Source organism: Brachyistius frenatus, unplaced genomic scaffold (genome assembly GCF_029030835.1).
Source record: "Brachyistius frenatus isolate BFR_SWC_R1_liver_20210118 unplaced genomic scaffold, ASM2903083v1 Contig_62, whole genome shotgun sequence".
In the NCBI taxonomy this organism is placed as follows: domain Eukaryota; kingdom Metazoa; phylum Chordata; class Actinopteri; family Embiotocidae; genus Brachyistius; species Brachyistius frenatus.
In genome coordinates this window covers 1,673,920-1,818,098 of record NW_027210661.1, presented here as the reverse complement: position 1 = coordinate 1,818,098, position 144,179 = coordinate 1,673,920, and the positions used below count along the sequence as shown (strand labels likewise).

General features: G+C 44.0%; 4 protein-coding genes across 6 annotated transcripts in view; 1 reads left to right on the top strand and 3 right to left on the bottom strand.

Annotated features, from left to right (window-relative positions):
* Nucleotides 1-12,051, bottom strand: part of npas1 (neuronal PAS domain protein 1) — a 37,049-nt gene extending 24,998 nt beyond the window's left edge. For both annotated transcript variants that reach the window (XM_069706421.1, XM_069706422.1), the window contains exons 1-3: nucleotides 11,906-12,051; nucleotides 2,374-2,541; nucleotides 599-837 (exon numbers count right to left, since the gene is read on the bottom strand). In XM_069706421.1, coding sequence (XP_069562522.1) covers nucleotides 599-837; nucleotides 2,374-2,468 — 334 coding nt within the window. In that variant the 5' untranslated portion in view covers nucleotides 2,469-2,541; nucleotides 11,906-12,051. The remainder of the gene's footprint in view (nucleotides 1-598; nucleotides 838-2,373; nucleotides 2,542-11,905) is intronic.
* Nucleotides 12,052-45,484: 33,433 nt separating this feature from the next.
* Nucleotides 45,485-104,877, bottom strand: arhgap35a (Rho GTPase activating protein 35a). The gene is made up of 7 exons (XM_069706418.1): nucleotides 104,785-104,877; nucleotides 61,485-65,330; nucleotides 56,757-56,898; nucleotides 51,588-51,665; nucleotides 49,296-49,427; nucleotides 47,692-47,797; nucleotides 45,485-46,888 (listed from the first exon to the last, which is right to left on the bottom strand). The coding sequence occupies exons 2-7, from the start codon at nucleotides 65,214-65,216 to the stop codon at nucleotides 46,408-46,410; spliced, it is 4,671 nt and encodes a 1,556-aa protein (XP_069562519.1). The 5' UTR covers nucleotides 65,217-65,330; nucleotides 104,785-104,877; the 3' UTR covers nucleotides 45,485-46,407.
* A 3,813-nt stretch (nucleotides 104,878-108,690) lies between these two features.
* Nucleotides 108,691-113,640, top strand: ap2s1 (adaptor related protein complex 2 subunit sigma 1). The gene is made up of 5 exons (XM_069706405.1): nucleotides 108,691-108,859; nucleotides 110,195-110,344; nucleotides 110,477-110,590; nucleotides 111,806-111,865; nucleotides 112,083-113,640. Exons 1-5 carry the CDS (start codon nucleotides 108,857-108,859, stop codon nucleotides 112,182-112,184), a joined length of 429 nt encoding a protein of 142 aa, XP_069562506.1. The 5' UTR covers nucleotides 108,691-108,856; the 3' UTR covers nucleotides 112,185-113,640.
* Nucleotides 113,641-115,999: 2,359 nt separating this feature from the next.
* On the bottom strand, nucleotides 116,000-122,560 carry rab4b (RAB4B, member RAS oncogene family). 2 transcript variants are annotated; one of them, XM_069706403.1, is made up of 7 exons: nucleotides 122,348-122,559; nucleotides 119,722-119,802; nucleotides 118,653-118,767; nucleotides 118,436-118,498; nucleotides 117,152-117,306; nucleotides 116,896-116,991; nucleotides 116,000-116,765 (listed from the first exon to the last, which is right to left on the bottom strand). In XM_069706403.1, exons 1-7 carry the CDS (start codon nucleotides 122,361-122,363, stop codon nucleotides 116,650-116,652), a joined length of 642 nt encoding a protein of 213 aa, XP_069562504.1. In that variant the 5' UTR covers nucleotides 122,364-122,559; the 3' UTR covers nucleotides 116,000-116,649. The 2 variants fall into 2 exon arrangements, with proteins under 2 accessions (XP_069562504.1, XP_069562505.1); XM_069706404.1 differs by lacking the exon at nucleotides 119,722-119,802 and having other exon boundaries at nucleotides 122,348-122,560.
* Between the last annotated feature and the right edge of the window lie 21,619 nt (nucleotides 122,561-144,179).

Here is a 144,179-nt window from a genome sequence, read left to right as displayed (position 1 = left end):
ATAAAACAATTAAATCTACTCATGAAAACAGTTAACAGATGTTGACCAGGTTCCAGGCCCAAGAAAAGACCCTAAAATTAGTATTATCTGGAGTTCCTTATTTCCTGCAATTATTCACTTCTATGTAGATTTAGTTAACCAACTTGTGGCCTAAATAGCGTTTCATCTAAAAGCAGCCAAAAATGAAATGTGCAGGGAAACGTACAGTGAATCCTTTCACCGTGTAAAATTAATCAATTTTAAGTATACTGAGTCTGCAGCAGTCATGGTCAGTGTGTCTGTTCTTGCTACTGTATCTTACAGTATAGTTGGAACATTTGATGTTTAGATCAAATAAACACAGTCGAGGAATAAGGGTTAGGGTTATTTGTGCAAACGGTGCGAGGTGAGAATCTGCTTCACTTTGTGTTTGAAAACCAGTTTTAAAATAGTTTTGGTTACGATTTTTTTGGGTTCTCTTTTTGGTTCTAAAAAGGCAATTTTACAAAAGTAATCAAAACCTTTCTTCCTGTACAGCAGACTCAAGTGAATCAATGCATTTTCTGGGCAGTGACTCTTTACAGTACTCTTTCTTTTTGCGCGTTTCCCTTTAGCTCACCTTTACTGCAGTTGCTGTCTCCCTCCAGCAGAGGGCTCCACGGTGGGTCTCCCTGGCTGGCAAAGGTGCGCATGTGCAGGTAGCTGATGGTCAGCCGGATGACCGAAGCCTTGTCCAGCTGGCTGGTGATGGCTCCGGGCAGCGGGAGCATCTTGGCCAGCTCGAAGAACTCAAAATTCTCCTTCCCCCGTCGAGAACGAGCCGCATTGCGAGATTTCTCTTTACGTAAGTTCTGAAGACTGAGAGGTGGACAAGATAGGGTGTAAAAGGCAATGGGTAAAAAAGTGGTGTAGAGGGGCACAGATAGAAGTACAGAGAAGAAACAGAAGAAAGTAGGGAGGAGAGAAAATCTCAGAAGGGCAGAGAGTCTGAATCAGCAGTGTGTAAGATGGGAGAAACTGGTAAAGTGTATCACATTATGGCCATTTACTGACCACCTGTTGATTGATTCATGCTCTGTATAAATGACCTCAGCATCAATCCAGAAAACTCATTTCATAAATACATATAATGGTAATGGCTTCTGCAATTTAAGTGAAACAATCTCCATTCTGACCCATCTCTTGCAGATTGTCTGGGTAATTATAGACAAACTCACTTCTTTTATCTAGCAGAGCAGAGTCCTAATAATACCATTTGCTCCAAAATCCATATGTGAACACATACACAATTTCTCGCTGCCTATCTCTCTTTTTCCCCTCCCTCTGCCCAACCCCTCGCTCTCACCCTCTCTCCCTCGCTCTCATCTGGTCCCGGGCTAGTGAGCTGAAGCCGTGATTGAGGGATCAATAGGCGAGGGAGGGGCAGAGTGACAGAGGGGGCTCAGGTAGCCTGTCTCTGTGATTGGGTATTGACTCTCCTCAATGGGGCCTGAGTGGTGGAATTATGTTGTCACAGCCACTTCACAATTTGTGTCGGTGCTGCGCTGGAATAAAGTGTGTGCGTGTGCGTGTGCGTGTGTGTGTGTGTGTGTGTGTGTGTGTGTGCGTGTGTGTGTGTGTGTGTGTGTGTGTGTGTGTGTGCGTGTGCGTGTGAGAGAGAGAAAAAGTGTGCATGTGTGAGAGAGAGGCCAACCATTCTCCCTCGTGTCTGTTGTTAATGCTCATCCTATAAGGGACCATCAGTGAGGGGTGTGTGTGTGTGTGTGTGTGTGTGTGTGTGTGTGTGTGTGTGTGTGTGTGTGTGTGTGTGTGTGTGTGTGTGTGTGTGTGTGTGTGTGCGTGCGTGATAGAAGAAACAAAGAAAAGACCAGCACACATGTGTGTACATATGTTTGTATCTTAATCAGCTGACACAGCTGTTGTATTTCACCCTGTTAGTCTCCAGTAAGTGAAATCAGTGTGTCTTTCTGTGAGTGTGTGTGGACTCATGCTGCCAGCCTCTGTAACATCTCATTATTATACTGCCTCGACCCCAGCCACAGAGAACAATCAATACACACACATTGATTCTGCTTAGTTTTTATATCCGCCTGTAAATGACTGGCCATTAATAATTCCAGCCAAATTTACTTAAGCTCCCACCAAGGGGAGGGGATTCACGGCTCTGACAGGATTGGCAGGTGAGCAACAACGCGGGTTATATGCAGCACTGAGGAGAACAGAATTATGTCTTCGGGATTGTGTTTCATTGTCAGGAAACTCTTCTTCAGGTTGTCAGTGTTTGCAAGGGTGTTAATGCATAGATTTCACCTTGCACAGATTAATTCATGGGCATGCATGCAGGCTTATACAGTATCACTCGGTGCGTGTGTGCGTGTGCGTGTTGTGCCTCACCAGGGCAGGGTGGGAGGCTTGGCCAGTAGTCCTTGTAGGAAATCCCACTCCACACTCACGCACTTCCCCTCGCTGACAAACGGCATGGTTGCCATCCTTCTCCCAATCACGCGCCGACGCCGCTGTTAACGAAGGCTTTGATTGGCTGAGGATGTGACACGCTCAGACCTGGTGATCCATGAGAGACAGCAGAGGAGCAAAGACAAAAAGAGGAAAAAAGAGTGAGTGAATTGAGGTTGGTTCATTCACCAATAACGTCTGTTAAATAGTCAGATCAATAAAACTACTTCCACCTTTCCAGGTGAGAGCTCGTGTAGCATTTAGATTCAGATTTAACACATTTTAAGGAGCCTATAACTTTAGAATGAGTAAACATGTTTTCATCAAAACCTATCGCATAATTTTTTTTTTCGGCAAAGAACTTCCAAATTTTGGAGAGAGCATGAAGCCTGTTTTTGTAAAAAAAAAAAAAAAAGAAAGAAAAGAAAACTGACATTTTTTCTCCCTTTGCAGTTTCCATTCAGCTCTTTTAATTTGATAAAACATAATTTGCATAAAAAAAGCTTATTATTATAACCCATCAGCATGATTTCTTCCTTGATATACCTGACAAATGCATTTTGCTAAATGCTTATTGGAACCGTAGCAAAAATTTAGAAAGGTAGAAAAAGAAGTACTGCAGTTGAGAGAAAGAGCAATTAGGTACCGTGTGTAGTTCACCACATAAAGGTCAAGGGCTGTTACCAAGGTAATAGGCATAAGACAAAACACTAAACCTCCTTTGAAGTCACAATTACACTAAAAATCAGAGGTCTCTAAATGTCTCCCCTCATTCCTGAGAGACAATTCAAACTTCTGTGACTGGAGTTTAACCAAATATCTCTGAAGACAAAACACACCATCTTCTCTTCCAGATCTTTTGCTGCCTTCTGCCAAACTCCGACACCACCCTCCTGCAGTGCAAGTTGCCAATATTCTTCCCTGTCCTCAAACAGAGCCCCACTCCTCACCAGCTTCCCTCCCCTCTGTGCTGTGTTGACATTTAAAGGGCTGGTGTGGCCCCGAGCACCTCAGTGTCATGCCCTTGGGCCTGAGATGCCCTCTCTCCCTCCATTTCTGCCCCTCACTCTGTAACGCTCTCTTTCTTTGGCGAGGCTGGGTCAGCACAATCGTGTCAGTAGAGCTTTGCCAGGGCAAAAGAAAATGGATTATGTCTCGAGTTTGAGCATGGCTATGCTGACCTTGGCTAAGAGGGGTCAGCGGAAGCCGGGCAGGTTTGGCAGATATCATTCCACAAATCTGAGCTGAAACAGCCGGCTTTAAGTGTATGCAAGAAAACTTCTTGGGCACATTTCAAAGGCGGAAAAGTCAATAATCAATTCTACAAAGAGAGAATAGTTGTTGAGAGGGTAGATGGGGTCATCAACTTACCTTTAATAGTTTTTTTTTTTCTATTTGGAACAAGGTCCTGTGTCAGTGACTGACTGGCCTCAAGAAATGAATATAGTCTGAATAGCTGCTTCCTAACCATGAAATGTTTGCTCAAAAAGCATGCATGAATAGAGCCTAAAAAGCTCAGTGATACTCAACACTAAAGGAAACACAAAGGGACAACCAGAGTTAGTGGACTTCATCCTCTTCATCATGGACGTCCGGCATATCAATCCATTTCATTGTTGTTGATACATTCCAGTCTTGATCAGAGTAGTGGAATGACCAATTGACTATCATTGCCAGGTCACTAGTATGGCTACAGTACATGAACTTGTATAAATGCACCACCCTATTGCAGATAAAGATGATAACTAGAGCCGGCTCAACTAAAATTTTAATCACAGTAAACTGTCTAATTTATGTTAAGGATAAAAAATAAAATAAACGAGTGCATGATCAATTACAGAATGACAAATTTAAGTTTCTGGACTTCAGTGGGCTGATTGATTGTTAAATGTCTAGTTAGATATTAGTGTCTGTAGCAGCTGCTCTTACTTTTATTTTAGGGAATTTCAAATCGATTGCCGTGCCAGTAAATGTATGTCAGTCAGACACTGATAAAGTTGCTAATTCGATCAATCCGGTTCATTTTCCAGCCTCCTTCCGGGGCATTTCCATTGACAGAATATTTTGTCCTCGCTTAAGGTCGAAGGCCGACGCTTTTTTGCATCCATGGGAAAACCTAATATCTTTTACCCTGAAGCTACCAGCCTGCAACATTGACAGTCCTCTTTTCAGAGCATCTGGTGAAGAGGAGACAGGGTCGAGCAGAGGGCAGCGCACCTCTGTCTAACAACCTCACCTTTGTCACCTTCCCTTCCTCACCTGGATAAATGCACTACAAGTCAAATTAAACTGTGTACAGTAGGACAAAGGGATCAAAAGGGAGACACAGACAGGAAACAATTTACTCTCAAATTTTCACCGCCTCGTGGACACACGTGCACGCACACACACACGCACGCACGCACGCACACACACACACACACAGTCTGCCTCCAACCCATACCTGTATGTTTATCTCTTAATTGACCCTATCTGTGCTTATCTAATCTCTCCTTTCATCTTTCTGTCTCAAACTATCTCTCCATCTCCCTCTATCTGGGCAGACACAGGGGCGTAATGGACAGGGGCCTCCACAGTAATTATTCAATCAGCCTCATAACCTTGTCGCAGGTTGGGCGGCCCATTAATGCACTCACCCAAATGGACCCCGCCACTTTGACTGCTAATGCTCCGGCTAGCTAACAGCACAACAGGCTGAATGTCAGAAGTGTCATCTAGACAGAGTGTGAAACAATCCCGCTCGATAGGACGGAGCCCACTTCTTCTGGCACAGTGGGAAATATATATGGAAAAGGAAAGTGTGACTTCTGAGAACGCTGAGAATAAAAAAAATATACCGTGCCCGCAGCTGTGGAGATGAACTTGTATCAAGTGTGACCGCAGGTGTTCACAATGTGTTGCTGCAGTGCTACATATTCATAAGTGGTGTGTGTGTGTGTGTATGTGTGTGTATATATATCTGAGTGTGTGTTTGAGACCCCTACCCTATAAAGCCATGCTCTCCTGGCATGGTCTCAACAGCAATAGAGAGGAGGGCACTGCGGCGAGCGTTCACAGCCGCTGTTTGCTGTGCGCTTCTCTCTGGCTGCTCGCTTGGCTCCTGCTCTATTTATTTTCAGCAGGGACGTTTAATTAGGGCCTCCAGCTGTCAGAGGTTCGTTAGCATGCCCCTCCTCTCCCCAAGCCGCCCCTCCCAGTAGGGAGTCAGGGGCATCAGGCAAATGAACACATTTAAGTCAAACAGCACGCCGACAGACAATAGCTCCACTGCCATGCCACCAGCTCCCCTAGGTAGAGACATGGTTGTTTTATGCCTCATCTCCCCAACCCCTGGGGCCCAATACAGAGCCTGGCCAAGACTGCGAATGCGGAGGCAGAGGAGCACTCATAGCCCACCAGAGACTACATGCACACTGAATTCATGCAAAGGTGAAGAGCAGGAACAAACCTATGCAATGCACAATTCACAACAAAAAAAAGAAGACCAGTTCCATTTGTGAGGATTTTTAGGATTTTTGACCAATTTTGAAGAATTAGAAAATCTGAGAAAGGTGTAAAAGATTCATTTCAAAAGAATATTGCGTATTTTCTCCCTTTAGTTAAAAAAAAAAGTCACATTTAGGACATTTTAGGACATGCACGTCCTGATTGATGGCTTACTGTAGTGGCCAGCGCAATACTACCTACAGATCCATTTAAACAAATTTGCACAATGCGAACTGCAATTTTAGATTATTTCTTCACCGTTTCTGACACATTTCTCTCCTCAAACCTCAATAAATGAGCTGTGTACTTCCTGTAATTTAGTGGCAGACCTTTTTTGAAACATGGTGCTGTTGTCATTTGCATTGTGCCTATAAGTCAAGCTGGCAAAAAAAGAAGAAGGGGCACCCTGGTTTGGGCTCTGGCCTGGGACACTTCGTAGATGTCCTTTCACTTCTTCCTCTCCTCTTTTTTTGTGTTCAAAAAAGCAGAACCTGCCCCCCAAATTGCTGAAAAAGTTGGCCTTTTAACATTCTAGTCATTCCAGACATAGTCGTTCCAGTATTTACGCAAGTAAAATTTTAATGATAACGCTTTTTATACAGCTCTCCTCTCTTTCTCCAGCGCTCGATCTTCTCTAATTATCTCAAACTAAAGGTAAAAGTGCAATACACATACAACAGCTATGTAAGATATTCATGGGAATAATGTTTTATCAAACAGAAAACGTTCAATATCATGAAAGATGTCGAAAACATGGTTGGAAATAACATGAACAGAATATTTGATGTAGCTAGTTTTCTGTCTTGCCTTTCATGTTGTTGAGTAGTTGTAAATGAGTGTCTGGAGCATCCGGGGAGATGAAGTTTGGTATTCTGGTTGGAGGGCTGAAAACTACTTATCATGCATTACGGCCCTGGTTGGACCTCAGGATTTGGAAGTCAAAAGACTTTTTAATGTACAATTTTTCAGCCGCTGATCAATCGACAGCTGCTGGACATGAAGATCTCTCTCCCTCCTCTCTCGCTCAGCATTCCATATTCCAACTCGCTCGGCATTCTGCTTCCGTATCGAAGCTCCGGCTGCTGTTGACCTTGACGACTCTGGATCATTCCCAACCCAAGGTTCTCTCCAACTCTCAAGGGCCTTGGCGTCCACCCCCCCCCCACCCCCGCCCTCCTCACACACACACACACACACACACCTCCCACCCCCTTCGCGTCTCCCATCACCCTCACCCCCCATCTCTCTACTCTAACCCCCTTTTTTGCTCCTCCCTGGCCCTTGCCTGGGTCATTAATTATCTAATGGAATCAATACGGCGTAAGATTGGACCAGTGTGACCCCGCCCGCCCCCAGGTATTGCCGTGGTGATGAGGAGGAAGAGGAGGTGTTTGTGAAGGGTGTAAAGGAATGATGATAACGGCCTGTGTGTGAGTGGATCAGCACTGTCACTGTGTGGACCGTCCCTAAACTGAAAGAATATAGAATAAAGAGATCAGCGATAAATAAATGATTAGAGAGGTAGAGGGGGGTGGATGGAGAGCACATGGGGGACAGAGAGAGTTTAAGTAGAGGCAGAGGGAGGCAAATCAGACAGTAAGAGTTAGAGAGAGAGAGAGAGGGAGTGAAATGATGGACGGATGAAGACAGATGAAAAAAAAAAAAGGAGGAGAGAGAAAGAGATTTGCTAATGTTCACCCTTGGTAATCAATATCTTTCTCCTCCTCCTCTTTTATTACAGAGGGCTTTGGTGAGTGTGCTTTGATGTCCACTCCTCACGGGCGTGGAGATACGCAGAATCCAATCCATGCCTGTCATAATTACTGTCTACCTTGGCCTGGATATACACAAAAGAAATGCTCCTCTGCACCTGCACCGTATTAAATATGAAGTTGGAACTATCAGTGCACTGAATCCCATTTATTTACGAGAAAAATGATTTACTCTCTAAAGATTGTTCTGATGAGATTTTCTGAAGAAAAGCTGAATGTCCATTACTTGCTTAATAATAAAAGTCATTAAAAACAATGAAGTTCCACAATAACTTGAAAAAGGAAAAGACTGTCTTGCATGAACTGACATTTTTGGCAACAATGTGTCTCCTGACGAGCATACAAAAACAAGACGGGTCATCCAAACAGTATCTGCAAGTATGTTAAAATAAAAGGCAATTACAGAATATTTATTCTTAAATCATTTACGCCTCGAGCCATAAAAACTCAAACACATTTTAGGGTTAGTTTTCCCCAATTAGTAAAAGTATTATGGGCATGATGGGGATAATAGTTTTACCCAAAAAGTTCACCAGAGCAACTGAAAGCTATAAATACAAGTAGAAAACATGTAAACGTAGATGACTTTGAAAAGAAATGCATTGAATAAAAATGTTCAGTTCATCATGAAGTTGACCGTCCTGGATATTTATGCTCGCAAGACAAAACCCAAACTCGAATTCAGGCGAAGGCTCGAGGTGAAAAGTGAGGAAAGACAATAAAACGAGCTTCTTACTTGGGAGTACTTTCACACGAGGAATGCCGAAGGGCTCGTGTAATGGTAAAACCGATAGCAACCCTAAATAGTCTTCCTATTTTTCAAATGCTTCCCAAAATAAATAGTGAACAAACAGTAAAGGTAGAAAGAAGACCGAAACCGTATGGAAGAAGTCAGCCGAGTGGATGCAGCTCTCCATACGGCTGAAGATGGTAAATCCACTCCCGCGGGCAGAGACCACATCAGCACTGACCTCCAAATAACCAGAGGCCAAAGAACAGCACACAGGGTCACTCACTCTCTCTCCAACACACTCGCACACACGCCAATGTGTGTACTCTAAACCAGGACTTGAAAGCACACTCTCATTCTGCACACCAGCGTGGAGAAGTCCACATGCTAATATGGACACATCAATTAGCATGGTGCAGATGTCAAGAGTTCAGACCGGTGTCAAACTCTTGATAAGAGTTGCACAAGTTGTGTAGGTGTCTTGTAGCACACTTGTGGAGACCAGGATACCCGCTGGCCTCATATATTCCCACACAGCGCTCGGAGCTGGACGCTTTGTTTGGATATTTCCAAATATATTGTTCATTTAAGTAACTTCTACATCACGTCATGGCCTAAATTAGAGAAGGAGAAAGTAGAGACGACATGAAAGATTGACCGTGAGGAAGACTAAAGTTTTTCAGACCGCACCTGATTCTGATATTCGACTTAGAGGGGAAGTGTGTGGATGCCTATACATTGTGTGCATATCACTAAGAAACTGCGTACGCGTGTGAGTGTGTGCGCGCGGAGGCTGGAGGATCCCTTCAGGCTGGTGTGTGAATGACAGCGGGGGTTATGTAAGGAGCCACAGCGGGGCCGGAGTGGACAGTCCGACCGGAGATCAGGTCAGCAGAGTGTGACACTAAACACATCTCCCTGACACCGCGCTGACACCCTCTGTCACAGACCCACACACTGTCTGTCAACGCTCTTCACACACACACACACACACACACACACACACACACACACACACACACACACACACACACACACACACACACACACACGCACGCACGCGCGCGCGCGCACAACAAGAGCAAGAAGTGTGTGAGCGGCTGTCTGTCAACACGCCACACACTGTGTGTGTGTGTGTGTGTGTGTGTGTGTGTGTGTGTGTGTGTGTGTGTGTGTGTGTGTGTGTGTGTGTGTGTGTGTGTGTGTGTGTGTGTGTGTGTGTGTGTGTGTGTGTGTGTGTAAGAGAGCAACAGAGAGAGACAAAAATATCAAGAGAGGATGAAAAAGAGGAAGGGAGGGAGAGCTGAGGTGTCTGTCTATCTGCGATCTTGTCAATGAGTCACAAGTAGTGACTGCTTCCGTCTACCATCCTGGATGAACTCATAAATTACCGACCTGCTGAAATTTCACCTACTCATGTGATGATTATTTGCAAAACAAATATACAAAAATATAACTAAGTGACAAAAAAAACAAAAAAAAACATCAGTCTTTAAACAGGGCCCTTTGGCGCCTTCTTTTTTTTCTTCACTTTCACAAAGTAATCCAAGTCAGGGTCTGTCGCACAGTTGACTGTTGGCATGAACTGCTGCTCCTCAAATCCAAAAAGCCAGAGAAGAAATCTGCGTCTGGGTCTAATAAAAAAAAAAAGGCCTAAAGGTAGGTCACGACCAAAAGCATCCTGCACAAGCCAGAACTGAAACGGATGGAGAGGCTTAGTGGCTCAGTGGGCCGGGGTATAAACTGTACCACGCTCATGCAATGACTCGGTCTGACCCTGTTTCTTGTCATATTCCGTATCCCACTTTTACTGAAGCATTGCCAAAAGCTAAGTGGAAACATTCACTACATAGGATTTTAAAAAGTGGAAAAAAGAAAAAAAAATATATATATATATATTGCTGCTCCGGCTGCCAGATTACGGTGGACGATAACTCTTTTCACCACTCGTAACATTTTGACACCTCATCCTGCCACCTGAAAGAGTGACTCTGAACTGAAGGTAGTAATTTGGTTGTAATTTATCTGCAGCATCTGAAATCTCGGCAGGTGTGAGTGTAAATGACGCTGTTGGCAGTGTACGAAACAGAGCACAATTTAAAGCAAACGTGCAACACTGATTTTGAAGCGATGATCGACGAGAGTATACAAAATAAACACTCAAGACAAATATCTGCATATGGACAGACGCAGATGTACAAAGGCAAACAGGGAATCTGGTACGAAATCCCACAAAATAAACACCCACACTTAAATCCTCCACTTGCACACTCCTATGCGTACACATATTTGTTTTCTTTGTGCAAAACCTGTTCCGCTGTTCGGAGAGTCTGACTTTTACTTCGAGGGACGAGCCTCCAAACAGTATGAAAAAAAAAAAGTCACATTAAAAAAAAAAAAAAACCCAGAGAAGCTGAGATCGCTGTGTGATGGTTTAATGCCGTGATTTACTTTGAGGAGGCAGTGAACACTGTGCGTTTGTCACAGTCATTCTGCCAATTCGGACCACCTGCTGCAAAACACCCTGAAGGCAGCGAATGTTACCAGGCCAGTAAACTGTGACCAATTCTGCCTCTGCAGGTGGAGACGGGCACACCGCCGCTCACTCACTGCCTCCAGATCTCAAACAGCACACACGCGCACTTCAAATCCGTCAGGAAGAGGTGCACTCAGCTCACAACATAAACACGCATGAATTACTTGCTATATCTGAATAATGAGTAAGTGCAGTGAAAATATTTGACAGTAAACTAAACTGACGAAATACACAAAGAACTTCATGTAAAAAAAAAAACCAATAACTGTACTTTTACTCTAATTGTAAAATTTCATTCATCTTAATATTAATTTACAGTGAATTATAAATACGCACTTATCTTGAAAACTATATCTACGTTTTTCTATGTATTTTCTCAAATGTGTATTCAAACATGCTGTCACAGAGTAAAACGAGATAGTGAGTAGAAGAAAGGTCAGCTTTAACCGTTTTATCACTTGTGATTTAAGAAAAAAAATATTTTGACTTTAATCTAACTGCAAATGATCCAATTTAGTAACATATTTGATTAGGCGTAACATTTCTGTTCTGTCATAAAGGAGAAAGCAAAAAGTTGTCACTGATGCTTCCATAATTATATTTTATCTAAAGCAAAAAAAAAGTACTTTTGGAGTACATTTAACTAAATACAATAAATATTCCACAAGATTTGATCTTTATCAAGATAAAAAAAAATAAAATAATAATAACAGACATAAGGACAGACTGGGTCAAAATCACCCTTTTTAAACTGGCAGCAAAAATCGAATAAAAGGAGACAACTTTACAAGTGTGTTTCCGGTGTGTGTCTGTGTGTCTGTGTGTGTGTGTGTGTGTGTCTGTGTGTGTGTGAGAATATTAAGCAACAGAGTGAGAAAGTGTGTGTCCGGTCATACATGTGCATGTGTGTGTGTTGACTGTAAGCTGTTAGATCCATTATCTACTCACCTGACGGTCATTTCCAGCCTTCAGTCTGCTGCTGTTGATCTGATCCACTTTGTCTCTCTCTTCTTCCTCCTCCTCTTCTTCTTCTCCTTCTTTTTCCTTTTCTTTTTCTTCTTCTTCTTCTTCTTCTTCTTCTCCTCCTCCTCCTCCTCCTCCTCCCTTCTCCTTCTCCTTCTCCTTCTCCTTCTCCTCCTCTTCGGTGCCCCTGCTCTGCCCTGGCAGTGCCCCCCCACCACCACCACCACCACCTCCACCACCTCCACCAGCACCTCGAGCTCAAACACAGCAAACAAACACTGTGTCTGTGAGCCAAGGGGGCTGGGACAGGGGCAGCGTCAATCCCCTCACTTTCCTTTCACAAAAAGCCGTGGCTGCCCAGCCGGACCCATCGTGGACTCCCGTTGCAAGAGTGTGTGTTTGTGAAAGAGAGAGCGAGAAAGAGAGGGAGAGAGCATATGTGTGTGTGTGTGTGTGTGTGTGTGTGTGTGTGTGTGTGTGTGTGTGTGTGTGTGTGTGTGTGTGTGTGTGTGTGTGTGTGTGTGTGTGTGTGTGTGTGTGTGTGTGTGTGTGTGTGTGTGTGTGTAGAGCTAGCTGATGTAGCTCTCCTTGGCTCTCAGACTCACTTCACTAACACTCTGCTCCGCTGCTTCTTGGAGATGGACTCGGATTAGGACACAGCCAGTGTGAGAATCTCTTCCTCTCTCTCTCTCTCTCTCTCTCTCTCCAGCAGGCATGCTCCCTCCCACCCCTCTCTCTCTCTCTCTCTCTCTCTCTCTCTCTCTCTCTCTCTCTCTCTCTCTCTCGCTCACTCATTCACTCTCCTCCCTGAGCTTCTTTCTTTTCATTTCCTCTTGGGAAAGCCTTGTACACCAGTTGTCTCTGCCTTCAGCTGCTCTCTCTCTCTCTCTCTCTCTCTCTCTCTCTCTCTCTCTCTCTCTCTCTCTCAGTCACTAGTAAATATAAAAGGCATGCTTGTACAGCCCCTCAGCCTCAGTCTCTCTGTGGCTCTCCCTCCCTAACTCCTCGCTGTGTCTCATGCTTTCGTTTACCCCCACCTCCCTGTGCCCCCCCCCCACCCTCACTTTCTTTCTCACTGTCAAAGCTGCCTTTCAAATGCTGATTAGCAGCGAGAGTAAAAGAGAGAGAGAGAGAGAGAGACAGGAGGAGAGAGAGAGAGGGAGAGAGGGTGGCTGAAACAAGTGGGAGATTCCATCACATCCAAATGGATTGTAAAGTGTGACTCCTGTCCTGTACAAACAGGCACACACACGTTACACATATTAGTTCCTGAACACTTACCCTAAGCTTAGCTCAAGGGCAAGTTTTACCCCAAAAATGTCAGGTTATCTATTGTGAGGAATATATCTTTGTCCAACACGTCTCCAAAAATAAAATACATTTGTCCCTTTTTTTTTTTTTTTTTTTTTCCAAAACAACTCAGACAATATTAGCATTCATAGAAATTATAAGATGGTTTGGTTTTTTTACCTGTTCATGGTTTAATTTACTCCTCCATTGAAGAGACCCGGATCTTACACCTCGCTGATCCTAATCAATCAACACTGACACCAATGTGACACCACAACTGTTAAGATAACAGCTACTTGGACACAAACGGCAGTCTCCTCCTGGCAAAGGGTCTGTGTCCTGTAACCATTAACAAACTGTAGGTTGTTTTTTTGGGGGGGCGGAGGAGGGGCATTTTACTCCCCAAAGACACGTGAAGAGTCTGTTTTCATCACATACAAGTGAACAGCTGCAACACAACCAATCAGACAGAGAGGAGCTCAACACACACTGTCACACAGTAGAGATACGTTAGTATCATTAATAAGCAACAAAAAAAAAAATCTTCATGCACAAATTAACTAGAAACTATAACTCTCAAATAAGTGTAGGTAAAGCCTCTAAAATCTAATGCAAAAACAAAGGTGAAGTAGCATTACACTCACTATGGACTCCACAGTGGAAACGCTCTTGTCTGCGGCCCCTCAGAAACTTTCTGGATCTTCTGGATCTGGAACTATCTATGAATCATCTGCAACCAGATGATAAAAAAAAACAAAAAAACAACACAAGCATTCAAAAAAAAAAAAAAAAAACTAAATTACTTAAAGGTTAAAAAAAAAGAAGTAAATAAAATAAGGATTTGAAATAGTGATCCGTTTTCTCCCCCTCTACGGAGACTGCAAAACCACCTGCTGCCCGTTGCTAAAAGATATAAAAATGTACTCATCTTCTGCTATAAATATCCATGCTGCAACTTTTAATTAAGCTTGATCAGTCTTCTAATTATACGGGACAAAACTTTGGACAGTTTTGGGATACACATTTTTGTAGAAAAGAGGGTTTTTTTGGGGTTTTTTTCGAGATACTCCCCTTAACGGAAAACAAGTGATGAAGGTTAACATGGGTTCTCTTAATAAATATTTGAGTTCAGTAGAAAGCCTGTCAAGACCTGCTGCCTTTCCACTCTGAAACCGTCTCTAAAGAGGCATAGCATGGAAATACTCCAATAAAGTGCCCATAATTGTACTAGAGTACAGTACTTGAGTAAATGTATTCATGTTATATTCTACCACTGACTTTATGTACAATCTATAGTCTAGTCAATGCATTCAACGACACACAACCAGGTACATTCGATCAAAGATGCACCCACACCCTATATGTGAACAAATAATCACACTCAGACTCACTCAAGTACTCTCTCTCCCACCAATCTCCCTCCCTCCTCCCCCCTTCCCCCTCTCCTCTATTCGTTCCCCTTGCCCTCAAACACTACTCAGAATATTGATACATCACCCCCTCCTCCTTTCTCTCTCTCTCTCTTTCTCTCTCTCTCTCTCTCTCTCTCCATCACTCACTTTCTCTACTGAATACTGATAGGCTGTCTACTCCGTGGTCTGAGTTTCAAATCTCTCCTTCCCTCTCACTGCCTCTCTGTCGCTGCGCTACAAAAAAAAAAAAAAAAAAAACAGCAACATAAAGGAGGAAATAGCAGAAGTTAATGCACTGAGGTAGACATAAATTCACTTAAGTACCATTTCAGATTATGTCAAGCTAAAAATGGGCTTAACATTGTGGAAAAGAGGGAAGAGGGGGTATAGAGGGGGGGGGTGTCAGAGGAGGGGGGGGGGTGCTTTGGTTGGCTGTCTTGGCAGCAGAAACTGGCCGAGCGGCTCGCACCACTGTAGTGAACCGGCGGCCCACAACAAAAGGGAAGAGACGTGTGAAAAGTTCAGGCAAATGAAGACGCATTCAGCGTGTTTTGTGCGACTCCCACCCTCCTGCCTCATTGTTGGGCATGTCGACTGTGGCTGGGACGAGGGGGAGAAGAAGGGATTGAATGAGGTCGTCAAAGAGTCCCAGTGAGCCCCCTCTGTTTCACACACACACACACACACACACACACACACACACACACACACACACACACACACACACACACACACACACACACACACACACACACACACACACACACACACACACACACACACACACACACACACACACACACACACACACGCTGACACGCACTCAACGTTTTTGAAACAGCTGAGCGCAGGAGAGTGAAAATAAGAGAAACAACACGGACTAAAAATGTCCTGCTTTTCTCACATGGACAGGAAGGTGGCCGTGCCTTTCAGGGTATTTGTGTGTTTATTTAAGTGTGTGTAAGTGTAAGGGTGTGTCTGTGCGGGAGAGAGTTTGTGTGTGCCTCGTCTCTTTGGAGGAGGCTTTCTGTCTGCATTAGAAGTGCAGCGCGTCTGAGACACTGGGAGAGGGAGTGTGTGATTTTGTCCTCCAAGTCTTCCCCAGGCGTCCTTGAAGGAGACTTGCGGGGAATATCTGACTCTGGAGTGTGTGTGTGTGTGTGTGTGTGTGTGTGTGTGTGTGTGTGTGTGTGTGTGTGTGTGTGTGTGTGTGTGTGTGTGTGTGTGTGACAGTGTGTGTTTGAGCCCTCACAGGCTGACTTAAGCACCGGAGGCTTGCCTCGCAGAGCAGTATTACAGGTGTTCCCTTCACAAATCAGGGTGCTCCTGGAAGTAACAGAAACCACCTGCAGCTGGAGAATAAACCCGGCCGGATGAGGGAGAATTGTCATTAAAACAGTCGGTAAATAAAAGCAAAATAATATTCAGTGTGTTTGAGTGAGTGAGTTTCTGCATGTGGAATAGCATGTGACGACTGTTGCAGTGAGCGAGACAGTCACACCCATGTCTGACCTTGTTTCTCCGCCTGTCTACACATGCTATCGGCTGTGGCCAGTTCGATGTAGTGACAGGAAACTGCCTTTTCTGAAAAGCAAACAGGACAAAGGGAGAAGAAACGTTAACATTTTTAAAGCAGCTTCAACAAACTGAAACTCAATAACAAGTAAACGTCCTAAAGGCTAAATTTAAATCATCTGTATTAAAAAAAAAAAAGTTCTAGTTCCTTTTCTAAGTTTAGTTTTTTTTATTATCATAGATTGTCGTTACTGATATATAATTGATGATGCACCTCTTTACTGTAACAACAGGTCATGGTAGAGCTAATTCTTTGTGATGTAATATTGGGTAGTTTCATCCATGACAATTCTTATTCTTTCACAAGTTGATCAAATATTTTTTATCATGTTGTATATGTCTGTAACTCTGCGAAATAAGTGTAAAACAGAAGTAACAATTATCTCTAAATTGTATTTAAAGCTTACTATACACTCATTGAAATTCAGCATCGGAAGTAGGCAATGAAAGAGACCATAAATAAAAGAATTCAGAGATTAAACTGAGCAGAAGTCTTTACTTGAAAAACAGACCTTTTTCTTTAAAACATGGGGATCATAGGAAACCAATGTTACTCGAACCCAAAAAACAGAGAACTTATAGCTGCAATTTAAGTTGAGGCCATGAAACAATCGGGGAAAACATGTGGCAGTTTTATGTTGGAGACTGATGAGATCTATAATGTGTCCTCTGACCCAACCACACACTGCTTTTTGTTTCCGTAGGAAGTAAACACCGTGAAACTGGCAGACTCTTTACAGCTAAAACACACTGTGTTTGTGCCGTGAATGAAAATGAAGTTGCTCTGCCAAAATACTTCCAAAAATAAACTGGGCTACAAAAGATGTATAAAAACTGAAGTTTGATTTTAAAAACACAGTGTCACAGCAACACAGTAAATAGATAACCGTTTCTCTTTGGATAACAATCACTCAATACAGAGCGGGTGTTAAAGCAAAGTTTTAGCTATATAACCTTGTCTTCCTCTCAGTCTTGAATTATTAAGAGATGGTTTCGTCTCGACAGTTGACTAGAAATAAGAATAGTCTCATAGATTCAACTTAATGGTTTACTAGTGCTGAGGCGTATTGGTTCGACCAAAAAGACACTATCGAGTTGCATTTTCTTCCCCGTCCTGTACAGCAGCTCACATGGAGGATAAGCATAAAAGGGTGTTTAAAGATAACTGCCACAAAGTAGATAATATTCCAAATCTATCAGACAATAATTCTTTGAGGGCATGTGGCCATTAAGGAGCCATTTCGCCTTTTGTTGAGTACGCTGCTCCATATTTCATTGAGATGCATATCTGCCTCTCACACTGTCTGCCTGCTCTGCTATTCTTTATTCAACAGTGACCCATTGCTCCCTGCCATACAATCCTTCACCTTTCTGGGCTTAAAAGTAATTACCACTTTAATTTGCTGTCCGCTTTTGTGCATGCCCGAGTGTATCTGTAACTGACTGGAGTACTTGCTGTGTGTGTATTTGAGTGTGTGTGTGTGTGTGTGTGTGTGTGTGTGTGTGTGTGTGTGTGTGTGTGTGTGTGTGTGTGTGTGTGTGTGTGTGTGTGTGTGTGTGTGTGTGTGTGTGTGCGTGTGTGTGTTTATGTATGCAGACGAGAGACAATAAAGTGCATGTATTCACATAAATGTGAGTACAAGTGAAAGAAGCAGTCAATAGTTGATTATGTGAACTGACAACACTCGATCAGTTTTTATAATCAATTAATTGTTAGTTTATCAGCCATAAATTAGAATACAATCTTTGAACCCTGCATCTCCAATGTGATGATTTGCTGCTTTGCTTTGTTGTAACAAAGACATGTTTGGGTTTTGGACTTTTGTTCAGACAAAGCAAATCAAATTATTCATTTTTTCAAAGAAGCAATTAACTCTCTAACCAGTAACTAATATAATTATTTGTTGCAACCTAAATATAACTGCATAAAGATGTTTGTGTGTGTGATTAAGTGTCTCTGTTTGTGTACATTATAGCGTGCATGCATGCGTGCGTACATTAATGGTTTGTGCACATCAGTGTTTGATGAGTCTGTGTGCAAGTGTTATTCACACACATAAAACACATTCAAATGCAAGTGTGTGTGTGTGTGTGTGTGTGCGCGCGTGAAAATGTATGTTAATGATCGTAATATATAAATGTAACAATGTGCAAATGGACATGTGTGTTTTTGAATATGTGAGTGTGAGTGTGTGTGTGTGTGTGTTTACGGTTAGCCTCCCATTGGCCCAATTACTCCGGAACCAAAACCCCACAGCTTCCAATCTCTCTGCTAAAATCCCTCACCCCTCTCACCTCACAGTCCCAGCGGTGGACCCTCCAAACACCCTAACCTTCCACTCCCGCCCCACAGCCCCGCACGGACAGATTGTCCATCACAATACGCCCGACCCCTCATAGGGCCTCCACCACCTCCGCTGCAGCCTCTGCTCCCCTCGTCTCCTGATGTCGCGCTCAATCCCCACCATCGCTTCCACTTTGTCCCACTTCCGCCATCATCTTGTCTTTCTCCTCCTTCATTTACCCCTTAAACTCCTCTTTTTGCCCCCCCCCCCTCCTCCCACATCTGCCCCTCCTCACTCCTCTATTCTTCCCCCTCTGCCCTCCTCAGTCCCAGGTGAGCTGACGACACAAGGAGAGCGGCAACACTCTGCGAATGTTAATGGTTTGATCTGAATATTAATAAACCATGCATCTTAATGATCTATAAAAAAAAACACACACACAAAAAAAAACAAAGCGCTACAGTCAGGGCTATACTGCTGGGATACACACACACACACACACACACAAAACACACACACAGCCCTGTGCATGCAAGCACGCACGCACTGAGCTCAACTATCTTTCCTGCACTGTGTAGATTAGTTAAAACAGGGCCTTATCCTCCAACCTGCTGTTTAAATGCTGAGCATCACGTTCAAGACAAATGTGTTGTCTTTTTTTCCCTCTCAGTAAATGAAGACACCTCTTCTTTCCCACGTCCTTCTCCTCTATCTCCTCCTGTTGCTTTCTTCATTTTCTTTTTATCTCCTTCCACTCGTTTAGTTAAGGCAGCCCCCCCCCCTCCCCCCGTACCTCTCACGGTTGCCCCATTTCACCCCTCCTTCCTCTCTCTTTACCCACACCCTCCCTCTTTTTCCCCCCACTATCTCACCCACTCTCGCTCTATCACTTTCTCACTAGATTACCCCATCTCTCCCACTCCCTGCCTCACCTACTCGATATTCCAGCCTTGTTCTCCTGCAGTCTCCAGCACAACTTTCTGACCCACTTCCTCTCTCCTCCCTGGCCCCCTGATCAAAGCCTGCAGGACGGCATCGCCTTGGGCAGAGGAGAGGGAAAGCGCTAGATGGGGGGATGAAGGGATCCGAGCTGGGAGAAGAGAGGAAGAGACAGATAGAGAAAGGATAGAGCTGCACGAGAGAGGGGGAACAGAGAGATCACAAGGACAGGAAGAGGAGCCAGGTGCCCTCTCAGCCCAAGGACAAAAGCTCTTCCTGGCTGATCACACACACACACACACACACACACACACACACACACACACACACACACACACACACACACACACACACACACACACACACACACACACACACACACACACACACACACACACACACACACAGTCCTGTCAGTGCCGTCATTTCTGGTCATGTACGTTATATGTGACGACGGCGTTGACATTAATGTGGTGCGATAAAAAAAAACTTTTTTTTTTTTTTTTTTTGCTGCAGCTCAAATCCCCAAAACAAGTCAACTTTACAAGTGACGTCCATTAAAATTCTACAGGATGTTTAATAAATTACACTTTCAGATTACACATTGTCCCATCTTGTTATTCTGTTTTGCATTCAGGCGCGGCACAGGTGAGTGCACTGACAATGTGTATCTGTATCTCAGCAGGTGTCAGTCAGGGTGTAGACACTGCTTCTTATTAAGTCATTGTTTTTGTCTTCTTTCCTTAGAGAAAATTTAAAAAAAAAATCTGCAATGGTAAGATTTATTTTTACTTTATTTTTCAATCAAGTTGCCTTTTTCTTGATTGTGGTGGATCAACTTGTTTTAAGATACAGACATTCACTTCTTGAAAATTATTAACTAATTAATTACAAATTGATTCGCTCTGAAATGTTCTGGCAGCAATTACCCCCTGAAACAGAGATTTCTTTTGCAGTGTACAGTCTCCCTTTCTGTGGAGTCGTTATCATTTTAAAGAGTCTGTGTCTGGGTTTGGGATGTAAGGTCTGTCCATCCCAGTGGCCGTGTCGGTTGGGCAGTTGGGGCGGGCAGAGTGGATGGAGGAACACCAGCCCATTTGTACCCAGAGCGAGGTGGCGTGTACTTTAACATTCCCCACGCATCCCGACAAAGAGCACTAATTATAAATAAATTAGGGACACGACACGGTGTGCCACAGGGGGACCAGCCGGAGCAGTCACAGAATAGAGAGACTGATAGAGAGAGAAGAGGGTGTGTAAAAGAAATGGAGAGAGGTGGGAGAGGGAGTGGAGAAGACAGAGAGGAGCAGACAGGAGAGATTTGGCAATGACATAGAGGAGCAAGTAGGAGAAGAAAGTAGATAAGAAAATAGAGGAATGGAGCACGGGGAGGCCTGGGGACAGACGGAGTGGAGAGGGGGGAGTGTAAGCGAGTGGGTATAAAAGGCCTGAAACCACAAAATAGAGCTTGAACATACATCTGTTGCCAAAAAACTGACAAGATTCTTTCTAGATGACAAGAGGCAGCGCAATATGTTTGAACAGAGATAGAAAAAGGTGACAGGGAAATGAACTACCAAAGTGAAACAGTGGGAGGCAGCATCTTAAAAAAATAGACCCGATACCGGATGAATTTAAGAGGAAGAGCAAAATGGGAAAAAAAAAAAAAAAATGAATCTGCTCCATATCTGTTAGAACTCGATTGCTGTTATTTTAGAAGTAAATAACACAAATCGGATTAAATAAATATTACAAAATAATCATAGGGTGGTGATATCTCGCAGTGTTCTACACACAGTAGTAGTCAACACTCCCTACCTGCCACTCAAGCTTATCTGAGATGACTTGTCAACCACGCAAGTGCATGTCAAGAGACTGCTCTCTGTCTGTGTGTGTGTGTGTGTGTGTGTGTGTGTGTGTGTGTGTGTGTGTGTGTGTGTGTGTGTGTGTGTGTGTGTGTGTGTGTGTGTGTGTGTGCGCGCGCGCACGCGCGCGTAGAGAGAGAGAAGAAAGATCTGTTTCCATGTCCACGCATACACCTCACGTCTGTGTGTTTGTTGTGTGGTGTGTGTTCAGCTAAGTGTGGATGCATGTGTGCATGTACGCAGGGAGAGAACCTCACCGCTATCTAAATGGATCACACTTCAGAGTGTGCCACCATTTCTCAGAAGCTGCCATCTCCATGCAGACAGACATACACACAGGCAAGACAGACTGGGCGGGTGTGTGTGTGTGTGTGTGTGTGTGTGTGTGTGTGTGTGTGTGTGTGTGTGTGTGTGTGTGTGTGTGTGTGTGTGTGTGTGTGTGTGTGTGTGTGTGTTGGGGGGGGCCAAGCTGAACCGGTTTGCTCCACTCAAGGTTATGTCCTGCCCGAAGTTGAGAACTGATGACTGTCACAACAGCGGGAAAATGTGCCGGAGTTCAGGAGGAAAAATAACCGTCGCCTTTACTTGCGGGCATTTCTCTGTGCCATGTGACGTGAATGTCTTAAATGATGGAAGAACAACCTGCCTGGACGATAAAGCCAGGCGACATTTATCTTATCGTCCCGGAACAACTGCTTTGTGTCTCTCGTTCGGGCTGTGGCTCAGAGCTGGGGGTCAAAGGTCAGCCGACTGTGACACAGACAGAGAGAGGTCGACTGACTGACCTGCGGTTGGCCCCTGACATGGCCACCCCCCCACAACACCACAGTAGCCATGGCTACTGAGCTCCAGACAAACATGATGTCAGTGTAGGACTTAGGGGTGGCGAGGAGCAGGAGAGAGGTCAAATAATAACTAATCTGAGATTCATCTAGAGACACACACACACACACACACACACACACACACACACACACACACACACACACACACACACACACACACACACACACACACACACACACACACACACACACACACACACACACACACACACACACACAACCAACCGCCCATTAGGTCATTTCTTTCCAATGAGAATCGCCCGCTGCGCCTGATTTGTAGAAGCAACACGTGCAGATGGATCTGCAAAGTGCAAATAATAAGAAAGAGTCAGGGTCTCCATTATCAAAGTCTACGCTTTCGTCTATAGTCTCTAAACTTTCTGCACAGAGGAGAGTTAAAGAAGAAGAAAGGTAAGGAAGGGCGGGAAGACAAGAGAGGAGCAGCTTGTTGCATTAGCATTCCACCAGCAGAGAGGCTGTCTGTTTGCCTCTGGCAGCAGCCGAGAGAGGGGGACACACTCTGCATCCTCACACAGCTCGTCTATCTCTCCCTCTGTCACTGTCTATCTCTCCCTCTGTCTGTCTCTGCCTGTCTCTCTCTCGCCCTCGCTCTCGCCCAGTCTGTCTGTTACATTTCCCCCTCCACTCTGCCACTGCCTCTCACTGTTTTTCTCCACTCTGGACAATTTTCTCCGCAGTCCTTTTGTATCTCCCTATCACTCTATCTCAGACTGTCATATTTCTGTTTATCTTTTCTCACCCACTAATTTCTATTTGGTCCCTTTCCTCTTCACCTTGTTTTTTCATTTTTATTTTTTTTCATCCAGGACCTCATGTGCCCCCAGTCTCCCCGAGAAATGATGGTATTTACTGGTGAGAACGCCCGATGCCTTGAGCCACGAGGGCCAGAATTGAGTCATAAAGCTAGTATTATTGTGTTGGCAGGTATATGTGTGCACTTGAAACTTTCAAAAGAAGTGGTTCTCAACTGGTTTGACTTGAGGACCCACATTTTTCCCCAGTCGCAGCTCAAAGTTATTTCATTAAAACTATTGCAGTACAACACAATGTTGTCATGCATTGGTAAAAAAAAACAGGGCTAAAAACCCAATGAAATATATGGCAGACTTATTTTGAATAAACATGCTTTTCAAACGAGCTTAAACTGGTGATGCCCATCAAATTTCAATAATCTAAACTGAACTGTATGAAATGAAATAAATGGATTTATTAGTCCCTTAGTAAGTACTTAGTTACTGTCATGACAATGCTGGTAGCACACCGCTACTGCATGCGAGCTGCGTCATGAGAAATGCATGTCCTTCAAAATAAAAAAGTTCTGTAGACTTCAAAAAGAAAGTTTCATGCTCACATTGTTTTTAATGCTCACATCCTCAACCCAGTCAAATCAGCCCTGCGACCCACTTTTGGGTTACGAGTAAATTCATATTCACACATGCACAAACAAGCACTTTATGTAGTTTTTTTTTACAGCTATCAGTTACAAACTCCTGAAGCAGGCCCACACAGACACTGAATCACGATTCATTTCTCTTACGATCATTAGTCATTAAACTGGTACATGTTTTATAGAAAAATCGTGAGGGTCAACCTGAACTTGAATTGAAAATGTAATTCTACTACAATGTCATTGAGTCACGGGAGTATAAATAGTCAGACAGGTCAGTGCTGCAGTTGCAAAGCTAAACTCCTTCTTTGTTACCGTGGTGATTTTCATAAACCTTGGCCAAGCCACGCAGGCAGACGTATTAAAAAGCAATCCACTAAATAGTGTCATGTTCATTTTCAATTATTCATTGAATGTATTAAAGCTTACATTTTTGCATTTCAGCTATATATGAATACAGGGAGGAAAATGAAGGAACACAGCTGACCCAAAACAAAGTCTTGAGAAAAAAGATGTTCATTTACAACCTTATCTTTACTGGAAGATGAACACAAGTAGACAAATGTACTGTGTAGTCCATAGGACAGTGATTACATGGTTTAGGTTCTGTACTCTAAATTGGATTACAAATGAGGTCCGAGTGCTGAGTTTCAGCTCTAAGCTTTGAGGGCATTTATTACTGTGTATTTGTATTAGGTCGGCAACTGAACTGGGCACACGCGCCCATGTGGTGTGCACCCTAACCACTCTGCTATCAGGTCTCTGCTAAATGTAACTTCTGTATACAAACAAACAAAACAGCAAGATCAACCAAAAGAAAGGTAAACAGTGGAATTGTGGCAAATCTGTCTGTCCAACTAATCATGTGTTTCACTTGCTGAAGAACCGTCTAAAGACAAACATCCCCTGAAACGGACACAAACTGAGTAGATGCAGTGCAGGCATAAAATAGTCGAGATAGAAATGAAATCAAATGTCTGCTTGGGCCTGTGGGTTGTTTACTTACACAGTCTTTTACTGCAAAGGACTGAAATTATTTCATATTTATTTATACATATTTTACAGTTCCCCACTAAAAAAATGTGTTTTGCTTTCATTTTACTTGGATGTTTGACCTTCAATGTGTGAAATGATATACAATAAAATTTTTAGGCACTTTAGATGTTTACGCCTGTCATAATAATTACATAATCGCCTCATCGCATTCGTTTAAGATGATTGCAATCATTTTGCATAATCATTACAATCGTTTTCCTTCATCTGTGTAAAAACAGCTGACTGAAACTCACAGAAATGGCATATTTCCGTAACTATTTTCATGATGTTTCACCATTTGAGGTTTGATTGGCGCGATCATCTTGTTGTGCCATCTTCTTCTGCTATTGTTTAATGGCATGTATGGAGGCTTTGCACCACCAGCTCTTTATCTCATGACACTTATCTTTTCATATTTGCCCATATTTCGATGACCATTTATTGACAACAACATAGGCGCTAATAAGTGGCTCTTCTTGTTGATTAGGTGAGTGGGTGTTATGTAATATCTGTTTAGGCTTTGTATTTTAATAGTGGCATGAAATGAAAAAAAAAAATGAAAAAAGACATCGTTTATCACAATTATTTATATCACAACTCGGGGTCAACTAAAATTTCATGATCATGACAAACCAATCTGCAGCATGCAACAACAACTCCAAACATACAGCCAGAGTCAAAGAGCTATCTCAAGGGACAAAACAGTCCAATAGCAGATGGTAGAGGCCCCACAGAGACCTGATCTCAACATCATCAAGTCAGTCTTAGCAACTAAGGTAGCCTACATCCACAGTAGAGCTGTGCTCAAAGATGCTACCTGCCAAGTATATAAAACAATGTAAGAGCATTGGTGCTGTTGTAAAGGAAGGGTGGTCACACTAAATATTGCACTTTGTATGAACTTAATTAACCAATAAAAACTATTCATGGAATTATTTTTTAAAGCATTCTTACTTTGCTTTTAGTGTCTAAAAACTTTTGCACATTGATTCCATTGTTGGTACAAACATCTTCTCTGTGCTCACCTTTAATCTGAGTTAGTTGTGATACTGCGCATACAGGATTATTTAGCGGCCTTCCGAAAAACTACTTTTACATGTATTAAAACATGCCTTAAGTGGGTCATCAACTTGTCTTCTTGTACTTGTGTCCTCTAATAAGAAACTACAAAAAGTGCTACAGTTGCTACACTATTCATTTGATATGTAAACACTCAAATTAAAGCTGAAAGCTGCTTTAATCACATAGTAATTGTTTAATTTAAAACCAATTTGCTAAATTAAGTTTAATACAGCACTTTTCTAGACCAGATGTCACAAGGTGCTCTGCAATTAATGTAGAGAATATAAGCAACAGACACAAACCCAGACACAGGATGGAAATAGCAACACTAAATAATAAAAATAAAAACAGCACAGAGCCAAAAACAACAAAGGTATATCACTGTCCCACTGCTTACAGGCTGCACTGTGAACAGGTGTGTGCACCCATTTGAATTGAATTGTCAAGAAAGGAAAAGCGCTTTTTGACGATCCAGTCGGTCTTTTCTGCCGTGATAACAGACATTTAGAGGATCCAACTTTTGTCAGCATTTTTTACCAGCATGCGCCAGAGTTGACACCTTGTGAAAATCCAGCAAAGTTTACTGTCACTGTCTGAATATTTTATTTTCCATCACCCACACACTGCAACACAGTGAATGCAGCTTAAAACGTATTCCGACATGAAGGCAAAAAAAAAAAAAAAGCTTAATGAATGCATTCAATCACAACAGAACAAAATCACCCTATGAGTACGATGAGTACTCGCCATAATACTCATGATTACTCAGCTTTATCAAATTTAATTAGATTATAAAGGCTTAGCCTCCAAATAGCTGTGGGTAAGGAGGTGAGCTTAAGCCGAGCCAACTCTATACTGTAGCCACAGAGACGAAATGCATTCAAACAAATTAATAGTCCATTAAAAAAAGGCAAACCTCTGCCAGCTAATAGTACCTTAAAAGCATATTAGCATTAGGACAGGATGGACACCCATTTGTCTCTGAGGAAAGTGTTTCAGCAGCAAGAAAGTTAGGGACGAGTCGGCAACGTTGTGTTTCTTTCTATACGTGGCTTCTGGTGGAGGTCTTTATTCCTACAGTGCTGAGTGATGGTTCGACCTAACCCTAACATGATCAATTCTTTCTTTTTTTTCTCCTTTCTTTCCTTATTCTACATTGTCACAGAAACTCATCCTTCTCATTTAAAAGGTACTGTATCTTCCTTGTCTCAATTAATCTCACTCTCTCCCTCTGTTTGCCCTTCCGCTTTTCCTCTCCCCGCATCCCTGCATCCATCTTGTTCCTGCCCTCCCCCTTCCCTCAGGCCCAGCCACCACTCCGGTATTCCCAAAGTCATCTGCAATCAGACATCTTCAATGGATTAATTACACTGTCCTCACACAGCTTGATTGAGCATCTAACATCTACACCCCAACTCCTCAGACCCCAGTGCTCCCTCCTCACTCTTACAGACATTGAATCCTTTCTTCTCACCATCTTTTCATCTCTTCTTCATGCTTCCTCCTTTCCCTTCTTTTTTCCACCTTCTCCCTTTAAACCTCTACCTTCAACTCCAGACCCCTCCCCGACCTCCTGTTCTCTAAAATGACTACAGCGGTCATCCCCCATCTTCTCTGGGAGCCTCTCTAATCGGACATCGATTGGCAGGGCACTCTCCATGATCTCTCCTGAATATTGGGATCACACTAATTGGAGAATTAACTTAGGTGAGAGTTGGAACTGGAAAACGGAAGTGGGAGAAAGGCAAAGACAGACAAAATGCCTCAGCTTAAAGAAATACAATAATGCACACGAGGGTGCATCCAGGCGCAAACATAGGCGCTCTCTTACAAAATCAGGTAAAGACATGCAAGGAATCAGAACTCCCTCAAAGACAAGCAGCTATAGACATATTGCCACATGGTAGGATTCACAAAATGTTGCACTAATCATTATTATCTGACCAACTTTAATCAGGAGAGCTCCCATTAGCTTCCTTTACAAAATACAAAAAAAGATCAAAGGGAAAATAAACAAACTGCTGCAAAGGAAGACTTAACTACAGGCAAATCATTAGGTATTTTCAGCAAACAAATAATAGACAGTCTCTTTTCTACTCCTCCCTCCAACACACACATCCACTCCACATCAATCATGGATCCCAGACCATAACCCCAAAAGCAGCATGCAGCTTTGAGTCATTCTAAAATCATGATGGATGACAACTTCCCAAAGCAATCCCTCTACGTGCCAGCATCATTTAACTAAAGGCATTAAGCTGCCCCAGCCAATACCACTCCTCTATTTCCCCGGCCTGAGAGCGCCGGACTCGTCCTTTCAAACCCCTGTTATGATTCTGAAAAAAAAAAAAAAATGGTCCTGAGGAGACATATGAAGGCTGCCACAGAAGAGTGAGCTTCACCCAAGTTTCTGATCATGAATCTGTATTGTCTCCCCGCTTCCCCTGCTCACCAGCTGTAAAGACAACAAGAAACGAGACTGTGAGGAGGTGAAGATGACCTCAGGCTCACGCTTTGAGCAGCTCACCCGAGAGTGTGAGATGACAAAACATTTAGCCCGATCTCACTTGCAGCTCACTGACAGGCTGAAACAAAAGAACAGCCTCGAAGGAATTTAAAATCATTGAATGAATGTCAATTAATTTCACAGGACGGAGTTGAATTGATTAGAATATAAAACAATCTTTCTTGAAAGCAAAAGGGAATTGATGTCCAAGGCCTTCAAACGGGAAGACAGAGAAACGACAAAATGAAAGAAAGACGGATGATTTTGTGTGTATAAGAGTGTGTGTGTGTGTGTGTGTGTGTGTGTGTGTGTGTGCTTGCCAGTGTACGTGCCTCAGATGCATGTGTGTATGTGTGTGTGTGTTTGTGTGTGTGTGAGCTCAGCAGTTGTGTTGCACGCTTGGCTGGCAGGGTGTGTGTAAAGTAATTAACATGATAGCCTCCCTCTCAGCCTGATAGCCTGTTCCCTGCAGCGAGGTCGTTCTACAGACACCAACAGACACCTGAGCTGCGTCTCAGACACAACCCTGCAACGCATCTTTAATGCAAAACACACACACACACACACACACACACACACACACACACACACACACACACACACACACACACACACACACACACACACACACACACACACACACACACACACACACACACAAACATGCTCAACCCACGTATGCCTGGTATCAACAAATACTGAGAACATACAGGTATCAGCAGAAATGACATGGCACATGTACACCTGTCAACGGCATATTGCATGATAGCTGACAAACAGTTTGTTCAAAATAAACTGACATTTATTAATTCACCCTGACAATCATATAGACAGAATGCAAATGATATATTTAAGAGATAGTGCGGACGAGAAACGCTGGGAGCTCACGCATCTGACACGGATGCAGAGTTCATGCTCTAATTATTCTATTTTAATGTTCAAAAAAATAACAGAAAAAAAGACATTCTGATAGACAGCATGATATACAGCATTTTTAGAGATTACCAAAATTTTCTTCATCCTCTGAATCGTATCAAGGCTTTTAAACCAGACTCGTGATCAGTGAGTTATGGCCAATTAATAGTATAATTTCCTGTAACGCCAAGTATAAATGATGTGCCATCAATCTTTTACAGTATTGCTTAGAGTTTAGATGATATCTAAATGTGGTTGCAACTGCATGATGTATACTTACAGCAGTTCAAACATTGGCAATGACTAAAAGAACATGGCAACAATTTAACGGTACTGTAAATAGGACATAAAAATAAATACAAAAATGGAAAAAAGGTTTTAGTATTAGAAGTTCAAATCTGGAGAAGAGTCAATATAGAAACATTTGTGTTGAACGAAGGAACGTAGGAATTTATCTTGTTTACAGTAGTCATGAGTGAAAAGTTGAAGTAGTAGAAAATGAACCACCTATCAGCGCTATCTACACAAAAAAACCAGCAAAACCTTCTTTGGTCTATCGGCCTGACTTTCTACCGGAGTCACTAAAATCTGTTAAGTACATTTCCATCCTGCTAACTAACAAACAAACAAACACGAGGCAGTGAAAAACACATAACCTCTCTGGTTGAGGTAATGAGACCACTGGTGACCAACACAATGCTGACAATATCCTTCCTTTTCCTCCCGTGCAATCTATTGTTTCCCTCTTCTTCATCCCTCATAACCCCGAGACCTTCGCTCGGGTCCTCTAATCCTAAAACTGTGGCTTGGCGCAGTCCCCCAAACACCCCCTTTCAGCCCCTCACAGCCCTCATTTGCTCAAGGATTAGAGTGGGGGCACCAAGGTCAAAGTTAGGCCACCACCAGAGACCCCGAAAAAGAAGAAATGCACACAACCCAGGGACCACAGACCCAGGGATACACACAAACACACACCCATTAGCATTGTGTGAACTCTGCAGACATGACACTGCTCTGGAGCGCACAGTCTGAGGACCAGAACAGCATTATGTATTCACAAACTGTAGGTGTGTAGGCAGGACCCTAAACCCCAGACACGTACTGAAACAGAGACACAAATTTGCATGAGCATGTGCAGAACTAAATAAATTGACCTTAACTCTCTAACTAAAAAAAAATATTACAAATACATATTTGTGCGACTTCATGAAACCAGGGTCAAATAACAACTTCAAGGGGGAGGGAAGCTGCTGATAGCAGGACGACGCACACCTTCGAGAGAAGTCTAAGTGAGAGAGAAAGACAGGAGGCAGAGTTAGTGAGGGAAGAAAAGTGATTGTCAGGGAGAGAAGAAACATCACTCTGAAAACTTCTAAAGAAGGCCCTGCTCTGGGTTTTAAACGCTCTCCTCCCTCTATCACTCCCTCTCTCTTCCCACTTTCCTCTCAACCCTTTCATGAATTAAAAGCACGGCCGGTCTGTGGGGAGAAGCATAGTTAATTCCGATCAGATCTCCTCCTCCCCCCTCTCCGTCTCCCACCACCCTCCCCCTCTCCTCCCTGGGCGACTGTTGCCGCGCAGTTTGACAGACGGAGATGGGATCTGACAGTAAACAGGCGTGTGGATGCCCGGCGCGTGATTGACACGTAGGCAGGTCGGCGGGGGCCCGCCCCCCTCCTAATCCTGCCCTGTCAGCTCTAATTGGGGAGGTGGGGCTCTATGTCACCAAGGTGACTGATTGACAGGACCCCAGCTTTGCATAGATATGAGGGAAAGGTGGGGAGGTTCACGCATGGCATAACACTGTTAACACTACTATACTGCTAATAGAGATATGTGTGTGTGTGTGTGTGTGTGTGTGTGTGTGTGTGTGTGTGTGTGTGTGCGTGTGTGTGTGTGTGTGTGTGTGTGTGTGTGTGTGTGTGTGTGTTTGTGACTGCTGTGTGCTCATGCCCAGATGCAGGTGAACACACTCAAGAACATGGCTGAGCACACAAATAAACCCACAACAATAACAACGAACAAAATCGACATGCATACAAGATGTCTGAACGCAGAGTGCATCTGCAAACACACACCAAGACAATCTCCTGACACGCTGTGATGAAGAGCGGGGGTTGTAAATGCTACAAGTACCGAGATATGGGATGCATGAAGAGGCAGTTCAACGGTCTTCACCATGTCAAAGCCAATGAGCGACAGGGCAGCCTTTGGACACTTGAGCACAGGTCTAAGACTTCAACCTATGGACATGCATCACGTGCTCATGTGTTCAATGAAAGACTGTGAGTCTATTTGTGTGCCTATATGTTGGGACAGGGGGTTCCAATCTGAGGGGTGAGGATTCCCTACAGGGTTGCTGCATGACTACCGAGATAGAACAGAAGTGAGTCCATACTTAGGCACAGTGCTGCTTTGAGTTAAACGCTAACGGCGGCATGCTAACATGCTAAAATTACAATTTTAACATGCTGAAGACGAGCAGGTAACATGTTTCTAAAGGTACATATTTTTGTAACCACTTTATGCCGGGATCAGACAGCATGATATATTTGTCTTTGTCTGGCAACACTAGAAGTATGACCTGGATCAATCATCGTCGACGTCCGTGTATCGTCGGGGAGGAGGATCAAAAAGTTGTCAATTGTGTGATGCACTTAGTCATCCTATTGGTCGGCGTCGAGGAACATGTCGTACGATATGTCAAACCAGGCCGGTAAAAGAAAAATATTCTGACATGCAAGACGTGCAGAGTCCGAGATGCCGCATCGCTGTTCTTCAGCTGTGTCACACTACAAGGCCCGTTTGTTGTTCCTCACATTCATATTTGGGCAAACCACTGGAAATTAGGAATGGCATTAGTTTTGCAGGAAACCAAATCATTGGTCACGTTGAAATTTGACGTGATGAAAGTCAGGAGAATCACAAAGGGATTATAATTCCTCCGGAAGAAGCGTGAATGTCAGAACCAAATACACCTCTGGGGCAATTCATCTAATAGTTGTTTAGAAGTTTCCCTAAAAGCACAAACGTTGTGGTGGCACTAGAGGAAAACTCTAAACAGTAAAGATGTTAATATTCATCCCATGGCCAACATTAATCTCTGTACAGGACATGATAACAATCCACTCAGTAGTTGGTGTAGATATGTCAGTTTGGATCAATAAGTGTACCAACCAACGAAGACCGTCATTACATATCGCTTCAGTAACCAATTAATTAGTTCATAAAAAAAATATATAATAAAGAGTACTTTTGTGAAATGTTCAATGTTTTAAAGATATTAATTTAACTCCATGATCATTTTGGAGGCAGAAGTTTGTGTTATTATTGTGATATTGAGAGGCATTTTTAATTAACTGTCAATCCCATGTGTTCTACAGCACAAAATTGAACTGTCTACCGTGTTTATGTCAACTAGCTACAGCAATACTGGTGCATATTTTTGCTTCTCAAAAATTCTGTTGATTTTATCTCTAATCTAATCGGGGGGTTTTTCAGAGCAGTTTTACTGGCTTGTAAAGATTGTTAAAATGTAACAGTCTGAGAGCAAAAAAAACCTTTGAACCAAGGAGGACATTGCTTGATTTTAATGTGTCACAAACCAAAAAGGCTGGAAACCACTGCTCCAAGAAAGCATCCAATTATCGTCCCAAAGCATCTGCATTTATATGGCTAACATAAATTGTAAATTGTCATACAACACAGCTGTTATCTTTACGTGTGACTTTATTTAAGTGATAGTGTTGTGTGTGTGTGTGTGTGTGTGTGTGTGTGTGTGTGTGTGTGTGTGTGTGTGTGTGTGTGTGTGTGTGTATGAGAGTGCATGAGTGCACGTGTGCACGTGAATGTATGCCCACATGTGTGTGTTTTGATTGACAGCTGCCACTGACCTGTGCCAGTCAGAGTGCCATGCTGCAGGGCGATGGGGTCGATCGCAACGGAGATGACCTTCGCCCTCATCTGCATCCTGCCTTCATTAGCAGAGCCAGGCAAGGAGAATAACAACCCAATAAATTAATAAAGAGAAAGAGGGAGAGAGGAGAGGAGGAGGGGAGGGAGGGAGGGAGGGAGAGGAGGAGGAGAGTGGGGGGGGAGGGGGGGCGGACAGGAGGAGAGGAGGCTGAGCAAGGGTAAAATGGGAAGAAAGAAGGAGGGAAGGAAGGAGGCAGGCGTGAGGAAAGGGCAGAGAGGGAAAGGTATGAGAGGAAAGAGCGGCGCACTGAAGTATAGAGGGCAGGCAGTGAGGAGGTGGAGGGAAAAATAGAGTGTGTGTCTATGTGTCTGAAGGATAAGGGCGTGTGGTCAGTTCAGGTAAGAAATAAAAGCTAGTAAATGAGAAGTAAAGAAAGGCTGAAGAAGATGGGCCGACAGGGTAAGGATAAGTGTTAAATTTATCCCTATCAATGAAATCCAAATGATGAAAAAAGATGCATCCGCAGTATATTGTAATGATGCTCCGAACCACAATTCAACCAAATTAATTTACCCAAGAAGGCCCGCAAACAAGATATTGCCAAATATATCTCTGGGGCTGATTTACAAATGTGGCACTGAGCCCTGTTTAAAAGAGTATTGATACATTACCATCTGCAATGGCTCTTAAATGCCAGTATAGACAGAGATTCTCTAACTGGCCCGTAGAGCCGCATTTTGACGTGTCCAAATGTTCCAGATTTTCCCTCTCTCATTCATGATTGGGATGAAGTTGGCATGCCAACCGCACAGGAAAGCTGTTAATAAAGTATGAGGTTTAATCATCTACTATCTCACTGGATACGTACTCTTATTGGTCTTGTTCACAAGCAGACAGAAATTGAGGAGAATACCTCTCGAAAACCTCCACACTTGCAGTAAAAGGCACAGAGCACAGTCCAGGGGAAGCTTGCTGCTTAAATAAATTATGAACAAGTATGTTGCGCAGGATAGACTGCTGGTTGGGAGCTTTCCCAAGAGGACTCTAGTAATGATGCTTTCTCATCTTCCAGCAGAGTTGTATAGCATACACCACTTTCCATTACTCCATCTTCATCAGCATAATGGATGGAAATACGGCCTATCCTTATACCAGGAGATCTAGGCTTGAGGTTTTTCAGGGGGTAGCTGTGTCCGGCAATGAATTGTATATGTATATAACTTATCTGGTGGTGGACATACGAGTTTAGTAGTTCCCAATCTTTTCATCTGATGTAACCTAACTGCGCTGATGGATGAGCAGACACTCTTAATTCTTTGCAATATATAAAAGCAAATATTTTCTACATTTAAACCGTATGTGTTAATATTGTTTTAGTCAAGTTTGTATTCGTGTGGAGAAAGAAGCTCAACGGACCATTTACCTGTTATGTGTTTTCAGCAGTTACCCGTGACTTTTAGCCAAGTGTTTATTTATTACTTTTACCTGCTCTACTCAGTTATCCATTACGCTAAGCTATTACAACTATTTCAGCCATTATCCACCACTTTCTCCTCACTGTATAAACCTCACCGCTCATTTGCCAATTTTGCTTTTATAAATTAGCTAAACTACTCTGCCAAACAGGGATATGCCAGAAGGTACTTGGCGTTTGGACATTACTGTTGTAAAAAAACAACAACACAGAGGCAAAGAGATCTAAACCAGTTTGGTGACTGCAACTTGTGTTTGAAAAAGGCTGTGTAGATAGCTCACTTTGAAATATCGAGAGTTCATCAAGCCGATCACAGCCAAGTCTACAAAATTTGGAGAGGCAGCAGCACCAGCGCTCTTGGGAGCATCATGCAACCTGCCATAACCACCAAATAACACACATCACATCAACAAGACCCATCTGTTGAGAAGACACAGGTAATGCACCTGGCCCTATTTTCTACGTCTCTCTGACTGAGAAGTGGTAGCTGCTCAGGGTCGAGGAGTGTGAGCGCAGAGGTGCGGGGCCTGCTGTGCTGGGGAGGAAATTCTCAGGACGATCGATGCAGAGGATTAGGACCGGCTTTGGGGCTCAGAGGCCTGGATCTGAGCAGTATTCTCTGTGGGGCCCTGGGGAGAGCTGGAGAGGAAAGCTGGAGGGAAGAGAAGAGGAGGGCCAGGGGAGAGAGGAAAGAGGGCTAACCTGGAACTGTCAGGAGGCTGAGAGAGGGTTGGCCAGGCTGGGAATAGAAGAGCAGTCAGGATCCCAGTTGACATTATGAATGGCGCTGAATCTCTGCCACCCACTCAGATAAACCCACATTGGCCAGCCTGATTGGATAAGATGGAGAGCACGGAGGAAGGAAGAGGAGATTTAATATAACCAGAGAGAGAAAACACACGGACAAACACCAATGAAGTTGGTTATTTTGTCACCTTACACTCCATCTTTTAATTTTCTTCAGGCCAAATCGGTAGTTGTCTTCTAACTTGATGAGTGCGGTGCACAACAAAAGGCTCCCTCCGTCTGTGTGTCTGCCTCTGATGCTCATGATTGGTCAGCCCATTCGCCAGCTCGCCGCTCTCCCCCGGGTACCAACGGTTGGATCCATGATTCATTTTGCAATGAGGAAAAAAAAAAGGAGAGCGCGCATGTGAGAGAAAAAACAGCCAAGACCACTGGGAAATTATACGGTGGAGCGGCGTGGTGGATCTGGAATTAAACGGCATAATTAATCAAGCAAAAAAACAAGCACGTTGCTCATACATTTATTATTTGCATTTTTTTCCACTTCAGGAGATGTAATCAGCAGACATACATTAGGGCCCTTGATCCTTGTCACAAGGACCTGAAGGCCGAGCACCTTTTTCGACCACTGACCCAAGAAGTGTAAAGTGGGAACAGCTCTGCTCAATGTTTTATTTTTTTCTCATTCACTATCATCTCCACACAATGCCATCTGCCCCAAAGTAATCCCCACAACAAGCAGAACAAGTCCCACAGAATCGTGTTGTTGTCTCCCTATCCTTTAAATTAGGGTGTCTGCAAAATTGGGTTCACAACTCTGGGCTCTCTGCGGAGTTGTTGTACATTATGCAGTGTGTGCACTTGACCCGATGGAGGAAAACTAGTCACTTTTATAACTTTATCGTGGAAATATCTCAGAAACATGATCAGCAGCTAGAGGATGACAAAACCATGTACACACCTTACAATAAGACTTCATATCAAAATCACAGTTGAAAACATGGAAACATAAATCAGATTAGGTTTGAACCAGATGTAAGGATGTTGATTAATTTCTTGCATTTTACTAGTGTATTGTATTTCTTAAACTGCACTGTAACTTTTATCCTGTTTCTTGCTTGTTTAATTATTTTTTTTATGATTGTTTTTAAATGTCCTTTTCTTTTGCATTGTGTTTTGATTCTTTTAATGTTTTTATGTGAAGCACTTTGAATTGCCTTGTTGAAATGTGCTACACAAGTAAGCTTGCCTTGCCTTGCATGTCACTTAGCAGCACCTACTAAATCCTTGTAAAGCAGTGGTAGAAGTGGGCCAATACTCACCTACACTCAGTGCAGTTGATCTACATCAGGTTATCTGGAGAAGTCCTGATGGCCCAAAGTAAACTGCATTACCCAGGAGGCACTGCGGGACGTTACGTTAACCGTACAATATTGCAAACCTGGTTTCAAAACGGCCACACATGAGCGCAAACCGAGTCAGAGGATGACACAGCAGAGGTTTAAAAAGTCAAATCTTACCCAACCGGAAGTGCGTGCAGGCCTGGAGCAGCGATGCTAACATCAGCGGCCCAGAACAAACTGTAAACATGTGGACGTCTCATTCATTATCAATAACAGTGTTCTTTGTCCTCCCAAACACGTCTAGTGCCTGATGAATTTACGCAACCGTGCAATATTTAGAAGTTAACGCAACCTACTGGTTAACTGTCCCTCGGTAGTTCTCATAAGCAAAAGCTGTCCTTTCAAATTAAAAGCCTTTCAGGTCCAGTCATACAATAGGGTTTGACCTAGTCTGGTTATTCTAATAGTCTAATAATTAAAATGGTTATCCACGTGATTAAATACATTTAACAGCCAATTTAATGTTTTTGCTGATGAAGGCAAACACCCATGCCAAGATGTAGCCAAAATAAGGGGAGTAATCACAATTTAGATGAGTAAAACCATTGAAATTAGCCTTTATTAATTAAATTATTAATTCAAAGCAATCAAAATATCTCGGCTATATACATTCTTGACTTGCCACCACAGTGGTTAAACAACCTTAAAAAAAACATGCAAATTAACAGTGTGCTCAGGTACAAAAAGCCCCCCACCCCTCCCATGCTCCCTTAAAAAAATTTTTTTTTTGCTGTGTTCCCCACTAAATAATTTTGCAATTTGTCTCTCTCAAAGATGCACCTGTGAGTTGGGGACAGATAATTTGGCTTATTTAAAGCTCTATTAATTGTCTCATCTTGCTTTAAAAACTAATTTATCAAACTACTGATTACCAGGTTTGTGCAGCCTTCCTTTGTAGCTGACAAATGTTGCTAATTGGCCTGCCACCTAACATGACCTGATATTTGATGTTTTTTTTTTTTTTTTTTAGAAATGCTATAATTTTATTTTTTAAAAGTCATGTTGTATTTGTGTGATCCTGCTTGCCCCTGCGGCCATTTTCGCTCTGATATTTTCAAAGTATGCAAAAATGTATTAAGTGCATAAATGCAGGATCAACTATAGACCACACACCCAGTCTTTTTACCTAATTTTTTTGTTTACATTAAGCAAATCCTTATTTCATGTACTGCAGTAGCCTACTACATTTACGAACACTCTGTGTGCTTTCTGTGCTAACGTTATTATTAGTTATTTGTAAGATTTTCTTTGACTAAACGGTGTCCACTTTCCTCATTGTTTTGTGCTCCTGTGCCTATAAATCTTCCTTATTTTATGACAAGGATTAGTCAAAATTACACAATGATTTCAGTATCATTTTACAACAGTGCAGCAGTGACACTATATTTTACTTAATTATTAACAGCAATAATATCTCCATAATAGTGGCAGTAAGTTAGCAGGTTGTTGTTGTTATTGTTGGACTATTGATTTTTTTTTTTTTTTTTTTTTCCCCCCCACAGGATATACCGAGCATTACACGATTTTTAACTCGTTGAATTTCACATCCTGTGCTTCCACCTGTGTACCTCACCCTCATATTATATTTGACCGTTATGCATAAAATATATCCGCAAAACACTTTGAAACGTATCACTTTCCAGCTGGTCAATATGGCTTGTTCCTGGAGCGCCGTCATCAATCGCGGTATCAATATGGAAATACCGCTGTGACCCAGACATTAATCAATCGGGCTCCTCGGGGAGGAGAGGGAGGGCAGGGGCACCTAAAAATCATCAATGAGACGGATCGGCCCGCAGTCAGGCTCGGACAGTCCGTATTGATAAGAGCATTTCCACCTGTGGAGGCCGGAGCGGACAGACAGGTCGCATCTGAATTCAATACCCGCCGCCGCAGCTGCGAGCTCGAAGCCCAGAAAGACACGGTTGAGCGGAGATACGTGCCTCGACTCATCATAAGACCAGTCTCCTCTTCTCCATATATGTCCCCTTCCTCCTCCTCCTCCTCTTTCCTGTCTACCTCAGAACTTTTAGGCCATGCCTCGCACTAAAGAAGCACATCACGCCTCTAAACCGGAGCAACAATGACTTCAAATTAAGTTCTTTTGTCTTTATTCCGCGGCTTACTTTGCTGCGCACCCCTCCTCCTCCTCCTCCTCCTCCTCCACACAATCTCTGGAGTTTAGTCAAACCTATTTCCTCCTGCAACTTCAAACTGTGAGAGGGGAAGTGGAGCTCGACATCAGTGAGAAAGGTCCTCAGATGCTCGCTTCTCGCATTCATCTCACTGTGAGCGCAGGATTAAAGCGTCGTCTCACTGCTGACAACCAAATCTTGACCCAATCAATTAGTTCCCTGCTCCGTGTTTGCTTCCTTTACCCAGATACAGCAGAGCAACGGTTGATGGGTAGCGTGAGACAAGTCAGCCTCCTAGTGGCGTGTTTGTGTATGCGCAAGGAAAAACAGGAAAATGTCTGGAGAAACATTTTATGAAAGAAAACGGGAAATTAGATCAGTGTGATTCAGGTAAATGGCTTAATTAGCACAATGCGGCCTTAACAGCTGTATGAAGTGTCACTTTCAAACGAAACAAAAAAGTGCAAGTCATCCGCATACTTGTGACTAATCCTGGCATTCCTGACAGCCATTTTATATACAGTCTGTGCTTCATCCCCACATTGGCCTGTCAAGCAGTGTTGACGATCCTTATATTTGACTTCCAATCAAGTCCCAGACCACTCACTCCCTCACGGTACTTAAAGGTTAGAGTTCAAGGGTCGTGTGTCCTGTGTGCACACAGGCCTGCCCTTTTCATTCCCAATCAGCTGCTCTTTCCTTTTTCTTCCTGTGCCAGAATGGAGAGATGCACCACAAAGGTCATGGACATGGATTTCCTTTGGTTTGACTCAATGAAAAGGTCAGATGAGGGCACCATGAAATGGCAGTGAGGCCTTCACATTGCCCGCACAGGGACCAGAGTCCTTACATCACCCTGAAATGGCACAGGCTGAACCCCTCTGCGGCCGATCTCACTGGAACCAGGAGGGTCCTGTGGGTTGCTTTGACCTCGTCCTGTCCCACCCCCCCACCCCCTGTGTGGCTTCAGTGTCCCTCAGCAGTTTGCAGAAAGAGCAGAGCAACAAACTGTGGCACAAAGATGACCACATGTTGTGGGACAAAACTTTTTAGAACACATCGCGGAAGAAATTAATATACACGTCTTCGTACTTCTGTTTTAATGCAGTATAGTTCACAAACATCAGCGTTACAGACGCTGCCCTGCAACTGTCAGATGATTGTGGCATTTTCTCATACTGACATTTTATGTACCTTAAAAAGCCCCCAGTGTATGTGTCAGGAAAAAGTGAGTCACTTTAGACAAAAAAAAAACAAAAAAAAGTACCTTAAAAAGAGACGTGGTTTAACTGCTGTTGATGTTCTTCATACAGGTTTGTATTGCTGCATATTGCAGTAAATCTGCCTGCAGCCTCCACGTGTTAGTGTGCAAACAGTTAGTTTGCGTACTGAAAATTCACTGAATACCTTGTAAGTATTATAACTTTTCCTCCTCATACTGTTTAATGTCATTATACTTGACCAGTGGTTCCAAACCTGGAAGTTGGTAGATATATCTGAAGGTTGCAAGTTGATTAGCAGCTTAGGAGTGGAAAAATAAATATATTCATACGAAACAACTTTATATCAAAAAGAAAATGTAATTTAATCTTTACAGGATAATTTGAGCTCTCCAAGCTTTTAAATTATTTAAGAAGCTAAACCAAAGAGTAAAAACTATCTCTGGTCTAAAAGATGAGACGTAGCCTACATGAAATGAGCAGCTGCAAATAGCCATGTCTTTATTTTATGGTGTCACTGAGCCCAAAAAAATATCAGGAGCCACTGGTGTGCCACTGCCTGCACACTTTTATGATTTTAGAAACTGTTTTTGGTATTTTGAGCTGCCTGGTGGGAAAAATTATGAGTGCTCTATTTACAACCAGCAACTTCAAGCTCTTCCTTGTTGTCGTAAATATTTAACACAGTCTGCAGTTACTAGAAATAATTAGGGCCCGAGCACTGGTGGTCCGAAAGCTCTATTGTTATCCAAGCGATTATTATGATTCTCCGTAAACAGCTGCATTTTTGGAGGCTTTGTCATAGTCAAAAACTCATGAAAGTTGATACACCCGTCCCTCCCCGCAAATAATTTCATATTTTGGCCTAATGGCTCGCTAGCGCCCCCTAAAGAGATGCCCCGGCGGCTACATTTACCTACATGCACGAAATTCAGTGGGCATGTGTATCACACCGAGATGTACAAAAAAGTCACATTGCACCAACTCAACAGGAAGTCCGCCGTTTTGAATTTAGTCGCCATTTTTGGCAATTCACACATGTTGTGCTGTTACAAACTCCTCCTTCATATTTTACCGGACCGAGTTGAAATTTAATCTGTGCCCTCTTAACATGTTTGGAATTAAAAGTCAGCAAAATCATTTGTTTTTGTCAATCGGTGTGCCCATTGCGAGGGAGGAGGGGGCGGGGGGGTTAAGAGGCAGCAGTGCTAACCACTGCGCCACCAAACTTCCCAGGTGAAGCACTGCATTGTGACAGATCTTTGGCTCACTGCAACCTATAACTCCATCGTCTACAAATATTTATTCAAATGTGACCAAAATTGCCGCAGACATTCTTTGGATAGTACATATACGTGTTTTCAAGGGGATCTGCAGTGACATTAAATATCTTCCTGTAATGTGTAGTGGATGAAAAACTTTTACAAATTTCTCCAAACGTTTCAACTTCCCTAAAAGTTGAATCACCATCAACAGGCCGAGGTGGAATTTGAACCATTAATAGCAACCTTGGTGAAGGAGAATCTTTTACCTGTCGAGTTAACCAGACTTGTCTCTGCAAGTTCTGAGTGAACTCCGTGAACCACTTTCTCCTGCCACGAGTCATTCTCCGGCGCCGAAGATCGTCCAGTGGTCTGCAATGACAACCTCCAGCTGGAAACGACCTCACGAAGACACGGGTTCGAGCCCCGCTCAGGTATCACACATGGTTCATGGTTTATGGAGGGTGAGTCCCCTCAATAAGCCAACACGGTTCACGCAGAGCGAATCCCTGTAAGGGTAAGCCACATGGTTCGAGGAGGGCGAGACCCCCTAAGGCGAATCCCTGTCAGGGTAAGCCACACAGGTATAGGTTTGTATGTGCAGTCATACTAATAACAAACCAAAGGTCAACAACAAAACTCAAATGAGACTTTTTTTTTTTTTCATTGTGCACTTGAGGCATGCAGTTTGTCAGAAAATAAGATTTAAAAAAAAAAAAGTCATTCGTCATTGATAATATTCAAAAAAACGTCCTCCCAAAAAAATGACCCAAAAATCATTTTTACAGAGAATATACATTTATATTTCACCGTGACACGGGAAGTTGATGTTTAAGGTCAAACGATGTTCCAAACATCATGAAACTTACGTCAGTCACCAACTTTCATGAGTTTTTGAAGATGTTAAAGCCGCCAAAAAAAAAGCCTTTTTTAAAAAAAAAAGAAGAATAAGGAACTAGATCGAGAAAAAAAATTAAACCGCAAGTGGGAATATGGGGACCCTCGTGTGCTGCACGTCGGGGAGCCGGCGGCCCCGACCCACTGGATCCTTGACGTGCAGCGTGCGAGGGCCTGCAGATCACTGCAGTTTTAATTTTAAATGAGCTTAAAAAAGCGATCAACAACCATGCTCGGAAATATTTGTTTTGATCAAATTTAGAATGAATTCAGAACTATATATATACATATATATATATATATATATATATACATTCATGGTACATTCACTTTTCTTTTCACCATTAAACAATCTGTTACAAAAAGACAAGAAAAAGGAGTTTTACAAGATTTGTTTTTATTAACTATGATACAGATCACATAAGGCCTTGCTGTATACACCATTCCCATTGAGACAAATTACCATAATCGGCAAATAATGACAGTTTTTTTGTTTGATGTTATCTTTTCAGTTTACAGTACTTCATTTTTTTTCTTATTTTCATTCTCCCCCTTTATTTCATAATATTTTTTTTTTATCATCTCTTAAATAGTGAGAGTGGTGGAGCCCTCTTCCTTGGTCGGGAAGAAATCATGCACTATACTGGGCCAGTCTCTCAATCGTTCACAAAGAAATTGTTAAAAAATGCTTTGTATCTTTTAATTATTAAAATAAAACATAAAAAGAAACTTTTTTTTTCTATCACCACTGACTAAAGGGCAAAGTGTTAGACCCCCTAACATACCAATAAACAACCATTTGAATATAGTTTTGCTTGTTTCTCAATTTAACTTAACAGACATCTGTCACCATTGTTGCAAAAAAAAAAAAAAAAAAAGAAAAAAAAAACCAGCAGAAAAAGAAAAGCAATGCAGCCACACATTATCGCCGAACCAAAGTCACATTTTTAATTCAACTGTTCTTCTAAATTGTCACTTTGCTTCCCATCTCTCCCTCAACCCTTTTTTCCACAGTCTTTGGCTGCCTCACAGTCAGTTCAGTATTAACACATTGATATACACAGGGAACGCCACTGGCCGGCGTTCACACACAAGTACCAGTGGTCACCCTCCTTCCTCCCTCTCCGTCTCCCAAATAATGATCCCATTCACCCAGTTTGCTGTGTCTCTGCCTCTCTCCCCGACTCCCCCTCCCCACCCCCCCACCCACCCATCTCTCTCTCACACTTTCTCTGAGGATCAGTGTGTGTAATCTGGACGAGCTAACAGGGTTACACAGTGGGGTAATGACCACAAGGAGAGCTGCATTCCTCTCCTTCACGTTTGTTTGGATCACTGGTGGTGTCTTGGCTGTCTGCCAAGCACAGCTTGCGAGCATGTCAGCTCAAGCCCGTCCCAAATACACACTCCTAAGTCCTTTATCACACAGGTATACATACATACATACCCCCCCCCCCCACACACACACACACACACACAAGCTATATAGGTAGTGTGGGCTGATAAAAGCTCCTTTAAGAGTTAGGTGATTGGTCGGAGGTTCTTTTTCTTTTGGGCAGAGAGGGCAGTCTGGAGAGACGTGCAGAGATTCAATTGAGTGTCAAAGAGAGTAAGTGACCTTGATGAGAATCTGCTTAACATTAACACGCACAAGTTCACATGCGCACACCCCTACTCCAGCTCACAAAACACAGAGGCACATGTGCATGAAAACACACACACACACACACACACACACACACACACACACACACACACACACACACACACACACACACACACACACACACACACACACACACTTGGAAACCTGCTTCGATCGGGGCTCAGCAGTTCTCCTCGAGCCCCATCTTGCTGGTTTCTACGGTAACAGCAGGCTGGGTCGAGGAATTTTGTGATGCTCCGATCCAGTCATGCAGAAGGATGAATGGACTGTCTGTTCTGTCTGCTGTCTCTCGCGGACCAAACTGTCTCTCTTGGACAGGGAATGACGAGGAGATGTGGTGGCATAACAGCGGCAGCGAGGGGAGTCTGGTGTAGTGGTTACACGCTTGCAAATTCTATTTAGAGTCCACAAAGACCAGGTTTGTGTCTCTTTTTCAGAGACATAACGTTGTGTCCTAAGAGGACAGCATGCTGTGGCCTGGAGCAGTTGTTACCAATTATTTCCAAGGAAAAAAAAAAGAAGAAAAAGACTCACACCTGTCAAAGTTTGAGCCTTGCTTCCAGCTCTTACTTTCTGCTGTATTGTGCCTCAGTCTCTAAGTATTCATTTTCTTCCATTAAAATATGATGTCTGGGAAGTGGAATGAATTCCTGTACAAAAGGCTGAGTGCTGAGTTGGCGTCCACAGGGAAGTGGAACTGAGCAACAAAAGACAGAGAGGCAATTTCATTCACTGCATGTCTAACCAACTGCACTGGGCCACATGCTTTGTGGCTACACAGATCTATATAATCTCAACTGTTTGGTACCAGATTTAAAACTGCTCTAATTCTTTTATTTATACTATCATAGTTAATTCCATTTGACATACAATGGAAATTAATCTTAACAATTGCCCCTATAACGCTACAGAAACCACAGTGGGAGAATGGTGCTACGCCCATGCAGCAGTGGAAGTGAGGTTATGGCTGCAATACCTATTTCTTCCTCAAGATGTCAGTGGTGTGCTCCCAGTGACAGAGAGTAGGGTGGACTGACAGTAAAGTGAACAGTGGCTGTCTCGTCGCAGCAGCTCCAATTTAAAATGTGCCTTCAAAGTGCTCAGAAAAGTGCTTTTTGAACAAGGTCCTTACTATGAAAACTGCAGCACCAGCTCGCTTGTAAAACCACCACAGCGTGAAAGAAGCAACATGACAGGTGAAGGTCCAACACTGGAATTATTCCCACTATCTGTCTACCACACGGAAATTCAGGCAAAACAAAAAGGCATGGATACAGGTGCACAGAGACAGATAGACAGCCAGACACATGCCTATACACTCATTGACAGATAAGCATGGGTTTTCTCAAATGAACAACAATTAAAAAAAACACACACTGGGACAGTGGGAATGTGAATGCATAATCTAGATTCAGATCAAATAAAGAAATTCACATTTTAAGCAATTTTTTTTTTGTTTTTGTTTTTTTTGCGTGTTTACAAAGACAGAGCATGAGGCTGAAGTTCAAGGTGACCGAGAGAGCAAACAGGAGACTGGGAGGAGCCTTCCCAGAATGCCAAGGGTGTCACAGCACCCATAATCCTCTGCTCCAATTTGCTGCCCAGCAGATCCAGTCGGTTAAGATTTTTTTTTTTCTGTGCTTGGCACACTGCCTCGACTAAAACTGATTTTGTCTCTGTGTGTGTGTGTGTGTGTGTGTGTGTGTGTGTGTGTGTGTGTGTGTGTGTGTGTGTGTGTGTGTGTGTGTGTGTGTGTGTGTGTGTGTGTGTGTGTGTGTGTGTAAAAGGAGTTGACAGATAGGAATTTGTGAGTCGCTGAGGACAGAACATCCTGTCGGGTGAGAAGTAACACGTGTTTCTTGCTCAAGTCCTCTGTACAGTGGTGAAATAAACAAACGTGTGTTCAGGGCTCCCTCTCTGCTGCACTTCGTCCCAGCCACGGCCTCAAGGTAAATACAGCAGGTGGGTTGCTTTGCTAGAAACGTGCGCTTGCCACAAAAACTTTCCCACACGGTTAGAAGCTAAGAGATGGAGGAGAGCGGCTGTTGGAGGCACACTGGCCGCTGGGTGTTAGTGTCAAGTGCGTGCGTACGTGGTTGTGTGTATGCTGAAGAAATCCCAACACAACAGAGTTCACATCCCCCCCTGCGCTTTACTTCTTAATCCCTTCCTGAGTCCCTTAAACAATTACTGGCAACATTTCACTCTTCATTAGTGTGTTTGTGTGAAGATTCGCTATAAGGCAAGGAGGGCAGGTCTAGATGAAGTAAGACTGAGAGACAAAGGGATAAAGTGGCGCGGAGGGAGGAAGATCATACTGCCAGTTCAGAGGATCTCCAGTGTTCCCCTTTTCTGGCTTGTGTGTGTGTGTGTCCATTTCTCTAAAAGCAGCGGGGGCTCAAACACCCCCTTTCTTCTCCCAAACATGTAAGTTTCTCCCTGTACATACTGCATCTCACTTGATCGCTCACAACTGCACTTCCTATCTCCTGTACTTCTTTCAATTTATCTTCTTCAGTTCCTTCCCAAACATCAAAATCTCTTTTTCTGAACCCTTGAATGACTGTGAATCTTGTTATCCGTCAGCTTGTTGTTGTTGTTTTTTTTTCCTCTTTCCCTTGATCCCTGGTTCACAGCGTGTGTTGTTCCGTCGGGGGGTGATGGGGATGCAGGGAGGGGGGCAGCAGGATTGGGGACTGGGGAGTAGCAGGTGGTGAATGAGGTGGGGACTGATGTTGATGGTGGTGATGGTGGTGGTGGTGGTGGTGGATAGGAGGGCCATAGTGGGGAATGACAGGAGGGGTGGCGGGGAGGACGTAGGGGGCTGGGGACGGAGTCGGTGAGGATGAGTAGCCTCCAGCCATGCAGGAGTAGGCTGAGGTTCCTCCCCCGGACAGCGTAGAGGTGGGGGAACCAGGGAGGCCGTCGGCCAGCAGCTGATTGTGGAAGAAGTATGCACACTGGTGGATGAAGCTCTCGATGATTGTCTGGTAGGTGCGGGTGGCAGTCAGGGCGTCCATGGTGGTGAAGTCTGGCCTCATGAGCGTGGGCCAGAAACAGATGGACAGGTTCTCGCTGGTCATCAGGTTCAGCTTGTTGTTCTGGCTCACCCTGGGAAACAAAGACACCAAACAATGAAATTAGGTTCCAGAACATTTTCTGACCAGCCAACAGCTGGAGGGTCTGGATCGCAGCAGTGGAACGACTGATGAAAATTTCAATTTCTTTGAGGATCAAGAGCTATTTCGGTGTGTGAACGTGTCTAGCTCATACTACTGTCCTCAGAACTACACTACAAACTATACCATAGCTAAACAGTGGTCTCCTTAATTTATCAGCATCTTATTATATTGCTTAAGGTGAAGCAATAGGTACTTGTCACCCCTCAGAAAAGGCCATGGCCAGATGGTAAACACTCATGATGTGGAGTTCAATCAAGAATTCTTCTTAAATCTCGAGAGTTTTACAAACATGTGTAAAGCGTAGTGTAAAAATAAGCAAACATTGTAGAATAATAAGCATAATTTTGTGGAACAGACATCGACTTATTTCTTTCATCATTTTGTCACCACTAAGATATATTTTGGGGAATTGGACCCTCAGGTTCTGAACCGCTATTCTATGTTAGAGTTTAAATTAGGACTGCAAATTCTTGCTGACATTTTTGGGGGCAAAGCAGTGAATTTGTCAAACCTAAACTGTCAGAATTATTAATACACAAGTAAAACATCCACTATCATCCTTGTACAAACAAATAAAATAACCACAGCCTCAACATGACTCAACATCAGGAAAACCTCTATTCTATCAGTGTGCCTGTTTCAGTGATGTCACCCTGGGTCACATCACTGGGTGACCAGCGGTGTAGTCAGCAGAGCTGCCAGAGGCCATCTCTGACCCCGTCGCTCACTCACTTGTGCAAGTGGCTGATGACATATTTGAAGACCTCGTAATTTTCCTTGGGGAAGCGGCGCAGAGCATCCTTCATCGTCTGGAAGCGCTGCTCCCTATCGTTGATCTCTGAATGGTGGCAGAGAGAGACAAGAGGTTAGGGGAGAGAGGAAAAATGCCTGGGAGAAAAGATTAAAGGAGTCTGAGCAAAAGACGCCAGGGAAGTGAGTGTGGAGTGTCAAGAAAGACGAGGAGCGACGGGGAGAGTACAGTTGAGAGTACGAGAATTCAAAGAGCGTTTGGAAAGCAATTGGTTGCAGTTTTCAAGAAGTCTGTGCAGGACACAGTGATTTCATTCCACAACAGAACAAGTTTCACACATTTCAGTGATGAAAACACACACGTGACACATTTCAAAAGGACTCTTAACTCCAGTTCTCAGAAAAAAAAAACAGCAGACAAAGACCACACACATTCCAGAGGAGAAACACACCATGCATACACCCATTACAGTATTCTACAGATTACAGCAACTCGCACACAAACACACAGACACACACAGGGTGTGTTAAGCCTGATGGCAGCGAGGAGTGAGTCAGAAACACTGACGTCACCGGCTAACACAGTCCATCCTGTGTGTACGTGAGCGAGGCAGAGAGCAGCAGTGAGAACAGCAGATGTTCTCCTCCACATCACCAACATGATTTACAGTCAAAGAGTCTTGAGTTTGTATTCCCACAATGAGGTCAGTGTGGATCAAAAACAGATTCAAGGCAGAGCGACTTTACACAGCCTCAGTTCCTCCTGCTGCACATCCATCATCGGTAATCAAAACTTAACTCACTTCCTACAGCTCATTTGAAGTAACTTCGCCATAACAATATCCACCAAAATGCACCAACCAGCTTTTACTGAACCTCTCCACCTCTCTGTCTGTTACACCGCACAAGCTCCAATTCTGAAAATGCCAAGTCCAATTTGCTATTTTCGACCAAGACCACCTCACTTTTCTTTTTCACTCCTCTTTTCCTCTATTGTTGCACAGACTGCAGGGGCTTTATCAGGTCTCTGTCACGGCTGAGAGGTCTCGCTGGGGCCATAAAAAACCACACACACACTCACTGACACACACGCATGCAGAGCTCAGTGAGTGACAGCAGCCTCACGGCCCGGGGGTAAATCTCTCTGGTGCGATGCAAGACTAAGCTATGCTTTAAATCTCCATTCTGACAGATTACAGGACACAAAGAGAAAAAGAGAGGCCGCAGAGAGCGCAGGAGCACCCCTCATTCATCTAACATACGAGTATTTTCTCATGACTTCATCCAGACCCCGGTGCTGCTGCATCACCATGCGCAATCATCCCCACATCCTCCTTCCCAAGCCTTAAACATGCTCTCCCTCCCTCCCTCTCTCCTCTCTTCCCCAGCTCCTTACCAAGTGGCAAATCCAATTCTCCCCATGGATGGATTTGGATTGCAGGAGTTTTGCTTGTTAGGTTACAGAAAAGTTACAATGAAGGGAAAAGGATTTCAAGCAAAATCCAATACCCCTCGGGTTTTAGCGAAGAATTTACCCCACCCCCCTGCACCTCCTTGTCCCCTCATACCACAGCCCCAAGACTTACTGAAGGCCTCCACCAGCTCTCCCTGCATGCTGTAGGGTACCAGAGGCTCAGGTAGCTCGGAGAAGAAGGCCTTCATGGCTCCTGCTACTGTGTTCATGGTGAAGTCTTTCTCCACCAGGTCCAGGTTGTGGTCTGGAAAAACATAAAACATGCATAGGGTAAATAAGAGAAGTGGTCAAAACATGCCTTATAAACACTTTACAATCCCACTCATTGTGAAAGAAAAACTGCCCAGTAAAAAAAATACTCATTTTGGGAAGCTCATTTTGATTCATCCATGGACTACAATTTAAAACAAATGCTACTTTGTTATTGAACACCCCACCCAGGATCTTTTCATAAGGGCAGTAGTCTGAAATAATGTCATCAAAATGGTAGCCTGGTGTTGCCAGACACAAATTCATTTTGTGAATTGATAACGTCTGGTAACATTTCATTGAAAATCGTTTCCAGCTGTGGCGTCCGAGTGAACTAATCCTTAAACCAAATGGAATTGACTACCATTTGACGCATGTTGTCACCGAAACTCCTTTAACTGAAAACAACACAGATTCTCCCTCAAATGTGAGCAGATTGCAGCATCACGTCAGCAAATGACTGTTGCAGACTTTTTGGTCGCTGATTGGTCCTTCATGCGAACAGGGATTCCAGAACATAATCACAGTGAAAACTGTAAGCAAGGGGGTTGGACCCAGAAGGTTAACAAAAACTTGAGGAATGTCCTAAAACGTACTAAATTTATATTTAGTATTTTTTGCGTTCTTATATCTTAGTTTACGACAAGAAACACAACATAAAGCTGATTTATTATTATTATTATTATTATCATCATTATTTTTATTAATAGGGGCCTGCAATATGAATTAAACTACAGCATGGTGGCTTGACTTTAAATAAAAAATGCAAGAGCCTGAGCATGTTGGTAAATATTCCTTCAATATCACAGCTGTATCATGAACAGGAGTATGATATATGAATAATAATGGACTATAAAGTACCTTGATTTGTTGGGTGTAAACTTTTCTACATTTAATTTTACATAAAATGTACAAAATCACATTATATAGACATATTACCATGTAAAATTACACAGACAGTCTCCAGCATTATATTGATATATCCGGGAGACTGTGGCTCAGTCGGTAGAGTGGGTTGCACACTAATCGGAAGGTTGGTGGTTCGCTCCTCCTGTCCACATGCCTAAGTGTCCTTGAGCAAGACACTGAACCCTAAATTGCTCCCGATGGTGTACCATGTTGTAAGTCGCTTTGGATAAAAGCGTCAGCTAAATGTAATGTAATATATAATACACTTTCTGTGGTTGTTTAATTATGCACACAACATGTCTGCCCTTGACTTCTCTTTTCCTAATTTACTTAATATGAATAAATAGCAAAAAAGCATGGCTGGCAATTTATCACAGAATCATTTCGGTTAATAAACTTGCTTAAATAAAAGTAAAATGAATGATTGAGAATTATAAAGTTAATTTGCGTGAAGAGAAAGTGCAGAGAGCTGGAGAGCAAAACCACCAGAGCACCACTCTAGGAGAGAGAGCATGTGTGTGTGGGAGTGAGAGACTTAATTAAAAAAGTCATTTTCTGATAACTTTTTACTTTACAAAGGTAGCACATGTAGAACGAAGACAGGCGAGAGAAACGTACTCCAGCAACGGTTCTGCCTCAAACATTTTCAGTCGAGCTCCCATTTTGAGTGTTTCCAAGTTATCTGAATTTTCAGGGAGCTGATGAAGGGCCATCTTCAGCACGGCTATGAGACTACTGCACTGTAGTCTCACCTGTAATTGTCTTGTCCCACTGGCCCGGGGCTCAGAAGGATTCGACGCAGGGTTTCAGACTCTGATTACCCGAGTTGGATTTAACCTCAGCCAGGCGTACGCATACACAGGCCATCTTGCTCTGCTATCCATCTCTCGACAGCAACATGCTTCATTAACCAAACCAATCTGGGGGCAATTAACTGCCCACAACAGACAGACACGCGCGTGGAGACACGCGGCGAGAGCGCTTGTACATATGTGAGGATGCACACGCACACGGGAGCAGGTAGACGACTGAGGAGGCAGCTCTACAGTGAAGAAGTGAAGGCCAATTCACTCAGCAGAATTAATGCTCCCCGGTTAATTAAGGGGATTCAGGTTTGTTATAGATAGAAGCAGACATACACACAGCTCTTAATGGCCTTTTCTTCACACTCAGCCTCTAAGTGTATAGCTGAAGCACGTACACATGTGCGGTAGGCTTTGAGTGCTGTAAGCAGAACGTTACTCACCTTGGTCGAATTGCCGTTGCATGCTCTCCATCTCTGCCTTGTTCCCGCTGACCCGGTAGATGCCCTCTGTGCTCAACCCTGGTGGAAAGAGAGAGAAGGGGGAAGAAACAAAGAGAAATGTTATCCCCTCAGTTTTCTTTGCTTATGTTTAATTTGCAGCAAGTATTTATGGTATCGGGTCGATCAACTCCAAGCCCTCTTCAGTATATAATTGTGAAGTGTACAGGTGCACTCTAAAGGGCAGAAAAGGAAGATCCACAACAGGCTGTGCTTACGTCATTTCTCTTTGTCCCCTTCCCCTTAACACACTATTAGCACTATTTATTAAACCCATAAAGCACTCCTGCAGGCCCTCTAAGAGCCCGTTGGTGCACTGTGACAAGTTGAGGCTACCTCAATGCCGCAACACCATAAAATGACTTGAGGAAGTGTGAATGCCATGTAGCTACTTTTCCTCTAAAACTTAACTACATTCTTCAGAGGATTTGCAGACTTTTTCTTTAAACACTAAACAGTCAAATTACATCTATATTTATTAAAGGACTGAAAACGCAGAACAGCAACAATTTGAATGTTTTGTCTTGTAAGGTATTTTAAGGCATTTTTATTCAAAGATTAGAGGTGCAATTAGAGGTTTATAAGAGACCGTCAATTCACCAAGTATATTTAAAGTGGTGTAAAATCTGTGGTACTGTTTCATTGAACACACACAGAGGAAGAATGTTATCACATTGATGAGGTTATAGAAATCTTTGGTCCTAATAGTTAAGTCAGAATGAACACCGGCACAGATAAAGAATGCAGCAGCAAATACACATATAGGGAGGCGTAACAAAAGCTTTGTATTCATCGCTACAACAATACAAGACAAAAGAGACTTTTAATACAGTTCTGCCTTTTTGTTTCATTTGCCTTCTGCTTGAATTTGTATTTTTCCAGCATTTTAATGGCTCACAGCAGGTGCAGACTAGTGCAATTGGATTGATCCAGCCAATTAAATACGTATTAAGGAGGCCTGTTGGATTCTATTATGTGTTTAAAACAATAATCTATTCTATTATAGTCTAATATAATAGACGGTTTGAAGGTTTTAACAACTTAATTCATTTTCTTTTGACTTTTTAATTCCATCACTGATCTTTTTGTTGAGCTGACAACTGTTAATATTTCCTCACACGGATAACTTCATCTCATTTTGTAAAAAAAAACCCACAAAGTTTTGAGAATGGTCTGCCTTTCAAAATACCTCAAATTCAGTAGTTTACTTATTTTTAGCTTTACAAACAGGCACACAACATGTCAACAGCCCAGCATTATTTTTTTAATTTTTTTATTTAACAAATCAGATGACCTGCAATTTGGTCCTTTTACACATTTTGTCTTAGTATATATCCACCAAATAAAAAATAACTGCTGTCATGTTGAATTTTGCACCATTAATATCAATTTACAGTGGGTCAACTAAAACAAGTCAAAGTAGGGCAGTGACAGAAAAAAAAAAAGCACATGGATAGTCGGTGTGGATAAAAGCTCATTTCTTTTTGGTTCATTAATACTTTTCCAATTTACAAAAAGATAACATTAGCACCTGCCACACGTTTAAAATTCTGTCTTCGCTCACACTTTGGTGGTGATTCACAGAGACAAAGAGCAATCCAGAGGGAGTGAGGGAGATACAGGGAGTGGCAGAAAAAGAGGACGAGATAGGGAGAGGCAGGGAGGAAATGAGAGAGCTCTCAGTCAAGGCATACAACATCGATCTCCTCCTTCTACCAATCAATTATCCACAAAAGCTTTTCTAGCCAGACACAAGGAAAACAGGGATGGGAGGACAGATAGGGCGAGGGAGTAGTGTTGCTGTGGTGGGGTGAGAGAGTGAGAGATAGTGGCAAAATAGGACAGGGACCCAAGGATGAGAAAGATAGTGGGGGAGAGTGAGAACATACAGGAGTCAGAGTCAGACTGATGAAAGGGAGAATGAAGAAAAACAAAGGGAATAAGATAAATCGGGATATATAGAAAATAAAATGCACATCAAAAATGGAAGTTACAGGAAGATGAAAAGAATGTAACGGGGGGTCAAAAAGTTGTGGGAAAGGCAGAAAAGTCAGTAGATAGAGAAGGTGAATAATATTAAAATAATTCACAGTGAAAAGCTTGGAAAGATGACCTTTCTAAAGCGGACAACAGCATCCTCTTCCTCTATTGTCAAACAAAACACTGCCTTCCTGAGGGCAACATAAATACAAACATTTCCTCTGGCATCCTCTAACAATGACTTCTCATAACTTTCCATTTTTAAAGGTAATAATAATCCTTAATAGTGTATATTCTGACAAATAAATATGAACTTTTATCAGTGTTTGGTGTCTATATCTTTATGCACTGTACAGATAAACATAAAAAACATAAAAATACACCCTTCTATGGTGACTTCACAGCTTCCAACAGCAATTAAGTAGACAAAAACACACGTGTGAACCTGCAATCACACAGTCTGAGAGGGCGATAAATGTTCGTGTAGTTTTCTGCAGCGTGTTACTGTCTGACACCGCTCCAGCTGATCCCACATCAGCCCAGATCCCAGCACCTCTCCGGGTTCAGCAGCCTAGAGGCTGATTTCATAGTTCACCATGGAGACAAGCAGTCGCTGGGTGCTGCCCTTTTCGTCGCTATGGAGGCTCCCATGGCCAGCAGATATGCCTGCACACGCTAACGCACATTCATCACCTCGGTACCCATGAGCAGAACAAACTGCGACCACCACGCAGAGAGAACGCCAGAGCCGAAGACAGATAACAGCAGTCACAATGGATTGATTTTATATAGCTGCTTTTCTACATGCTCAGAATGCATGAAAATAACAGAAAACACCACATTCATTCCTATTATTGTCAAGGACAAAGGGAGTGAGCTATGAAGTTTGAATACAGAGAGCAGCAAAGATGACTTTAGAAAAGGAAGATAAAAAACTGAAAAATAAGACAATTTGTGAGAATGACAATTTGTATGTACACATTATAAATGTGTATGACTGGAGGATTATTGGTGACATTTACACAGATGACAATAAAGGCAGTAATGTTGGTTTTGGGTGTAAGTTAGCTGGAAGTATTTTTGTTTTGTTAAAGGAAAAAGGGGAGGATGTCAGTGAAAGCTGTAGGTCCAAGGTCAGCTTGACAACGTCACTCATTATCTGCTCACACCAGTGACAAACATGGTGTCAGCGCTGTATAGTAATTTCCTGCGAGTGCCATTATACCCACAGATTATAGACACAGAAATTGGAGAAGAAATGACTTAGAGCAGCTACAATCCAAACTAAATAGCATTGTATCTCATTTCCCCTTCCAGTCTCAGAAATTCTCTATGTGGGTGAGCAGTTCTGTTCCACATGTGTCCAAATGTAAACAAAGTGTTTCTACACTCGTGCTATAATGGTTATTAAGATGTGTGAGGCTGTGCTTCTTTCCCATGCTCACAAATAACTCCGGAACAAACTCAGCACACATAGAAAACAGCCGAGACCAAACATTCTTCTAATTTCCTACCTTGTGATATCGATCAGGCAAAGGGAGCTAAGGGGAGGAACATTACCTGGCAAGCCCCTGGCTAGAAACACTTGCGTGCACATGCACACACAGGCGAGAGGAAAGAGAGGAAGCCACGAAGGGGGGAAGAGCAGGAGCAACATATACAGTGAATTGAGAGAGGTGGCAATAGGACTCAGGAAGGAACAGAAATGTGTGTAAGGAAGAAGATGAAAGAAATCAAATCTGACAAGTGTAGGTAGAGTCGGGGGAGAAGGATCAGGAGAAAGAAGTGGAGAAACAAGTGCACAGAAAGAGAGGAGGGGAAAGGAAACAGAGGATTAGGAGAAATATTAAAATGAGCGAGTGAAGATAAAAGGTGGAAAATACCTCCGCAGGAGCTGTGAATTCACTCTCATGTGAGCACAACAGAGTGTATGTATGTAAATGGATATTCGACCGGTTTTTCACCTCCATCGAGCAGTAACTGCTGTGACTGCTCCAGTTAACATCTGAATAGGGTGAGGTGGAATCTAACATGATGCCCTGTTTTCTTGAGTTTTGCCCCTATACGCTCCTACACAGGAAGAATCTGGATGTTTTGCAGTAATTCACAAATACAGAGTCTTTAATCATGACAGAGATTATAGAGGAATGCATTGGCATGTTTTGCCGATGTTTTGACAAACTCATTTGCCCAAATGCAACTCGTGTTATGAAAGGTAATAAAAAGAGAATACGAAAGGTATTCACAGTATATTTTCCTCAGATGTATGATAATGTTTCCTAAACCACAATAAACATTCAAATCCATGTGTCATCTGTACTTTTTCTGGGTGTTTAGGAAACTAGGAGAGGAAGAGGAAGAGGAAGAGGAAGAGGGAGAGGAGAGGAGAGGAGAGGAGAGGAGAGGAGAGGAGAGGAGAGGAGAGGAGAGGAGAGGAGAGGAGAGGAGAGGAGAGGAGAGGAGAGGAGAGGAGAGGAGAGGAGAGGATTTCAGTTACAACACTCCACTAACATTATACTTCGTGACAATCGTATCTGTTGCTTACAATCCCTTTGGCTTTTGTCATTGTCACATTGATCTGATCTGATGACTCACTCTAAAGTTAGCACATAATACTGTGACTGGAAGCACAGGAAATAAAAGCAATACCAAGTCCTTTTTTATGCTTTTACTCGAACCATTTGACAGATGGTTCAGATGGTTCAGATGCCACACAAACCCTAAATATATGTATTATGCAAAGGCAAATCAGGACACCGCATATTCCACTGATCTTATCGCACTGTAGTCAGCTTTCTTTACTACTTTTGTGATCAAAAAGTAGGTTAAATCCTCAGTTCATGTCCCTGTATGTGCCCACCTGTAAAGCCTACAGTTAAGCCAATACCATTTCTCAAACCTGAACAAAGAAAAAGAGAGATTTAAAGAACAGTTGGCAGCAATCCCACCAGAGAGGAGGATTAAGATAAGGAAAAAAAATACACCAGTAAAGAAACGAGTTAAATAAAAGGAGGCAGGTAAAGCACACACAGAGGCAGAATGGATCCTTTGAAATAATTTTCCAAGTGTTAACACCTAAAAGACTGAAAACAACAGCTGTGATACTCCTCGTTGAGTAAAACAGATTCTCACCTGTCGTTTCGATGAAACGGATGCACTTCTCGATGAAGACTGGGATTGGTCTCTCAGGAGTGACCACGGTGGGCAGCGGCATACCAAAGTAGTTGCTTTCGATGGGTTTTGAGATAGAATGTCTGGGTTTGGATCGTGGTTTCTGAAAAAAAAAAAGAAGAGAAGCAAAATTGGTGGAAGATTGGTGGAAGACAAAACATCAACATTATTTGAGACTGATTAACAGTAACACTGCACACATTTCCAAAATGAACTTGAGCATATAGGCATTGCTTTTGAAATGGATTGATTTCGATGGAAAAGGCTATGACCTTATTTAAGTGACTGTGTTTTTATGTTGAAACCCATCCCGCACATTCCTTTACACATTAAAATGATAAGTAATCACACATTCCTGTCTTAAGCCCTTTTCTGTACATCAGTGAGATATACATCAGTTCCTTCATCCACCATCATTCGCCGATCTCTTCATTCTTACCCTCCTTCTCTTTGTATTCTGTGTTTCTCTTTCCCTACGACTGCACTGCAGCTCTCTCATAATCAAACCCTCTTATTCATTGTTTAATTACCTTCCTGTTATTTCACTCCAGTTAAGAGACCTCGAATACCCTTCTGCAACATTCTCGGCCTGCCTCTCCGTACGGCCGAGGCATCAGCGGTAATTGTACTACGTTTTAATGGTGTTCAGTGGGAATGTTTTGAAGGCCCCCGAGGCCTGGATCTCTAGTAAGTCCGTCAGGCCCCCCCCCGAGGCTCTGCACTGGCAGGCCGGGTGGTGAGACAGGGAGGCATGGTTGGCTGGACACATAGACCGTGGGTGCAGCACAGGCCTGACAGACAGACACAGGAAAGGAGTGCTCATTAGAGAGAAGAAGCCCAGCGTGCCCTCTGCTCCAGATACCAGCCTCGCTGCACTCCAAATATTTTCAATAGCACGTATATGCACGCTCAGTCAGAGTGGTATTCAAGGAAACAAGCATAGAAATATTCATTAGGCTCAGCAGATGAACTAATGCTCACCTGGACTTTTCTGCACCGCCTGGTGTTTGAACATTTCGTGAAGTTACTCTTGTTTATCTGCAGTATATTTTCTTGGGATTCTACCTGAAGGACCCCGACCAATGCATCTGCAGTCCAAAATTATTGGCCAATATGTGGATGTTACAGCTCGAGCATTTATGTTTTATGGGTATGCGAGTGTCATTAAACTGTTAAATATCTTTACATGCACCTTGTCATAAAATGTTTACGTAAAATACATCTATTTATAGATACCTTTCGGTATTGATATTGGCCTCAACGATCCAGTATCGTTCAGGCTTTTCAATAATAAACACAGGACACTGTCACTGTCATTCACTTGTAAAGTGATAAAAACAACAAAACGTCAAGCGATAAGAGTGTAACACTCGCTGGCTGACTAGAGGAGTCTGCACTTCATTCAACAAGGCTGATGGGCCCAGGGCCTGTGCTGAGACATTTACAGGTTAAATAACTACAGAGTCTCCCAGACAGTCAGTTACTGTTGTTATCTCTATTAGTATGCCACATGATCATTTCCTAACCTGAATTCCCATTCTTATGACTCCCAATATTAACTTACAGACATCCTTACACTTCAAATTGAAGGGTGTATTGATGTGTTCATAAGTGCCCAAAACGCCCCCATGAGCCTTCATTTGAATTTAAGAGCAGTAATGAAAAACCAGACACTACAACAGTAGGGAACGGTGCTGTTTGGTTTTTAGCTCCAAGTAGCAGCTCATAATTTATTTGTGTCCTATCACACTGACTGTGTTGTATATCTGTGCCCTATCTCAGTTTAGCAGACTGTCTCTATATTCCTCCTCCCTCCTCCTCTTCTGCACCCACTTTTCCCTCTCTCTCACTGTTTTGTTCCCTGCAGTTTTGCCTTCTGGCCACTCCTTTACTTGCTGACTGAGACAGGATATGTTGCCAGAGCCGAGAAGACAAAACAGACCTCTACCACAAAAGAAAAACAAAACACATCCTTATTAATAACATAAAGACACTGTGGTGAACACTTTCATACACTGCACACAGTAGGACGCTGAAACACAAAGCTGTTCTAAAGTGGAATGACTCTTATTTCTCTCCATTTCCATTTTCTCTCCAAGGCTGTTTTCGCCTTTTCTTTGACTGTCTCCCTCTTATTTCTTGCATGAGGACACTGGACAAACTAGGTGACTGAGGAATTTGAAACATTCCTCTTGCTGGCTGAGGAGATTTGAAAAAAAGCTACAGAGGAGAGAGAGGAAACGTTTCCGGCCTCTGGCTGAGGGAGGGTGATCATGACAGACACAGTTGGTCACTGCCTGAGGTAAAGGGGTTTTTAAAATGGGCTCAGAATATAGTTTCAATTATTTGTTCCTACTCGTCATGACTCAGAGTGGCGGACGGTACCCTAAGGCTCTGTCCAGAAAAATGTTTATGCTGCATAAACCCAAACCTTCACCTTAAACACAACTGAAAATCAGACTTTGCCTTAACGCCGACAAGACGCTAACAGGAGTGGCTGGTTCAATACCAGCCACAGATCACTGCTGCAATATATCTCCCTGAAATGACCAAATAACTCAATAAAACGTCATCCCGAGGGGATTTCAGGTTGCAGCAGATTGAAAATAGACTCTTATCTTTGAGACAGATGCTTAGAAAACAGGTGATGGAACTTGATCACTTTGTTATAACCACAATTAAGCGATAATGGTCAGTAATGTGGATATCCAGATCCCAGACTTGCTGTAGGGCAAACATCAGAGGCACTAATTAGACTAATGATGACTACACTCATCAACAGCCTGCTCGCTTAAACTTTCTTGGGGATTTGTTTTGAAACGTGCAGGTTTATAATGAGTCACGTGGTACTTTATTGATCCCCCTTATGTCTTGCCCGTCTACGAGGGAAGGATCAGAGCACAGGGTCGGGTAATGGTCAGAGCTACAGGAACTGACCAACAACCTACCCCTGCCTCCATGTGTTTGAGTAGTCCTCACACATTTTCAGGAGGACAAATGACATCAAGTACTCGAGAATGTCATCTAGGTAGTTGAACTATGTGAGGAGACAGCCTCCTTGCAGGTACTTGGACATCACAGCTGAGTGTGTGAAAACATTAATCATCCCCCTTCTGTTCCATCTTACTGACAGCCATGGTAATTATCACAGATGCACAAGCGCAACATACACAGCCGTAACTCCTGTTGAGCTTCTGTACCACACCACGTGTGCGGATGAACAGCATACCAGGCTGATAAGGTCAAACGTATCACCACACCATGGGCAAGAGACATGCACAGGAAGAAGCAGGATATGGGAGGACAGAAGTGAAGCGAAGAAGGAGATACCTGTAGGGAAAAAAAACTAGCAAATGAAAGGGATGGAAAGAGAGATATGAGGACAACATAATGGGGAAAGCAAAAAATGAGTGACAGGAATGTGAGAGGCAGAATGTATGAAACAGCAGGAGAATACGACAAAACACCGTGAATACAAGAGAACGAAAGAAAGGAAGCAAAGTGTCAAAGTCAAAGTGACGGGGAAGAATTGGGAGTCTTTGGAACGAGTTGGGACATACTTCAATGTAGTGTCACAACAGTGAACAACAAACAACACTACCTTAAGATGACACTGATAACAATCACGAGATCACTATTGACATTTTGTCCTTTGGCAATCAAGACACACAACAAGTTTCGCAACATGTGAGACAGAACAGAGATTCTTACTCTCTTTTTTTAGTGGCTGTCGTTTAGTAATTGTTAGTAGTATTATGTCCTGAACAGCTAATTTGCTACTATAATATTAGTTTACATTGATTTTATTTTACGTTTTGCTATAGAAAGAATTGCCATCTGATGTTTTCAGAAATTTCTAGTCAAAAAATGCCCAACATTTTTATGCTGGCGCTCGTATAATGGGAAACCTGATGCAACCAGACATACACATGTTACATGTGCAGCAGCAACAACAACAAAAAAATCAGCACAGAGCATAGTTTGGCTCTGTCTCTATTCATTAGGAGTTTCTGCTTTCTGGTATAGAAGTTTACTGACTGGAGTTTGTCTCTTTTTTCCTCTGATGATCTGGCTAGTTGAGAGGGCTCCCACAGAGCGGTCAGGGAAAAATATGGCAGACACGCTCTCAGAAGAACCCCTACGGTATGTTATGTTTTCATTGCGCTTAGCTTCAGAGAGCAGAGGGAATATACTTTATACAAGCAGTCATCAGTTATTGTTTGACTTTAAAAATAAACAGTTATCTACCAAAGCAAAGCAGGTGTTGAATCCCAGCCAAGAACTAATTATACTGGGGATTATGGACATTGTGTGCATTCTGTCCATTTATAAAAACATGTATATACATGCAGACAAAGTGGTAAAAGTAAACTGTATCCTGCACTGCTGAGTTAGCCACTAAATATATTTCACAGTAAGTGTTTTGATCAAAAATTATTTTTTACGACTTCAAGTAGCACTTATTATGCCAAATAAAACCTAAATAGACCACGGTACATTTCATTCAGAACGTATTGAGAAAACGTATTATAGAAATGTACTTGAGCAACAGATGTGTTGTAAAATAACAATAGCTGGGAATAGTTAGGTCAAATCAAATTTAAATGCTCTATAATACAAGTGTTCATTTTTAGCCCCTTAACCCATATGTCACACATGTTTAAGTCAAACACATTCAACAACACTAACCTTTGTATTTCGGCGCAGGCTCTTGAGAATATTTCTCCGTTTCGGATCTTCAATCTCCTCGATGGAGTTGTCCTTTTGGGCTCCACCCTCATCCTGGCTGGTCTTGGGTGGCCCTCCCATCTCGTCATCACTACCGATGGAGAAGCTCGTCCTAAAGCTACTGAACTTCCCAAGCCGTTTGGATCGGTCCCTGTAAAGCTTTGGCTTTACCCCCATGGCAGACAACTTTCTCCTGCGCTCCAGTGAGCTGCTATCTGCCTCACTGTCTGACCCATTCCCTCCAGCACTACCATTTGAGTGACCTTTGTTGGCGTTGCGAATGGTGATAATCTTGCCCTGTGTGCTGTCATGAGGGACAGAATAAATGTTCTCCTCTTCTGTGGGTCGAGGTTTGCTCACAGCATCCATTGGCTCTGCGTAGTCTGAGGGGTCATAGCCACCATCGCTACCTGGTGCCCATGTGACAGCTTGGGGTAATGAGCGGCGGTTGGGGCCTCCCTGCTGGTCCATGTAAGGGCCAAGGTTAACCTTACGGACAGGCTTGGGCTTCACTTGTGGAGGAACCTTGTTGTTCAACTTGCTCTCAAAAGTGCTGAGCTCAGAAATGACAGAGAAGGTATCACTGGAATCCAGATCTGGCAGCTTGAAGCTTCCCAGGTGGGAGCTGAGACTGCCATCCTCCCTCAGGGTAGGATAAGGTGGTGATGGTTCGATATCGTCCTCCGAGTCCATGAGGATGTTAACTGGACTGGGAGAGCCACAGCGAGGGCTGATGCTCTCATTTGTACATGCCTCAGCCACATTATCATACATGTGTGTTGCCTCAACAATAGTGCGCTTCTCTATTACTTCTTTGAGGAAGGGCTGGAAAAGGTCAATCTTGTGAAGTCCCCCCACAACGCCACCATGTCCACATATTACTGTGTTAAACCTGGCCTCTATTTCATGGGCCAGTTCCTCTCCCTGGCCGACTTGCTCCTTGGCTGATTCCGAGTCTGACAGCTCCATCTGGCTCTCCCCTACTGCTAGCAACTGGACTGGGATGATATCTTGGACCTCACACAGGAAAGCACATAAAGTCTCCATAGAGGCCTTGCGGCGAGCAGAGTAAACTGCAATGAAGCCGTGCACCAGGCCGGTCTTGCGGAGGGAGAATGAGGAATGGAAGGAGAGCAGTGACAGCTCCATGTTTTGCCTCTGACCTCCTACATTGAGCTCTAGCAGAACAGAGGTGCCACTACTGAGGCTGGAGGCCGGACGACAATGCTGGGGCAAAATAAAGGGAGCAAGGAGTTGGTCAAGGTCATACGTGTCTCCACACATCAGGCACATGACTATCCTCAGGTCTGCCTCGAGCACTGGCTGGGACTGAGAGTCTCTGAAGGCAGAGGATGGAGGAGGTAAGGGAGGGGAGCTGCTTCCTACGTTTCTCCGTGACTCTAAGAGGCCTTTCAGCATCTGGCTGATCTGCTTCTCATTGACATTACGGCCATAACCCATGCCTGGAGAGGCAGGGTCCAGGTAGGCACACTGCAGCTTTCCAGCCACCTGCTGTCCTTGATGTATGAGTGTCTGAGCTGTCTCCCCCCCAATATCCCCAATGGACCCCACTCCCCGCTTGGTGACTAGAAGGAGGGACAGCGGGAGATGGGCTAAGCTGTTTTCCCTTTCCCTTTTGCTAATCGTGGACTCTCTAAGCTTTTCTATACTCTCAACAACATAGGAGAGGGATTCCTTTGAATTGTACAAACATAGGCAACCGTGGGGTGTAAAGGTTGGTGTGTGAAAGGAATTGACTGGCAGACGTACATTGCCCTCTATGGGACGAAGGGCTAACTCGTACATCTTGCCATCTAACACGTACCGGTCGTCACTGCCGCACAAGGCCCTTATCTCATTTGCCATCTCTCTGGCTAGCCCATCTTTCCCTAGAATGACGAGATTTATCCGCTCAGCCCTCCCCCCCTCCAGTCTTGCGCTGTCTGATGATGGGTAGCGTGTGGGAAATCTGGAGGCTAGTATCTGCTCTATCTTACTGTCCACACAGTGGGGGCTGTTGGGACAGGTGTCCTTTGTAGGGTGGTAGACAAAGTGGATATGTTTCAATACCAGAGCATCCCTTTCTGCCTGAAGCTTTTGCAGTGCTTTAAATCTTTGCTCCTCACCCAGCACCTCCTGAATGGCTCCCATTTTCTCTTTACTAGGTTTTGCATCCACTTCTAGCTCATAAAAGAGCTCAGAGTATTCAAGAAGCAGTTCCTGAAAGTCCTCTTTGGCCCGGTCAATGATTTCCTTCTGGTGTTTGTTGTAGATATCCAGATATTCGGCTTCATCTAGCCACTGGTAGAAATCTTCATTCATGATGAAGCTTCGGGCCTCCTCCCACGGTTTCCCTGGCGTGATGAAAGGAGAGACACTTAGCTTTTCCTTAAACTCCCATCTCATCTCAGCCCGTTTGCGGTCATTTCTTAGCTGTTCCAGGTGGGTCTCATAGATAGTCTCAGATGCTGGGGTCTCCAGGAGGTCCTGGGGGATACGGTCATCCTCCATGTTGTCAATGTGTGGTGTGGTCTCCCAAGGGGTATCATCTAGCACTACAAACCACTGGGAGAAATCTCTCTTTGTCTCCAGGACTTTCTGAACTCCAGACCAGCTCAGGTGGTCTATCTCATCCAACTCTGGTAACAATACAGACAGGGCCTGTGGCAGAGTACTTAGATAGGCCTTCCTACGTTTCTCTATATGGTCTTGTTTCAGTCTATGCACGTGCTGCTGGAAGAGCTTCTTGGCTTTAGCAGTCCCCTCAAGGAAAACATAGTCTTTGTACTCAGGGGCTGACTGCATGCGGCGATTGACGACAGGCCATGTCTCATTGTGATTCTTCACAATGCGGTTGACCAGCCACTCATAGCGGTCTTTGGCTGAGGCAATTTGTTGACTCTGCTGTTTCAGGGACTCAAAGTAAGGGATAATCTTGGGCTTTCCCCTACCCTTGTCTATTAGCTGAACCAGTGTAAGAAAGGCTAGGTCAACATTGACATTAGAGCGCGCTGATGTTTCTACCACCTGCAGGTTCTTCTTGGCGAGGGCAAAGGTGTGCGAGTCTTTAATATAGCGCTCAACTCCTTCATCACATTTGGTGAGAACCAGTACCACAGGCTTCTTCGTTTTCGCTAGCTGGTTGTACAGGTTGGTGACAAACTTCATCTGGTCCTCAAAGCTACGGTTCATACCCCGGCTAACATCTACACACAGTAAGAAGCCATCCACCATAAGCTTGCCTTCAGGCATCTGTTTCTGTTCAAAGTCCTGCTCCAGCCCCAGCTGATCTGTGCAAAAGTACATCAGCTTTTCAGCCGAAGCCAGCTTGTTGGATGCTGCCCTCTTGATGTAAGGCTGGAGTGCCGTGCTACGGTGTGGCTGGAACGTCTGATCATCAATGAACTCTGTCTGCTCCACCACATTCATACGACACTCTGGCCCCTCCTCCATTGTCCTTCCAGCCTCTCCCCAGAACAGGAAGTGGTCATTGTTCACCACACGGCCTCCAAAGTCACTGGTGCTGAGAACGGAGGTGTGGTCTAGGTAGAAGTCATCTGCACTCGGCCGGACAAAGCGGTTACACAGGCAGGACTTGCCCACACCACACTGGCCTTTCTCCTTCTCTGTGCCAGACAGCCCGACCACGATCAGGTTGTAGGTGGGTGCCCGGACATCTTGCTTTTTGGCCATTATGATCACTGGCAGAGGCTCATCCTGCCATGCTGGCTGCTAGCTCTAGGGAGAGGAGGAGGCTGCCAAGCAGGGTTTCCATGCAAGTGGTGCTCACTGGGCTGGGGTCTGGCCCTGCATGACAGGGAGAGAGAGAGAGCGAGATACAATTAATCTAGAGAAATACAGAAAAAATATTCCATTGACAGTCTTTATTATTAGAGAGCTATTGTGCCCCTCATCTAAATTCCTACTATGTGCCTATGCTCTGTTAATAATGTTTAATCTGTGATCCTATTTCTCCACTGAATGTTTCCTGAAAAGATTGAGGTCATTGGCAAAGCTGCCGGAATGCTGCACATTACTTAACCCAGCCGTAGCTCAGTTAAAGGCAATTTTTCCCCAGTTTAACTCATTTAATTTTAATGCTGCCAGGACTGCAGCTCTAACAGTGGTGCCTTCCACATTTCACTCTCATGTTCATTGAGACTCGATGTGTGTTTTGGCTTATTATCTTTCATCCTACAGTATGGTCGGTCGTCTTGCTGCCAGCAACATTAGAATAAAGTTATGTGGGGTTTTCACCATCAGTGCACTCAAACACATGCACGCAAGCACAAACACACACTGGCACAGTAAGCTCCCTGCACCCCCAATGAAAGACACACACAAGAAGATGAAAGCAGATAAGTGTTCCAGAGCTAAAGTTACTAATTGGCCAACTAGGGAAAGCCATCTGCATTTTAAAAGGCTGCATTGCCTGTTAGCCGACTCGTCTCCATCAAAAACATGTTTTCTTATGTTTCTCACCAACAGATCAGTGCTGGCTCTAATGCACCAACACGCATGTCTTACCATATTTACCTAAAATATACACAACAGTGCAGTGCTAACAAGAAAAAGACCCGCACACCTAGGAACATATGCCGAGGCTTAGATGACTGGCCAATTTCATTAATCCATTGCTAGATCAGACCTAAAAATAAATTGGTAAGAGAGAGGGGATGAGGGATGGGGGATGCTCTTCATGAAATGGTCCTCGTTCGAAGCACAATTTGTTATGAAACAAAAATCTTCCTAATCTGTAAAACATCCAGCACACACAGGCTTGGAGCATGAGACCAGCCCCTCTGTGTCGTAACTGAGGCATTAATGGAGTAAAACAGACATTAAAACCACTATTAATCATGAATAGCTCTTTTGACAGAGAGCACAAAAGCAGACAAAGCCTTCATTGCTGTTGAATTGAGTTTGTCAGACAACAGAGAACTGTGGATTCACAAAGATGAACTTCAAAGTCTAACACTGCTTCACCAGAGGGGTAGACAATGAAAAGGAAATGGTAGGTGGAGTCAGAAACTCACTACAGTAGAACACCCAGTAGATAAAAAAAGAAACTTCACACCTCCCATGTGTAGACTATTAGATATTCTGTATACTGTATCTCTGAGTCTTACGTGAAAAGCTGAGTGCCACTAATCGAAGTTCAAAGCTGACAGTTACGGCAAAGCATTTAAACCCTTTGTTTCGCTATATATGCATTCCTATCAGGATGTGAATTAACATTACAGAGGCAAGACCTCCCCTGTGCTTCAGCAGGTGTATAACCCAGCGCCGGCAGAAAAAGGAATCAATATCAAAAAGAATGTCTTGTGTTTTGATATTTGGAGAGGAAACATCCATGTAAAATGTATCAAGGCACCTGGAGACAGACCAAATCCCTGTAATAATAACATGCGGTGGTCAATACGTTCGAGTAAGTATATGACCTGGGAATTATGGTTAATTCATGCTCCTCTTTTTCAAAGCTCTCTTGTAAGTACATGTAATGCATACATGATTCTATTTGCTTGCCTGTATGTGTGTATGTGTACCAGTGTATATATGTTTTTCATTGTGTGCCTCCACATCCACATTAAATCTATGATCGCAGAACACATCCAGTTAGAAAGATAAACAGCCTAAACAGCCTTGACTGGGTGATAACAACTGCAGTGGGGAATCTACAGAGCTAAAGTCAGCAGGTTAAAAGCGCACCTGTGTCCTGACCAAGTAATGTTCACATTACAGAGCACACCGTCTCAAAGGCAAGCAGCCACAAAAAAACATGGCCTGCTGCCCCTGGATATGGCCCACTGTTTAACAGAATATGCATTCAGCCTGCTAATAATCTTTTTTAATATAGTGTGTCTACATGATCCCTTCCTGTGCCATCCAGTGACCAGCTTCACAGACATGAAAAGGTTAAATCCATTTGACATTAAGGCCACCATTAAATGATATCTGATATGCAGAGCTGCCACTTTATTAGTGGTTACTTACTGATTGATATCAATTTAATTCAGTGCTATTACAGTTATGTGAGGCTAATATCATTTACTCTATTGTAACTCGTAAATTTTTCTTTTGGAGTCAACCAAAAGGGATTTCAGGTATGGGTTTTATGAGCCCTGCTATTGCAAAGATCGCTGTGAACAGCATCCCAGCAGAATAAACTATTGTGACATGCTTGAAGTAGCTGTCGACCGAGCTGACAGAGGGTATTACCCTAACAGATAAGCAAGGAGGCCCTGGCACAGAACCACATCAGCACAAAAACCCCGCACCACCTAACACATAAAGATGAAAACATGCACGTATGCACACATAAACTATCCAAATTTGATCCTTTGTGATCAACATCCTGGTGACAAACGTGTCGTTTGTGAAATAGGTCATGTTGGTACCCAGCTGCGAGAGTGTTGGGATTAAATACAGTCAAGCACTCCGAAAGTCAATATAGACATTGAGGCTGGCCAGGCTCAACACTCTCAGATGCAATGCTGACATCTGCTTTGCTGACCCCACCTATCTTTTTCTAATAATGCTCCTGTGTGCACGCTGTGTATGTGATCCTCCGAGCTCATACACATTGTGTGAGTCAGATATCACTCTCACTCAAGTGCAAATATATGTGCGTGTGTGTGTGTGTGTGTGTGTGTGTGTGTGTGTGTGTGTGTGTGTGTGTGTGTGTGTGTGTGTGTGTGTGTGTGTGTGTGTGTGTGTGTATATATTACTTAGAGCAATGTTATTTGCAATAACCTCAAAGAGAATGGCAAAGAAAATAGACAAGATGCAGTTTTCAGGACAGTCTTATATGATGATGATGATGCAACTGTTTATAACACAGCAGCCAATAATAGAGAAAAAGAAAATGCCCCAGTCACTGACTGCTGCGTCCAAGCCAGAAACACACAATATATATGGCACTACAGCTGCACAATTCAGCTTTTTTCAGCGGACTAACTGCATTATTTCGTGCACAATAGATCTAGTCATTGAGGAAATACATTTCCTCTTTCCTATAAAGAAATCCCTGCCTGTGCTCGACTAGCCTCAGTGCAGCAGTCCAGTTGCAGAGTAGTGAGGCAAACAGTCTTCCAGTTCACCCTGAGGCCTGGTGTCTGGTGCGCATGTCCAGCCACATACCAGTGTCTCGAGGCCCTGGGCTGTATGGGGCTGACGCAGAAATAGGTTTGGGCCTGCGTTGCATCTGCCTCTGCCCTGAAACATGACGGTAAGCAGAGAAGGAGAGACAGAGTAGGAGGTGGGTGGAGGAGATGCAGGAAGGAGTGGAAGGCATTGTGGAGACAACAGAGGGTGGGAAGTTAGTTCACATGGAGAGGATGGGGGTATAGAGAAGAATGGATGCGAGAGGAAGGGGATAAAGGTCAGACGCCTGGGTCATGTGAGCTGCACATCGGAATCCCCTGAGGGAAGAGGGGCAGGGCGTGGCGAGGCCTGGATGAGTTAAGGGTCGGGGTCTGACCCGTCGCATCGCTCACCCCCTTTCTAATCACAAACAGCACGGCCTACCCAAAAAGCACATTTCTATTTCCCTGTTGTTTTACGTCTCTCCTTTCTCTCACAAGCTTTTATCAATGCGCTGGTTCAAAACAGTTGAAAACCGTCATCTCGCCTTGACTAAACAAGCCCCTTCTAGGTCACTGACTGTCTCAAGGACAAGAAAAGCCAAAGAAGATAGGATGCATCTGTAGAGCATTGGAGTGCAGCCTGAAGCTAATACTGGGGCGGCAGGGCGTGAAGTTCAACATAACACGTGCTACAAAGGGCAGCAGGGGAGCGGCTGTGTTCACTGCCCATAAAGAGAGACGTGTAGCCTTCACGGGGTGGCTGCATTCCTTTCACTTCAGAGTTACAAAAGTTAGGAGTAATTATCAGTCGGGCATGTTTTGCGATACCACAAAATCCTTATTGCACTAGTATGTGAGCCTAAACAGAAAGTGCACATGGATTGAATGTGATAACCACTCCCGAAAGCTAAATCTGTAAGGAAAGAGTGAGAAAAAAGTGTAAAGTATTTTGTAGATTATATGAATATCATGTGCAAACAAAAGAAGAATTTCTCTAATGTAGTAAAAAAGAAAGAAGAAAAAAAAAGAGCGCAAATATAATTCTTATATAAGAAGGAGCACTTTTCGATATGTCTAACTGACTGCCACATGGTTCTTAGTGAAAACTAAACGAGAAAGCCCGGTTTCCCAGCAAACCCTCTGGTTGTACAGTAGCACACAGTCAGAAAGGCTGGGAGTTGACAGAAACAAAGGTCATGAAATAGTCATGAAGCAGTGTGATGGCGATGATGATGACGACAGAGAGGGAGTAGAGAAAAAAAAATTCTCACTCTTATTCTCTAAAACACAATTGTGGCCAGCCCTCCCTTTGTTTCAGTCCAAAAACATGTTTTCTTTTCCTGCCTCTTCTGCACAATTTAAGTCTTCAGCCAGCTGTACTTCCGCTCCCCTCTCCGTTATTATTTTTCCGTCTCTCATCTCACCCAGAACATTACCATCATCATATAGATTTCCCATCCCCATCTGTCAAGATGTTTTTGTTTTTTTCTATTCTCACTCTTCTCGAGCTCTATCACACACACCCTTTCTCTCCCCCTCTCTGGAGATTTGTTGTCCATTAGTAAGATACTAGGGTCGTGGCCAAAGCGTCAGGGCTGTGGGTGGGGGCAGTCCCTACACTGATACCACATCCTGCCCAGGCTGTGTCTCTCTCACTGGACGAGGGTATAAACAGAGAGATGAATGTTCAGAGTGAAGGAGAAGATAAAAAAAAATACGACGTGAACGCAGATGTGACGGGGTCTAAAACAAGAAAATGCAAATATATAGCGCTCAACTACTGATCCTCACACAGACATGTGTTAAACAGTTATTCAAATGAATATGTATTTATATGTAAACGCCTCCACACACCACATTCAGTACTCTGTGGCACAGTGGATCCACTAAAACAGAAGTAAATTGTCTTTTTCCACAAACGCGGTGCATCCATCTATCTCTCCCCAAACAGGAAATACAACTTTCCTCACTCTTTCAATCTTCTGCATGCATCAACAGAAGACATAAACATGACAATCATACCACTACTAATGCTTTTCACATGCGGCCAGGCAAACAAAATACACCAGCGAAACCACATAAGCATATCCAAATGTAATAAATGATTCCTGAAAGAACACTTAAAACTAACCACAAAAGCTCAGCACAGTCTGAATCAATCAACCTATATCTCACATGTAGCATAAAATAAGCGTATTCCACTCGGGGCGTGCGGACCCGATGTGGCCCTTTTGAAATTATCTATGGCCCGCAAGAAGCTGCCTGGTGTGTGAGTGACACGATAAATAAGACTACGGTATTTTTTTTCTGAGCAACTTTAAGACATCTGAACCAAAGACACAGGGATTAAAGCAAGTAGGAGTGTGTCATCTTATAGAAGATGCCCCACTCATAGAAGACTCATAGAAGATCTATGTGGGAAATGTTGGCGACAGGATAGCGTGGGAATGGCGAGGGGAAACCCCATGTGTGTGTTAGCAGTGGGATTACACCTGGGCCACAGCTTCTAAAGAGACACTTCCATTCGCTAAACTAAGTGTCACTTCATCCATTCATCCAGAAAGTGCCTTTTTTTCTTAGACACGTTTTATTTAATGTGTATTTGTGTCGGGACACACCGCAGCATTTATAGCCTGAGCTAATTTGCTGTGCCCGTCCCCAGATGGGCCTTTAAAATACCAAAAATTGAATTGCCCTACAATGTTCAAAATCTCGTCCTCGTGTGCAAAAACCATATCTGCGTACCATCACATATCCAGGTCTTGATCCAGGACAGCTGGTCAATGATGCCTGGGATTATGAACACTCTGTGGATTAGCTACAGCTACTTGCGTCTTTCCATTTGCAGGATCACAAGTTGTGCTGTTTGCACATTAGTGTGATTCGATGGCACGCTGAGATAACTGAATGAAAAAAAGACCAAAGATAACAAAAAAATCTCGAGCTCTATCACGCTGCACATGTGCACACTGACACGTGTATAGGCTCACAGTGCACTGACATAGAAACACGCTTATAAATAATTAGCAACTCCATATATTCTAATATTGCAGTTGTACATTTTTGCACAATTGCTGCTCCGGGCTAGTAACACTCCTGTTCCGATTTTTTGCTTTTAGTGAGCCACTGCCATGTGGCTTTTCACGAAGCTCTCAGCTATATGTTCACTTCCATTTACTCTTTCTTCCTGGCACTGCAGATCTGAAGGGTGAGTTACTGATAGACCCCCTGAGGACAGAGGTAGACGAAAAGACAGGAGGAGGAAGGACGCAGGATAAGACTAGGAAAAAAAAGGACACGAGGGACAAAGACTTTCAACTATAACTCAACATTTGAGAATGCAAGAAATCAGAAGGAAGAAGACTGTATTCACAATCTAATCAACTTATTGTAAGTCGCTTTGGATAAAAGTGTCAGCTAAATGAAATGTAATCAGAAATTCAGGACTCCGACTGAACTTTGGAAGAAGCTAGAAGAGACGAAGGACCAAGGTTCAAGTCCGATAAAGAAAGCATCTTGAAAGAATGGACTTCCTATTCAGAGGGCAGAAGGACAGAGTGAGAAGGGCGAAAAAGAAGGGTGGCACTGTGGTTTAACCTCTTCAGCTGCACAGGAAGGCCTCACTGATAGCACAGCTAAATATAATGTGCTGGAAACATGGCCAACGGCAGATATAAATTCAAGCTACTACCACATAAATCCACTCGAACAGACACACACACACATACTGTCGATGCTGAAGTACTCACTGGGTGGTACTTATATCTGATAAGGTCATTTCTCTCCAAGCTGACAGCAAGCCAAGTGAAAAGTGAGAGGTTACAGGGTTTCTGCTGCTATGACTTAGCAAACTGTGACACCAGCTCTCTCACTCTGCCGACCCCAGCTATTTAATCATGTAATTCATTTATCAAGAAATAGGTCAAAACATTTGTGAAGACATGCTGTTTTTCTCTGTGTTCTGTCAATTTAATTCAGATTTCTTTGGATTCTTGACAAAATCTGACAAAACAGGTGATTTGAAGATTTCACCTTTGGTTTGAGGACTTTGTTTTAGTCATGTTGTATTACTGTATTATATTTTAAAGATAAAAACAGTAGTTTAACAGTAAACAAGATGTTAAAAAATTATTAATGGAATAACCTACTAATGAAAATATGAAATGGAAATAAAAATTAACTGCAGTCCAAATTTTACAAAAAGCAAAACAAAAAGGGATTTTTGGGCCCTAACACTGAAAGCTGTGCACTCTTAACACACGCTGTGGTACATGGAGACATTTGCTCCAGAAATTTCCTGTTCAACAGGCTATACAACGATAAACAACAACAACAACTCTTGCTTTGCATGCGAGGTCAAAAAGACAGACGAGCCTGTGTTTTCCTCTGGCACAAAAGCTCATCTGTGGACCGTCTCTCTCTCTCTGCTCCTTAATTCCCTCTGCCAGTCATGAACTGCCTTACTCCTTTAATGCCCCTGGCTCTTGTGTAATTCTACCTACATTTCCCTCTCCTTGTCTTAGCAGCTCTATCTTCTCCCGCAGTAGTGCCTAACCTCACGGCCCAGCCCCTGTCAGACTAGCAGAGTGTATGCTGGTGATATTAGCATACATCTGATCCCTGCTCCCCTGCTAGAAGGCTTGTCAGCGTCAGCACGACTGTATACACACATTCAGACATCCAATACAGTCGTCCTGTCCTCCCAGCCAAACTCGATGCAGCAGCAGCCCAAACAAACAGCGACAACACAGACAGATATAGACCATACGCAAATATGTCCAACACACTCAACAGAACAGGGTATTAAATGTAGACACAGGGCGTGCTCGTATAGTGTAGACACAAACAAACGCCTACGTAGCAGTTTTGTGGTTAAATACGACTGTGTTTTGCCGAACGGGTATTGGCAGGTGCATCTTGAAACTCAGCTGGTAATCTTCCACCCGAACGAGCCTCCGAATTCAAATTGCTGGTGTAATTGGTTTGACAGCAATGGTGTGTGTGTGTGTGTGTGTGTGTGTGTGTGTGTGTGTGTGTGTGTGTGTGTGTGTGTGTGTGCGTGCGTGCGTGCGTGCGTGCGTGCGTGCGTGCGTGTATGTCATTTCAGCACTGGTGACGCCCTCCATCTCTCAATTCCAAAAGTTGGCCGTGTCGGGGATACGTAGATATCATATGCCATATAAAACAAAAGTCCATATTTGTCTTTGTCACTATACATGTTCATGTCTTGGTGCATTAGTGTACTGTAAACAGAGAATTGCTTCCAGCACATCCTCTCTTTACAAATAAAATCGGACTGAGCAAAATAGATTTCCTTAATAATAAAAAAAGCCCATAAACCAGAAAACAAGTTGTGTTCTCATTCTGCTGGAAGAACAGAACAACTTTACTTCCTGAAAAACGACGTAACCGACTGCACTCTGACCTCTGGGTGGAAAGTCTCCATATAGTAAGATAATTTCTTGATAAAACAATGTAATAGTTAGATATTGTGGAGCTTTTCAAAGACTCGACTCAGGGACTCGCGCTTATTCAAATCCACAATTCCACTCCTGGGCAGAGAAAGCCACTCACAAAAGAGATACTATAATTTGAGTGTCAGATCAACTGCTGACATTACCTTGAATGTAATTGTCATTATTAACCCATTTTCAGTGGAGCGCTCATCCTTAGCTAGAGAGAGCCTGATATATGTGTTGGGTTTGTTTCCCAGATGGCAAACAAGACAGGAAAGCTGCGCATGCTCACAGAGCCATGCTGCTGCCACCAGTTTCATTTTTCTCACTTTATCTACCGCTGCTGGGAAGATTGTGACACCCAGACTAAACTCCGGGCACAGCCTTGATTGCAACAGTCAGCTGACTGCAGCCACACAACTTCCATTGTTTTGTCTTGCTAAGAAATGTACAGCATTGAGGCTGTGCACACCTGTGTTGTCTTATGCATTCCCTGCTTCCTGCTTCGGGTTGGCAGAGGAAAGAGAAGGGAGAGAATGGACAGGGCAAAATGGCCGCTGCTGGGAGATTTGACTTCTCAAAACCAGTTGCCAAAGTATACATGACCATATTTCATTTGTTTAGATGTGGCGGTTTCCCAAGAGGTAGGACGGTTCTCTATTTGGTCTTTTAATTACAACCCCAAAATAAAACCTTTATAATGAATCACTGTTATGCTTTACGCTGAGAATATTTCATATCAAATAGAGAGCAATCAATAAACTGCAGCACCTGCTGAAACATATCAGCCTTGACGCATTACAGTAGACACACAGAATTCAGAAAAATGCAGCTGCCGAGACTTTTACATTTGAATATTTCTCAATGTGACGTTAAAGCAACACTATAACTTCAGCAGAATATAAGGACAAAGCTGCTGAACTCTTTCCATCTGGACTTTTAACCTGCGGGCTTTGAATATAATTATGTTCTATGATCCTTAAAAGGGAGATCTTACATCAATCAGAGATCACCCAAACCGTTACTAGGTGACAGATGGTCTTCACGCACACAAAAACAGCCACCTCACACCTACACCATATGTTCCAACATAGACACGGCACGTTCACATCTCGCAGCACACAGGCGCCCTTTAAACTCGTACGCTCTCTGCTTAAATAGTAAATGTTTAAATAAATGGTGTTTTTTTTGTGTTTTTTTTCCTCCTCTCCACCAAGAGAAATGGTCATGCACTGCTGAATCTTGATACCAATTAAAACTGAAAGTGACAGAAATGAAGCAGCAGAACGGGCTGAACGGGAGGATAACGTGAAGCATCGTCTGCAGAATGTTGGGTAGCGTCGGCTGTGAAAACGCCGTATTCCAGCAGCTCCATCGTTGCAAGTGTGTAAATGCAATGTGTGTAAACTGTGTGTGGTCCGTTCTCGTCGTGTTCTCGTGCGGCGTCGGGGTGCTAATTGGCTAGCCCGGGCGGCGGCGTCCTTGGAGCGTCGTTGCAGCCAACCAGTGGCAAAAGAGGACCAACCAGTCAATAGGTGTCACCTCCACTCCTCTCAATCCTCCCCTGCTCTGTGGAAGGCTAATAAAGCAGCCCGCAGTAATAAAAAAAAAAAGGTACGCCTGGACACTGCAGCGCCAACTGCTTTTGACAGGCTATCTGATCATTAAAAGGTACATACCAGATTCAAAACAACAGAGGGAGACTGAACATCCCAATACGGGCTTTGTTTGTGAAATAGTTTTTCCATTGAATTGGACTCTTTTTGGAAGTACAAACTGATCGACTGAGCTGGCGATGGTGAGAAACCGCTCATTGTAAGAAAATGGATTTAAAAAAAAAAAATAACTACAAAAGGTTTCTGAAAGTTTGCATCGACGCCAGAGCGAAATCGTGTTTTTCCACTTCAAGTGGGTCAAAGAAAAATAAATTATTTTTCGGCGGTAAATGCGATCTTTCAAGAACTCGGGTGTCTCGCGCTATAAAAAGAGAGAGCCGAAATGAGCCGAAGAAAAGAATGAAAGTTTGTTCGATGCACTCCGAGGGGGTAGGGGTGTGTGAAATCATAAATGAGGCAATGAAAAATATTATGGGAAGGACAAAAAGAGTTTCCAACAAAGTGAGGTAAAGAAGGGGAGAAAGAGATTCAGCGGTGCGGGGCAGGGGAGGAAGTTAACACAAGGAGCTTCTGGTAAGTGCTTAGCAATTGCGGTCGGCTAATGGTACACAGGCAGGGCTACTTTACAATCGCTCATCTGTACTTCTTGCTGCTGCTGTCCTTACAAGCCTCAACACGAAAGACATAACCCCTGTTAGAAAAAAAAAAAAAAAAAAAAATAGACAACCACTTTCCATACTTCGTTGCCCTCCGCCTTCCCCACAGTTGTCTCCCGCTGCATTTCAATAGGCTCCCGTCATCGTCCTCTCGTTCCCTCGTCACTTTCGGATCTATCGGACATCGAGTCAGCCATTGACACCTCTTACCATCTTTAAAGCACGGTAGCGTTATGCTGCATGTTCTAGCAGCAGAATACGCTCACATAGGGAGACATTTTACTTTGAGATACTCTCACACCCCTCAGTCGCCCTGTGAGGCGGCTCAAAGAAAGGTACAGAGCTGTATGAAGGTACAGAGCTGTATGAAGGTACAGAGCTGTATGAAGGTACAGAGCTGTATGAAGAGCCTCAAAAAAAAAAAAAAAAAAAAGTGGAAGAGCGCTGCCAAAGATGGGCGAGTCCCTGAAGAGAGAGAAAAAAGGTAATGATACAATTGAAAACACCTGAACCTGCCACAGTGTCAATTAAAGATAATGACTTTTTACCGGTTGCTGCAGTAACCAACTGTTGGCATAAAGGCAGATGCTTGCAGAGGTTTTTTCCCTGAATGTTGTTCTCTCGCCCCTCTCTCTCTTTCTCATTCATTTTTTTTTTTATTTATTTTTTTCCAAGAGCTTCACTCTCTTTCTGCCCTCCTGCCAGCTCTACCAATTCATTCAGGGGCCACAAAAAGCCAAACAAATACGTGATTTTCATGCTTTAATAGCCCCAAACTAAAATAGCCTCTCTCCTGAGCAACAGAACCAGACTCAGATGCAGAAATGAATTAATGAAATGGAAAATTGATGAGTAGGCCGAACCGCAGTACACACATCCATCTCCTCTAACAGAGTGTGCATATGTAAATGCATCACCTTTTATAACTTACCAGTGCTGGTGCGCACACGTGTGGGAGTGCCACCTCTGAGCTCCGTCTGCAGTTTGAATGGAGGAAGCTGGCAAGCTCTGGGGCAGCTAGTCCAGAGGTGACAGGGGTTGTGCTCGGTCATCCATTTTAGATTAGTCTACAGACAGACACTGGTTCGCCATTACAGCTCAAAACTTTGCTACTCAGCGCTGATCTGCCTGCAGCTGCAGCAGTATTAAGGCCCAAGGCTGAGCTCCGTCATTGCTGTGTACACTGCCCTTTTGTACCTTTCTGCATAACCATTAGATGAATGAAGATTTTCAGGATCAGCCGTTACCACAGATGAATGCTTCGCAGGCTGCCGGATACTTGTGTATTTTGCACGTACAACCACAAAAATGCATCTTTAATCACAGTGTAGTTGTCTAATTTAATTTTCGGATTCTCTGGTAACACCACCGAAGGATTCAAGTTATCGCAACAAGTCTTAATGCCGTAACATCCATGTCCATCAGGGAGACCATACGAGGACACTTAGTTGAGGACAGCGAAAGGAGAGACGGCAGAGGTGAAACATCAGATAAAACAGGAAACGTTTTCTTTTCACGCACAAGACATGATGCCATTTTCTACTGTGAAAAAGATTTCGTTTTATTCACGTACATGTTCTTGTTTTGCATGTTCACTGTTTCCGTGTTAGTAGAATAGCATTGCAGATCATCTAGAATATGCACGGCATCTTTTCAACTAGTTATTGGCATGCAGAAATCAACTTATACATTTTTTTACTTCTACATGCAGTACATACTTGTACCACAGTCATTTTATATTGGACCGAGATAAAAAATCATTTACATGAAGATGCTTTATGTTCAGTCAGTGCTGCTTTAAGTCAACACTTATTTCTCTGTGGGCTAACGATGATCCTTCCCCTCCCACAATCCTTTGCCTGTGGTGAGTGGCAGCTTGAGTTCACCAGCGGCCACCGGAGTAATCTTGACTAGAAGTCCGGATCTGTTGCTGTAGAGCGGATTAAAGCCGGAGGGGCTGCAGACTAGAAACAGGTCGGAAGCTCTACTCTGCTGTAGTGCAGTACAATTGTTATAGCACGAGAAATATAATGGCAGACCATAAACACAGATCCAGCCACAAATAATCAATCATGACCTCGTCCTCCTCCTCCTCCTCATTTCTAAAAGTTACATATGCACTGTATTACTTATTCTTTTCCAGACTAGTTTCTCAGTCGTGCCCGCTGTTTCCCTAAAACCATTCTCTCTGCTGAAACAGGAAAAGAACCATGTTGGATTTCATAGCAGTTCTCCTGGCCCTCATCCAAGTGTTAACCCCCTACCTCCCACCTCAGGAACACACACACACACACACACACACACACACACACACACACACACACACACACACACACACACACACACACACACACACACACACACACACACACACACACACACACACACCATTAAATTCCTGTCCTCTGTAATGATGCCAAGACTCCTTTTCACAATCCCCTCCTCTCTCCACCCATCCCGTCTCTTCCCTCTGATTGGCACTGTTGCCTCACACTACCTCATATCCCAGGGTTCTCGTATGAACCCACTGGCCAATCACGGAAGCTGATACGGTTCCAAATTCTCCCTGGATTCCTGCCTTAGGATGAAAAAAAAGTGTGCAGCCCTTCATGCTGTGTTTTGTTCTGATATCCCTTCTCTTCTTAAAATGAAGTGAATGAAATGTTCATAACACACTATAACATGCTAACATGCTTTAGTGGCAGTTATTAGAAGGGCAAGAACTAACGATTCATTTTATTATTGATTAATCTGCCAAATACTTTCTATAGCAATACCCGAGTATGTAAATTGTCAGGAAAAATATTCCATAATTTTGACCAAGCCTGAGGTGAGTCCAAAACCCAAAGACTGAACGGAAGGCTCCGTTCAGATTGGAGGGGAAACATCGAACAAAGACAAATAGATTATAGACAAGACATAAAATATGTCTTCATATTTTATATGAATACAAGCATGTCATATTGATTGCACTTATTTATCACATCGACACGTGGCGCTGTGCAACTTTTGTCTCCCCGTTCTGACACTTAAGAGTCATTATAAAAACACTGTCAACACGTGCTTAAGTCACAAGCTCTTCAGAAACCTGCTTCGTCGCAGCTGTAAAACGGGGGATAAATTGATTTGAGCATTGCAATCCCCACAAAATGACCCCTTCACTATCAGACACCTAAACTATTCAGTCCAGTAACATTTGAAAAGGCTAACTAGCATACGGCTGAATTGGAAGTTAGCCGGTGGAAGTCTGTGGTGCGCAAGCTCTGCCCACAGAGCGTGACCCGTATAAATTCATTCAACCAGTGTCACACCAAACACCAGATTTTAAAACTGTAACACTGTTAAATACAGACGTCGGCTCGATCAACATTGTGTGAACTCATCTAAATATTGTTAGTGTTAATATCATGATTATTAATGAAAATGTTTTAATAAATATAAGACATCTTTCTACTCATTTAGCAACTAAGCACATGGCATCCGCTGATGAAAACCACGAGAGGTGGCTGAAAGCCCGGGAAGAAATCGAATAAATGGACCTCGAGTTGGTTGAAGTAATGCGTCATGTGTCGTCTTCTTTTTTTTTTTTTTTTTTTTTCTAAATCCAATCCTGCACTGAAAGTTTTGATGACTCGACATTTGATTATTATGGCTCTCAGAAATGCATCCAAAGAATATGTTCTTCCCATTCACAGCACTGGGTCAATATTTCTACAGCCTGTGCGCTTGACAGTGTTTCAAATGCAACACCGTTCTCTTTTGCTGCTGCTGACGTCATGAGCTAACACTCACCTCACAAAGACAAACAAGTGCACACACCCGGCTGAGCGTAGCATCTTTAAGCCTTTCTAATCCTTGATGTGTGAGTGGCCCCCTTCTTTCAGACAAAGGAGGAGGCCACACACACACACACACACACACACACACACACCGCACACACTGCAGCTGCCTCTCCCTGAAGATGCAGGTCTGTCTATTGATGAGTGCAGCCTAAGGTCATTAGTGTGATTGTCGTGTGAAGGTAAAGACGGATTATTTTGCCACCGTCCACTCAACACACATCAGGGGATTTAAGGTTCTCTTTTTTTTGTTTTTTTTGTTTTGTTTTGTCTTTATCTCTTCCTTTCTCTTACAATCTGTCCAGCTCACTTTGCTTCTTTTCCTTCCTCTCCTGTCTCCATGGGGATGTGAGCAGAGAAAAGAGGGAGGAGGAGGGGGAGGAAGGAGGCGAAAAGGTGTGAGCCAGTCAACAAGTTTCATTTTTTTTCTTTTCTTCACATCAAGCGATAAAAAATAAAAAAAATGTGTGCGAGCTGCGTGTGCAAAGCCTCGACAGACACAGTGACCATATGACCTTCAGTGGGCTCATTCATAAAGCAAACCTACATAGCAGGGCACAACCAAACGTGATAAAAATCTACTGAGCGGGAGGGAGGAAAGAAAACTCCAGAAAGGAATAAACGAATTAAGCCAGATAAAGCCTTGTTTCTATTGCACTCTGGAGACTTGCTGCCATGGCAGAAGAAAGAGGAAAGAGGAAGAGAAAGCTTTAGAAAGTCATTAGAAGTGAAAGAAAGGGAAAGTGGAGAGCTGAGTCACAAACTGAGAGCTGTTACTATAGCCATTCACAACGTTATCACAGAGAAAGGTTCTTTTAGATTAGTCTATACAGCAGCCTTCTCCAACTATTCAATCTATAAACTACACTACTTTAATACCGCGTAACTACTACTACGACTATTATCTCCTAGTTTCCGATCACCTTTAAAATCCTTCAGTGGCTGTGGCACATGGCAGCAGCAGGAAACCGCTGCTGGCTCCAATCCCACAATCCACTCTGATGTTTAGATTTCAGAGTGAGGCTCTTGCCTCAGTAGAAACAGCCTACGGTAGGAGCTAAATCACAATCTGGGCTCAATCAGGGGAATATGTTAATGAAGTAAATGAATTAAATGTGACAGCATTCAAGACAAATGATGCGGCGAGAACGGCGGGGCCAATTTAAACACAATCTGACACAGTCCAGATTAGTAAATATTGCCGTTTAAATAAATCTACTATTTCTTCTCTGCAGCTTATTAAAGCCTATCCTTTCATCTCCCCATTAACTGGTCTGTCAGGCTGTCTGTTTGCTGGGCCGCTCTACACAATGACATGTTTACCTCCAGTCAGATTCCCATTTAGATCCCTGAAGAAGCAGAGGGAGATGAGAGCGTGTATGTGTGTCTGTAATTTTGTTATTATCACCTGTACCACTAAATGTTTCTTCGAATCAAACAGTCAAATGAGTTAGTTTAGTCTGACTCCTGTTTTGAACCACTATATTATCACTGAAAATAAAACTAGAATTACTGCCTAGCAGATGTGTGCCTCTACCGACCTGTCAAGTTGCAGTTTACATACATGTCTGTCAAGACTCATATTGTATTGGAATTGAATAAAAAGGTATTATGCGTATTTTTTAGGCATCTATACATTTAATTTACTTTGTTAAGCTTTGTTGTTCTCGTTCTTCTGCTGCATGTCTTCTGCATGACTGTGTAAATTCATTGAGGAAACAAAAAAACAGTACATTTTCTTTGTCAGCTTGACCACTAAAGCTGTTTCTGATAGAGCACAATGATGTAGCTATAACAGATGACAATGCTTCAAATATGGATGTTGCAGCAGCAAAAAAAAAAAAAAAAAAAAAAAGCTACAAATTCTAAAAGATCCATACAATCAGCACAGATTCAAGGTGGACACCCAAGATTAATGTCACCAGTTCAGTATCTGACCAAATGTAAAACGTGGTCACAATCTCATGGTGTTGAATAATGGCCAAAAAAGTAGTTTGCAGAACATAATGATGTTACAGGTGAAGTTGACCTTCGACCTTTCGGATATAAAATGTCATCACTTCATCATTCTCTCCTAGCAGTGTAGTTTATTAGGGTGTGTCACTATAGCGTATTCATTTTTGAGTTATGGCCACACATGAACTTTGGCCTTCAACCACAAAAATCGAATCAGTTCTTCCTTGAGTCCAAGTGAATGTTTGCACCAAATCTGAAGAAATGTTCTCAAAGTGATCTTGAGATATGTTCGCGAGCACAGGATGGACAGATGGACAACCCAAAAACACAATGCCTCCAGCCTCAACTGTCGCCGACGGCATAATAAACCAGACGGTAAAGAGTAGGTGCACCGCACACGTACAACATTCAAACAAGGCAATATTCAAACCATGCAAATTACTCTGCTCCACATGTACCAGGCAATGTTTATCTCTCTAGGCAAGCTGTACATCATATACCACATGACCAAGGAGCAGGAAAGTCTGCATCATCGCACTCGAAGGGAAGGTGTGACTGATTGTCGCAGTTTGGAAACTCTGCATCATTATGTCACTAAACTGCTCCACTTTCTTGTCCACACAGCAAGAACACAGAGCGGAGCAAAAAATGGATGGAAAACTGGTACACCAACCACTACGGGGTATGAATGTCCATGTACATGAGACAACAAGCCTGGAGGGACAACATACCCCCCACTAGACACCCAAGAGTGATGCCTCCCAGGCTCTAAACCTGGTCATTTATGCACGTTATATTCAGACTCCTGGAAATCACAACACAGTGTCGGAGCACAGTTTCCTATAGCACTGTCAGAGCATCGGTCCGTAGACAATGTTGGCAGTGGTGTTGGTACAGACAACTGTACCTATTTCTTAATATCCTGAATACAACAGCTCTGCCTATATTACCATAAATCAGAGAAAAAGCAAACCAACGATGAACCAACATGCTGCTTTCCTACCTGTGACTGGCCATAGTCAGTAAAACAAAACTTCAAAAATCCATCCATTTGCCGCTTTCAAAATCAACAACTTTAAAACACATCTGGATGAAACAAGAACAGACTTTCTTTGACGCTCGGGCCACACAGATGAACATATTTCATATTCAAAGGTTCCAATAAACTCACAAGTTACCAAGAAGGCTTTACGATATCTTCTTGCATCCCAGGCCTACCTGCTTCCACACCCACTGAGCACATGAATACAAACCACAACCTGATTCATCTGCATACAGCACAGAAGAAGGAATATATTATCTGTAACTCCCCACGTACAAGTGTGTGTGATAAAGTGTGTCTAGAGCTTATATGCTTCTTGCCTTCTCAGGGAAATCCCAGTGGGACCGATATCCATGTATAGACCAGCAGGGGACAAAAAAAAAAAAAAAAAAAAAAGTCCTCCACACTGAGCTGTGGGTTTTCTAATATCACACACTACCTGTAAACCGTGCAGCCCATCTCGGCAAATTTATGGACATATGTCACCGTATCATGAATGTGTTTGTAGGCAAATTATTCAGCTTCTGCATTGACAGCACATTCTCGGAGCCCACTACTCATACGTTGAAATATCTACAAGCTGGCACAGGAGACACCCTCTCTTACTGACTGCATGCTAAAGACACACACACACACACACACACACACACACACACACACACACACACACACACACACACACACACACACACACACACACACACACACACACGTTCACATAATTATCCATGCAAATGAAGAAAGCACATCTGATGTAGGGGATGTTTGTGCAGGCAGATGTACACACAGGTGCAAGTCTTCATGTTCAACACGTGGCTCAGAAACGTCGCTCATCACGACGTCCTGACTGTTAGCACCTTGTTCTCACTCACACGGCACGTGAGCACCTTTAACACCCTCTCACATAAGAATTGTTTCATTCAGGCCACATTAACACAGAACCCACCCACGCTGTGTGCAGACACACCAAACATGCAGCGCTTGTGGTATAATAGGAGAACACGCAGCATAAAGACAGCACAAAGGCAGCTGGACCTGACTAGTGACAACACTCCCATTCATCACCGTGTCCCCGCAGACTCTTCACAGTGACAGCAGTCAGCAATGCGCGTGCGCACACACACACACACACACACACACACACACACACACACACACACACACACACACACACACACACACACACACACACACACACACACACGCACGCAGTTGTGTTACAAAGAGCGCAAACGCACAGAGCACAACGGTCCATGTCAGCATCACAACCAATCGAATAGGGTTACTTGTCTCTCTCTCTCTTTCTCTCTGTGTGTGTGTGTGTGTGTGTGTGTGTGTGTGTGTGTGTGTGTGTGTGTGTGTGTGTGTGTGTGTGTGTGTGTGTGTGTGTGTGTGTGTGTGTGTGTGTGTGTGTGTGTGTGTGTGTGTGTGTGTGTGTGTGTATCCACATATATTATTAATCTGCATGCGAGCACATGAAAGTGTCTCTGGTAGGAGCGATAAGGGGTTTCTTTATTTCAGCCTTTCGCTTGTGTGTGTGAATGAATGCGGGCATGTGTGTGTTTTCCCAATCATCCATTAAACAGACCATTTGTAAAAGGGAGGAGTGGAAACATACAGAGACACCAAGTAGGGAGGCAGAGGGGGTTCTACAAGGAAAAACAAGAGGAGGCAATAAAAGCAAAATCACTTATCGGACAGAGGAATTAGAGAAAGTGAGAACGGAGAGGCATCGAGACAGGAAGTGAGATGACAAAGAAGGAGCTCAGGGGGGCTTACTGTTGTCATGTTATAGTATATAACTTTGAATTTATCCAGAGAGATTTGCAGAATTCAGAGACACGTACCGTATAAGAACACAGTACACATCTGCATTTCCATTGTAACCCACAGTACTCAGCATTCATTCACCCATCAGCGCTAACAAACCAATACTGTCAACACTCACAGTGGGCTTTATTCCATCTACAACGCAGTCTGTTTCTACAAAACCAGACATACATGCTGGCACAGGCGCTCGCAGAATTACACACATACTCTCATACAAAAACAACTGAGGAAGAGAAGCATGGAAAGCACAAAAATCTTTCTTTTCCATATTCTGAAATTACTGCAGTTGTGTCTCCTTGTCCTCTTGTCAGATGAGTGCGTTTGCTATAATGTTACCGTGTGACACTCACGTGAGGTTGCAGGACTGATTCTGTTTGGTGGATGACAGTTTTTGCTGCTTCATTGTGGACATCAATCCGCTACTTGTTGGTACAATTCTTGTGCTCTCATCATCAGCTCAACACAAAGTTGATATGTATATGAAGCGTCCGTAGCGCAAAATAATATGAAGTCAGTTTTCTAAAGAGATGAGACAGAGTCCGTCCTCCTCCTCAAATAAAATTGCAGCAGCCTTGGTTTCATTTTACCAGTGGTGCACCGCTGCACTAAATGCATATAGGGGGACACACTGGTATATAAAGTAGTTCCACCTGCAGCAACTACACCAATAGCATGCTGCTTATACACTGATGCTTCACTATTAATGATCTACTGATGTCATGTTTATCAGTCAGAGGGACCAAACCAGAAATTTTAATTTAATAATTACATCTTTCTGCTGAAACTTATTTACTTTTACCTAAGCAGTATTTCTCATGCAGGCCTTTTATTTGTAAAGGACTATTTTTCCACTGCTGTATAAATGCTTTTACTCATAAAGCCAATACAATATGGTCAACCCCCTTTGTTATTCTGCCTCTCCAGCGACCACACCCATCACCAAGTGGACCAGCAGTTCACTAACAGGCCATTTAATCTGACGTCTAAAGGAAAGTAATTGTACATACAGTATGTGCAGACACTCTCTCCAGACCACCTTCCATATTTAACAAGAAAGCTATTAAAGCCCACCATGCATGCATGTATGTATTGGAGTGGTGCAGTGCAGGGACTCTGGGATTTAATGGAGAATTTCAAGCTGGTTATGGGCAGAAACAACAAAAAAATGCCATGCTGACTGTGTGCATGATAATATATATATATATATATTCACCGATACACACACACACTTTCACAGGCAGAAAGACACACATAAGCGCAGAAATACCCACAATAGAAAGTTGGTCATTGAATGGGAGGGGCAGGCGGGCTAGCAGGTGCTGTGTTGGTGGAAGATATGTCTTCTGTCCACCTCAGCATTTCTAAACACTCAGTTATCTTCCCTCTCCACGGAGGGAGAGGTCATTTCTTTGGTGTTTTCTCCTCTGCATCACCGTCCTTTCCTCATTTCTGCTTTTCCCTTCTGCTCCAGCCTTCTCCCCTGTCCCATTTATCGACTCCCCACCTCTCTCTCTTTATATCCTTTCCCCTTAGCTTTTATCTTTTTTTCCCTTTCAGCATTCTCCTGCTTTTCCTTTTCCACTCCACCCTTCTCCTCTCCATCCCCTCCTTCCTCTGCTCCTTGTCGTCTCCTGCCTGCTCTCGGTGGAACAGCCCATTCAGCAACAAAACAAAGCTGCCTACAGCATCACACACTGGCTAATCAAGCAAAACCAGAATGCAGCAGCCCTCAGATCCACTGAACAGCACCATGATACTGGGCAGCAATGGGATCCAGGCAGGGGGAAGGAGGGGAGAGGCTTGTCCCATCAGGAAGAGAGACAGCAGGAGACAGAGGAGGTACGGTGTGAGGAGGTTGAGTAGAATAAATATGAACAGGACTATATCATCCGTTAAATTTCTGCAGCTGATAAGAGCTAAAAGTAATTTCCATTCTGAGGGTTCAGGCAGTGTTTGCATTCACCTCGTCTAAATGAATGTAAATATACTCTATGCAAGACATGCTGAAGAGAGTGAGTTTGACAGTACAAAGGGCCGTGAGCACTACGGGTTAAGATGAGGTGGGAAGGAGGGCTGGAGGAGGGCATGGAGGAGAGGCAGAGAGATAATGGGGTGAGTAAAATTCTCTGACAGGCCATCAACAGTGAGGCGGTGCATTCATGACGATGATGAAACCCAACAATGGTCAGCTGCAATCTCCTCCTGGACAGAGGATGAGCATTTACAAGCTAGAATTACAACCGCTCCTCTGTGAGGAGAAAAAAAATAACTGCTGTTCAGCTTCAGGGGAAACTTAAAACATGACAAAGAAGCTGGTACTGCAAGATGCAGAGATAGGAGCGATATGTAAACATGCCACGGCAACAACAAGAGGGCACATCAGGAGCCGGTGGATGAACAAAGCCTATTGTGTGCTGGCAAAAAGTTGTGATCACTCATCCACCGACGGATAAATATTCATACACAGGGCCAGGGCAGATTTTTCTCATGGTGGGATTAGGGGAGAGAAGTGTTGTTAGGAACATGAAAAACATCCTCTTCTTACAAGAGAAGGAAGAGGAGAGGCTTAAGAACAAGGGCAGGGAAGAGAGTGGAAGCAGAGCTGCTGCAGAGATGGAAATGTGCTAAAAGACAGCATACTGTGCCAAGTGACTTGTTACAGGCCTCACGACATCCCCGGGTGCTTTGTCTGGAGTCAGCCGCTTCAAATTTGGTCATAGTTTATTACCTCCTGTCATAAAGCGCCGGTTATTTTTTTTGTTTTGTTTTATGTGCCTTGCTCTTGATGATCACAGAACTGTCAGTACAGATGTGAAGGATAACTTGCATGGACAGAAATATTGAGTTTGAAGGCCATGACCAGAAGATGTTCAACTTTTCTTAAACTGCCTCTAACGTATAGTATATGTCATTACTATAATATATCATATCAACCCTACACAGGTGCATTCAACACCATTTCCCTGTAATCTTGTCAGTGTCTTGAGTCCAAAGTTGCAGTTTGAATAAACTGTCACACATTTCTAACTTTTTGTTGAGGTGACAAACCTGGCCAGCGAAGGTACACTGAATGAGGCGAACGGTTACAGAGAAGAGAAATCAGCAAACGCACTATAGAGCAAAACCATTAAAGAAATACTGTTTACATTTGTATATTCCCTTTTTTCCCCAAGGTCTAAATGAGGAAGTTCCTGGCACAGCTCACAGCTAAGAAAGAGTGAGAAGGTGCGCCGTCTTAAACCCCTTAAATTAACAAATAGGCGTATTTACAGCTCAGTAAATTGAGTTTTTGTACGGATTAAACAAACACTATGTAACAGATTAATTAGTGCGCTTGATGCCTTGAAGCAGATTTTTTTTTTCTTTTGACTTTAAACCAGGTTAGCTGCTCTCCCGTTTCCTCTTTATGCTAAGCTTAGCTAATCCACTACAGCAACTCAAAATAGAAAATCAGCATATCACCCAAGATGTCAAATTATGTTCTGATCTTTCGCAAGTCTAATTCTAAATTTGTTATTTTCCTCTGCTCAGATAATGTGTAAATGGATATGGTTCAATTGTTTTGTCTTTGACGGTTTCTAATATGCACCAAGAGTTTATAGATGTATATTATGTCAAATTAATTAAATCCTTTTCTGGGGTTTAACATGCAAAAATGTCACTTGTTCTGATGATGTGCTGTTGCTGAAGAGGAACAATTCACTGCTCTGACGGAACAACAGGCTTTCATCAGAATTGCAGAAAAGGCACTGATGGCAAAAATATACTTTGGGATATTTGTGGCCAAGGTTGTCACGTAGGCAGGACAGAATGTTTGGGGGGGTTGATGGAAGACATTAGTGGTGTTAACAGGAAAGAGTGTGATGGTAAGGAGGAAGAGAGGGCAGAGTGTGCAGCGAGGAAGAGGGAGCGAGATGGTAGGTAGCAGTGATGAGACGAAGAGGTGCGAGCTGTGGTGTGGAGTAGAGGAGAGTGTGATGGTAGGATGGGATTTGAGTCTTTTAACTTCATTAGTTCCGCCTCAGTCTGGGGTCTGTAGATTATGTCTAATTAAGAAGCTTAACATGGCTTAAAAAGCACCACACAGAAAGCACAAGAGCCTTATCTGTCAACCTGCTCAAACGATTCTCCGCTTCTCCTTTCATTCCCGTGGCAGGCTAACATAAATTCCCTTTGCATGGCCTTTATGCTAGAGAGATTAGAGGCTCCGACATCGGTGCGAGCTGGATAGCTAGCAGCCGCAGCGATAGCAGCGTGGGCTGTGGAGAGAGAAGGCGAGAGCATGTGTGGCGAGCAGTGGGGAGGCAGATGCTTCCTTTCAGACGGCAGGGCGAGAGAGTCGATAAAGAAAGGTGGGGCTCACCAAACAGAAGTCCTCTTGAGTCCTGTCATTGTAATCAGTGTTGGCGCACCAGCCAGAATTAGGCTCATTATAAGTGCAACAAGACATCGTCAAATGGGTAGCAGTGTTACCCGTTGTCTAGTGCCACCTGGTTTAATGTAGGGCAGGTAACTCTAAAATTACTGGTGGCTTGTCAGAGATGCGTTTGGCCAAAAAGAAACAAACTTTTGTAAAGTAAGATGGCACCGGGGCTGGGGGGAGGTGCATGTTTTTTTTGGGATGTCGGGAGGAAGCCGGAGCACCCGGAGAGAACCCATCATCCATCATCCATTGTCCATAGACTCCAATTCAACTTAACTAATACAATACAAAGTCTATACATTTTTTCCACAAATTATTATGGTGTCATTCCCTAAAGTTACTCCTTCTTATTAGTTTTACTCGCTGATTGGTCTGCCCTTCAGAGAGACTGTGCCAATGCTATAATCACAACGAAAAAGCTGTGAACAACAATCTGGCAACGCCGGCTAATGTTAGGTGGGAGTACTACAATAGAAATCAAGTTAGTGCTATGCAAACATCTTATCGGGGAAAATCTAATGAATGTAAATAATTGTTAGCTGCAGCTCTAATAGTGATTTACATACTGATCATACCAAACGTCTGTAATGTGTATGCTAAACAGTATTGTTGCTTTAATCATAACCAAACATATCTTTATGCTGGGTTGGGTGATTGTAAATCTTGTTTTGTGAAACACCTCATCACAACAGCACAGCCATAAAAAAAAGAAAAAGAAAAATGCGTGTGTGTGTGTGTGCGTGTGCATGTGTGTGTGTGTGTGTGTGTGCGTGTGTGTGCGTGTGTGTGTGTGTGTGTGTGTGTGTGGCCTTTCCACCTCTCCCTGTACACCACCTGTTAATTATCGAGCCAGAGTATCGTCACAGCAACAGCAGCTTTGTGTGACATCAGACGTGCCTGGCTGCCATATGTTAGCGCAAAGCGGCAACGCTGGCAGTTTTATACAGTTGAGGAGGAGTTAGAAGGAGCCGGAACAAAACGCAGGAGGTCACTTTAAGTTTGGCTCCACAACCTCAGGCAAGAGTGCATTCACACGGTGAGCGACAGGTAGACAAAAACACTCCCTTCTCTTTCAATATATCTCCCTCCCCATAATCCTCCTTTATTTATTTTGTGGCGCAGGTATGTGAAACTCAAACCGTACGCATAAAACAATTCCCCTCTAATCCACAAACACCCCTATCCAAGTATTAAGGCAGGATGCGCAGTATAATCTCCTGTGGTTTCAGACTGTGTGAGGCAAGATGGCCGCTCTCAAAGCTGGTCCATCTTGTTAACATGCATAAACACACCAGGGGATAGAGAAAACCGTTCACACAGGGACTGCACTGATGTCATTGGGTAGCCTTAGAGGAAAACCCACGGAGCATCGCTTTCGGACACCAACTCATCTAATTCACTACAGGTGGGAGAACCGTAGGCAGAGAGAATCAGGTACAGGTGCACCGGCATGAGGTATTTAAATTACGAAAAGCAAGAGTAAGAGAAAAGAAACAGCAGGTGGAGGCCAACAGCTAGAGAGAACAGGAGAGCAAGGCGGCGATAAAAAGATAAAGTCAGAGCCTGACTGATGCAGTGAAGAGGAAGAGAGTGTGGGACTTGGAAGAGCGGGAGAGATGAAGAGAGAGCTGCTATCTGATAGAAGGGATTTGCCCTTCCCTGGAACAGTAATTTACTAAAGCCATTCTACAGAGGCCCATCAGTGGCGATCTGCTGGCAGATTAGACGACAAACCCTCATCCCTCGCTTTCCCCTCCAGCCAATCAGCGACAGGCAGCGAGCACAGGGCAGAGGATGAAGGGAGGACGGGGGGAGGGGGGGGGGCAAAATTTCCTGTCAGTCTGTTGAATTTAGGGAGGCCACATACACAAAGGTACTCGCACGCACGGAGAATACATACAGGAGACTGAATTGGAGCCAGAGCCGTTGCATTTTCCCACCCTCAGGATACAGCAGCTAACACTGTTTGGTTGCACGAGCTGGGGATTTGTCATTTATAATCAGTTTTCTCCTCTTGTTTCCCCTGCACTCGCTTTTCCTTTTTGCCTTGTGTATCCTGCCCCACGGGCCCTAACAGCATTCCTCTGTCGTATCAGGCCGGTCGCTCTCCCCCGCCAACCCCCTCTCTCTCTCTCTCTCTCTCTGCCTCCTCCCTAAACCCCTCTCCCTCTGTACATGCACTGCAGACGGGGGGGGGGGGGGGGGGGGCATCAAGTGCACCCCAGCTGTGCAAGCAGTGGGAACTGTTCACCATGGTGCATCACCAGGGAGCCCCAGGAGCAACACCCCCACACATTTGTAGTGGTCTCACAACCGCGGCACGAGCGGTGAGCACACCATGTTGAACATTATGGACCCTCTGAACAAGTCAATGACCCAGCGTGCACTGCAACAGCCTTTGCTTGACCAGTGGCAAACTCCCACACGTTGTAGCAAAAACAAGAGATGATGGATAAGAAACATAAAATAGAGCTGAATCACAATTTGACTTCAAATCTGTCAACCAGCCAAATGGTTCCAGAAGCTTATAGATGTATATAAACACACACACACACACACACACATGAATGCGCTCCTCTTGGCAATAGGGCCCTGGCCGTTGACATCCTGTGTCTCCCTCTTTAGCGCTGACGTGAAAAAAAAAAAACAAAGTAGAAGAACAGCGAGCTGTTCCTTCCCTCTCTTTGCCATCACTGCTTCCCGTCTTCCAGTTTGAAGCTGCTGCCCAACCTCACAGGAACCCTGAGGACCCCTGGATCCCCGAAGGAGAGAGCTGACATCACTCCTGTGAACTATGACCTCTGGAGAAGCAGGCAGAGGGAGAGGGAGAGGAAGAGAGGAAAAGGCGAGGCCTTAAATGGAAGCTCCGCTCTGTGGTCTAAAAGCTGCGAGTGGATACTGTCGGTTGCACAATTTCCTAGAACCTGATCCACTATGGTCAAGAGACCAGGGACAGAGACAGGATATATTTACATAGTTATGTAGTGAAACAAAAATGAAAATATAGTGGATGGGAGTCTCTGTAATGAGTGTGTTGAAACACAGTTGCTTAAGGACATTGTTCATGTGGAATATGTCGAGTTTTGGTTGAAGGGCAGGTTAAACTAGTCTTGTTTTCTCCTGCCAAGGAGCAGCCAGACAAGAAGTGCAATTAAAACAGCGTGACTCAAATGATCTGACGTGGTATGATATATGTCAACACCCAAACTGATGGATCTAACATGCCTTTGGATTCTCTTTTCCTCTTACAATTATTTTCTTCCCATTTTTTCATGAAGTCTTGCTATTCCAAATCACTGACTTTGACTCTTGATCTCTGTCACACACACACGCACGCACGCACGCACGCACGCACACACACACACACACACACACACACACACACACACACACACACACACACACACACACACACACACACACACACACACACACACACACTTCCGCTATACAAACACAGCAGGTGGTAGAAATAATGGAAGCATCAACATCCCTGTAATGAATTTTTCTGTCATTTCTGGTTGACTTTTCACAGGACACACAAAGGCAAAGATATTGCCATCTCTGACATCACAGTGTTTCTCAGAGCTAACACAATAACAATGGAGACCATTACATGGCCTAGACATGACCAGAATAATGCCTGGCTTTGTTTTAAGTAGTGTTTGAAAAACTGCTAGTTACATTAAGTATTTCGCTAAATCGGGGTCACGTTTGAAAGAAACGCTGTTGCTTTCTGTCACAAAGAGGGTTTTCGCCACGTGTATTGTTGGTGTATATTGAAACTCTAGGAATAAGAACCATCACGAGGAACGAGCCCTGATTACAATAAATATGCATTCAAGAAAGTGTAAGCTCGAGTCATGCTGAAACTATGCAGTTAGAGCAGAACTGGACTACAGTGGTGGTTGAAAGCAACAACAGTTGTGCTGTGAAAAGGTCTTCTTGTGTGTCATCAGTCCAACAGCATACCCCCATAACTGAGTAAAATGCTATGTGTATCTAGCAGATGCTGCTTCTATTGTCCGTTATTGTCTTGGGTCTTGTTTTTAATAGTTAGTGTTTCAAAATGGCCGTACAACTAATGTTACCTCATCTAAAATACATAAAATAGAAACATATTGCTATTAAGAAGCTCACAGAGGGTTTTCAGATTTCCACTTAACAGCTTCTTCAGCAACTTTGATCAGACATTTTTGATTGTCCTTATTAGCAGTCACAATGTTTGCAAACTTCATGGGTATTCTTGGAAAAAGCAGACATGACTTAAGGTTTGTTGGCTTGAAACTTACATTGCCATTAGCCCGACGATGAAGTTTTATTCGTATTCAGGCACATCCCTTCACTAATCAGTTCCATTCCTTTCCCAGGATCATCAATGTATCTTACATTTCACATCAGGAATGCAGCCAAACATTCCCCTATGATATGATCTAAGACCCAGACTGATTCTAATCACGGTACCATGATGTCTCTATGCTTGTTAAACATATTCCGTGATTCTCCAAAGACACTTTGGTGAATTGATGTCTTCTCAACGACCAGGTATCATCAACAACCGAGGACAAATTAAATTCTTACACAGCATTTACCACAATCACTGGAGGTTGAACACCCCACGAGTCATTAGTGATTAAGCACTTACTTTGCTTCGTGGAGTGACTGCATGACTGAAAACACATCAGCTGGCATGAATAAACTCTGACAGGTTTTTAGCACACACAGAAGTACCAGCAGCTTTAGACTGACACGAGGGGCAATTTCCATGTTGGTTGGGATCCACTTAGAACTGCGGTCAAGCTCAATAACGCAGAACAATATAATAATACCACACTAGTCTACTAACATAATAGGTTTCTGTCTGTCTGACTTGCTGCACTGGTTAATGTTGTTTTTTTATTCATAAAATTAAAAAAAATTACAAATTAAAATAAAACAGTCGAACTATACACTTTAACTTTCAATTTTAGAAATGACTATTTGTGAAACATATGTTTCATGAACAATGTACATTTTTACAGGTGCACTCCAACAATATTTACTTGAATGTTAAATCTTCTAGTCATGGGGACGCAGCGTGTGAAAAAGAGTTGTATAATAGTCCTCTGGCTCTGGTGGAGCGATGTCAAGTCTGAGAAAATGACTCATTTGGGCTTGGACACTACTGAGTTGTGTCATGAGGAACGCAGGATCCAGCTAAAAGCCAGAGGCTCTGTTGTCAAGGCTAAGTACCAAATTTCTATATTAATTAAAAAAAATGCCTTTTCATTCGGTACCAAATTTCATTACCCGGGCTGCATCCACTCCAACATATTTTTCATTTTAAAAACGCACGACTTCCGGTCTGTTTACGCAGGAGTAAATTTCACCGTAAGCAACAGCATCATTTACGGTGCTCAGCCTCTCCTCTGGCGGCCTGCCGACATGGACACAATCACTCAATTTCAACTGAGGTAAATAAATCTTACATTACAACACCGTATTTCATTCTTTACATACTAGGTTTGTCCTCGTGTCTGAGTAGCATACGATGCAGTAACTGAAGGCCTCTCTGTGCGCAGGCAGCAAGATAGCAATTCATGATTGTATGTTAGGTGTTTAAGTAATATTAGCAAATTGTAGCATGTAGCGATAGCTTCCATGAGGGCATTTAGAGGACATCTCCTAATTGTAGCTACAAAAAAATAACTTAGTCACCCCCTCTTAACTGCATGGAAACTAAAGATTTGTATCATAATGTGTAATGTAATGTTCTTTTTCTTAAAACAGATTTGATAAAATTTATATTGAAAAAAATGTGTCATTCAGGAAACGGTATTCAAGTTAAGATATTTTTAATAATACCCAGCTCTATCTGTTGCCATACATTTTACCATTCTTTTTTTTTTTTTAAATGTGTCTCTTGCTATTCTCCTCATTTTATGGAAATTAAGCACAGAGTAGCTGGAGCTCCTCTTTAATGGATGTGAATCATTTTCTCATTGCTTGAAAAGGTAAGTGAGACATTTTTGTACATTTCATTTTAAAAGTTCACATGCACTCCTGCAAATGGCAAAATTTAAATGCTAATTCAAAGTTAAATGCTGCCTCCCCCTCTTTTTGATATAGACCCCAGTTTTTCTTGTCTTTTGCACACAAACGCCAAAGTCTTTAGAATTGTTTCACAATCATTTGTTCAGTTGACGCACACCTCTCTCCATCTCCTTTTCTTTCTGACAAGTCACATGGATTTAAGCCACAACAGACCCGGCTCGTCCTGACCTGACAAACTGCATTCCCAGCAACCTTTTCCCTCATTGTGCAAAAAGTCTGCATTTTCTCTTCTCCTACGACTGTGACTAATGCAGTACGAGCCACAGTCTGGTGAGTCCTCTCTCTCCGAACAACCTTCCAATCAAAAACAACTCCTAGAAATGTTTACATTCTTCACCCTGACTTTTATCCTCACAGCTTAGAACATACATTGAAGTCAGCAGAGCAACAGATGAACAGGCAGGACTTATGCACACTCAGGTTTGTGGTTGGTGATGATTCAAAACCAACAATGATGTGTTTAAAGTATTATTAGAAACACATCAGCAAAAATAATGCAAAACTGTCTCCATCCAAAAAAACATTTAACTGTCTCCCTTTTGTGACTCATGGACAGTAACTTGAAAAGGTTAATCTTAGCAGACATAGCGTGACCTCAGCCACACTTAAAGTTTATTCACTGTAAAACCAACTGCACCACGACAAGTTTCCAAATCTTTAGGTAATTTGTGGCAAATTCACCGCAACTTCCTTCACTCTGTACACCACAGGTTGAGTCAGCTTACCCTAAATAATTGTGGTTTGTGAAATACATTTTCAAAATCCACACTTGCAAACAATGGGTGGGGAATGGAGACACATTTCTCCATGTCCTCATCAGGAATGTTACAAAATGGTGGATCCTCAGGAGCTGCTGCAGCACTGCAACAGGAAATGAACTCTGACATAAGAGCTATGGACCTTGGGGCCCCTACTGCATCCTGGGAAATTATGGCACTGAGAAGAGAAATGACCCATGTCACCCCCATGAAAACCCAACTCAGAGGAAAATCCATCTACAATCCTCTAAAATGGCACAGTGGATGTTTACAGTAGTGTGCAAGAGGTTTTGGGGACTAAAAATAAAAGTGTTTTCAGAAACAATGCTTTCAATTTATCAAATAACGTCATACAAACTTCAGTAAATACTATGAACCTAAATCCAATCAGTATTTGCCTTTAAAACGGAACCAATTCTCTGAGGTACACTGCTACAGTTTTTTCCAAGTACATGGCACGTAGGTTCTTCCAAGCATCTTGGACAACTTGCCACAGTTCCTCTGGATCCTCTGGTCTCAGAGACTTCAGTCTCTTCATGCCATCCCATACTGACTCCGTGATGTTGAGGTCAGGACTCGAGAAGCTCTACATTGTCTGTCTTAGGACTCCTTGCACTTCTTGTTGCTGAAACGAGTTCTTTGTGACCTGTGTCTGTGTGTTGTCGAGGTCATTGTCTCATTCTGCAGATTAAATTTGGGACCGATGGGGTGCCTCCCTGATGGTATTACGTAATAGATGCATCTAAAGTGTCTTAAACTTTTGCACAGTACTTGATAACATTTATAGCATCCTTATTGCTTCTAGATTCAAGCATTCCAGGTGATTCATTACATTACATTTAATTTAGCTGACGCTTTTATCCAAAGCGACTTACAACATACCGATGGTACACCATCGGGAGCAATTTAGGGTTCAGTGTCTTGCTCAAGGACACTTAGGCATGTGGGCAGGAGGAGCTGGGGAGGTGCATGTTTTTGGATGTCGGGAGGAAGCCGGAGCACCCGGAGAGAACCCACGCAAGCACAGGGAGAACATGCAAACTCCACACAGAAAGGCCCAGGACCGGATTCGAACCCAGAACCTTTTTGCTGTGAGGCGACAATGCTAACCACTGTGCCGCCCTGATTCATTGCAAAAGGTATTTATTTAACACAAATACATGTTCTGTTTGCCCAACAACAGTAATAATTTGAGTAACAAGGTAAAAACCCGGCCAACACAGTGACTGGCAGACCGGCAGGGAATCGTGATCTGTCTATCTTACATGCAGATGGACCGATCAGCACCACAATAAAGACAGCCAACAACAGGAAGAAAGAGGGAGGGGGTAGAGACAGGGAGAGCGCAAGCGGTAATAAGGATGACAATGCGTCCATCTTGACATAGTATCAGACAGTATTACTTGGCCCAGGTTCCTTTAGGTGTGCCTCCTCTATCATTAAAATCCATCATTTCCTTCGACGCCGCTGTTGGCCGCCACTCTCTGCTTTATGGTCGTTTTCCAAGCCGTGAGACAATAGTATGGACATCATTAGCTAAGTGGTGGCTGGATGACAAGCGGCGGTGCTGCGATCGATAACGGCAGGCCCCGCCATCCTCCAGCTGAGCAGTGCTTACTCATCAGCCCAGGGCTTGCATGAGCCCTAGCATGGGCCAGAAACTGGGACGAAGCCAGATAAGGGATGTGGAGGTGTCAGGGGCCCGCTGCCTGTGATAACAAATGGCCATGAACAGCCACCTTATCTTCTCACCTTAAAGAGGATATGATGTCTGCTGTCACAGCTGCCGAATGGCCAGAACCACTCTGACAGTTATGTTATGAGGGTGAGGAAGGGTCAGCCCCTGTTGCTCACATTGTGCGTGTACAGAGTAGTTCACATACATTTACAGGACATTTTGGTGCCCTTGTGTGTAAACAAAATATTTCCAATGTAGTTTGTTTTTTTTCAACATTTAAAAGTTGAGTTGCATCAAACACAAATGCTAATCACTAACAGGCAGGTAATGATTTGCGCGTGTTAAAATGCCAGAGGCAAGTTACAATTTAAGAATACATAATCACAACATTGTAAAAGTTGTTCCTAGTCCAAATATTAGGGCTTTGTTTGTTCATGTCTATGTGTGGGGGAGAGGACGTGTCAGCACATGTTCACTGGGGAGATGCCAGAGGCCACCACTGTGGTGGCCAGATGCCCCTGAAGTGGCATCTGAGGAAAACGTCTAGTGACAAGGTGGTGCCCTTCCTGTGTCCTTAACCACAGCTCACAGTAACATTGCACTGCTCACCAAGGACCAAAAAAAGAATGATGGAGGGAGCCATGGGAAGAGAAAGAAATATATTCAGTGACAATCTAAAAGGAAGAAAAAAAGCAGAACACAAGCGATCGATACAGTTTAGGAGAAGTTGGGAAAAGTAAGAAAACTTAAGGCCAAGGGAGAATGTGTCAGAGGCCTCTGGTTGTCTGGGTCTGCGGGCCCCTTTTCCCTTCTCTCTCCTCTCCACTTCTGTCCCTCTCCTTCTTATCTGATGCTCATTAGTTTGTGATTAAAGCTGCCAGCTTTAATTAGAATATGATTGAAGCAGAACAGCTCTCTGCCTCCCACTCTGCACCTCTCTCTCCTCCGTCAGAGTGCTGCAGGTGTATGAAGACACTTCCAATAAAGTACCAGAACTCCAGCGTGTAAGAGACATCACGAGAAATAGACAACCTGTCGGATAACACACCAACTGAACATCATGTTCCGGCAGTGTCGACATGCATTAACCATGAGCATTGAAAAACACATACCTAAAGCAGCTTTATTTTGACGGGGCACAAATCTAAAGAGAGTGACAGCATATAGAAGAGATTATATTTACGCATCAACACCATCTCAATTCCCGCCTCTGTACACAGTTTAATTGTTTGTACACTGCCAAATACTAAAATCATTTCTGTACCATGTTTCACTAGACACCTAATCATATTATGGCCAATCGTGTGTAAAAAAAAATGCGATGAAAAAGCAAATGGCTGAAGTTCGTCACACCCCCTACTGCTTTCAGTTACAATGTTTACTGAAGAGCTTGAGTGGAGGAGAGCTGGGTTTCTGCTCTGTGTTTTTAGTTGTAATATTACACCTGACAGACACGGTTTACAGCTAGTCTTCACAGATAAAACCACAACCTCAAAGTCTCTCAGGTACACAGGAGTTGCTGCTAAATCAGCCTATTTTCCCCTTCCCCAGGGGATTTAATCCCACTGATGTTGCCCTTGGACGTATAACTCCACCACTAAATAAAATGTACTACTTTCCCCTTCCACAGCGGTTAATCGGGAGAGAAAAGTTTGATCATACGCAATGCACTAAATCCAGCACTCCATCTGACTGTACCTTTAAAAAGAATAGATGAACATGGAGGGTTTATCAGCATTACTGTTTGACTGATGAGCTTCCTTCTGAAGTCACAAGTTGTAATCAGAGTACACACAATTACCGCTGCGCCCATCAAAGCCCCCTTTCCCACCGTCGGCAACGGTACTGGCTTTGCTCAATTCTTCTCATTTTCTTTGGTTTTCCATGGGGCAAAAGTTGTGAATAGTACCCGGTACTATTTTAGGTTCCAAGCGAACTGAGCTGATACTAAAAGGTGACTTGAAAACACTGCAGACCGCGGATTGATCAGAGAGAATCGACACAAACGCGGCCTCATTGCGTGTCTGACACCAGACTTCATGTAAAACCCACCGTTGTGAACTAGCCAAGCAGCTATAGCAGCCGCAAGTTTATTTTGCTCACTGAAGTCGCGTTTAAGATGACGTGGCTAAAGAGGCGAAGAATATGTGCCACCGACAGCACCTGCCGTGATTCAGACCAGCAAGCATGTGCAGAGAGTTTTAAGAAACAAGAGCATTTATGACAGACTATCATCTGCATAGAGGGAGCGTTTCAAATGGAACTGGCCCATTTATTCTAAACCAGATGGTTACAAAGCTTTTTTTTTTTTTTTTAATTATTATTTATTTGACCATTAAGCTGGCTTTGTACTCAGAGGCCCACACCTCTCTGATATCAGATATAGGAAATCTGTGTCAGAAATTGACAATCCAACATTCACACACACACACTTCATGAAGTGTGACGATTGGTCAGCTGTGCAGTGCTATGAAAGGAGCTACTGCTTCACTCTCTCTGGCTTCAAATTTTCCGTTATTTCTTCACTGGTTCGTTGTTACGTACGGACAAGTTTATATATATATATATATTGCCATTAATCCCATTACAATAGTAGTAATCAATGAACAAATAGACTCCATTGTTGCCCCTCTCCAACTCTTTCCCTCACCTTTGACCCCTCAGCTCTCTTATTCTCCACCCTATCAACTTCATCTGGCCTCCCATTTTCCCCTCCACACAACCGGGCATCGTAGGTGGACTTCCTACAGGAAACCCAGGGGCGCCACCAGGGGAGAATCTCCAGAGAGAAAGTCAAACAATGACACACAGGGATTTGTCCTCCTCACTCCAGCCCAATTTAGGCAATGAGGCATGGGGACTTACGGATGAGATGAGAGTAGGTCAGCACGACAGGTTAGGACAAAAATGAAAACCAAGTGTTGGGCTAGTGTGGGAAATGAGTGCGAGTGCGTGTCTGTATGTGTGTGCGTCCACAGACTACAAACATGCTCCGAGTTATCCTTTAATACTTGTGTAGGTGGATTTCAGTCTGCCTTTGTTTCTGAGGGTGACAGGTTTCCAGAGTTTACAGCCTTTCAATAAATCAAGTACAGTCAGCATAAACACTGACTCATCCAGAAACAATCAAGAGGCTATTATGCCCTTAACATGCATGACAAATCTCTCTTTTAAGGCAAGTTCTCTGCTTAGTCTTCAAAACCTTGGAGAACTTTGTGGGAACTGTATGTAGGTGGTACAAACTTTGTGTGTGCAATTACAGCCGCAGAAGTCTAACCTATTGAACTCTGGGCAGTGGCCTCATTTCATTGGCAGAGGCTCAATCATAACATCTTATCTACGGACATGCTGAGTCATGGAATTCAGCTGTGGCCAATAGCCAAGCAGCAGTTACTTATGGCTGTCATTGATTGGTTGATCCCTGAGCACAAAGCTGAAAGGGCACATACCAGGAACACAGCCTGAAGCAGAAACTGGCAGCAGTTAGCTTGCGCTTTACTTTACTCTCACATTTTTGAAGCTGCTTCCCCCCCCCCGCCCCCCAACTGACACCCTACTTTGTTGTGTCACTCGCTCACTTTTCCTCCCAGATCTCCCTTCATGTTGGCTCTCTGCAGCTCTTCAAAATTAGCATAGCCCATTACTCTTGTCCGCTCTGTTGTGTAACTGTATCTGGAATGGCAAAACAGGGCCGCTCACGTCCAGAGGTCACCATTCCTCTGTGGCTCACATCCTGGTCCTTCATCTCCATGGTCACCATCTTTTTTCTTTTTTTGCAGAGAAATATCAAGGCTAGTATCTCCACAGAGCCCTACGGTCACCATTAAAACCATTAGTCATATTCAAAGCCCTTACTTTCCACTAGGGTGAACCATTAATAATGCATTCGTATTGGAAAAGCAATACCATAATATGGTGGGATTGGGATATAGAGCAAAGCAAATGCAGTCTTTGTAACCGACTGATATAATTGAGAATCATTTTCAAAGCTCTTAAGATTAATCATTTGTACTTTAACCCGAACGCACAGGAATACCGGTGATACTTTTTGCTCCCTTAAAACATAAACTAGACGCGGCCAACTTTGCTGATTTAGGGTCAGTTCCCTCATGCATGAATCGGTCATTCAGGATACACAGTTAAACCAGCTCCAAAACAGAAAAGGGGGCACACTACAGAGGCCTTTATATCAGCCTGTCCCCATCTGCAAATCTGTAATGAGCAAGGGAGCTGAAACCGTGGGGAGAGAAGAGAACCTCAGTTCAACTGAGGCAGGCACACTTTCTAATGGAAATTCAGATACAATCATCCCAGAATGCACTTCTCCCTGCCTAATAATCAGCCACTAGAACAAGGCAGCCATTGAGAGGAGAGTGACTGTAATCTGGTCCACCAAACTCCAAAGCTGCCTGCTATAATTAGCTCCTTTCTCCATCAAACATAGACTTACACTGGCTCACAAGAAAACCTCTCCCGTAATACAAGAGAGACCAGACCGCGTGAACGACACATTTTCTGATGAGTGGGGAGATTTGACATATGCAGCATATGGAGGCAGCCCACTCTGACAGGTATGGGAGCTGTGAAATCTGCAAATGAGCAGGTGAGAGCTCACTGTTACATTCTGCAGCAGAAATACAAGCTTATGTCAACATGGAAATAATATGGTATGGGACAAGCGTTTTAACCGAGTCCACTATACTTTGTTCTTTATTAGAATAAACTGCCCCCAGTTAGGCTCACTGATTGAAGTCATGTTTCACTCTAAAGGGCCCAAGGAATTTCCAATTACCTTTCTCATTTGATTACTAATCCAGCGTTAAGAAATCAAGCGATCTGGTGACTTCGATGCGAAATAAGTACTCAATGACCCTCCACTGTTTCTGTTAAAAAGCATGCCAAACCCTGTTTCGATCCGTTCGCATAATACAGAGAGGACAGACTCTCACATCCAGTGTCCTCCTCAAAGGATGTATCCGCATCTCTGGCCTACATCCCGATGAGCGAAGCCTGGCCTTCCTCTAATGTCAGGAACACGTTCAAGCCCAGGGACTCACAACACGATCCGCAACCCGGAGGCAGACAGGCAGGGGTGAGTGGGTATGCTGGTAGCTAGCCGGCTGCCTGGGCAAATGGCACGGCTATTAGAGGAAGAAGAGGCTTCCTGGAGAGGTGTGACTGCACTGCAAAGGGCCCAATCAAGCCGAGAACAGAAGTGCTGACAGCTGCTAATGCATTACCTGAGAGTAAAGAGACTGTCCTCCAAAGGAAAGTGTGTGTGTTTACGTCCTGCTTAGCATGGTCTTTCAAATAAGGTGGAGTAAGATCAAGGAGAGAAAAACTAATCAAAAAGCACTCAGTCAAAGCACAGACAGCAAATGTGGGGTCAACTTATTTCCATGAGAAGGACGTGCAATCCACAACATCACAACATATATCCATTGTTAAATGACAAAATTTACGGTTTCAAAAATTCCTTTTTTATGAGGCTGTGACACAGCGGTGCAGACCAACGTCCTGTTTGCAGGCCATATCACAAACCTACGCATTCCCCCAGTTATCTCAATTCCCTGAAATCTTTCACAGTCAATATAAGATCAATATTTCAGAGGCATGTAGAAGGATCACTTTAAAATAAAAGCACTGAAAGTCCAGTGGAAGGACTCCAACCAAAAGGGAGTGGCTGCCAGGGCAATGACCACTTTGCAGTGTCAGTGAGATTACGCCGTGACACATCGGTGACTAGTTCTGACACAAAACTAGATTAATGGTACTGTTATCATTAGGTCAGCACATATGTACCTTATCTTCCGGCATAAACTGTTAAGACGTTGCCGCATTCAAGGAAAACATCCCCACCTGAGATGTCTTAACTGGTGGAAAATAACTAGGCATACACTTTACATGCTGTCGCAGCAGACTGGAGCCATTTCTGTGACAGGTACAGTGAAATAAAATGGGGAACTTGGCAGTTACCTCCCGCCAATGTTGACTGTGTCACCACAAAGCCCTGCATGTGCAGCTTTGCAAAGTTAGTGGGGCAATAAATAAAGAGGGAAAATAACTCCTCATGAAAAAAACAAGTATTGTGTTTAAGGTTTGATACAGTGTGGCCTCGATATGATGAGGTGTGTGGCTACTGGAACGCCGAACGTGCCACATAGCAGCACAGGTAGTCAGTCACACGACTTAAAATATCAAAAAAATTAAGAAAAAAAAAAAATCATTGCAAAAAAAATTTAAGCAGGAGATGATAATCAATTAACACAACATGCAGACCAGTGATCAATAGTCGAATACAAACACCCGATCCCCTCCATATCAATTTAAAGTCCTTCTTCTTCCTTAAACTCAAGACCTAGTGTTTAGTGTCTCCAGGCCTGACAAGACCAATGTATTCCAGGTGTTGTTGTACAAACAATTTTTTTTAAGCTTTGGACAAGATCCATTTTTTTATGATCCCCCCCCCCCCTCACCCCCCTTTCTCCTCTGTAAACTTCCCATGTAAATAAGCACAGGCTAACCCAGACCTGTCTACGACCAGCTTTGACTTCCACACACCCCATGCAACATCATCAGGAATGATCATTATTATTACTATTAAGCGCTTGAGATGAAGCCAGCCCTCGGGGGCTGGGGGGGGGGGGGGACTGGGGTTGACTCCCAGTTTCTTGTTATTCGCAGCACTTGAATGCAACCCAAGCCGCAAATGTTGGGAGAAGTAAAAGAGGTAAACGCCTTAAAATGTCTTTCAAACATTGTTCAGCTCTTTAAACTGCCCGTTCACATGTATTAGTGGGTGGAAATGAAGAGTATTAAGACCACGTACCATATCATCCCCGTGTCTCTCCAGCTCTTGTCCACTCCTTTCTTCCTCTGTGCTTCTCTGCGACCCACAGCCGGGAAAGACTTTAAAAACCAGACCAAAAAAAAAAAAAAAAAACACTCCCTACGAGCACTCACTGCGATTATTTTCCGCTTTTTTTGTTTTTGTTTCGGTAAACAGCCTGTCTGTCCGTTGCTTCCCACATTAAGTACTCGTTTTCATCAAGTTTTCAGACACGAGAATCGGAGCTGTTTCTCTTTCCCCGTCTGAGAGAAGAAGAAGAAGAAAAAAACCCCAAAAAACAAGTAAATTGTGGCGAGGAAAAGAACAAATTGTGGCTCAAACTCCGGTCTTTTTTCACCACTGCTGGAAACGTCTTGCGAGGAGAAAAGAAGGGGAGGCGTTGGAAAGCCCAGTTTCGGTGTGTTTTCCCTTCTTGCTTCACCACCACGTTGTTTTGACCAATTATTATTTCCTTTGTTGTGTCAAAAATAAAAGAGTCCGCAGGAAACGCGATCGCCAGCTCCGCCGTCATTTACCAAAGCGCTCGCTGCAGCGCACAACAGCTTCGCAAGCAAACCGTGGATTTTCCTTTCTCGTGTTAAGCCCCTGCGCTGGATAAATGTGTGACGTTGTGAATAAGTCTATTTTTTTTTTTTTCAGCTTCCCAATAATGGCGGACCTTCTCCCGAATCTAGCATCTCCCCTCCTATTCACACACACACACACACACACACACAGAGAGAGAGAGAGAGAGAGAGAGAGAGAGAGAGTCTCGCCCAGCGGTTCATGGACACAATTACAACACGCACACTGCTTATAACACCCAACACTACACATTCAATATGGGGACGACCAGATAAAAATCATTATCAAAGGTTTAAAAAAAAAAAAAAAAAAAAGAGCTGCCGTGAACGTTTCAACGATAATACACGAGACAGAAAAGAACAACAACAACAAAAAAATGTGTTTTTTTTTTTGGTTAACATGAATAAACAACAACAACGGAAATATCCGTGACAATTACATTTAAAAAAAAGACAAAACATAAGAAAACAAAAAAGTTAGAGGCCCACTGGTAATTTACTCAAATGGGATTAAGTCAAATTTAAAGGGAGTACTTTGCATGTGTATTTTCATTTTTTTGTGTGTGACTTTAAACGTATACTTTAACTAGTAGCCTCCATTTCAGAGGGAAAAGTTGCTGTTTGTTCCTTGTTGTTTAGTATTTGTTTTGTAACGTTAATTTAGCAGTTTTAGTTACTCTGTAACTGTACTCTGTGGTGGGATGCAACTAAGTAGGCCTACATTTAAACAAGTCCTGTACCTTAGTACAAATCAATGTACTTGTACTTTACTTGACCAGCCTATATCTATTTGATGCAACTTTCGTTCCACTTCCCCACATTTCACAGGTAAATATTGTATAGTTTACTCCACTACATATGTCTGACAGATTTAGTTACTCTTCAAATCTTTTTTTTTTTTTTTTTACCATTCATGTCCACTGAAAACCACATAACTCCAGATTTTGTCGTGGATACCGTACATTTCGCTGCTCGTGCATCTGTATGTCTTCTCGAGTAAAAGGAATGCCTCTTTAACTTGTAATGGACTCTCACACTAAGGTGTCACAATGTTTAAGGCGTTTCTTGTACACAAAAACAATATATTTTTTTGTTTTTCTTGGTGAATATGATGTTTGACAGGGATTTTCGGTTCACTTGTCTCAAAAGGCTGTGCAGTTGCTTATATTAGTGTTTGTTGCCTTATAATGATAAACTGCTGATCACAGTTTACTTGTCTTCACGTCATCATGATTGTAATCAGTTGACTTTATTTTGGTCTATTTGCCCTCTTGGCCCCGTGGCTCAGACAACACTTCCTTTCACAACTGATCCCCATTTCCCTGCACATTATTCATTCCCAAAGAGATTCTAAGATTGTTTTGCATTCAAGCACTCCGACCCAAAACCGCATTGAGCAGCACAGAGGGGAATTTTTCAATACCTTTCATGAGAAAAACAATCTCCTCAAGGTGAGTCCTAATATTATGTGTGCATGGAGACAACCATTTAGTAAAAGAGTAACTGTGGAGAGGTTTGTAACCTATATACTGTGATGATTTCAGCCCCTAGATAATAAAAACAAAAATATATATATAGATTATAAAGTAGCCAGTTCAGCATATTCCACACTGGGGAAATGTCTGAAGTATTGAACAATGTCTTGTACTAACAGCTCAAACAGATGTTCAGTGTCTTTCCCTAAACTTGTCTTGACCCTCTCCTGAAACTCACCCCGTTTCCTAAAACATGCAATTCCAACCTGGTAATCTGAACTCAGTGATATGAAAACAAATACTTAATGAGGCTGTTAAACTTAATTTAGGGGATATTAAAGACTGAAACCCTGTAAACAATAATGACACCAGGCTTGTCTTTTAAGTTACAGTCAAGCTAAATGTTGGTATAGTACTCTAGCTCCTGAGCTGTTGAGGAGCAAAACCAAACCATAAGAAATAATCATTTGTAAATATGGAAGTTCTATTATTTCTTACATGAGATGTCAAGTTGTAATGTATAAACTGCACTATCTGTGCTTTGACAATGTGAAATGTGTCCATTAAATACACAGAGAGGCAGGGTTCAAGGTGCAGTGTCCTCCATTTGAACATGTCCGCACGCTTCTGTCCAATCACATCAGTCACAGTGTCCTCAGCAATATTTGCATGACCTCAATCACATAGAGCAAGATTAGCATGGGGTCAAAGTTTCTGTTGAATAATCTGCCTCTGTTTTACATCCTTTTTCTACCTCTGTTTCTTCAACATGGACCGGGATCTATCGCAAAACTTGTTTTTCCTTCAGCTGTTAAGTTATGACACACAGTGCTATTTATGCCATTTAATGGTTTCATAAACATAACCACATTAGCTGTGCACACCAGGAATAAAACACAGCTGAGAGCTACATGGAAGACAATCGCCACACTTTTAGTTTACTCACTGGTTGGTTTGCCCTTTGATTTTATTTGATTTTTTTCTTCACTATCCCACCTCAAACCTCTCCGCATTTCCAGCTGAAATATTTCTGGGTCCCGAGGGCAAGCGCATTCCTCCGCTCACAGTTGTGCAATCCCTGACAATCACAGTCCCCCCTTTATCCCTCCCCTCTGACTCCCTAAACGCCCAGAACGCTCAGAGGCAGGCTGTCCAAGCTGTCTGGGCAATGTTCTGCGGTGAACTGCCCAGCCAGACCAGTAAACACACTCTGAGCCCTGACTCTGCAGAAAACAACTGCAAATAATGTAACCTCAGCAGGCTGAAAATATACATTTCTGCATTTTTATTCTGTAATGAAAATAATTCTGAGGCGTGTGACAAATGTGGTGCACATAAACCCACACAATAAAATACGATTATTAAGATGTAGCTAAAATACTGATTAAAAAGTTTACGAAACAGAGATGGCACACTTTTCTACATTTTGGTACGGTAAAAAATATTCCGGTTTGATACTTGGATGGACAATGTTGTAAAAAAAAAAAAAAAAATTAAATAAAACTATTAATTTGCTCAACACTGTTTATGGTAAATCCTATTCAGTGGCACATTTTTTTTTTTTTTTTTTTTTTTTTATGTTTGATAACTTTATCTGTCGTCGTTGTTTGGTTAAATTCGGTAATGATACACCACAAAGAAACAGAACCTGAAGAAAACACTGAAAAACAAAACAAACAAAAAAAATGCAGAAAATAACCGTAAGTGCCCCTCGTGATCCAAACCACGGCCCAACCGGACGAGTCGCGGAGGGAACGCTGGTTCTTGTAGTTCCGCGTTCCGTTCTTTAAGCTCTAGCACGGGGCAACGAAAACTACATTCCCCATCATGCAACGTAATTCGCCTTACATTTGCACTTCCGGTTAGCTCGGGGAATATAGCGGACGAGCGGTCGAAAAAATAAAAAATAAAAAAAAAATACTGATGTATTGATGTGAAACTATCGTATCATCGCTCAGGAACGTGCTATTCTGGAGTCTCTTAAGGTCTTTTTTTTTTTGTTAAGAGACGAAAATGGTAAATATGTCGCAAATGAACTCTTTGTTTCGTTTCCTTCTTCTTCTCCTTCTCTCTCTAGTAGCGTCTCGCAGCTAGTTTGTTAGCATTTCCGAGATAACCTCGTCATTCGGCGGCAGCAGCTTGTCGGGCCGAACATTCACAGTCGCGACGTTTTACGAGTAAATCGACACGAAGATCGTTCCGACTCTTTATTTTTTTATTTTAATTTTAATTTTTTTTTTAAAGTTCGTGCTCAATTTACGGTGTCAAAGGAAACGCGTGTGCTTTCCGCTGTCGCCGGCTTTATACGTTAGCTGACCTGACGCTGCCTGTAACGATAGACTCGCTGTCACCTGTCTATAAATACTTATTACGAACCAGTTCATATACGTACACATCTTTTACCGCTGATTTAATTCTTCCGTGAAGCTTGAAATGACCTACATCATCCCTACGTCAGAAGGATGTTGGGGAGGAGGAACACACTGGCTCCTGCTTATTGATAATGCCATTATTATTATTATTATTATTATTATTATAACCACATCGTATACTAGATTTAGACTAGTTTATGCTTAAAGTTCCCCCGAGTTGAGTCTGAACTGTAGAAAGCAGCCTTTTGTCTGATCCCCACCATCCCGGAGACTCGCTGAACCGAAATCTACACTCACAAACCTCCACTTGACCTGATTTCACTGGTACATTGGGCGTGTTAATAATTTGTATGGCGCCCGGCGGTACTGTTCCATCTGAATTTAACACGGTTCCTGTTTCAGTGTCGGGTTCCTATTCGTCTTATTTGCGTTTAACCTCACGTTGGCTCTGCGTCGGCGGAACACGAGGGTTCCCTTCGACCCGTTCCCGAGAATTACACGGAGCTTTCAATCCCAAGAGGCGTTTCATGTCCCGTCCCAGTCGGAGACCGCTGACGTCCACCTCCGCTTTTATTTTGTGTTCCTCGCGTGTCCCATAGATTCCCCGGAAAGCGTTCCTTATTCTGCGGGACGCCCCGCCTATCCATATCCCAATGGCAAATTCTCATTATTTTTTTTAAAGACCTATTTCTTTATCAGACTTTTAATTTGCCGCGACGTTACTCGCTGCACAAACGAAGCCGAGTTGAGTTGACGTCAAGAACTCATCCGGTCGTACCGCGAAGGAGAGACGGCAACGTTACGAAATTCACCCGTCGCTGACCTACGACCGCGGGCGCGTCTCCGAAAAATGTTTCCGTCTCCAATCACTCGGCGTTACGCCGAGGGACGCGGGACGCGGCCGAGGTCGTTTATATGTTGTTGTTTTTTTTTCTCTCTCTCTCTCTCTCTCTCTCTCTCTCTCTTCTTCGTCCCGAAGATTCGCTTCATCCTCATCCAGAACCGAGCGGGGAAGACGCGACTGGCCAAATGGTACATGCAGTTCGACGACGACGAGAAGCAGAAGTTGATCGAGGAAGTGCACGCCGTGGTCACCGTCAGGGACGCCAAGCACACCAACTTTGTGGAGGTATGGGATCGGTCTCGTCACGTGGCGTCTGCTTCTTTTACTCTCTCGTGTCTTACTTCAAGCCAACGGCCCGACCGTTGTTAAAGAGGATTTTAAAAAATTAAAATTTTTTATCCCCGTTTGTTCTCACAGTTCAGGAACTTCAAGATCATTTACCGGCGCTACGCGGGTCTGTACTTCTGTATCTGCGTGGACGTGACTGATAATAACCTGGCATACCTCGAGGGAATCCACAACTTTGTCGAGGTAACTGAAAACGCACAACACGTGACACACAAGACGCAGCGAGCGAACCGCGGTGATTTGGTTGTCTCGGTCTGATGGTCTGCAGGAATGCGTGTTGACGACGCTGCTCCGGCGTTCATCCTCCTCCTCCTCCTCCTCCATTAAACCGGCACACCAGGTCAACACGGCGCTCAGATGGCATTTAGTGGAAGAAATCTCTTTCTTTTTTTTTTTTCCTTTTTTTTGTTTGTTTTTGTTTCGGTATTTGAAGTCCCGTCGGCGAGACGCCTCCGCAATCCCGAGAGATTATAAATCCCCGAAAGAACGGGTTTTCGTCCCGGTCAGACCGACGTGGTGACCTCAACAAATGACACTCGCGGTTTCTAACATCTCGGGCACGACGCTCTTATTTCAGCAGAACCGAGTTTCCACGCCGTCGCCGTCGGGGTTCCACGGTAACGGGGCGTGTCACCGTTGACCGGTGGTGGTGGGGGGGAGGGGGCTTGGTGTCGGATCACGGCCGGTCCGCTGACGCTGGAAATAAGCCCTCAGCAATAGAATAACAAATTGATCACGAATCACAAACCGTTCGATGGGACACAGCAGCCCGCTCAACAAAACACACACACACACACACACACACACACACACACACACACACACACACACACACACACACACACACACACACACACACACACACACGTGCAGTCGTCCAGTTTCCTATAAAAAACAAAGCAGTGCGGCGAGCGTCTAACCGGGTGGTGTCAGCGCCTCCTCTCGGTGCCACGTCGACCCGTGGAGGGATTCTGCAGGGAAAAAGCGCAAGCTAAATTCATTTCGGTATCTTTTTTTTGGGGGGGTTAGGGTTTTGCCGCGAGACACTTTTTGTTCGCGAGGACACGTCCGTCCGTCTTAACATGTCCTGCACATTTCCTTACCCTCGGCGGGCTGGTTTTATTTAACACGCACGGTCGTAAACGACTCCGGATCTTGTTGGGGGAAGAAAAAAAAAAGAAAAAAAAAGACGAGGCCAGAACCGCATTCGTTATAATTCGGCATATTTTTGATGGAAGTCCTCGTAGTAGAAATGACATTATTACATGGTTGCTAAGTGGGTCCGGCTGCTCACCCGGTGTCACTGTATTTCTGCACTAATGCATCACTGTAAGACTGTCTGCCCGTCTTGAATTACAAAAGTGAGAGTTCACCGGTGTTCCTCTGGTTTCCTTAAAGGTGCTGAATGAGTATTTCCACAACGTGTGTGAATTGGACCTCGTGTTCAACTTCTACAAGGTAAGGAAGGACGCTGAGAGACTCGCTTTACTTCACGAATACCCCAGAAGGTAGATGATCAAATATTTGCTTCATCGCAACGCCACGGCAACCGACGACGCGGTTCTCCACTAGAGCGGCTATTCGGTTACGCGCCGTTTCGCGCGCTCACCTTCTTCTCTCGGGTGTGTTGCAATTGTGCCATCAGCACGTTGTCTTTTGTGTGTGTGTGTTGAAGGTGTACACGGTGGTGGACGAGATGTTCCTGGCGGGGGAGATCAGGGAGACCAGTCAGACCAAGGTCCTCAAGCAGCTCCTCATGCTCCAGTCGCTCGAGTAGATCGCCTCCATCCTCCCTGCCAACTCACCTGCTGCCCTGGCACCCCAAACCAAACGTCCTCTTTGTTTGTCACTCTGGAAAGGGGACCCCCACCCCCCCACCCCATCGTTTTCCTGCTTCTACAGAGAGCCAACGGGGCTTCAGCAGAGGTGGGGCTGCTTCGGAGAGAAATATCGTTTACAATAGATTTATGATTTCAACTAACCCGTATGTCGCGATGTCTCTATGCCCGCCATCCCGTGCGAAGGCTCTGCAGTCCATTTCAACACGTTGCATTCCCCACACGGCCCGAGTTACAGTCGGTTCACTTCCTCCAAAGCCAGAGGCTGCAGAAGTGAGTTATTTCATGTGGTAAACCAGTTGGTCGCAGCAATTATCTCAGTGTGACCCCCCCCCCCATTAACCTGAACATTTATTTAATGGCACTACCGGAACTAACAAGCACCATACCGACAGACCGCCTATAAGGACCCGTGTGTGTGTGTGTGCGTGCGCATTGAGAGCTTACAACAGCCGTGCAGCCGTGTCTATAAATCGACGTGAAGAACGATCTCTCGCAGGCGTGACGGCATTCGTCGCGGCCACATCGCGCATTTCACGTCCGGATCGGAGCGCGAGCAAACGGCAAAGTCGAAAGCCCTTCAGAGTAATCGACTCCGCGCGGGCGAGTTCATAATTGAACGGAGCGCACTCAGAACGAGAGGCATTTCCGACGGCGCGTTACGGCAACCTGCGCGGCGTCGAGACACCCTCACGGCCGACGGCGGCGGCGACAAATAGCGCAGGCGACGTCGGATCCGACGGCCGTGCCCGGGACGCCGGCGGGATTTTTCATTGCCTTTACCCAAATACCAACCTCATTTGGCGGCGATTCACTACGTCTTAATGGTGCTTGTTAAGTCACATTTGAAACACTTAAAAAAAATAACACACACACACACACAAAACGACCCGGACACGGAAACTATATATTTTACAGGAAGCAGTACTGTGAAGTTTGTTTTGTATGGCGTGTGCATACAGTGTGTCTCGTGTTGAATATTGTGAAACTTAACACAGGTCACAGAAAGAGTGGTTTCTGCTTGCAGTATTTCCATACATTCCTTTGGCATGGCACATAACGATAAATCAATTCCATTTCAAATTCCTCATACGAGCCCAATGAAGTCTGGCATAACCAATCTATTCGTGTCTGTTAGCTGGATGTGAATCGTCGAGATGGGTCATATTCTAATTTTAACCAAATCCAGTCATGACGGTGATTTCACATGTTGAGCTTTTGTATTTTTTTTGGTTTTTGTTTTAATAATCAGGCATTAGTGAACTATGTACTGCTTCCCCTTTTGTTCACCTGTGAGTCTGTTGATGGAAGATGTGTGTTTTATTGTCTCCAGTTCAGCTACCTACATCAGTACTTCCCATTTTGTGTAAATAATAAACAGATCAAGTGTCACAACTCTTTCTGCCCCTTCATTCATGATTCATCGTCCACGGTGAGGATTTTATTACATCACACCCTCCTGCACCCATTTCCCGACGTCGTGTTAAAAAAAAAAAAACACTGTAAATATTTTTTTCTTAACCTATTTGCCGGTTTGATTTGGTATGAATCGGCTTTTAACAAGACTAAAGTTGTTGTTGTTTTTTTTTCTGTTCAGTGATTTAGCTCCATCTAGTGGTAAAGAAATGTCCCTCAGTAAATTGTCATCTGTGGTTATGAGGTCATCACGACAGCCCGTCCGGGATCAATAAATCTGTCGATATATCCGCTCCAGCTACATTAAACCACTCCAGCCGTTACTCCCATCGACCCGAAGAGCATAAATCCAGACAATTGGGAGACACGGGAGGGCATTTACTCTTCATCATTACGAGTCCTCCCGATGTCCTAACCTCAGCCCCGGACCGCCTTTGAAAGAAATCGCTGGGAATGAAGAACGGCAGCGGCCGGCCGTCGACCTGATCTGTAAACGCAGCTCACGTTTCGCTCGTACGGGAGAGAGGGCGAGGGAGCCGGCGGGGGGGAGGGAGGGGGTAGGGAAAGGGGGGGACGGGACGGGACGCCGGCTTCGCGACGGACGTCGACGTTCACACCCGGAAAAGGCGGTAAAATTGGAAAAAAAAAACCAAAAAAGCGGTTTACTGGGAATCGCACAATCGTTCCAATCGATGAGCCAACACTCGCCCTCGATAGACAATGAGACAAATCTTATTTACAGAATAGGTTACTCCAGACGTGCAGCAGTGTTTAGGTTGATCGTGTAACATCAGTCACCGAGCAACAACCGAGCTGGGGTTGCTTTTGTCGTCGCGGTCGAATCGGGGAACAGCTGTTGCTTTGTAAATAACGATAACGTCTACACTTAGAATCTTTATTACAGGTTACAGTTCGAGGAAAATAAAATGTACAATTCTATAGTTACAGCATATATAAACAAACAAACAAACAAAAAAAAATCCCAAAGTAAAAGTGCACTTGCAGAAGGAGACAAACTATGCAATAGTTAAATATTTAATAAGAGCCGCACGTTTTGACCATCTGTCTCTCGATGTCCTCTATTAGCTCGTGTGTTTCCGTCTCCTTCAGCGGTGCCGGCTCACCGAGCCCCGAAAACCCCATTCGGTTCGTGTGCGCTGAACACCGAGGGACGGACGGACGGACGGACGTTGGGAGTTTGTTTAGCTCTCCTCCCGGCCGGGGGTCGGCGCGACCCGCTCTTCAGACGGAGGCGTGTTTTTGTCGATTGAACTCTTTACAGCGAGGCGGGGAGTTTGGCGAAGTTTGGTTGTTTTTGTTGTTGTTGTTGTTTTTTTTTTAAAGTCTAGAAACCGGTTTCAAGTTTGTTTTCCTCCGGCGGCGCCACAAACCACGCCGTCGGCGTAACGAGGAAAGAGAGGAAACCGCGTTTCAGTGGAAATCCCCCCCCCCCTCCCCGTTTGGTCCGCCGGGGTGGGGAGGCGATACGGGCCGGTGTTAAGGAGGAGACAACATCTGGCTCCCTTCAAGCAAAGCCAGGGACATTTTTTTTAGTAGCGGAGCGGAGGTGCCTCGGCGCTCGACGGGACGACTGGCGAGGTTAAAAAAAAAAAAAAGGAATCCCGACTTCTATTCTCACAAAGCCGGCACGATTAAACAAAACCCCGACGAAGGAACCGGGCGGGGCGGCTCGAAAGTTTCCTAAACGCGGCGCGGGGCGGGGCGGGGAGGGGAGGGGAGGGGGGGAGGCGGCAAAACCGAACCGCGGTTTCCCGTGACGTCGCCGGTGCGGTGTGTTCGTGGAGAGCCTTTGAGTCTTTCAATATAAGACTCAATGTAACACATTTGATCTCAAATGTAACTAAAAGTGTGGGTGTGGGGGGGGGGGGGGAGGGGGGGCTGTATATTCTGGGCCTGTTAAAAAGTCTTGAGGTTCACCTAAATCCAATGCAAACAGCAGCTGCAACTTGCAGATCAAACGAGGGCCGGAACTGCAGAAACCTTCGTCAGGATTTGCATTGAATCTGGTTAAAAAAAACAAAATAAAAAAAAATAAAAAAAATCACCCGGAAGATAATTCTAATCCAAAACGCGCACAACTCGAGGGGGGGGGGGGGGGGGGGGGGGCGTTGCCGACGACGGGCTGAGCGTATGGAAGGTACCGCTCGACCCAAAAGTGATGCACGACGAAACGGCAGACAATCGGTACGTGTCTTCGAGGACGCAGAAACTCTTAAGAGACCGAACTCATCATGAATCACAGCGTGAAAATGCGCAAAAAAAAAATATATATATTTGAACAATAATAATTTACAATGATGTGCAAACGCAGAAAGCATTTTGGTTTTTTTTTGGTTTTTTTTTTTTTTTCTTTCAAAAAACCAGAATGTAAAAGCACGGCGATAAAACAGCAGTAGGACAGCCCGCCCGCCCGCACGCACACGCACACACACAACCCTCGACTTGTCCTCGTCTGGTAAGTAACTTGAGAAAAGGAGTATTTCTCTTCTTTGCGATGCCACCGTGTTCACACTGCGGGGCTCGCGCTGTCCAGATGTAGGGGCAAAAACTGGCCCCCTCGGGGAAGAAGTGCAGGACTCTTACCAGAGGTCAGGGGTCAGGGGTCGCAGTGGTCTCCCGCCACCACTCGCTCGTCGGGGTGATCCAAGGTGTGTGTGTGTGAGGCTGCGGGGGAGGAGGGTCACGGTGTCACACACACACACACACACACACACACACACACACACACACACACACACACACACACACACACACACACACACCGACAACCGCCTGGAGGCGGGGGCTGCGAGAGAAAGGAAACGAGTACACCGACGTGACGAGGTCTTTCTGTTCGAGAGAGCGGCCGCGGGGGCCGACACGTCACCGACCTGCAGGGGAGGGAGGGCGGGGCGGGGCGGGGTGCGTCCCGTCCGTGCGTGTGTGAGGGGGCGGGGGGAGGCCCCCCCGCGGGGTCGGCCCGGAACCCTAGCAGTTGCAGTGCTGCTTATTCTGCGTCGTGGCGCCTCGTGGCTGTCGCAGCTGCCTCAGCGAAGCGTCTCCGTACTGAATACCTGAGCCCATCCTCTCCGGGTCCAACTCACCTTCGAAGGCAACCACAGAGACACACGTCAGCTGTACGCGCATCGGGACAACGGCGAGCAGTTGAGCACCGCGCGCACACACACACACACACACACACACACCTCTTCACCAGACGGAAACAAAGCGTACCTGAGTCTATCTTGTTGAGGATGGTGCGAGCACATTTCAGGAAACCCTCCTCCACGTTTTCACCTGTCAGAGCACTCGTCTCTAGAAACATCAGCTCTGTGTGGGGAGAGAGAGAGAGAGAGAGAGAGAGAGAGAGAGAGAGAGAGAGAGAGAAAAAAAAGAAGAAGAAGAAGAAGCCCACGTGGATTCAGGAAGCGTCGACGGAAAGCGAGTGGATGTGCAACAATCAAAAAATTAAAAAAGTAGCGTCGGTTACCGTTCTCCTGAGCGAAGCGCGACGCTTCCAGGAAGGTCACCTCTCTGTCCGCGTCCAGGTCCTTCTTGTTGCCGCACAGGATAATAACGATGTTGGGGCTCGCCAGCGTCCGTGCGTCCGTCAGCCAGTTGGTCAGAGCGTTGTACGTCTCCCGGCTGGGAGACACGACGGGACGGTTTAGCGTCGCGCTCGAGCGTCGCGCGAGTCTCGTCCCCTGAGCGTGTCGGCCACCGTGTGCGCGTTTTTGAGAGTCGCCGCTTTTGCGTGATGAATGGCGCGCTTCGGTTTATCGCCACCCCCCCCTCGAAACGCCGCGTGAGGGGTTTGAAGTGCCTCGAAGTTTTACTGCGCAAAGTGACGGCTCTTGGCGTGCCACGAAGAACTCGTGTCCTCCCGTCCCATCCCAAAATGAGACCGAAAAGGGCGGCGTCCGAAACCCCCGAATTATTCAGCGAGCTGCCCCGTGCGCCCGCGAGGTCGGGGAGAAGCAAGAGTCGTACAACTCTTGACAAGAGACTTCCTTTTGGGAGGGGGGGGGGGGGCGAAGCCACCGGTGGCCACGGTAACGTGGGGCCGGCGAGCGACGAGGGAGAGGGGCGTGGTCCCGCGCGGCGATGTTTAACAGCTGCCCCGGAGCGTGAACGTGAACTCCCGCCGCTCACGACTTCACTTCCACAGCTGCTGCAGCCGTCCCTCTTCCCGCTGACCTAAAAGGGACGCACGTCTCCGTCTCCCCCTCCCCCCTCGCCCTCGTCTTTCAAGTTTGGTCCCTCCGCTCTGGTCGTTTCTAGCGGAGGAGACACTTTCGTGCGACCGCCCTCTACGTTCACGGCTCGCTCGCTCGGCCGCCCGGACCCGAAACAACAGTCGAAGTAGTCGCGCGAAAACAAACAAAAAAAGAAAAGGGAGTAAAAGTGAATACTGCGCGCAGTTAAGCTTCACGCGTCAGTAGATTTCAATCCCAAGTGCGGTCAGATGCAATTTCAGCAGTTGAATATATCATTTGCTGTGGACGTCTCCTCGAGCTGCAGAGCTGCGTTGTGATTTCTTTTTTTCCCCTCCCCTGGTAGTCCAGAAGGATTAGTTTTGCGATTGAAAGTCGCAAACCTGCCGCTGAATGAAACTTTTAAAAATGTGCCTCTGTTCATCAAAGTGACATACTCGCAAGTGTTTTCCAGGAAAAAGAAATCCCCTAAGTGCCTATGGGTGGATCTACCAGTATGCAAATCATTTCCATCTCCCATCTCCCTCCCTCCCTCCCTCCCGCGGCGGCGGCGGTTTTACCTGGTGATGTCGTAGACCAGCAGCGCTCCGGCTGCTCCCCTGTAGTAGCTGCGCGTGACGGAACTGCGGAGAGACGTCAGAAAACCTCGTTTAAAAAATAACGCGTTCGCAACGTCGGGAGGGGTGCGGGCTCGTCTGGGGGGGGGGGGATGGGGGGGGGGAGGAGAGAAAGGTCCTCCGCCCGCCCCGAGCAGGAAACTACCGTGTGACCCGTTACCGGAATCTCTCCTGCCCGGCGGTGTCCCAGATCTGCAGCTTGACCGTCTTCCCGCCCACGTTGACCACCCGGGAACCAAACTCCACGCCGATGGTGTGGTTGGAGTCCTGTTTGACTGCGGACGGGAGCGACGGGGGGAGAGGGGTGGGGGGGGAGTGGAGAAGTGTGTGGGGGGGGGGGGGGGGGAGAAAAAAAAACAACCATTAAACGCAAACTTCACTTCGGCGCGAGTCCCGGCAGTAAACGCTCCGAAGGGATCGATCGAGCGCAAAAAAAAAAACGACGCGTCGGCTTTCCAGTCAGCCCCCCCTCCCCCCACATCCCCCTCCACACCCCCCGCAGGTGCCCGTCTTTCCCGCCGATCTCGAATGTGTCGGCGCGTCCCGATTGTTTGAAGGCCGTTTCTCTTCAAACGCCTCGTGTCCACGTTTAGAGACCGCGAGGAGCCCCGGTGAGATCAACGCCGTCAACTCCCTTCCTCTCTCCGCCGATCAGCACGGGGACCTCGGCAGCTTTAATCAAATTACCACGCGGCCGTGGGAATGTAGGCAGGCAGGCGGGTATTTCCTTTATTAATCCCCGAGGGGGAAATTTTGGATGGGAATGCGGAGGACTTCTCGTGTCTTTACGTTGAGTCACAAACGCCAACACTGCGGATTTTTTTTTTTTTTCAGACCGCAGAGGTGTAATTTACTACAGACTGGCTCACTTGTTCGGCGTCTTGACTCGACAGTTCAGGTGACGGCGTCGAACCCGTGCGTCGAACGAGAGGGCTATTCGACGCACCCCCGCAGCCCCTGCGGTAAATCCCGGTGTTCGCTTTTGTCGGCGAGGTGCAGAGTTCGGATAATGCCGGGGTCGAATTGCGCGCGGCGGTTAACGGGGTAACTTTCTCGGGAGGACCAGGCAGCGTTGTCGCCTCCCGGCGGGGCCGGGGCGGTTCATTTGCCGGTTCCGCGGCGCGGGAAACGGCTCGTGGAAATCGACAGCGCCGCCGCGAAGGGGTCCTCTGAGGTGTGTAAACGCTGCAAGGTGTCAATTCCCTCGTCGGCGGACCCCCGAGACTTACACTTGTTCTCGATGAACTGGTGGAGGAGGCAGGATTTCCCCGTCCCGGCGCTGCCGATCACCAGGAACTTAAACAGGAAGTCTGTCGTCAGAGGAGAGGAGGCAGAGGTCAATACAACAGCCACGTCGGGGTGGGGTGGGGGGTGGGGTGGGGGTTGGGGACCGACCGCTCTTCGCACACTTCCGTCCTCGGGTTACCTCTTAATCCCACTGGGCTGCAACTTCCGCAGCGTCCGCCGAAACCGCGATTCGCTTACTTCGGCACGCGATCGGCGCAACGGTGCCACCTTGTGGTTCCGGTTTAACGGGCCTGTCTGCCGGTGGCGGGAGAATGCCCGTCTGAAAGCCTCGAAGCGGCGCCAGCGCTCGGCAGCGCGCGTCGTTCAAGCGCCAAGTGCGACGACGTCCCGGACGTCGCACGTCCTCGCGGGAGATCCGCGCGCAACAAATCGAGCTGTCGACGCGTCGGGGCGACGGGGCGGAAGGAGAACATCGAAAGCGGAGACTCGTACAACACGACGACAGGATGTGCGTTTTCCAATACGCGGGCGCTTTTTTTACGGAACATTTGCTATTTCCTGTCCTTTTTTTTTTTTTTTTTTACAGAGAAAGCGATTACCTGGAAAATGAGAGATTAAATGAAATGACCAATAACACGAATAACAAATCAAATGAACCGCAGCTTCTGTATCTATTTACACATTGCTCCCATCGAGTAATGTGGACGACATAAAGGTCATCGCGTTCGCCCGCGATATAAAACAAGTCAAATCAAAGATCTCCCAGTATATTTTTGCTTTTTAAGAGTATCGTCGGTCGAATTTAAAATTACTCTTAAAAAAAACTGCACCCGGTTAAATGCTGTTAAAAATGCCACGTGTTATTTCTCCGTTTTTATGTACAAAACTACATTTTGTGACCTTTTTCTTTCTTTTTTGTTGTTTGTTATTATTATTATTATTCTGCATTGTACGCGTGAGTGTTTATAGTGCTTTCAGCCAGTTCTGACCCTCCAGAGGAGACAGCCGAGGAGGCCGAGACAGAAATCAATAAAAGGCTGTCACGGCTCCCGTTGATGTGCCGCTTTTACATAAATCCTGCCCACTTGGATAACGTTTCATACGAAGGGACGAGGGAGACGGAGAGACAGATGGTGAGACGGTGCCCGAGTGCAACAGGAGAGGAGGAGGAGGAGGAGGAGGAGGAGGATGCCATTTCAAAACTAACCATTGTGCTACTTTTACTATCGCACAAAGGTTCCCGTCAAATGAACGCGTGCAGGAGGCAGCGCATTGCCAGACGGCTGCGACCGCATCCTCTTGTCAGCGTCGCCTTGGTAACCTCGATCCTCCGGAGTACGGGCGTGTGACACGTCTCCCCCCCCCCCCCCCTCCCAGACTACCGCCACGGCCTCTTCACCCGCCTCGACCCCCCCCCAAAAAAAAACAAAAAACGCGTTAGTCCACTTTGCACAAAACTCATCTGCCAAGACATTTCAACCAGAAAGAGAAAAGACCACGTCGCACCTGCTCTCGGCCTTCGTCCGCCGGCTCCTCCCGGCGCTCTTACGAATAAACCGCAAGAACTTACAAACGACGAGAGGATGCGGTTACACCGACGAGAGGGAGCCCGAGAGCCTCAGAAAAAGTACTTTTCAACAACTTTGCTGACAACTGAAGGAGCAGAAAAAAAAAAAAAGTTATGGAGCCAGCAGCTTGAGTGACATCTTGTAAATCTCTTCTTAAAACACACTTCCGTCCCAGAGCCTTTCCTGATTTTAGTGATCGACCTACGTATTTTTTTTTATTCTGTCATTATTTTATGGTTATCTTACACCGTTGCTTTTTTTTTACTTCATGTGATCATTTGATTTCATAAGTTTGTTTAAAAAGAAAAAAAGAAAAAAAAAAGAATTTCCACATGTTTTTTGCGTGAAGCACTTCTGTAACACACTTTTTGTAAGAAGGTGCCGTAGAAAAATAAATAAAAAGATGATTACGACTTTGACTCGGGACGAGAACAGATGTTCGGTAGAGCGGACGGCACATCTGGCAGCTCGACAAGGTAACGAGAGGCGCGATAAAGGGGCAACGAGCCGTCCGACTTCCTCTTACGGGCCTCGCAAGCTCGCGTCTTCCTCTTTTAATACCAAACGCACAACCCTTCGGGGGTTGCGTGAATGCACCGTCAACATCACCTCACGAGGTCGACCTGATTCATTTCCGAGCAGCCGAGCCGGAGGTTGTTTTTTTTTTTACCCGCCGCGGCGATAACCGTCGTCGGTGTGAAGTTTTGGCCAACTCGTCGTCGTCGTCCCCCCCCCCCCCAGCCGTTTCGCTTGCTGACCGCTTTAACGAAGGACAGAGGTGTCCGCGAAACACGCGCGAAGCCCCCTCTCGGCCCCCCCGGGGACCGCTTCGTCCGAAATGAAACGTCACCCCGTGAGTTATTACGATTTTTTAAACACCGTACGTGATGCGGATGGGCGACTTAGCCCAGCAGCTAACCGGAGCTAACCCATATAGCTAGCGAACTAGCTCGGGGAGCCGAGCCGAGCCTCACCGGGGACCGGGGACCGCGGACCGCGGAGCGGCGGGTTCGGAACAGCTCGCCAAGCATGAACATACCGTATGTCTCGGACATGTCGACCCCTCGCTGTGTGACGGACTCAACCGGACCTTTTTTTTTTTTTTTTTTTTTTTTTTTTTTTTGTTTGTTACTGTATTGTGCCAGCTGTGTGCTCGCTGGGTTCACACCTCTTTACGGTGTTTATCTACGACGCTGGCGGTTTCCTGGATCCCTTCCTCGCTTTCTTTTCGCTCCGACCACAAACCAAAACACGGCAGCTGCGTGCTGACGTCATTCGTTTGTTGCGTTCACGTGCTATTTGCCACGGTGGGAGTTTTTGAGAAAGATGCCCGAAGAAATCGAGAGAAATACACCGCGATCTCTTTTGCGATGGCCGATGCGTTTTTATTACATCTGTATGCAACCCCAGTGTGAGAGGAAAGTACCAAAACGAGACTGTACAAATACTCCACTAGCAGGTGAAGTCTTGGGGTCAAAACCTGACCCAAGTAAAAAAAAAAAAAAATTCAAATATTTTCAGCAACTTGTACTTTTAGATTTGTACTTCAGGAAATGCACCAAGTCCCATTCATACACCTCTCTTTTATACACCAAGATTAAATAGACAGATCGATTAATTAAAACATTTTTATATTCTCATTTCTGAATGTAACTGTCAATATTTTTTGTGTGTTTATTTCTAAATTGAATAGAAGACGGTCTAGATAGTATAATTTGACGTGATTGTTTCTTTTAGAGTCGAGAGTCAAACATTCATTCAAGAGTATCTTTTGTAATACATGTCTGTAGGTGCAACATCAAGCCACAAGGTGGCAGGCAAAGATAAAGGAACTTGACAAATGAGTTTTCTCAAACCAGTGCCGGCACTCATCTTCAGTATGACATGACTCGAGATGATACATTTTGTATTTATTTTACATTGGGCCTCTTCCTTTTCTCTTTTAATAGGGCCATTATTCCAGACATCTTATATTAAAACTGATATATGTGCATTGTTTACTAACACCAAATATCTCGGGAGTCGGTACATAAATACGTTGCCTGCGGTAAAGGGGAGCTGTTGCGTAAAGTGTGGCGTCTCCGGCAAGCGAACGACTACTTTTCACGTTGCCTTTTGAAGTTTTAAAGGAATGAGGAATACCTTGTTTTCTTGTTCTTTTGCTTATTCATTCGTCACCTTACCGTACCCCGCGTATACATACGCACTCGCAAAGAGCCAGGGGCGCAGGGGCGCAGGGGCCGCCCCAAGGGCAACAGGTGATAAATTACAGAGCTTTCCACTCTGCTACTATCTCTCCAAGTTCCTCCCCGCCTTTGTTCTTCTTTGGCAGATCCACTCATCCTCCCCGGCCCGGTTAAAAGCTCTTTTCAACTGAGATTAAAGACAGGAGGAAACACAAGGCTCAAGCATCGTGTGGGGGCACGGATGTTTTCCTAAGGTGGGCTGCGAGAAAGGCAGGCTGGCCTCAAAAGGTGTGCAGCGGGCTGAAAGGAAAGAAGGAGGGTTTTGCTTTCCTCCGTGGGCGTCTCGGCGCTGTCCTCGTCTTTTGTTTCTCTCGTCCTTTTTCTTGTCGTCTTGTCCACTGCAGGTGTCATCATCAGAGGAGATATTTGTTTAGACCGCAGGGGCAAACAAGGTCCTTCTGTGTGTGGGTTGTTTTTTTTTTGTTTTTGTTTTTGGGGGTGGGCTTTGGCCTCGGACTATCCCGCCTTTAACGGTTCAGACTAACAGCATTTTTGTGCTTTTACAGACACGTCTAGCACAATTATGAAGCGACGTGGAGACAGAAATTAGACCGTGTCGTGCCCCACCCAGACGGTTTCAATCCGCGATCAAAAAAAAAAAAAAAAAAAAAATGTTCAGGATGAGCACATTAGGGAAGCCCCACGTAAACCATACGGCATTTACTGTGTTTACAACAAACAATGAGTCATTTTCCAGAGCATAATTTCAGTGAATCACTTCTAGAGACAGGTGAGCTTTGTGGTCGGCTGGCATCACTGTAAATATATATCATTATGGCTCATAACCCATAAAATAAAACGGGGGGGGATTCCTGACAACCCGCTGTTTTATGTGCAGAAACAAAGGCACAGAGACTATGAAGTAAGGGGCTCTTAAGACACGAGGTGGTGTGAACAGACGAATGGTGTGAATACATTAATGAGCTGAAACAGGAATTCTGTAAAGGTTTATTTTCGCTCACAGACTTCACCTATAGGAAGCGCTGTGACTACAGAACTTGACATTTGAGTAATCAGATATCTAAAACCTAATAATTAAAAATGTAATGGGGCCCTCAGACAGACGGTTGTGTGTGCTGGGGTGGAAAACGAACAGTGCAGTTCTGATTCAGACTGAAGGGGTGTATTTATGTGCATACCTCCTCTGCACAGTAGCACTTGTGCAGCTATTTGTTTATACGCACCAGAGCATCCACTTCAGCTTCTTTCCCACCTCACTGTGCCTCACTCTGTACTGCCGACATTGGAGCTCAAAAGTGTCTGGACCAGTTTCTATATTTCTGCATATGCAGCTCTGGAAAAAAACTGAGACCGCTTCAAAATGATCAGTTTCTCTGGTTTTCCTATTTATTGGTACGCGTTTGAGTAAAATAATTTTTTTTGTTTTATTCTATAAACTACGGACAACATTTCTCCCAAATTTCAAATTAAAATATTGTCATTTAGAGCATTTGTTTGCAGAAAATGACAACTGGTCAAAATAACAAAAAAGATGCAGTGTTTTCAGAACTGGAATAACGCAAAGAAAACAAGTTCATATTCATTTTTAAACAACACAATACTTTAACTTAGGAAGAGTTCAGAAATCAATATTTGGTGGTATAACCTTGATTTCCAGTCACAGCTTTCACGCGTCTTGGCGTGCTCTTCACCTCTTTCACATTGCTGTCGGGTGACTTTATGACACTCCTGGCGCAAAAATTCAAGCAGCTCGGCCTTGTTTGACGGCTTGTGACCATCCATCTTCCTCTTGATCACGTTGCAGAGGTTTTCAATGGGATTCAGGTCTGGAGATTGAGCTGGCCATGACGGGGTCCTGATCTGGTGGTCCTTCATCCACACCTTCACTGACCCTGGCTGTGTGGCATGGAGCACCGTCCTGCTGGAAGAACCACTCCTCAGAGTTGGGGAACATCGTCAGAACAGAAGGAAGCAAGTTTTCTTCCAGGACAACTTTGTGCTTGGCTCGATTCATGTGACCTTCACAAAGACAAATCTGCCCGGTTCCAGCCTTGCTGAAGTCCCCCCCACCCCTCCAGATCATCACCGATCCTCCACCACATTTCACAGTAGGTGCGAGACACTGTGGGTTTCCTCACGTGAACGGCTCACTTCAGGTCCTTCCATAACATCTGTGTTGGATTGAGGTTAGCACTTTGTCTTGGCCATTCCAATTAACATCAACTTTATTCTTCTTTAACCATTCTATAATAAAACAACGACCGTGTTCAAGGTCGTTTTCTCGCTGCATTCAGGTCACCGACAGATTGCCGAACGTTTCCTTTAAAATCGGCCATTATAATTCAGAATGGTTTAAAGCAGAAACTTCTACTTTGATTTTATCCGCTCACAAAACATTTGTCCAATGACCTTGTGGCTTATCCATGTGATCTTTAACCAACTGCAGATAGCCAACAATTTTTGTTTCTCTTTCCACTCAGCCTGACTGAGGATTAGTGCAGTTCAAATTCTTTAGAGAATATTTTGTAACATTTTCCAACAACTTTTTTTTCCTCTTCGTCCGTGCAATGATACACTTCCGCAAACATGTGCAGTGAGGCTCAGACTTTGACAAATCCCTGTTCTTTAAATAAAACAGGGATTCTACTAACACCTGATTACTATCCCACTGATTGAAAACACCTAACTGTAATTATAACCTTAGCCGCGAATCTAAGAGATCATTTCCCTCAACAAATAAATGACCAAATATAATCATTTGTAACTCATTTTCTTCATTGGGTTCTCTTTTATATTTTAAAACCTGTGTGGAAAGTAATCTTTCTGGTTATATTTATGCCAAAATGTAGCAGATTCTGAAGGGTTGAGATACTTTCAAGCACCACAGTAAGTCGGTAAACCCCTGGTGTGTTGCCACACAAGAGCATGAGAGCAGAAAGGCCCCAAGGCCATTTGAACTACTGTAAGTAAGAGGCTCCAGTCTTTGAAATGAGTGAGAAGAAAAACACAGAGCATCTCTTGAAGTCACTCTGAGGGTTACACATAAAAGAGAGCAGTCTGGCACGTCACATATCAAGTTGCTTTTAGCTTTTCATACTTCATGTCTTTTTCTTCCCATTATCAGGAGAGTGCCGTGGATCTTCTGCATTCAGCTGTGAATAGACTTCACCCTACTGCATTGCATTTTAACTATGAGTAAAGCAGGATGACTACCTTATCGTGTCCATATCATACTGATAACACAGTTTAATGTGTATTTTTCTGTGCTTAAATACCCGAGATTTAAAAAAAAAAAATAAAATGCAATGATGTTGACAGACTTTGTACACCTACAAAAACAAACGGCCACATGTCTTAGTATTCGAGGTGGTTTCCAACAACATTATCGTTTTTTGTTGAGAAATTCAGTCCTAGTTTATGTGTTCACAGACGTCTGCAATTTCCTACATCATCGTCATTTTGACGTGAAGGTTACATGCTAAACTTCCTATTAGGCCACAGCAGACAGTGTTGTGGAGTAGTGATCTAAAATAGACCAGACCCATTACAACCTGCCCGGAGACCCACAAACCTATTGGTTTTCACTGGGCCGGGAGGGATATTCATTTTGCGTTCACTTGCACCGTGAGTATTTTTACTGTGGGATTATTTTCCTACTGGAAATTTGACAGCATAGTAGAAAACTAAATTTGTGAAACTCTCCGATTACAATTTCAATGGACCTGATGGGGGACAAAATGCACTGTCATCTTCGTGTGCAAAAACATCCCAGAGTTTAATCAGTGACAAAAGGACCCTTCTGGCACTCCGCTAGGTTGCAAGCACGTTCGAGAAAACCACGTCTGTTGTACAGCTACATTCACCACACACGGCTGCTCGGTGCAACATCTATTCAACACGCCTTTCGCAGTTTGGCATTCTTTTTCAAAAGTTTTCACAGCTCCTCCCTCTCTTTTGATCACCAGTGAGCAGTTCAATCATGGTAATCCATTACAGCTTTTTGGTGTAATCGTGATGTCAGGCATGAACGCGCGCTTAAAACTGAAAGCAGAGTTTTTCTGTGTCAGTGTTGTCAGCAGCCCGAGTCGGTGGCGACTCTTCTCAAAGGGTTTATTTACTGCAGAAAAGTTAAGGAATCAGTGGTTCACTTCAATAAGCTCAAATTATCTGACTTGGACAAACATAAATATTGCGAGTTGCTCTCTTGGCTGGTGTTTGTGTACTTGGCCGTGTTACTAATCTCCATCGCTCTAAGTTTCCTCCGAGTTTGATGTATTCCTTGGAGGAAACGACGAGGTCAGAGCCCAGACGCCACATATCAGCTCTGTACATATCCAGTATTTGCATAGTACACTAAATCCATTCCACATGAGTTGGCTGACTGAGGTAGAGATTTATGACCTCTGTAAATCTTGAGTTAAGAAATATTGCAGCAAATTAAAACCTTTGGAAAATTTAAGAGGAGTTTACGACAATTTTGCTTGAAGTAATTGCATTTTTGAAACGCAACAAGTCAGAACGAGGGACATATAATCAAAACAAATGCTTCTTCGCTGGGTTCAGTTCAGTTTATATCAAAGAGCTGTTGATGGCAGAGAGTGTAACGTTAGCCAAAGTAGAGATGTGTTCAGGAGAGGTCAAAGGTTAAGAGCACAGGCAGGATCGGCTATGTCAGTGGAAAGAATCCAGCTGACCTCGGCAGTGACAGATCTCTATCTGCTCCCCAGCGGCATCCTCTTCTACTGTCAGAGCACAAACAAAGCTCTCCTCACCTCCACACCACCAACTCTGCTCTCTCCCCCCGCCCCCGTCACACGGCCTGCAGGACGAGGACGGGAGCCAGAGGTTGTTTGTGGTCAGGTGTTTGGAGCAGTCGTTTGTTTTTCATCCGCAAGAAAAAGTTTTTTTTTTTTTGTTTTTTTCACTTGGGATTAAAACTAAGAGAACCATATTCAAAGCTGTTGGTGTAAAATGCACAGTGACAGTTTTCCTGATGAAATTTAAGTCCCAGTAGAAAAGGCCTCGGTGTAAATATAAGAATGAATGATGTCTAAATTCTACTCAGCTGCTTCAGTTTCCAGTTTCCCTCTCATGGAGCCTATCCATTCCCACTATTTAATGTCCTTGACTTAATGTTCGGATGTCCTGAAAGGAAGGTGGGTGCAGCTCGAAATCAGGAGAAATTGATTCCACCTGGGTCGAAGTGACACTTATTCCAGAGGCCTTCCCTGATTGGCCACAGGTTGCAGGTTTTTTTTTAATTTGTTTTGGTGGCTGTGCTGAATAAGTTTGATTTATTTAAACAAAAGAAATCCATGCAGGTCCATCCTTCCCCCCTCATGTTACTTAACCATCTGCAAGTCCTAGTTTACATGCTGGTCTCACAGCTTACTGTCAAAATTCAATACAACAAAGCCAATAGTAATGCCACGACTCACACCTGTGCTTTTTCCACAAGTAAAAGTAAACTTCCTGTTAAAAAAAAAAAAAAAAAAAAAAGTTATATTATGAGCAGTATTCTGATCTTTGGAAACCCTGTCATTTTCTGTTAAAATGTGGCCTATTTCTATTTGATCTTTTACATTTCCTTGAACTTTTCATTCTATATCTTGAGAAAAATAATCATTTTCATGTCAAACTGACACGTGAAATTAAAAGAGCCCTGTGGAAGATTTTAGTTGGAGTGGGAGAATTATTTGTCGGGGGGAGGGGGCAGGGAACAATGAAGAGAAGTGAATGCAGCAACCTGAAACAAGACAATACCACACTGTTTGACTCGGCATGCTACTGCTGCAGGTTACTGTTGTTCAGAACATGCGTTGCCTTGAGAGGTTCCCTCCAATTTCACCTAACATCAAATGGTTATTTTCACTCGTTGCGTCATTCATTTGTGTCAAAGCTAGGAATAATCAGCCAAAAGTTATTGGTGAAATCACAAGGGGAAAAACATTACCACATGACATTTCAATTAACAACATGTCCTGATGTGTTTCTGTCTTCTTCTTGGCCCCATTAAAGTAATCAATCACAGTCACATTAGTGCATGCCTGCTGGATGTGACTTGTTAAAGAATCTTTGCATGATGTCATTCACAATGTGTGGAATTCACACAGATCTGCAGTGGAGATCATCTTGCAGTACCCCCGGGGTAACAGAAGAGTGGAAGGGGCAGCCAGGAGTGGCACTATTTCCTGCCGAAGCTGACCGTGCTTGTTCGCTTTTCCACGCCGGCACCGCAAAGAACTCGTATTTCTTCATTTAGGGGTGTTCTGCAAGTGTGATTGTCAGGTCATCTTTCAACGCACACTTAACTGAGAGGACCCCCTCCAGAAAACATCAAGCCTTCTGTGCACATGCCAGACTGCACGTACACAAAGGCTGAAGCTTGGTGGGAACAAAAGGCCCCTTTACATTGTATCTGTGTGTGTGAGGAGGAGGAGGAGGAGGAGGGTGGCTCCCTGCTACACACCAAGTCTCATTACCTCTGATCCCTCACCCCAAAATACATTTATAATATCTCTGTTGGGAAAGGAAACAAAACTCAAAAACATTAGACTAATTATTAGTTATTCAATCTGTGCCTTTGATGTTATCTTTCCCCTTCCCTGGATAGCGTACTTGTTTTCATATCTCAGAGGTTATCTCAGCAGTCTCATATACCTCCCTCAGGCACAAACTTACCCCTTCCTCCCACACCTGTCAGAGAGCCTCTCCATACCGATATAATCTCATAATTATTGCGTTCTTACGCTTTGCTACGTCAAGACAACTCGTCTATTTTAGCCTTTAGTTTTCTATATGCATGAAGTAAATAAAAATGTCACACAAATCTCTGCCTGGAAGGATAATTACGAAGTGCACGTCGAAAATGGTGAAACATCTAAATGACAACATGTTGCTAAAACCACTACAGCCGATAGACATGCAGGACAGTCCAAGCCGACGGCCATAATGTGGGTCAGTGGAACTTATCTGTAATGAAATCCAAAAGTGTGCACGCGAAAAGGAGCCCCTGTCCAAAGTCCTGCTCTTCATTTGTGTGCTCTTGCAAGTTTGTGCATGCCCTTGGCCTGTCCTGCAGCAACGTGTCAGTGAGAGAAAACAGTCGTCCCAAAAGGATGATGTCAGGGGCCATGATGGATGACATCACTGACCACAACACCCTCACATGTCCACAAATCAAAGAGATGCCTGTGCACATCCTTTTTTTTTTTGTTCATCAGGAGGTTCTAATAATCTCACTTGAGTTACTCACCACAGAAATGTTTGACATTTAGTTTTTGAATCTCTTTCATTGTGATTTAAACCAATGAAACAAAAAAAAACAATAACAAAAATGCAGCGGTACCACTGTGTGGTTTTGTAGTAGTTTAAATGATTAAATCAAACACGCAACTAAACATTCAAAGTACGGCTTAATCCATTTCACATGTAATTAGAGCCAAAATGAAATGACGACGAGCAACCAAAAATGCCAATCACATGCTAGTTCCAGCTTTTTGAATGAGCGGATTTGCTGTTTTTAACCATTTTGTTTATTTGTTAACTGAAGATTCGGGGTTTTTAAACTGTCGTTCAGACAAAACATGCAACTCCAAGAGAGAACATTGGGACTTTTTAAAGGCGATATTTCTCAATTATAATAATACATTTATAAATAATACATATTTATCTATGCTTAAAAGAAGTCCTGCCAAAAGCATGAACCTGCTAATGTGTCCTAATTCCACCTCACAAAATCCCCTCCCTATTTGTAACAGGAGAGGGTCATTGACCTCAGTAGGTGGTTTAATCTCTGGCTTGTGGAGACACCCTAAGGCCCGGGTGTGCAACACCTGTGCTTTGGTCTGACCGCTTGTGCAGGTGAGTGTGTGGCTCCCCCTCATCCTGCCCACACCGCTCCGCTTCCCCCGCTCCCCTCCTTTAAGCTCCTCTAATTGTGTTATCATCCCACATCCCCTCAGAAAGATCCCAACACAATCTCAGCCCCGCCTCTGCTGCCGTTTTCTCTCGTTTCTTTTCATGCAGAGTAATATGTACTGCCAGTGTGTAGCTGCTACATGATAGACTGCATGGTATTCAGTTACTTGCCCATAGACCTATCAGTTCAAACAGACATTGAAGTAGAGCAAGTATATATACTGTGCATCTTATGAGGTTCACTCATACAGTATATTAATATATAGCAACCCAAATGAACAAAGTCAGATTAAAAGAACTTGCAGAGGCATAATAGTTGAAATATTTAAACTGTAGGAAGGGAATTCATATTTTTTTTGTATTTTAATTGAACAAGCAACTATTTTAGTTTGCGAGACCTTTTGGACAGAAACAAACCATAGAAATGACCGTAACCCGACACTATTATCCTCAGTTGCTTTCCCAGCACAGACCAACACGTCTAGATAATGTAATAGTTCTTTGGCTCTGAGCTCATTCCCCAGCAGGAGGGAGCTGAGTCCCAGTACACTTCTGTTTCAGGAGGGGACAGCGAGTCATTAGTAAAGGAGCAGCACCGGCACTAATCAGACCCCCCCCCCCTGGCACCACTCATTATTTAAGCATTACTGTATAATCCTCAGTCTTTTCCATTCTATAAAAACAGCTGTATGACACCAACAAATGTCATATTTTTAATATTATTACTTCTATTTTCCAGCATTGGAGGTAAGAGTAAAGCACTTTTAATGACATCATCTCAAAGCGCCCCCCCCCTTTTCCTACCATGGTTTAAGGGCACGAATGGAGAATCATCTCCACCAACTGTTTATCACCAGGCATGATTTTGGCTTATACTGTAACGGTGTCATAAAATGAACAGAACAAGACAATTATATCCTTAATCACAATCATTTGTATGACAATCAACCATCAACAAAAATGTTGGGATTGTGACGTCCCTACTCCCAGAACCACTTCCCAATCTCTCCCTCCTACAGCTGAGCGAAAACCAACGCTCCCCCGCCACAACGACCAAATAAAAAGGTCAATCTAAAAATGATGGTGACATTTACTTACTGATTTACAAGATCACACAGCAAAGGCTACATGTCGTGACCTTTTAAGATGATATATCGCAAGCTTGTAAACATATCTGGCAGACACACAGCAACTTTAATAGAAATAAAGTTTTTATTAACATTCATTGAGTTGTGTGTTGTTTTTTTCAAGTCCAATATTCTTTTCTTCTCAGTTTTTGCTCTCCACCAATTCCACCATTATGACTCTTTATTAGCTAAATGCTCCATTATGTTCACCAGCTAACTGTTGAAAAATGATAAAAAAAATTTTTTATTTTAACAGGCAATTAAGAATAAAATACAAATTAATGCTGAAATGGCACAAAAGGTAAAACTTTAGTTGTTTTTCTAGATTTAGCCTTGATGGGGGTTTTTTAACAGCTGCAAATGAGATTTTTGTCTCGGACAATGGGTCCTAAAAATTGAAAGTTGATATATAGCATAAATCATCTTCCCAAGGTCAGCTAAGGATAAAAAAACAAAACAAAAAAAAACCACCTTAATGTGGTGGGCTGGTGATGATAAGTTTGCCTTGTCAGTTTAAAGGAGTCCAGCTGCAGCTCTGTCCCAATTTCCTCTCCCTTGTCATAGCTCTTCCCCTCAAATCATGGGGTATGTGCAAACAAACTTCCTCTTTCCAGTCTGAGTGTGCCTCTGTGTGTTTGCTTTAACCACCTTTTCATCGTCTCCCCTCAGCCCCACGTCCCCACTGCAAACATTAGCCACAGACTTGTCACTTTGGCTTAATTAAAAGGGTAAGCTTGGCTAAACGGTCCACCCTCCCCCCCAGTTTCCCCTCCTGTCTTCATCCTCTCTGTCACCAATTTTCCTGAATAATTTAACAAAGGCTCATTTCCTTGAAGGGTCAGGGCTGACTTGTATGCCTCAAAGGACTCTCAATTAATAAAGTTAAACCCTTGTCCGACAGTCGGCCTTTAGAAGCCTGAGATTTGATTAGCTGGCGGCACCGCTCTGAGTGGCACGTCTCCAGGGGCCTGAATGATGGCTGAACAGGAAACAATGGAGCCGGGAGATTATCTTTTGTAGAAGTGACACGTTTTGAGGGGTGTCAGGAGTTGTTTTAAGCTCACCTGGGAAAGTGGCAATTTAGCCAATCCTTTCTTTAGTTACCATGACAACAATGTCTCTCACGCACACGGGCGCACACACACACACACACACACACACACACACACACACACACACACACACACACACACACACACACACACACACACACACACACACACACACACACACACACACACGTAAACATGCATCATGTTTTAATCCATTCAATCCTGCTATGATTTCACCACTCTAAACTGCTTTCAGTCACTTCTCTACTGGAGTTTCACATAGTTAACCTCTGTTCATCCATCAACCTGTTCATCTCTTTAGACAAAAGCAGACCTTTGGGCTATGACAACTTCTCTACAGGGACCCCACCTCCACAGAAACCCCCCCACCCCCCGCCCCTTTTACACGGTGCGCCCTCAGGGCAGAAACAGATAACCTCTGCTGGGATTTCCCAGCAGGAGGCTTCATCAGTGCAGAGCTGCTGATCACGTTCCCGTGTCTAGCAGCTGAAGGGATGAGCACCTTTTGGCATTTCTCTGCTCAAAGTGTGACTTTACCTTACAGCAAACAATATGAGAGCATGTGGACAACATGTGGACAACATGTGGCGCGTACCTAACAAGATGCTTAATTCTTCGCCTCTCATGCTGAAGTTTTGAATGCGAGCACAACTGCTCTCTCATGTAAATGTGGTATCGATTAGACGCCAGGCCAAACTTCTCCCTGATGTGATTGCAGTGGAAAGTGTGTACGGTTTCCCCTTTGATCGCTACACGTGTAACTAATAACAAGAGTACACGGCATGTGAATCCAATTAATCTTCATACAGTGAAAGAAAAAAAGTTGCTCAGGTGGGTAATGTCAGACCTGGGTGGTGCTCTTTGGTGAAATGTAACTGTCAAGTATGAAAAATGAAATTAAAGTCTTAGGAAATTCAGGTGAAGACAGCATCTTCTTTTTGATGTGTGGATGAATGGATGAGGGAGGAGGATTATTTGGTATTTGTTTGCCTGTAGCCATGCTGAATCAGCTCCCGCCATTCTTGAGTCAGAGCTGCAAGTGGCTACCAGCCAGGACAGGCAACCCTGGTGCACCTAACTTCCTTCACCTTCTAGACACACACACACACACACACACACACACACACACACACACACACACACACACACACACACACACACACACACACACACACACACACACACACACACACACACACACACACACACACACACACACACACACACACACACACACACACACACATCTGCTACTTTCTAGACATCCATACACACTAAAGCCTGGGTTAGTTATTTAATGTGCACATGTGTATGCATGGGTGTGTATGTATGCGTGTTTGAAGCCCTTTCATTTCCTCTGTAATCTCTTAATCATAGAGCCCACCTGGGGGCTACAGCCTCTGTTTGCACAGCAGTCACTTTCCATGATGTCACTTCCCCCTCTCACAATCCCCCACCCCACACACACACACACACACACACACACACACACACACACACACACACACACACACACACACACACACACACACACACACACACACACACACACACACACAAGTCATACTGAGTTCATGCAAAACTATAAATCTGTCTTCTCGAAAAAGGTTAAAATTAGATGGCAAGAAATGACGTTTTAAGATGAGTGATGGCATTTTAGATGTAAAGAAGGAAGCTGGTAATTAATATGCAAAGTTTGATTGACTGAAGTTCAAACCACACAGGACAACAACAGCACACGTGAGAGAGGAGAGCTGCCAAGAGTCTGACATGATAGCTTTCTATTTTTAAGTATTTGTTGTTGTGGGCTTCAGTAGAGACAAAGAGAATAGTAAAAGAAACTCGGGAGGTTGACTCAGGACTTCCACAGATTGTTTTCTTCTCCGAGGTTTCTGTCAACAGGATAACTGCTCGTAAGAACTAAAAAAATACGGATGGCCTACAGGGCCTTGCAAAAAGTTGGAAACCAGCTCATTCAGATATTTGATCAAACATTCATGGTACACAGCTCTTGGGTGCTTTGATACAGAAAGTGATGTCAGACACAATGACTGTATTTTCAGAACTGTGCTATGAGTTGTGCCCTTTGTACGCCCGTCATCCACCCCAATCACTCTCCAACCAACTCTACTGCAGTTTAGAAATGTGGTGCCTCATTGATTCACAAGAACACATTGCCTTCGAACGTCATCCAGCCAGCAATTATATTGCACTCAAATGTACTTGAGGAGACAGTTTAGTTGCATATTATTATGCAACCTATTTTGCAATTCCTATTAAGTCATTTCTTTGACTCAAGAGTGTATGCTGAGAAGACGGTACACATTCCTCTTGCTCATTTGATGAACATTATAGGATGTTTGGGGAATGCCTGTCCACTCTTGTTTCGTCCTTCAGCTTCCACAGGTTTTCTGTAGGAGGATTTCTAGTTCTAGTTCTCTGCTGTAATGTTAGTCATTTCCAAAGAGGGACATTTTTATTTGTTTTTTGTCTTCACTCATTATATGTATGTTTAGATTAAGACTCTGGAGGATAAATTTGATTAATATTTCTGTAAATGTACAATTGACCAGCATGTGGCTCTAAATGAGGAGAAATTTATTCCACCTGGGTTCAGGTGGCACTAATTCAGGAGACCCTTGCTGATTGGCCACAGACAACAGGTGACAGGGGAAAAAAAAGAAACTAAATTACTTGTTCCTTTAAAATTGTAATGGACGGAGGAGGAGGAGGAGGCTTAAGCTCCACGGCTACGTCAGTGACTCTGGGACATTTTTAATTATTTTACTGGTTTGCGACAAGATTTTTCATTGTATCAACAACTTTGATACTTTTATAGAAACATCACATCATCCACAAAACACTGTCAAAACTGGAGCCATACTACGTAAACGAATGGCTACCCTGCAGGGCTCTGCTACTGTAATTAAACCTACAGAACAGGTGTGAAACTTCATTGTCATAAATGCTATATGTTATGAAAGAGGGCATGTGTTTTTGAGTAACAGGTATGGTTATGGGTATACTTGCATGTGCAACCTGTGTGTGTGGTTGAGAGACCGTGTACACACACAAGTGTAGAGATTCGAAGAGTTCTGACGTTTCACTTACTTCCGGAGGGCAGAAAGCACACTCTCATACAAACACAATGGCGTGCCCAGTTTTACAACAGCAACATGCCACGTTATTATAGTTGGAGACAAAACCTGCCCATACATCATTCTTACGAGACGTCACAAACAAGTCGGATGTCCACGTGGTTGTGGCAGCATTTTGTCCACCTATCCCTAAGAGCAGTTACCTGGAGGATGGTAGAGCCCAGTTGCCTAATAGGAGCTGCTTTAGTTTTATATGATTTAAATTAGAAGCTTGAGGTCTGCAAGAACTTAAGTGGCTCAAGTATATGGACCAAAAAAAACCAAAACAATGATCCAAAGGAGGCTGAAAGCAACACAGTGCCGAATAGGGTTTTAACTTTCACGGAGATTCGCAGAACCGGAACTCTTTCAAAGATTCATACAGGAGGTTTGTAGTTGAGTTTTAAATGTGTAAATGACTTTTTTAAATGATTGTTCAGTAATGTGTACATTACAGTTATAGTAGGTCTTTTCTGAACCAGTACTGGAATATAAACATTTAGTACTTGAACATCACAGCATAAATACACACCAGGCAAAACATCACCCTACTGCAGTGTTGTTTGCTGCCGGTCTGTTTATTTACACTATTTCCCAACTATAATATTCAAACAGTCCGGGGAAAACGAACCTCAGGTCAATATTCAAACAACTAAATAAATAAAACAGTGTAACACTGATCTTCCAGCAAATCCCACGTATTGCTTGCCAGCCAGACTTGTTATCCTCCGCTGGACAGAATCAAGGCCATCATTTCTTCAATACACAGCAATTTGCCATTAAAACAACCAGCTTCTACTACCCCTTCCAATAAATCACTTTAAGCTCCTTTGACACTGCACTGGCTAGACAGTCCCTAATAAATGCTTAAAGTTAACAAACACACAGTGAGGGATCTAGGTTGCCACACACATATACAGACATCAGACACATTTATACGCATGAGCACGTGAACAGAGACAAGTACACACACACACACACACACACACACACACACACACACACACACACACACACACACACACACACACACACACACACACACACACACACACACACACACACACACACACACACACACACACACACACAATCTCCTCCCGTCATCCTGTACGGCGTCTCTCTTGATCCCCTCAGTCTAAGCCAGTCTGCTGTGCCTCCCTCTCAACCCAAACAAGCGCACGTTTGGAAAAGAAATTGGTCCAATAAATCAAAACTGTAACCGACACCAGCACCTCGCCTGTGTTTCTCTGTCCCGCTGACCTCAGAGGCCCATTAAGCAGCTCTAGCAGAGTCCAGGGAGGAAACGGGGCAGCCTGAACTCCTTCGTCTCTTGTCTGCCTGGCCCACCACAGCACACGGCACAGCACGTTTCCCACACTGTTGGGGTTCACCTCTGACTTCTGACCCCGAGGGGGAGAGAGGTGTGTGTGTGTGTGTGTGTGTGTGTGTGTGTGTGTGTGTGTGTGTGTGTGTGTGTGTGTGTGTGGGGAGAGTTGGATGGGTGGGTGCGGGGGACCACCCAGTCAGACTCTTAGGGGGCCCTCTGGGGATGGGACGGCTGAGGGGTGCAGGGCTAAGTCTACAGGGGACAGCATTATGGGTGTGTGTCTGGGGGATTGGGGGGGTGGGGGTTGAGGGAACGGAAAGAAGATCAGAGACATGTATTGGTTGGTGGTGGAGGAGTTCGAGTTGAGCGGAGGATGGGAGAAAAACAACGAGGGAGGGGTGAAAGGGTCTTTAAACTTTGTGAATGGGCGTTGGGGTCACTAAGTAGCTCACTAAATGACCAGAGGACGGACAGAGAAACACTAAACACGGACATCTGGGAAAATGCTTGTCCTGAAACGTGTATCTCTCCCAGCTCACCTGAGGGCGGCCTTTTGATTTGTGTGATTTTGTCACCTTGGATCAGACAGATGAAAAGTCGCACTGACTGAAGTCAATTACAGTTGGTGATGGAGGGTGAAGTGATAACATTACAGTAGGAGTGTGTATGACTGATGGAGTGAAGATACACTGATTCTGTCTGTGGGCGGTAAATATTTCCACATTGCCTACCAAATAATGATCTTAGGGCATTCTCTCAGTATAGCTAAAGCTGCCATATTGTGCCGACACTTCATCAGGCTGGAGAGCCTCACTGGTGTTACTGGACTGAAGACACAGTCTTTTAAGCAGGTAGTTTTGGCATCAGACATGCAAAAGAAACTATTTCATGCAAGAAGCCTCATATTTCACAAAATCTTTTGTCCATTTTTAGTGGTAACAAAAATACTGAACAACAAAATGTGACTTAGAAATAAAAAAAAAAAAAATGTATTTCTAATAATTGTAAATAAGCCAATGACTGCTTGAAGGGAGGAAAACAAAAATCAAGCTGTGTAAACATTTGTATTGACTAAATATACAGCGACATACTTTACAGTCAATGCGCTGAAGCTTTTGAAACCACCATCTACAACTTTTGGCTTTTAAGGAATAACGTTAGCGTTAATCGACATTTTCTCATCAACAAAATACAGAAAGAAACCCTGCCGTTAATCTGCCTCACTACTTTCTGACTTTAGCCTGCCTGGTCCACTGAGCCGGCAGGTTTCTATTGCGAACAAATCTTCCCAGTGGTTTCAAAATATATTGCTTCCTTTTAGAAAAGGCTCAGCAGTTTCCTAAAACAGCTGGTCAGATTATAGTTTGCAGCGAATATTACTCAAAAGATTTGTTGGGGGCTATTTTCAGATGTGAATTAATGGGACGTTTGACTTTTTATGAGTATTCGGAGTAACATCTGTATGTGGTATTGACTCAAATTGAACTACAGTGACCGGGTTTATGATAAAGAAGGAACATGTCGCCCTGCAATGGTGACTCGTGTATACACGATACATGGTCACGTCAGTTTAGGCCTTTTTGTGGATTTAAAAAAAAATGTTTTTTTTAAAGTATTTTACCAACCTTATTTTCATGGCATATGAAATAATTTTTGAAAAATGGAATTTAATATATTAGTAATTTTTTTTTTTTTTTTTATAATTGCTACACATGGAAAATGTAGATGTTTGTTATAAGCCGCAGATGAGCAAAAAAGTATTGCTGACTTTCTGATAATGCACTACGCTCATCCTGTTTGATCAGAGCATACAGCTACCGACTTGATGTCCTGACCGTGTGTTGTGTTTTGGCGGAGAGTGCAGCAGGTCAGCCGTGGACAGCCGGCAGCGCACCAGATAACACACGACACACACACACACACACACACACACACACACACACACACACACACACACACACACACACACACACACACACACACACACACACACACACACACACACACACACACACACACACACACACAGGGAACACAGGGAACACAGGGAACACAGGGAACACAGGGGAAGAGAAGAAAAGGCAAACAAGGTAATAAAGAAAGAGTGACAGTGGAAGCAGAGCAACAAAGAGTGTGAACACAAAAAGGTTTGACCTGGCCGGGGCAGGAATGTGCCGGCAGGTAGAGCTGGGGCCCAGGAAGCAGGGAGACATGGGAAAACATGGAGGGGTGAACAATAGCAGCGGTGGGTGGGTGTGTGGGGGTGGGTGTGGGGGTGTGTGTGTGTGTCTGTGGTTGGGTTAGGAGGTGGGGTGCAGCAGAGCCGAGGGGTAGATCGGTTTACCCACCACCACTTACCTGCTCAGCACAACACTCACACTGGAAGCAGCCCTCAAAAGAAGACACATCAATGGCTGCTATTCATATCAGCACAGGAATGTGTGTGTGTGTGTGTGTGTGTGTGTGTGTGTGTGTGTGTGTGTGTGTGTGTGTGTGTGTGTGTGTGTGTGTGTGTGTGTGTGTGTGTGTGTGTGTGTGTGTGTGTGTGTGTGTGTGTGTGTGTGTGTGTGTGTGTGCGTGCATGCCAGCAAAAGAGGTAAGGTGTTGATTAACTGATGCAAAGATATGGTGCTGAGGAAATCTTTCAGACTTTTGTCAATTGCATTTTAAAGTGAATGTTTGAACTTCCCATGTGGTTTTGAACCTCTGCGTAGTAGTAAAAGTCTAAAATAATGTAATTTCCTCTTTTTCAAAACAAGCTGCTCGCTGCTTTTTCATTACACACAATCACACGGAGGGAGATCATGTGAGGATGTGTAGTGGACATACTGTGGAGATTATTTATTTGCTTAAGACATGTACAAGACCAAATGTCTTATATATGTTGAGTCCCTATGAGGAAAACATTTGGTTTGAGCAAATTAAAGGGAGCAGTGGGGCTGTCTTCACAGCATAGTGGGGATTTTCTGGAAGAAATCAGGGGGATTTTGGTGAACAGTCTGACAGCAGAGACATATTGTCTTTCAGATATTTTCCACATTTCCATTTCAGCATCTGTTCTATTAAATTCTGCATCTCACCACCAACTCGTATAGAGAGCTAAGATTTCATAGCTCAGCCACACTGGGAATACAAAGATAAAAAAAAATATATACTAGACCTAAGTTTTTAGGTGCTTGAACATAACATTTTCCATCGTATTTTAGATCATCGTCTGCTACTGACTTTGTGGCAACAATTTTGGGGAGACCTTCATCCTGTTGTAACATGACAACGCCTCAGAATCCAGCCTCCAAAACCAGACCCATCATCAAATTGTTTTCCCATTTCGGTGAGGAAGAAGTTCACTTGTCTGTACAGAACCCCGACCTCAGCCTCAGCCAACACCTTGAGCAGAAATTGTGAGCCAGACCTTCCTGGCCAGCATCAGTGGCTGACCTCACAAGTGGGAGCAAATCTCTGCAGCTTGTTTGCAAAGTGTTATGTAAAGACTTTACCACCGAAGGGAAGACACCTTCAAGGTGAGACAAGGGAAAAACATCATATTAATGACCATAATTTTTGAATAAGATCACAGGACAGTATAATGTTTGAGTGTCCACATACTTAATGCTGTGTTTCCGAGGAGTTCTGTACTTTTACTTTGGCAAATTTTAAATTGAGGATTTTTTTTTTAATCAGTTACAGAATATGCTTAAAAAGGGTGGTATGGCTGCTGTTACGTGACCAAATAATCTGAGCACATCTTTCACCAATTGAGACGCTGATTGGTACAAACTGAGACCATTTCCACATGTGCGAGAGAGAAAATATGTGCGTCAAATGTGGCAGATGTCCGAGAGTAACCCGAGACTAACTCTCCAGCGACAGAAGACATAGGTCACACTGACAAAAACAAGTGGCTCACAGCAGCTGGGGTAACATGCTATGTGTGTGCGTTTTGTCATATATGTGTATCTGTTATATGTGTTGCATACATGCGTGACACATGATAGTGCACAGGGCAGATTCCTGGCAGAGATGACCAGTTGCCAGGGGATTCCCACGTCAAGTCGGAGGATGATGAAGGATCGATCGTTCCTTAGTTTTGAGTCTTGGCTGCACTCTCAATCTAAAATCGGCTGCAAGTGAACGCAACAGTCTTGAAAGGCAATTTAACAAATTAATGGTCAATACATTTGCTCCTCGCGAGCCAGTGCGAAATGTCCGAAATTTAAACTGGATGATGCGTCATGGTTATAATTCCCAGGGAGGGATGAAGGAGAGTGGAAAAACCTCGCGCAGAACACTGACAGAATAGCACGCGCTCTCCGATCACAACCCCAACATTGCTGATTCATGCTGCCCTGAGCATGCTGCATGACTACAAACATGAAATTACACCCCTGCATCTGTCTCTCTCAGTCTTCCTGTTTGTGTGTGCAGCCGTCAACACGTGCCTGTGTTTGCGTGGTTCCACAAACGCAAAGTGTGCTTGTCCTGTGAGGCGAGGTCACGTTGCAAACCGGAGGGCGCTGACGAAATCTTTATTTTCCAAACAGTGCAATGACAGAGCAAAAAGGCAACGTAGCTTTCTCTCAGACTGAAACCTATTTGTTGTGTCCTAAGCTTCTTCTATTGGCACGCAAACCGTATTTAAACAAAGACACTCTTTTGGCTCATATCAGGCACGTGCCGGTGTTTATGCCAAGCGGACTGCGGGTCATGAGGGATATTAAGAGTGCTGTTATTTAATAAACAACCAAAAATAGCAACACAATCCACTTTGAGTTCTTGTCACTTTAGAGACCATATGAAAATTTCCAAAGGAGAAAACATTGTGGATATAAATTCACACAGTTGCCACTGTGACATTTAATCTTCAAAGAGGTGGAGCATCCAATCAAAAACATTAAAAAAAAAAAAAAAAAATGTGCTCAGTGACATGCATGCCCCATATAGCCTTAAATCAGATTTTTGGCATGATGATTTATACATGGTTTTAAACCCTGAGCTATGGGGATAAACCCTTGAGATTGGGTTTAAAGGGGCTCTGCTCTCAGCAGTGTAACATGTCCATTATTTGCCCTCATAACCCAGCAGGGGTGTAATCTCTATCCTCTCTCCAGCCATCATTGCCCACACTGTCTCCTCCTGTTCTGCCATCAAAAAGAGGTTTTCAGACACTATTGGAGACCTCTATTCTGATAAGAATACTGAGGCCCTCAGCCGTGCTGTGGACACTGGTTACCTCACACACTTCCATGGCTCTGAAGTCTCACTCCGTTAACTGCATCTCAACACACATCTTTTTGGTTTGGCATGCACGCACACTCAGTGGAGAAATATTGTGTAGCCAAAGTTAGTTGAGTCCGCTTGTCAGATCAAGTCGGATTGTGTCACCACACCTGCGTGGGTGCTCAGGTGTGCAATGTGTGTGTACGAGAGCGGGCTTAAATAAACAAATGAACATCTATAGGCATTCCAGAACTGTTTTTATTACATGGTCCCATGATCACACTGACACAGACCTCTGGTCTTATCTATACTGCACCAAGGGGCTCCCTCTGATCCATAGGAGAACAAAGTCCAGTTCACCTTAACAACCCTTCAGAGACAAAGAGACAGAGAGAGACAGACAGAGAGAGAGACAGAGAGAGAGAGAGAGAGAGACATAGAGAGAGAGAGAGAGAGAGACAGACAGAGATAGAGAGAGAGAGAAACATAGAGACATAGAGAGAGACAGACAGAGACACGGAGACAGACAGAGAGTGTGTGTGTGTGTGTGTGTGTGTGTGTGTGTGTGTGTGTGTGTGTGTGTGTGTGTGTGTGTGTGTGTGTGTGTGTGTGTGCGCGCGCGCGCGCTTGGTTTCCAGTAAATGGCCTTTTCGCAGCAGCAGCTAAGGTAAGCAGGTGTCCTTTGTTAGGGCTAATCCTCACAAACCTTTTTTCAAAGCTGGCCCGATATTTACTGTTCTCCCTCTTACTGAGAGCCTCTGACGTCAAAGCTGCAGAAATACTGACAAGCCTGAAGTTTATATTTCACAGCAATTAATGCTGTTTTTTTGTAATTTTTTTTATAGCCTCTATCTGTTTTA

Bases quoted from the DNA above. Each gene is read 5' to 3' on its own strand.
- arhgap35a (XM_069706418.1), bottom strand. From the start codon at position 65,216: ATGGCCAAAAAGCAAGATGTCCGGGCACCCACCTACAACCTGATCGTG. The intron at 56,899-61,484 runs GTTAGTGTTGTT...TTTTTTTTTCAG, and splicing joins GCCTGCGCCGAAATACAAAG to AAACCACGATCCAAACCCAG. The intron at 47,798-49,295 runs GTAAGTCTTGGG...GCCACCATTCAG, and splicing joins AGAGCTGGTGGAGGCCTTCA to AGATCAACGATAGGGAGCAG.
- ap2s1 (XM_069706405.1), top strand. The intron at 110,345-110,476 runs GTATGGGATCGG...TTGTTCTCACAG, and splicing joins AGCACACCAACTTTGTGGAG to TTCAGGAACTTCAAGATCAT. The intron at 110,591-111,805 runs GTAACTGAAAAC...GTTTCCTTAAAG, and splicing joins GAATCCACAACTTTGTCGAG to GTGCTGAATGAGTATTTCCA.
- rab4b (XM_069706403.1), bottom strand. The intron at 118,768-119,721 runs GTAAGTCTCGGG...TCCCGTCCGCAG, and splicing joins CCAGTTCATCGAGAACAAGT to TCAAACAGGACTCCAACCAC. The intron at 117,307-118,435 runs GTAAAACCGCCG...CGTGTCTCCCAG, and splicing joins CTGGTCTACGACATCACCAG to CCGGGAGACGTACAACGCTC.